At 41.5% G+C, this 144,179-nt stretch overlaps 5 protein-coding genes and 1 long non-coding RNA gene across 9 annotated transcripts in view; 2 read left to right on the top strand and 4 right to left on the bottom strand.

Moving 5' to 3' along the window:
• lama5 (laminin, alpha 5) overlaps positions 1-6,952 on the bottom strand; it is a 166,193-nt gene extending 159,241 nt beyond the window's left edge. For both annotated transcript variants that reach the window (XM_086067181.1, XM_086067182.1), the window contains exons 1-2: positions 6,820-6,952; positions 6,452-6,730 (exon numbers count right to left, since the gene is read on the bottom strand). In XM_086067181.1, the coding sequence (XP_085923307.1) occupies positions 6,452-6,718 (267 nt within the window). In that variant the 5' untranslated portion in view covers positions 6,719-6,730; positions 6,820-6,952. The remainder of the gene's footprint in view (positions 1-6,451; positions 6,731-6,819) is intronic.
• A 19,392-nt stretch (positions 6,953-26,344) lies between these two features.
• Positions 26,345-33,661, bottom strand: rps21 (ribosomal protein S21). 2 transcript variants are annotated; one of them, XM_086069412.1, is made up of 6 exons: positions 33,582-33,660; positions 33,146-33,219; positions 32,966-33,029; positions 26,609-26,680; positions 26,471-26,526; positions 26,345-26,399 (listed from the first exon to the last, which is right to left on the bottom strand). In XM_086069412.1, the coding sequence occupies exons 2-6, from the start codon at positions 33,193-33,195 to the stop codon at positions 26,390-26,392; spliced, it is 252 nt and encodes an 83-aa protein (XP_085925538.1). In that variant the 5' UTR covers positions 33,196-33,219; positions 33,582-33,660; the 3' UTR covers positions 26,345-26,389. The 2 variants fall into 2 exon arrangements, with proteins under 2 accessions (XP_085925538.1, XP_085925539.1); XM_086069413.1 differs by lacking the exon at positions 26,345-26,399 and having other exon boundaries at positions 26,467-26,526; positions 33,582-33,661.
• Positions 33,662-35,951: 2,290 nt separating this feature from the next.
• Positions 35,952-38,197, top strand: LOC147178180 (uncharacterized). Its single transcript, XM_086069411.1, has one exon. It carries the CDS (start codon positions 35,960-35,962, stop codon positions 37,925-37,927), a length of 1,968 nt encoding a protein of 655 aa, XP_085925537.1. The 5' UTR covers positions 35,952-35,959; the 3' UTR covers positions 37,928-38,197.
• A 19,035-nt stretch (positions 38,198-57,232) lies between these two features.
• On the bottom strand, positions 57,233-104,525 carry drc7 (dynein regulatory complex subunit 7). The gene is made up of 18 exons (XM_086068430.1): positions 104,167-104,525; positions 103,189-103,981; positions 102,253-102,406; positions 102,008-102,133; positions 95,134-95,328; positions 94,931-95,062; positions 94,652-94,870; positions 91,243-91,368; positions 91,018-91,096; positions 81,138-81,266; positions 80,927-81,055; positions 72,010-72,233; positions 65,475-65,693; positions 65,296-65,406; positions 64,134-64,244; positions 61,777-61,971; positions 58,412-58,551; positions 57,233-58,317 (listed from the first exon to the last, which is right to left on the bottom strand). The coding sequence occupies exons 2-18, from the start codon at positions 103,305-103,307 to the stop codon at positions 58,230-58,232; spliced, it is 2,496 nt and encodes an 831-aa protein (XP_085924556.1). The 5' UTR covers positions 103,308-103,981; positions 104,167-104,525; the 3' UTR covers positions 57,233-58,229.
• LOC147178178 (uncharacterized) lies at positions 104,457-125,289 on the top strand. Its single transcript, XR_015094063.1, has 3 exons — positions 104,457-104,608; positions 122,922-123,050; positions 124,185-125,289. It is a non-coding gene; the product is annotated as an uncharacterized LOC147178178 (long non-coding RNA).
• Positions 110,511-141,981, bottom strand: LOC147178177 (C-type mannose receptor 2-like). Of its 2 annotated transcripts, XM_086068432.1 has the most exons (7): positions 141,884-141,981; positions 141,248-141,432; positions 139,934-140,123; positions 128,874-129,209; positions 113,868-113,959; positions 113,698-113,804; positions 110,511-110,570 (listed from the first exon to the last, which is right to left on the bottom strand). In XM_086068432.1, the coding sequence occupies exons 2-6, from the start codon at positions 141,290-141,292 to the stop codon at positions 113,700-113,702; spliced, it is 768 nt and encodes a 255-aa protein (XP_085924558.1). In that variant the 5' UTR covers positions 141,293-141,432; positions 141,884-141,981; the 3' UTR covers positions 110,511-110,570; positions 113,698-113,699. The 2 variants fall into 2 exon arrangements, with proteins under 2 accessions (XP_085924558.1, XP_085924557.1); XM_086068431.1 differs by lacking the exon at positions 110,511-110,570 and having other exon boundaries at positions 112,602-113,804.
• Positions 141,982-144,179: the final 2,198 nt, after the last annotated feature.

Below are 144,179 nucleotides of genomic sequence, written 5' to 3'. Positions count from 1 at the left end.
TGCTACTTTATAATGAGAAAAAAACATGTAAATTTGCGAGTTTATGAAGTGGCAAATTTGCGACTTTATAAAGTGGCAAATTTGCAATTATAAAACTCAGAAACTTACGAGAAATACATTTAGCGTATATTATAAAATGAAAAGGCAGGTTGGAGATGGATTAATTCTTAAATTTAAACTTTACTTGTCATTCACCGCAGCTAGAGCGACAACACTTCCTGATCCCCTATCAGCTGACTAACACTAACCAATCAGATGCTAGCATACTTTAGGTAAATGTGAATGACAGAGAGCAGCAGATTCGACACATCAACTTAGATACTTGTACAAAAAAAATGCCAAAATGTATAAACGTGTAAATAATAATTCTGGAAAAATAAATGTACAAGTAAATATACATTTTAACAAATCAACTTAAATGTTTGATTGTTCGGGTGTGGACCTTCGCAAAGTGAGGCGTCTTGGTCGCTGGCCAGAGGCCGTACAAAACGGTTCAAAGAGCAAATGCTTAAGAAGATATGGTTATTCTATGCTAAAGCAATTAGGCTATTATCTCCTTCTTTTGGAAACCCGACCAAAAAGTATTGGCACAAACAGTAAGTTTTTGAGTTTTTCTCTTGCAAATCTGCCACTATACAATGTCGCAAATTTGCCACTTATTGAACTCGCAAATTTGCCACTTTATAATCTCGCAAATTTATGATTTTTTTCTCCAAATATTGCTCCCGCCCTCTAAAAAATATATATTTATACGTGGCCCTAATACGCCGTCGTACATTTAAAATAAATTTTAAATCGTACTAAATGAGAATTGCGATTCTTATCAGAATAGATTTTTTGGCACACCCCTAATAGACACAATTTGTAGACACCCGTTTATACAGTTTATCAGCAAAAAACAAAAACAAAGTTGCACCCGTTTATACAGTTAATCAGTAAAAAAAAAAATATTACGTTAGTGACGTGTTGAGTAGCATTTTAATGGTGATAATACTTTCTTTATTTGTAGTTACCGTAAAATCCCATGTATAATACACACCCATGTATAACACGCTCTCCAAAAATCACCCTTAAAAAGCAGTTTTTTCTCTGTACCCGTGTATAATATGGTCCTCTGATTTGCTGCTATTCTTTAACTCTTTGACCGCCAAAAACGTTTAATAACGTTTAGTAAAATCCAAATGAGTGCCGCCAAAGACGTTAAAAGACGTTCACTATGTTTTTTTCTTGTTTGTTTTTTTAAAACGGGTGGAGGAAAGCCTTGGCAAGCTGTGCTGAAAGTATCAAGCAGGTTGAGTTAGTAGAATGCCTATTTTTGGGCACTAGATGGCAGTGATGACTCTCTTTGGACAAGATCGGGTAGGCGTGAGGCGGAGCTAGAGTGTTGAGGGGAGAATGGCTGAAGAAGCGAAAATGGCGACCGGTTGCAAGCAGCTCACGCTTGAGCATTTTTTTCAAAGACGAAAAGCATCGACCAATGCTAAAGAGCACATTGATGATGATGATGGTGACTCCGAGGTTGACGCCGAAGTTGGAAGCGTTGACGCCAAAGTTGGAAGCGTTGACACGGCGGCTTCGATCGCGTCGTAAAGCCTCACCGGCTAGCGATGCTAACGGCGGAAAACGAGCACTTCTGCACAGGCGGACGTTCAATTGGACGATGAAGAGTACCCCGAGTCCAATGCATATTCATCGGAGGAGTGGGTACAGTCTGATCACGGAGAAGACACTGGTTCTGGACTACGATGCCATCATGAATGGAGTGGATAAGATGGATCAGAACATCTCTTACCACCCGGTATAGGAACCGAAGGACATGAGGAAGCCAGACGTAACACCAGGTCACCGTATCATGATCCTGAGAGTAGACTTGATGACAACATGGCCAAACACACACTGCAGTATATACCTGCTACTCCCCGGAAAAAAAGGCCGGCAAGAAAGTGCACGCAAAGGGGCAATCGCAGTGAAACTAATCTGTGGTGCAAATCCTGCTGCGTCCCCTTGCACGTAAGGGAGTTTTACACAATATACCTCACAAAAAGAAAAACTGTGTAGTTGAAACATCCACACAATTGTAAATAGTACCACAGTTGCACACATTTGTAAATAGTTTGCCAAATTGTTTTGTCAAATTGTTACACTGTTGAATGTAAATAAACTTATTTTGCTATCAAAAAACACTTTTTCATTGTTGGTGGTAGTGTTTTACAGAGGTAAAGCACTGTTTAGATGTTTGTAGCATCATTCATAGAAAAAAAAAGGTGTCAAATTCACTAGAGTGCATGAAATAATATAATTTCACTAAAAGCTTGATTTCTCCGTATTTTGGTCCAAAACAGAGCATTTGGATGAAACTAACCTATTTTTTATTGTTGATTACTGAAGAACGGAATAAGGTAGAAACAAACTTTTTTTTTCTGATGAAAGATGAGAGTTCAATCTTTCATTTGGTAGTATCTGTGTTTCCATAGTCCAAACACAATTGGCTCTAGATTTAGAGAGACTGATATTTTGGACAGTTAATTGATCATTCATTTCAGGATATCAAAAAGGTGTGTCGTTTATTCTTGAATGGAAGTCAAATAAGCTTGTTTACTGCTAATATTGACAATTCTGAGCTTACGTCACAACTTGTCAAAAAGGCTTATTCTGTGAAATGCCGTTCTCCGCTCATTGAAAAACATTGGACTTTGGATCGTTGTAATTTGATTTGTGAGGATTATTTTGATTTCAAAATGTGATGATTTGTCATTTGACAACTATAACAATCTGCCTGGTTTGTATTCTAGTCACAAGCAAAAGCAATACAATACGTTGTTTGTTTTCACTGTGCAAAGGAAGCATTTGCATTGCGTTGTATTGCAGAAATATCAGAAGTGCCTGGATCTTTGGCATTGTCAATTGCCTAATTTCCTGCTCCCCCCCCGATATTATAGATAAATGTCTGCTTGAGATTATTTTATTGAATTAATTCATTTTTTGAATTTTGTAAAATTGTTGTTTGTGAGTGTTTGACTTGACTGTAGTCATTCATTTTGTGTTGATTAGGAGCAGATATTACAAGTTTAACTCCATTCTGCTCCCTTTTATTTTTCTTTAACTCTTTGACTGCCAGACGTTTTCAGAAAAGGGATGCCGTCAGTGCCAGCCGATTTAAGCATTTTGACTGATCTTTCAAGGTCCACAGAAAATGTTCTGTTTGGACTATGGAAACACACATACTACCAAATGAAAGATTGGACTTTCATCTTTCATCAGAAACAAAAAGTTGTTTCTACCTTATTCCGTTCTTTAGTAATCAACAATAGAAAATGGTTAGTTTCATCCGATTTCGCTTGTTTTGGACTCAAATACGGAGAAATCAAGCTTTTAGTGAAACGATATTATTTCATGCATTCTAGCGAATTTTACACTTCTTTTTGTCCATGAATGATGCCACAAACACCTAAATAGTGCTTTACTACTACCACCAAGAATGAAAAAGTGTTTTTTGATAGCAAAATACGTTTATTTACATTCAACAGTGTAACAATTTGACAACAATTTGGCAAACTATTTACAAATGTGTGCAACTGTGGTACTTTTTCTTTTTGTGTAACACTCCCCTGCGTGCAAGGAGACGCAACAGCATTTGCACAACAGATTGCCTCTTCGCGTGCTCCACTTTCTTGCAGGCCGTTTTTTCCGGGGAATAGCAAGTATATACTGCAGTGTGTGTTGCCATCAAGTCTAATATCAGGATCATGCTACGGTTACGTTACGATGGTGTTACGTCTGGCTTCCTCATGTCCTTCAGTTGCTATACCGGGTTGTAAGAGATGTTCTGATCCATCTTATCCACTCCATTCATGGTGGCATCGTAGTCCAGAAACAGTGTCTTCTCCGTGATCAGACTGTACCCGCTCCTCCGATGAATATGCATTGGACTCGGGGTACTCTTCATTGTCCGACAAAATGTCCGCATGTGCAGCTCCGGCGTTAGCAGCGCTAGCCGGTGATGCTTTATGACGTGAGAATAAAGGCCGCGTCCAACTGTGGCGTCCAACTGTGGCGTCAACCTCGGGATTCACCATCATCATCAATGTGCATTGGTCGATGCCAACTCTCCATCGCCCGATCGAATGTCCGATTGTGTAGAAGTACCCGGTCGGTTATTGTGCGCGTTTTCCGGCCTTAGCAGCGCTAGCCGCGCTAAGCCGGTGAGGCTTACTACGTGATCATAACGGTCGCGTCAAGGCTTCCAACTTTGGCGTCAAGCTCGGAGTCATCATCATCGTCGACATCAATGCGCTTTTTAGTATTGATCGATGCTTTCCGTCTTTGAAAAAAATGCTCAAGCGTGAGCTGCTTGCAACCGGTTGCTTGATCAGCCATTGTGGCTTCATCAGCCATTGTCTCCTCAACACTCTAGCTCCGCCTCACGTCTTCTACTGACGCCCACGGTGGGCGGCCCATCCAACCTTGTGCAAAGAGAGTCATCGCTGCCATCTAGGGGCCAAAACGAGTCATTATACTAACCAAATCTGCTTGATACTTTCAGCACAGCTGCCCAAGGCTTTCCTCCACCCGTTTCCCAAAAAAAAAACATAGTGAACGCCTTTTAACATCCTCGGCGCCCTTCCGTAGGTTTATGCTAAACGTTTTATAACGTTTATGGCGGTCAAAGAGTTAAAGAATGAAATAAATAAATAAATGAAATGAAATCTCTATAGATTTTGATCGATGAAACGAAGTGACGGCAGTAGCGATTTTGCCGTGTTAAACAGCACATTTGAGAGAGCCTAGTTTGTTAAAAAGAGATCAGCCCATGTCAGGCTGTTAGTGTCAATGTGTGCTGAGTCATTTTTGCCTATTAAACTGCAGTCGGACATCTGGGCATTTATGACGCCACTGCCGACACCAACGCGGCGCCATATTAAAAATGGAACAAGCATGAGCCGTTGCTGCTATCGAGCACCAGATTACAAACGTGCGAAACATCTCTTATTTGTGATCTATTGTTCTTCAGAATGGCTAAACGTTGCTGTGTTACTTATGGCAAGGAAAAATTCCAAAACTCATCTCCAGTTCTTCATGAGAGAAAGATGGCTGAAGGTAATCAATCGAGGAACAGTGACAACAGACCATTCTTGCCTGTGGGAACCTAAATCCGTTTGCAGCCAATATTTTATTACTGGTGAATAAGGATTTAATCTTCTTTTTTTTTTTGCCCTAATTAGCTCACTCAATAGTAACTGATGGGTGGTGCGAGTGACGGCCTGTCAATGAGGTAACGTCACATTCGCCCCAAACATGGTGACAAGTATTAAGATTATAGAGCCAAATTAGTTTGGCAAATACAGTACAAGACTAGATACAAAAATGGAAACACCAGGTATTTATCAAACTTTACAATATATGCTCCGTTTCCCCATCATACCTTGAAATGTTTCTCCGAAGGTACACTCAATGTCGGCGAAGGTACGAGCGTCATATCTACCATGTTCATGTCTATCGTAATGACGGTAAAGCTACTCGGTTCCTAGAATGCATTGCGTGGCAAAATACAATTAATTAATGAAGTTACAAGGACAATAATTATTGTTATACATGGGCTTGTGTTACTATTAGTTGAATGTTTGTCATATTTACCTGACACATTTGATTTATGCTGGGATACGTTAAATTTTTTATTTTGAAACAAAACGTGACTTTAGGTTGTCTGTAAAAATAGTGACATCAGGTCAATTCCCATAGTTTAATGACAAATATAATTTAAAAAAACTTGAACTGCAATTTGTCTAAAGTGGGATTTAATCATTTCAGCGAAATTATAATAAATTTCCTAATCTGATAGTCACTTGGTATTGAACCATCTAATGTACTAAAATGTGGTCCAAGCAAGGTTTAAACTCAGGTTCTCCATGGTAGCAGGTAATTGCTCTAAGCACTGACATAACTTGACTTGTTCAATCAAATTCATGGCTAATGGCGTATTTATTTTGAAAAGTGTCAGCTGATGCTGAACATTTTCAATGTTTGTCCCATTGAAAATGAATGGGGAAAAGTTATACTTAACATTAAATTGTGCGAATACTGTAAGTAATGTGGAATCAGACGATATATACCCCCGGGAGGCATGAATTGTTGAAGCAAGTTGAAATTTGAACGGTGTAAATCGGAAGTATTGTCTGGGAGTTGTTACACGGCAAAAAAGTGTGGAGAATACAAATCACAATCCCACATATGTTATTGACTGACAGTTGAAAAAAATACTTTACATACACACATTTTTGTGTGGGGCCCTTAAGCACAACATATTTCTCAATTCCTACATAGGAATCGTACTGTACAAAAGCACCTCAACTGTAATGACGAGTACAATACCCACACTATAAGAACCACACTTGGTCGACTCGCCAGCACACGGGGGTTAGTTACGTCAGCTTTTCGGTTCGGTATAGCTCACCTGGATGGTCTGTCCCGGGTCTCCAGACACCGGTCCGCCGACCAGCTTGCAGTAGAGGTCGGGCACGCTCTTTCCAGCCTCGTCTTCCCCGCAAGTGGCAGTGGCGGTGATCTTGGTGCCCTCGGCCAGGTTGAAGTACGGCGGATGCAGGCTGAAGCCGTTAACACCACCGCCGCTCGGGGCCTCTTGTGCGGACACCGGAAGCAGGACAATTCGGGCCAGGGCCGAAACTAACAGCAGTAAAGCGAGGCGCGTGAGGGGCGCCATCACCGAAACCACCTGTGCTGAGAAAAGTTGTGCACTAAGCGGGACGCTAAACTTGCTGGTAAGGAAGCAGCGGGTGGAGTGAGGAAAAATTGACGACGTACCAGCGTGTTCCTCTGCGTGACTGCGCGTCCGATGTGTGTGTGCGCCTGCTCAGTCTGTGCCTAAAAGGGGTCGGGAGCCCGCTCAAGTGGGCCTCCTACTTGATCACGTTACCTGCACGGTCGTGCACGCGCAGTTTGGGGGTGCAAGTGTGTGGTACTGGTCACGTGACCGTAGTTTATCAAATTCAATGACGTTATAAACCAGTAATAGTAAACTTAAACGATGGAAGACCACCAGGTGCCCAGCTGTTATAGACCATTTCACAATGTGTGTGCGTGTATATATATATATATATATATATATATATATATATATATATATATATATATATATATATATATATATATATATATATATATATATATATATATATATATATATATATATATAAACCCAATTCCCAAAAAGTTAGGACACTATACAAATTGTGAATAAAAACTGAATGCAATTATGTGGATATTATATTATATTATAATATTTTAATATAATATTGTATTCAGAATAGAACATAGAGAACAGGTCAAAAGTTTAAACTGAGAAAATGTACAATTTTAAGGGAAAACTGTTGATTTTAAATTCCATGGTGTCAACAAATCTCAAAAAGTTGGGACAAGGCCATTTTCACCACTGTGAGGCATCCCCTCTTCTACTTACAACAGTTTGCAAACGTCTGGGGATTGAGGAGACAAGTTTCTCAAGCTTAGAAATAGGAATGCTGTCCCATTCTTGTCTAACACGTGTCTCTAACTGTTCAACTGTCTTGGGCTTTCTTTGTTCCCCTTTATGATGCGCCAAACGTGCTCTATAAGTGAAAGAAGTGGACTGCAGGCTGGCCATTTCAATACCCGGATCCTTTTCCTACGCAGCCATGATGTTGTAATTGGTGCTGCATGTGGTCTGGCATTATCGTGTTGAAAAATGCAAGATCTTCTCTGAAAGTGATGATGCCTGGATGGGAGCATATGTTGTTCTCAAATCTGAATATACTTTTCTGCATTGACGATGCCTTTCCAGATGTGGAAGCTGCCCATGCCACACACACACACGCAACCCTATACGATCACAGATGCAGGCTTATGAACTGAGTGCTAATAACAACTTGGGTTGTCCTTGTCCTCTTTAGTCAGGATGATACAGCGCCCCAGTTTTCCACAAAGAACTTCGAATCGTGATTTGTCTGACCACAAAACAAGTTTCCACTTTGCCACACTCCATTTTAAATAAACGATGGCCCAGAGAAACGCCTGCGCTTATTGGTCTGCTTTAGAAATGGCTTCTTCTTTGTACTGTACAGTTTAATCTGGCAACAGCAGCTGGCATGGTGGATTGTGTTCACCCACAATGTTTTCTGGAAGTATTCCTGAGCCCTTTCTGTAATTTCCCTTACAGTAAGCATTCCTATTTGCGGTGCAGTGCCCGAAGATCATGGGCATCCAGTATGATTTTTCGGTCTTGACCCTTACACACAGAGATTGTTCCAGATTCTCTAAATCTTTGGATGATGTTATGCACTGTAGATGATGATTACTTCAACCTTTTTGCAAATTTTCACTGGTAAACACCTTTCTGATATTTCTCCACTATCTTTCTGCACAACATTGGAGGAATTGGTGATTCTATACCCATCTTCGCTTCTGAGAGACACTGCCATTCCGAGAAGCTCTTTTTATACTCCAATCAAGTTGCCAATGGACCTCATTAGTGGTAACTGGAATTCAAGCTTCTTTTTTTTTAAATAAGTGCAATTGACTTGGCCTCTTATTGCTTACCTGTCCCAACGTTTTGAGATTTGTTGGCACCATGAAATTTACAATCAACATAGTTTTCCCTTAAACTTATATATTTTCTCAGTTTAAACTTTTGACCTGTCGTCTATGTTCTATTCTGAACAAAATATTATATTAAAATATAATAATATAATATAATATCCACATAATTGCATTCAGTTTTTATTCACAATTTATATAGTGTCCCAACTTTTTGAGAATTGGCTTTATATATATATATATATATATATATATATATATATATATATATATATATATATATATATATATATATATATGTATATATAGTCCTGTGGTTTTACATTTTTAAGTTGTGACGTGTCTTATCGGCTGATGTTCCTGGGCGTAGCCGGTGTGGCGGAGCTGTCATGTGGCGCTTCAAGCCGACTACGCTAATGATCTCCAGAGAAGTGGATCCAATGTGTGGGAAAGTTTAAAAGTTCCTTCGTCCCCGTTTAGTGTGTCCGGTCCCTGTTATATATTCAATTTGTATTAATGATTTGTGCACAGCCCTATTTTTAGAGATCAGTGCCTAAATTAAAGCAACACAAAGGAGTTTAGAGTTTTTGTTAATTATAGCGGCACCATATGGACAAAAACGGTAGTGTTTTGCCTTGGCTGAAAACCACATCTCCCATGAGGACCAGGGCATAGCGTCGTGAAATCCTCATCTCCTTATAGCCTAGAGATGGATTGAAATACATTTCTGTTTGCAATGGCTGTGTGAAGGTTATGTAGCGATGAAGTAATTAATCTATTCTATTTTTCTTTATACAGTATTGAAACTTTTATCAAGTATGTTAACAGTAGATGTTGGTTGGGGATCTTACCTTCTTTATTGTAAACACAAAAACGGCTGCGCTCCCCCTTCCTACTCGTAAAGAAGAAAGCACACAGCACAACCTAGTTTGTTACAGTACTTTTGAGTGTTGTTTGGCTGCTCGGGTCAGTGTAGAACGACAAACTATCAAGCTGATGGCTATTTATTGCATGAAAGCTACTAGGCCTGCAGGAAAAGAGCCGTGTCCCCCAAAGGCAGTCTCAGTTGGAAACCCCTCCTCATCTTTGACCTCAATCTAGTGAGTGAAAGCTGGGCCAATATTAATCCTGTACTGTGCTTTCTTTCTTTTTTTGGTCTCCTCAGACAAAAATCTTAATTTCTTGGGTCTTTTTGCAGCTTCTCCGTGGCAACTAATCACACATAGATGTTCGACTCAACTTCTGTCTTTGGAACAAATGGGGAAAGGGGGATGTGATGTACGCCGTAAGGCAGTCTGAATTTTTGTAGTGTGTGTGTGTGTGTGCGTGTGTGTGTCTAGTGGTGTAGTGGTCCCTGGAGAAGTGGGTGAGGGAAAAGCCATCATTTGTATTTACGCACAATAATAAAATGATCATGAATGAATTAGGAGCAGTTTGTAATGTAAAATGTATTTATTGTGAGGTAATCATGAATTATATGTTATCTACTATAAAATTAAACTACATCATATAAGTTAGTTAGGACTATATTACTTTAAGTTATTGTATACAGTATACAATAACTTGGTTGACGTTACTTAGACTCATAAACATTAAGGTAATCGCTTGTTCTGGCATTTATTACAGTTTCATTCATCTAACATTGCAGTCTGGCATAACAGTCTTTGCAAACCGGGTTAATTATACAATTACTGAAACATTTATGGGGGCACATGGGATTTTAAAATATATTTAAAAAGTAGCATACATGCAAAAAATTATCTTGATTTGTTTTCAGTTTCTGCTTTTATTTAAAGTTAACTGAATTATTTGTTTTGAAAACCAACCTGTACCATGATCCCAAAGGTTATGTTAAAGATTATTGCACAATTATTTATTTACCATTAAGACAATTACTTTTATTTTTTTTTGACTGATACTTAGTGGGACTGTGGCCAAAGTTAAAAAACGGTTCCCAAATTAAAACCAGACACATGATGGCACAGCACTGTTTTGTTTTGTTTCGTTGCTTTGCGTTGGTTGGCGGTACTAGGCTAAAAAATATATTTTGCCGAGGGTACATTACTGAAAAAAGGTTGAGAACCACTGCCCTACATAATCCTAATCTAGCCAGTTTAGGGCTAAACTGCTAATTTTAGGATAGCGTTACATTTTATAGCATTATCTTAGCCGAAATGCACAGTTTAACTGTAATGTAGTGGCGACAAAAACCTCCTCTGTATAGTGATATTGCCAGTAGTTTAAAAGTTAACAATAATTTATTTGGAATCAACTTTAAAACTTATCTGTGAATGATGTTTTCATTCTATGTACAGTATGTTCGGATAGCCTGCATGCCATCACTCACTAGAAAGACGTTTATTTATTTCTGTCTCACTCACATTTACTATCATCTCGCAGGAGACAGAGCGACCTGTCAATCAACTAGAGTGGCATTGGGACCCACGCATTAGCAATAAAGTCCTCAGCATGACCCGCCCTACTCATTCTCTGATAGGCCCATCAGTTCTCATCAAGACAGCGAATGCAGGCAGGTTTAAAGTGGGGCTTTAAGTAGGAGTAATTTGTGAGGCGGGCCAGGCGTGAAGAAGATAAAAACAAGTTGATGTTGAGTAGATGTTCGGTTAAAGGATATAAAGAGGATGTCTGTGTACTGTACTTGTAATGCGGTGTACCCAAGGCCAGCAACACTTCAAAAATATGGATGTATGTGTGTGTGCATGTGCACGAATCTTCTTAATCCTGAGCGGAAGAAGCTAGATCATTCCAGGAATTCCTGAAGCGGTCTTCAGTCAGTCACTTACCTTACCCCACAACTTCGTGTGTGTGCATGTACGCGTGTGTGTGTGCCTGTGTGCGTGCGTGTTATACAGGCACAGCTCCAAGATTTTTTCTGACCGATACTTAGGGGGGCTGAGGATATAGTTTAGAAATATATTTTAGAATACCGAATAAAATGCTGGAGGGGCTTAAATGGATCTATACAGATTTCTGATGGGGCTAAATTGCACTCCCTAGTCCCGGTGTAGCACCATCCTTAGTGCTATAGACCCTTCCTGCTGACGTCACTAGTTTATCCAGGCATAAAATCATTATTAATAATATCCTTTTTCATTTAGACCTTGTAGCCATTTTGTACCACCCCGTCACGGACAATATGTGCACTATTTGAGTGATGGTACTGAAGAGAATCTTCTATTTCAATTTAATAAGAACTGTTTGGATTTAGTCATAACTGTTTTAATTTCCTTAGTAAAGCTTGGTGAGGGTAATACTGTGACCAAACGTTTGAAGATTCTTCCTTCCACATTTTATCACTTAATTAGCCATCTGTTTCGGGGGAGAAAATGTGTTATAATCAATTCCTTTGTAAAGTTTTATGATGCCTACAAAAGTGCCAGGATGTCTGGCAAACTGTGTTTCCGCCTGGTTGATCAGCTGCGGTGGGGCCGGATCGTGGCCGGGCAATGTTTACATACCGTCTGTTATTGTCTTAAGGGCAGCAAAGCAGGAAGAGGAAGGGGAGGGGCTTTTTGGGATGCTGGGAGTATAATGGCGACTGCAAGTGCGAGGAGCGGGACAGACGCATGGGGAATTAATGGCGTTTGGTCACACATGTGCTCTGTCCAGAAATTTCTGAATAAAATAAAACCTTCGAAAAAACTGTTCACCGATCTCAACTCTGATTCTGAAAACAACATTACGAACACGTGAAAAACTTAAAGGATCGTTTTCCAACAAAATGGTGACTCCCGACGTTCGACGTTGCCGGTTAAAGGTTTTTTTCGGCAGACAGGACTTCTGGCGCCAAATTAATTGTACGGTAAGAAGACATTTATCTTCGTAGTAGTGAATTCCTGTCTGTTGTGGACTCTGCGACCGGTTTTCGTCGTATACATTTTGACTAAATTGTACATGAGATCTGAGTGAACAGGTATTAGTAGAGTTTAAAATACGAGTTTGTTTCGTTCCGTTACGGAAGCTCAGGGACACGGAATCCTTGGTTTTGGATTTTACTACGACATTGAACTATATACGACGGCTTTGTATCGTGGGGACCTAGGTCTTTGTATACGGAAGTAACGTTACGTTATATTGTGCGCAGCAGCTGAGAGAACAGCGATAAGAGATAGATGTGAGTACAGGTTGAAGCAGTGGTTTGTTACTAAATTGTGGATCGGGTGCTTTTGATTGAAAAATAGCAAGCACCTCTGTTATTAAATTGAGGATCGGATGTTGTCGTTTGGGATTTGTCCAACATTTTTGAAACTAAATTGAGGCTCAGATGTTGTAGTTTGGGATTATTCCAACATTTTTGATACTAAATTGTGGATCGGGTGCTGTCGTTTGGGATTTGTCCAGCACCTCTGAGATAAGAAGTTAAAGCTTCGGCTGCTTTGAAGGAATCGTGAGGTCCGGACATATTTATTCGAAGGAACCACATGGCAATCCCGTTCCACTCTCGTTCCGCGTTTTGGAATCTTAGGGGTCGTTAGTCCTTGCATTCCTGAGACATTACGTGTTTGTTTGTTATTATTATTTTATTTATTGGAGGGGTAATTAGCAACGTTGTTGAATATATATAACCTATTGGACTGTGGTACCACAAATGAGACGTCACTGAATTGATTGTAATGGTTAATACGACTTGAATATAATAATAAATGAGGGAGTAAGTAAAAAATATAGAAATGGAGGGTGAATTTGACTGCAATACTGGAAGTGTGTGCGTGCGTGTGTGAGCAGCATTCAAGGAAGTGAGTGTGACTTTAAGGGACTATTCTTTGTTATAAAATGACCAGGGTCAATTGTGTGGTTGTTATGGGAATTTTTCTAGTTAGTGTTTAGTGTATACCTGTTACGTATGTGGGGGTGGGGGGGGGGTGTACGCTTGTATGTGCCTGCAAAAGATAGGGAAGTAGAGAAATAATTGTTGAATAATTAAATGAGAACTGCGAAAAAAGGTGGGGGGCTGAAAAGGTGGATTGTCTCCAAGGGGGAGGGGGAGAGAGAGTGGATGAGAAGTGTTGCGAGAATGGATATTTTTAATTTTTTCTTCTCAACGTCTTCAACTGTATGTTTGGTGATGTTTATGAGTGAAATGGAAAAAGGCTTGTGTTCTAGTGTTGTCTGGAAAAAAAAAACTGTTGGATTTGTTTCATTGTCTCCAAATGAGGGTGAGTGTGAAAGATAAGAATGTTGTAATAATGGCGCTGAGGACTCGCCTTTCGAATGGGAAAGTGGAAAAACGGGTTTTCAGGCACCCCGCTGGCTGATAGCTCTGCTCTACTATTGAAATGAGTGTGTGTATGCAGAAACTTTTCTCCCATGCAATCTGGTGGCTTCAAGCAGTGCAGAAAGCTGTTACGGGACAAATGTTAATAGCAGGTGATATCCGTGTTCTGTTTACACAATTATGTCTGCTTTTATAGTTTGATATTTTATTATAAAGTTTTGTTTTTGACTATTATTATTATAACTTTTTTTTTATCCCTGATAATTAGGCTCTCAGGCGAGAAAATTATTTAACCTTTGTTTTTTCTCTGAGTGTGTCATTCCAGATCTGATGCTAACTTCCAAAGCAGATGGGGAGGCCGCTGCTTTCTGGCCCTCACTGATTACAATCTGAAAACAGGATACGCCCCTACGGCTTCCACTTTGCATTCGCAAGTGTTTCCAACAGCCATTTTGAAGGGCATTCCCAAAACTTGCTGTGGTGCAGTTGAAAATTTTGAAAAAGCAGGAAGTAAACCCTTGCTGTGATCTCATCTCCCTCTGTCGATTCCGAGTGCATAATGTATCAAGCAGGTACATTCATTGGTCAAGGTGCACCCCTGGGTGGCCCAACATGTGTCATTGGGCCTACGATTGCAGACAGCGACCTCCAGCGTCTGGGTGGTGAGGCAGAGGCCAACGAACTTCACGCCGCAGCAATGACATTCCCCTGTGCCAAACCAACAGTATCTGCCTCTATCTGGTGCACAGTTTCCACAATGATGGGGCCCTGAATCCACATGCTCAGTGACTGTTCAATGTTTTTTCACAGACTCGTTTGCATTATTTTGTGGTTGCACATAACTGTCCAGTCAATCTTTTGGGCAGAGATCTCCTCTCATCAAATGCAGCCCTGATGAACTTATCCTGGAATTTCCGGATGATAACACTCTGCTCTGCATCCAGTGCCACCTCCCAGTGCCCGCTTGTTGAACAATGCCCTGTGGCATCCGCCACTGCCAACATCTACTGGGAAAGAGTGGATATTGACTCCAGTTGTTGGCTCAAAGTTGAGCACTTCTGAGCTCTCTGGTCATCTTGGGTTCGTAACCTCAGATCTTATGATATGGTAACTGATTGTATGCATTGCACTCTGTACTATGACAGATCAGGGGTTGAGATCTATAGCAAGGCATTTCAGGAAATTGAAAACAACATATGTGAATTTAAAATAGGATGATTGGCATAATTTATTTCAATCTTAATTGCTCTATTTACCATCATTTGATGCTTATTGGATTCAGTATACTAAATTTTTACCCACTTTCGTTTTAGAGCACGAGCTTCTGGATTGGCACCATGGAAGTGAAACAACCAACAGCGATTTTGCTGGTTACTTTTTGATTTTTCCCCATATCACTGTGATCCATGAATCCCACTGCTGTTGATCTTTGTAACGTCCCACCTATATGTTCCCCACTACTCTGTAGAAGAGGTGGGGATGATTAGCATTTCAGGAACAATTGATGGTTTGCTCAAAGCAGGAGTGTTGTGAAATTTTCGGCTCTGATTATAACACGCCTATTTTACCCGTTGAGAAGAAAGATATTTGAAAGTTTCGTGTAATTTATGACCTGAAAAAGATTAATGTGGCCGTTTTAACTCCTATTTTTTTTCTGACCCAAAATCCTCACTCTGCATGGTCTCAAGTTGCAAAAGCTCACGCTCATTTCAATTGCATTGACCTGGCTAAGACTTTTATCTCTTTTACATCACAATCGCCTGCCTCAAGGGCTTTTGTCTTTTGCGACTGTCTTCGCCAGTTGCTGGTTTTATTGGAGCCGCCCCCTGTGGTTCCTGGTGCTTGCTGATAGCTCCGTCTGGAACTTCTTATCTACAGGCCACGAGGTCTCTGTTTTTCCTCTCTTTGAAACAGCATCTGTCCACTGCTACAGCTTTGGTGATTCTATCTTGACATGTCTGAAAAGATCAGAGCTGATTTTTATCAGAAAGTAGGAAGTCAACAGGTTTGTCTGTATGCATCAACTCCACTGAAAAATATGCACACATGACAGTTCATGTTGAATTAAAAGAATGGAAACGAATTAGCAGATCAAACTGCAAAAAAGGTTGCGGGGTATCGACCTACACTCCAACTGAATGTAAGTGAGTCTGAATGTGATAATCCACAGTCTGAATGTGATAAATCCACAGGAGATGATCAAGCTGTGACAGAAACAAAGTAAGTCCAAGAGGAGACAAAAATGAAGCATATGGCAGAAAAAAGGTAAATATATTCCATCTCAGAAACAATTGAAAAATCTAATTTCTGGAGCCCATGGAATATGCCATTTAGGTGTGGAAGAAACATTGAGACATTTACACACCTGGTGGCATCCTTTCATGAGACAAATTAAAAATTAAAAAAAATTAACTGCAGGACTGCAGTGTTTGCAAAAGGTATAATAGTATGCATATATATAAACCTCCCCAGGGTGCTCACGCCGGACGTGATAAATCTGGGGTCAGATTTTTTTTATAAAACCAGTGTCAGGATACAGATATTTGCTGGTAATAGTGGATTCCTTTTCAGGATGGCTAGAGGCATATTCATGCAAATTTAAAACAGTAAATATCGTGGAAAAAACATTTGATTAATCATTACATACCGTCACATGGGTTTCCTAGAAAAAATTTGATCTGACAATGGAATCCATTTAAAAAATAAACATTTACAAGTTGTAGAAAAGGCATTGGGATTAAAGCACATTTGGTTCTGTGTATTATCCCCAATCCCAAGGACAGATTAAAGTAAAATAGAAATATTAAAGAAAATTGGCTAAAGCATTGGCCTCATCAAATTTGAATTGGCTACAAGCTTTTCCTGTTGTATTAATGAATGTGCGAATGTCATTAAACTCAGCCAAAGACTGGGTTCTGTTTCAATGTCACACAAACAGACCTTTTCCTGATCCAACAGAGACGCACGTTCCAGGACCTACAGAACTTAAACAACTAACATTTACCAACTCCCAACTAACAAAAAAATAACCAGATGCTCCTTCAAAATAAATGATTGTGAATATGTATGTTTAAAAGTGACTAAACGAAAATGGTCTGCACCCAGGTGGACTGGACCCCACAAGGTGACGGAGAGGACATCTTGTGCAGTTTGCCTGCACAGAGGAAGGGACAAATCTTCCACATCTCGTCTACACGGCCCGCCGGATCCGCTTCAGGCTCAGCGATCCCACGACCAGGACAACCCAGGCTCAGCAATCCCACCATCTGATGACCACCTGACGACCCGACCGGAAAACCACGTCTACTGATCCAGTGTCCAGTTTTCCCTATTGAGGACATCATTCAACAAAGATTGAGTCACATTTACGGGCAAAATAATCCCGGTGACCAAGCCTAGGACCTCGGGCAGTCTACCCTGGGGTCCTCAAAGAAGCTGACAACGCCATTTTCACATTCAACAAAGAACATCATCTCGAGATGGCTTCAAAGTGGGAACGCATCTCCATCTGCTGCTGCATCGCGACATTCTTTCTTGAACACAACCACAACACATCATATTAAACGAAGTATTGATTCTCCACAAACTCCCTGGCACCTCATGGAAAGGGGACATCTCTTAACTATCAACATGTGATACACATGCTTATTTCACTGAAAGATCTTTTAATGAATCAAATTGTTTTTTAATGCCACATCACTGCTAAACAACGTCCTCTCACTGCTAAAGGGATGTTTCACTGATGCGTGCTTCTGCTTCTTATTCTAATGATAATGTTCAATCTTCTCACACAACCTTTGCTTAATGTTGCGCCAGCTGTTTGCGACGATGAAGATCCCGCTGGAATTTTTATCTGAAATGTTTAACTGTTTATGTTGGACTCTTTTGAGTCCAAAAGAAGGATTGAAGATAATCTTCTATTTCAATTTAATAAGAACAGTTTGGATTTAGTCATAACTGTTTTAATTTCCTTAGTAAAGCTTGGTGAGGGTAATAATGTGACCAAACGTTTGAAGATTCTTCCTTCCACATTTTATCACTTAATTAGCCATCTGTTTCGGGGGAGAAAATGTGTTATAATCAATTCCTTTGTAAAGTTTTATGATGCCTAAAAAGTGCCAGGATGTCTGGCAAACTGTGTTTCCGCCTGGTTTATCAGCTGCGGGGGGGCCGGATCGTGGCCGGGCAATGTTTACATACCATCTGTTATTGTCTTAAGGGCAGCAAAGCAGGAAGAAGAAGGGGAGGGGCTTTTTGGGATGCTGGGAATATAATGGTGACTGCAAGTGGGAGAAGCGGAACAGACGCATGGGGAATTAATGGCGTTTGGTCACACATGTGCTCTGTCCAGAAATTTCTGAATAAAATAAAACCTTCGAAGGAACTGTTCACCGATCTCAACTCTGATTCTGAAAACAACATTACGAACACGTGGAAAACTTAAAGGATCGTTTTCCAACAGTACATAAAAAAATAAAAATAATTTTAATGTTTTGCTACTAGTAAAATGTCCTTTTTTGAAACCACCAATGTGTCAGTATGTTATTTAATCTTTTTTTTTTTTTTCATTTGTAGGCTCTTAGCCATGACATGAATTTCATGTAATCGGTGTCATTGGTTTTACAAAAAAATATAGTCTTCAAAATTTGAAATAAAACCTATAGTCCTTTGATTAGTCCACAAAACAAGAACATCATTCAGCATTAATTCATGAAGCATTTCACTCAATTTCCCAAATTTTTTCAACAAGATAACCCCTGTGATGGAGTGGTATGGAATAACTCTCTTAACTCTTTGACTGCCAGACGTTTTCAGAAAAGGGATGCTGTGAGTGCCAGCCGATTTAAGCATTTTGACTGATCTTTCAAGGTCCACAGAAAATTCTCTGTTTGGACTATGGAGACACACATACTACCAAATGAAAGATTGAACTTTCATCTTTCATCAGAAAAAAAAGTTTGTTTCTACCTTATTCCGTTCTTTAGTAATCAACAATAGAAAATGGTTAGTTTCACCCAAATGCGCTTGTTTTGGACCAAAATACGGAGAAATCAAGCTTTTAGTGAAACGATATTATTTCATGCACTCTAGTGAATTTTACACTTCTTTTTGTCCATGAATGATGCCACAAACACCTAAATAGTGCTTTGCTTCTATAAAACACTACCACCAAGAATGAAAAAGTGTTTTTTGATAGCAAAATACGTTTATTTACATTCAACAGTGTAACAATTTGACAACAATTTGGCAAACTATTTACAAATGTGTGCAACTGTGGTACTATTTACAATTATGTGGATGTTTCAACGACAGTTTTTCTTTTTGTGTAACACTCCCCTGCGTGCAAGGAGACGCAACAGGATTTGCACAACAGATTAGTTTCACTGCGATTGCCTCTTCGCGTGCAGAAGCTACACTTTCTTGCCGGCCGTTTTTTCCGGGGAATAGCAAGTATATACTGCAGTGTGTGTTGCCATCAAGTCTAATATCAGGATCATGCTACGGTTACGTTACGGTGGTGTTACGTCTGCCTTCCTCATGTCCTTCAGTTGCTATACCGAGTGGTAAGAGATGTTCTGATCCATCTTATCCACTCCATTCATGGTGGCATCGTAGTCCAGAACCAGTGTCTTCTCCGTGATCAGACTGTACCCGCTCCTCCGATGAATATACATCCATCGCCCGATCGAATGTCCGCTTGAGCAGCTCCGCGTTTTCCGGCGTTAGCAGCGCTAACCGGTGAGGCTTACTACGTGATCATAACGGTCGCGTCAAGGCTTCCAACTTTGGCGTCAAGCTCGCGTTCCGCCTTTGTGCCCCTTGGTTGCGCGTTCCCGTCGCCGGGTGCGAGGCTGTGAGTGTGTAGTGTCTGTCTCAGTGTCCGAAGCATTTCAGATAGTCGAGACGCCCTCCCGCGTGCGGTTGGGGTGCGCAGGGGGTGAGGGTGCGAGTGTTGGAACGCAGCCAGCAGTGGCCGGAAATGGCGCTTATGTGTAAAACCCGGAAGTCGGAAGACCGTGGCATCTACCCCATAGGGGTATGCTGATCTGACAGAACACCGACCCGGACACCATTCTTGCAAGCAAGCGGGAGACTATGCTGCGTTCAAATTGCCAAGTAGACGTCTGACATATCAGAGACTTAAACGTGGCTGTTATAAGGCAAAATCTGGCATAATCAATCGCTCAAAGACCGCAATTGGCGCTCAGTACTGTCTAAAACAGGTTTTTAAATGGAATTTTGTCACTTGCATCAATTCTTATGCTGCCAATTACAAGAATGTGGTGTATATAAGTGTTGAGTTAAGAGTTCTTTTAATTCCTACGTTCCCTGAAGGCACTGTCACTGGGGGATGGTTCCAAAGCACTTTTGTGCAGCTGTCACTCAAGATTCCATGCCCCGCTCAGTTGACACCCCGCCCTCATGTAACATTTGGGTCAAAAGTCTGAAACTGAAAAAAAAAAAGAACTGAATGTGAAAAACGATTTGAAAGTGAAAAAATAAGTTTTGAAACCCGAAAAAATAAGATCTGAATCTGAAAAGAAAAAACATGCAACTGAAAAACATTAGACCTCAAATGTCAAAATATATATGGAAGCAAAAACTGAAAATCAATTTTTTTCAAAGGAATGACCGAAGTGAATCAAAATGAATTGACCCGAAAAAACGTTTCACACGCTTATTTTTATTTTAAATACCTTTTTATATTTAGCGAAATTCAAGATCAACACAATCATTTTCAGTTTCAAGTTTTTGACCCTAATTTAACACCATACAGGTCCTCGAGAGCAGTTGTCCTGCCTGTTTTCCATGTCTCCCTCCATCAACACACCTGATTGATGAACAAGATCGTTATCAGGCTTTTGCAGATGAGTTGAGTTAGTGTTTGAGGAGAGAGACATGGAAAACACGAAGGACAGCAGCTCTCGAGGACCAGGGTTCCCTATACCCGCTCTATCAGGTTGAAATTCCCTTTCAATGGTCGAATTTGCAACAGCGGAACTCAACCCAAGACACGCTTAGGTCCGCCCCTTCATTTGAATAACATTTCGACCTGACAGAGCGTAAATAAGAAATAAATGTGAGAGCAGAGCATTTTTATTTATTAATTGATATTTAATTCTATGTTTATATATATTTTTATCTCGTTTTATATATATATATATATATATATATATATACACACAGAAATTTTGGCAGTTTTGGGCCTCCACAGAGGTTAGCCGTTTTACGTTGTCACTTTTTACTGACAGCATCTGTAATTTTCCCCCCCGCTGAAAACATTATCAGTGCATGTTTTACTCAGAAGTACAGCGCAATGAAATTGACTTAAAAACAAACTGCAAAACAATGACCAACAGAGGGAGACAAAATGCCAGGCAAAAAGCACCCTGAGCTCTTATGTCATGAGGATGGTAAACGACACATTCAAATGCCCAACATTGCTTGTATGTGTTCACGCAGAATGATCAATTTACCTCCAGTCATGTAATCTTGTTTTCTTATTATCACCAGGCGCTATTCTCAAATATTCATCATTATCACGTTGACGTTGTCAGAACCATGAACGACGACATGAAAGCAAAGTCCAGCAGAAAAAAAAAAGAAGAAAGAAGCAAATTAATTGCCCGGGATAATTGCATGTTGGGGTACTGGCACGTTGGGGTACTGGCACATTTGAAGCCAAATTTATTTGAAAATGGCATAATAAACCTTTACATATGGATTATTTTATTTATTTTTTGCCAGTTGTGATGTGTGCAAAGCTTAATGATATTTGGTCAACGTTAAGACCCTCAAAAATCAGCGGCCTTTGTTATTATATATTGATATATGAGTTGCCCCGATTTGCTTCATTATTATTATTTTTTAAGTACATATATACACATTGTTAGTTTTACTCATAGCACAATATTGCTTTTATTGTCTATAGAGGGCATCAACAGTGGTGTCACTAGGTTTCATGGAAAGGGGGGGCTTAACCCTAGGAAATGCACAGATGGACAGGTATAAAAGGAATACAATACTGCGTAAAAGTTAATGTCATCATTAGACGTGAAACGTTATTTCCGTATATGTAAATAAAAGGTAGCTGTGTTGTCATAAAGTGAGCCTATCATTTTCAATTAAGATACATTGAATTAATTATTAACTGATCAACAGAGAGGCAAATGACATGAATTTAGCTCAAAGCACAGTAATTGTTTGCTCCCAAATACTTCTGAAGTCACGTTACATTTCGATGCATATGTGACGAGAAGGAAAATATTACTCAATAACTTCTACACTAAATATGAAAGTAACATTAATGTGTGAATATTTTTTTATTTGAGGTTAAAAACTATGCTTTTCACCATGCCTATGGATGAGATCTTTCAAAGTTTTTAACCCCAAATTATTTTTTTTACACTGTAAATTTTGATTACTAATTTTAGTCATCTCTAAAATTTAAACGTTTGTTTCCGTACTTTGTAAGTGTTTTAGTTCTTTTGAGTTTTTTTTTGCTTTAAAATATTGTACTTTTAATTATGTAAAGCAGACCGAGTTTCCTTGTGTATGACGTGCTATAGCTGCCTTTTAAATATCTCCACTTTCTGTTCATTACTTTAAATTAAATGATGCACCTTGACTGACATGTTTCATATTCATATTAAATCCATATTTGAGTTTTATATAATTTTTAGACTCTCACTGTCTGCTTCACAATTTTTTTTTCTTGTAAACTGAACTCGTTTACACTCACGTCTCCAGTAGGTATTGGTTTATAATTTTCAGTGTAGGGGGCGCGATAGAGCCATGTTGTTATGGCAACTTCATAATATAATTTTTTTGCCGGCCCAAGAGTGTGTGAAGTTTGGTGAGTTTTCGTTAATATTTAGGTCCCCAAAAATGAGATTGTTTATGGAGGAGGAAAAGAAGAAGCGGAATAATAATAATTATTTCTACAAAAACAAGAGGGACCTCGCAGCAGTCGCTGCTCGGGCCCAATAAGGTTATAATATCTTGAGATATGTCAATGAACAGATCGCACTTTATGTCCATTTGTGTTGACTTTAATGCAGGCGACAACTACAAAAATAGTCACTCTCGCTCTGGGTTAAGGGGTAACCAAAGCCGTAGATAAAGTTTGACCAACTGTTTGAGCTACGACGCTGTGATTGGTCAACTGCTGGTCACATGACGTATGGATGCCATGTTGTTACCTTGCCGCTGGGATTTCGCAATGTTTTGCAATAGGTGTTTGAGTGTTTCCACTTTCATGTTCCAATCATGCCTTGTTGCTCAGCATGGCGTTGCTCACAACGACCAGGCAGCAGTATTATGATGTATCGGTTCACTGGAGATCCACAGAGGAGGAAATTGTGGTAAGTGAAAGTCAAATGAGCGGACTGGAAAGCAAATAACACTTCATTGTTGTGCATAGTAAAGTCAAATAACACGATTTGAAGTAGGTGGGACTGCCTTTGATCTTTTATCAAGAGTTATTATTGAAAATAAAAATATAATTGATTTTAAATTATAAGCCTGTACAAAGTGAATGGACTTAAAATATTGATTTTAACTCTTGGTAAAACATGGCCCATAATATGGAAATTAGTTATTGTGGATTTTGTGTGGTAAATAAAAGTTCTAAATATTGTACATGCAAAATTGAAAGCCATTTCTAAAAAAGAAAATGACATTTGGTTGTCAGTTAAACTGAAATCATGTTTAAATATAGGACCATATATTCATTATGACAAACAAATTAGAGGCACCTGTTCTAATACATTCATTGGTACCATGAAAATTGGCTTTAATATCAAGTATCTTGCTTGTTATATCAGGGGCCAAAGACAGGAGATAAAGCAAACACATGTAATCAGATCTCTCATTTGAATATATGTGTTATGTATGCACATATTGATACATTTGCAGCATTCCCAACATTGAAAATCAAAATCCATGTACAGTAAAAATATACTAAGTAGCTTACTAGTAATAGCCTGTATCATACATGCAGTGTAGTTTTCCTTAAATTATCAGCTTGTCAAATACATCAAAGTTAAAAATAAATAAATAAAGGGGAAAATATAAAAGAAACTGTACATCTAGTTTGTGAAAGAAAGTTATTTTTCATGCAAAACGATGGGCATGCTCTAGCGCTACATGTTTGAGCACACGTCCTGTCCTGCACACGCCCTGTCCCATCGCAGAGGGTAACATGGCTTCCGTGTTTTCAGTTGGCCAGACTCTCGATATACAGCTCTGGGCAACACATAACATTACCACCCTCTTATCTAGCGGTATATCACTTGAGTCACTACACAACAAAGGTAAATGGCATGGTATGAACTCTCCTCATGGTGCGTGGAGAGCCCTGCACAGTGCACACTTGTTCCAAAAAGGTTTGCAGGATGAAAACAGATTTTTATCGGTCAGACATGGAGGCTCTCACGTGTCTCTGCCACTGGTGACCGATCAGCCATCCCATGAGCTCAGAATCAGCCGCTCATACAGCCATAGCCAGAGCAAATGCTGACCAGCCAGAAGCGTGAGGAAAGTAGCTCGGCATCGCCGTGCGCTCCTCGCTCTCTGTGGCCACTCCGAGTGTCCAACGACGAGGCCAGCCTTCCAGTAGTGTGGCCGTTTTCGCCGCGTTTTGGATGAGCAGTTCGAGTCTACCCTAATATTCTCCTGATACATAGAGTTTATGAGTGAAAAATGTGCCATCATGGCTGGAGTTTCCCTTTAAGGAATCACCATATCTCTGCATTTACCTTGAGAGAAGATTACATATACCTTGAGAGGTACGCAGCATATTTTTCTCCAAAGAGTTTGAGGATATTTGCACCATGTTTTACACAATTGATATTTCTCACCTATTAGGGAATGGAATTGTATCAATGACATTTGCGTGCCTTGAAAGGACATGTGGGAGCCCTTGCAAGATATTTAAAGTCAACTGGGTATTTTTGTATCGGATTTGTATTTCTTTTTAAAAAATCTGTTGATTTTATTGATAGTTTTTCCAATTCTGAATTAGAAAAATTCAATGAACATATTAAGGGGGAAAAAACAGGAGAAGCAACGTTTCTAGTGATATGATCAGGGATGTGATTTGACCAAAGTTAAATTATCTGAAAATTTAGCCGGGGGTCTGGGGGCCGCGGGCACTCAGCTAGGTCCAGAGCTCATGGGTTTTCCGTGTTTTTAAGTACTTTCAATGCACTCAGATGACAAAGAAATAGACAAAACAGCATAAATTTTCAATGTATATTGAACTATCCCATATAAAATTGCAGTTTTAGTCAACTCAAAATCAGTCACATTCAAAAACATTGGACTGCCTTTGCTTTTAAAAACTATCACTGAGAATATCATCATATATATTTACCATGCAATAAATCATTTAATCAATCATTCTTAATTTAATACATAATGCATAACAAAAACATAAAATACCTCATGCAGCAAGCTCTGGTAAAAACACAATCATGCATTCGGATTGACTAAGATCATCTCTGTAACTGCATACATCAAGACAGTCAACATATTGAAACCTGAAAAGTGCAAACAATGCAGCATTCATTTGAGTTTGTGTCAATGATTAACTATGTTAAATATTTATGGCCTTTTTTATTACGTTATAATATTTTCGAAAATTTGATTTCGATTAATTTGAAAAGTTTACCACCCACCTCAAAATTCACGACTCTATCAGCAACTGCTACAGGTTGTTGGGGTGGATCACGTCTCTCTATTACCGCTTCCGATTGTGATGTCAATAAGGGATGGAGGCCGTAAAGTTTTTGAGTTTTCGTTTGGGCACCGAAACTTCCAGCGATGGAATAATTTGTTGTTCTTGACTGGAGTTCTTTCACGTGTTTTTTGCTCTTTGCGTGATTTTCAAGAGCTTTGAAACCTCTCCCACCATTGTCAATGGTATCATGGCACCAAATGCAAAGCGCTTTCCTGGCACGATCGATCTTCCGAATAAAGTCACTGAACAAATTCGTCACAGTCTTCTTTCCAACATTTGTAGATATATCCTTCTCTAACCAGTCCCATCGAAACTTGTTTTTTACGATCTTGTCAATTTCCTTAACTCGCGGAGCATCTTTGCGTTCGATCACGGACATCTTTCTTTAAACACCCGGCAAAAACGTCTGAGAAATGAACAATGGCATACTCCTATGCCTTTATAACAAGCGCGTTTATTGGTCAACAAACAATGGCATACGCCTATGCCTTTATAACAAGCGCGTTTATTGGTCAACACGGAGACTTCAGCCAATCGCAAGATCAGTTTCATTTCAGTTACGGAAACACTCAAAAGGAATGCTGTCGAGAGACGAAATCGGATTTTTTACCACTTAAAAAATTGTAACATTTTATTTTTGGAGATAAAAAAAGCGGAATTCCGCGAATTAGCGGAAAAATCACATCCCTGTATGATAGGACCTTGAAAGACACAATGCTTTCAACGGCACACACTTAGAAGAAAAAGTATATTTTAACAATGAAAACGGGACCATGAAATCATTTGGATTTTTGTCAACATTTTATTAGGCAGATGTTTATCACTCAGATGTTCCTATGGAAAGAAAAAGGCACATTGTAAAAAATAACACTAACTGATAATGACATATAAGATAGTTCACTTACTTGGCAACAACGCCATCATTCTTTGCCAGCCTGAGGATGGAATCATCAGACTCTCCCTGTTTGCATTTAGGGGAGAACATGCACACATGTATGAAATAAATGCAATTTGAACTACTGAATTCAATGCAGTTCACTCACCATCCTGCGGATGGCGCCACAGATGGCGTAAGTCTTGAACTGACCATTGAAGCGACCTGTGACCTTGTCCACCTGCAGCAGACATTGAATGAATGAGTTTTATTTCAGACACGGAAAGACGTCCAAATCTCATGTAATGCATAAAGTACACAGAGCTTAAAAAAGGAACACCAAAAACTCAGTTAAGTAGACGTATTTAACTTTTATTATTTATAATGTACCTGTAGATGAAATAGCAAAGCGTGCAGTCTGTGTTACCAAAATGCACACGGCCGATGCAACAGTCAGTACAATGGTGCGAGAGCCTCAAAATATCCCTACTTGGGCTGGGCAATATGGCCCAAAATTCACATCACAGTATCAATTGCATCTCTCCACGGTACCGGCATATATCACGATATAACATTAAGGTTAAAAATATTTTAAAGTCATAATAATTTCATAAATTATTCATTTCTGGATAGTTCTTAATTATATAGTCCACTATAGAAGCTAAATTGATAAAAATGAAAAACAATGATCAAACAAATATTTAAGATAGCATTATTTATGCAATTCTCAAGTCAGAATTAAGTTTGCACTCCATGGTGCAAAATATTGCAAACAAAAAATACATGGGTGTATTCTAAATTAACACACTACAATAGGCTTTCAGTAAAGATATTTGAATGAATTATGGAAAACTATGTACGTGGATTTATTAGCCTTTATTTTGTTTTCAACTGTAATAAAGCAAGTCTATTCATTTGAATTGATCAGATCAAAATTAACATGCATCTTTTTTGTATTTCCTGTGTCTAATATTACTGCTGAAACTGACTAAAATTTCTCCAATGTGTGACCAGTAATAAAGGTTCTTATTATTTTAAACATGTATTATATTCCTGTAATATACTCCTCTTTTCTCAGCTAAGTAATGCAAGTACCGATCCGATACCTCGGCAATGCATTAATGAAAAAAAGTATGCATTATTTATACTCAAATTAATATAAAAATATACGAAATTGATGATTTAGTGCCTAACGTGGGAGCTACCTTTTTCGTGTGGTTTGATTGGTTACAAGAGGTCAGGTGTGATGCAAAATACAATTGTTTGCAAATTATGCAGGAAAACCGTTAATGTCAAGAGGAAGCACAAACTAGAGCTTAAAACATGCAGCTGAATAAACGCAGGCTAAAGACACATGAGGAGGACATGAAAACATCTTGCGTTTGGCGTAAAAGTGAACAAAAAACAAAACTTTCAACCAAGCATTGCTAGAGTACTCGTTATTAGACGCACTCCTTATTAAAAAAAAAAAAAGAAAGCCAGTGGTTGGATAATACGGAAGTGGTCGTGTATTGTTTGGCCAAGATAAACAATCTGCGGTGGTTATTTCGCCGTGATTATCAACTCGTGACTTTGCAATGCTAAGCTAAAAGTGCCCGTGAGGTGAGTCTGTCTCGATGAGACGGCATGGTGCATGTTGTGACCATGCAGCTCGTATTGGTCAATCAGAGGAGCGAAAAATTCTCTCCTCTGAATGAATCAGAGACATTCACAGCAAAATAACTAGTGATGCACCGAATATTCGGCCACTGAAAATTTTCGCCCGGAAATGGCAAAAATATTCGGCCGAAATAAAATGAAAGCCGAAAGAATATGGCCAAAAGAGGATGTTGTGGTGACGCAAGAAAAACAAACAAAAAAAACCCCACTGCAAGCAAGCATCTGTTAGAATTAAACACCAAACACAGGGGTGAGTGTCCACTTCGCCGCTCGCTGGCGTTTCACCTAAGTACCGGCAGCTTCATTGCGCACACATTTCAGCGGGTGGAAAACTACACTACAGGTGAGCCGCTCTTCCCCCTGCAGCGCCTTCCTTTTTTTTTTGCTTTGATTGGAGCACCTCGAGCGATTCCACTTTTTCACTTGCATTTTGGTGGCCGTGCTTAATACTTTAGCTAATGTTAGCCCTATTGCTATCAAGTTTTAAATGAGTAAACACTTACCACTATCTTTAGGTGACTACAGACCTGTAGAGGACAGTGTGTGACTTTGCAGTGCATTCACAAAGCCGATTGGCTGGTGCAAAGAAAATTATTTATTTTTAAACGTTGACGAAATGCGAATATGCGGATTTATGTGACTGTGTGCCGCACCGTGTCCCGCTCGAAATAGCCTACAAACGAGTCATCCGCATCGCACTGCATGCATTCGTGCCTGCCCACGCGAACTACTGTACATTGACTATAAAGTGAAATTGCACCGCCAGAAAATGCGCACTAGTGATGGGTCCAGCAACACCAATGCGTGTGTCAAGTTCGTAGAGGAACCCCCGTGTCGATGCTTATAGCGTTTTGTGAAAACCACGTGACCGACACAGCCGCTGTGTCACTCATCGCTACCTGTTACCAGGTGTCGAGCTTTATAAGGAAGTGCCAAACCTGTTAGTGGGTTGCGTCTCTAATGATTCACACATCTTTTGAGGCTCAGTAATTTTCTTCAAGTCGGTGTAATAGGGATTCCGAAAGGAGAAGAGAAAGGATTGTCCTACACGGTAGAATCAAATCACGGTAGAATCTTTTGGTTGATCATTTTGGTCACGCAACAGCTAAGGTTTCACTTTCCATACATTATATGAAGTGATTCTACATGTGAAGTAGAGCGGCGAAAGCGCGTCAGGTTGCTTACGTTTTTCGAGGTTGGGTTCGAATCCCGACTAAAACGCTTTAATCTCCATGTATTTCTATTTTACACACAATTTTAAAAAAATATATACAAATATGGCACAAAAAAAAATACAATAAATACAACACGTGTGAAGGTGAGGTAGAAACTCATTACTGGCTCGACTTGAGCCGAAAAATGCACTTACTTTATTAAATTGTTACTTTATTAATTAAATTGTTTACACTATGTGTTCCATTAATGTAGTTACATGTTAGTTTTTTTAATTTTTGAAACCAAACTTCCATGCATTGGATTAAACAATTCTGGATTGTGATCCCTCATGTTTCTCACTGCGGACGCTGTATCGGTCCCGTTGTGGTGAAGAAGGAGCTGAGCCGAAAGGCAAAGCTCTCGATTTACCGGCCGATCTACGTTCCTGCCCTCACCTATGGTCACGAGCTATGGGTCGTGACCGAAAGAACAAGATCCCGGATACAAGCGGCCGAAATGAGTTTCCTCCCTTAGAGATAGGGTGAGAAGCTCGGTCATCCGGGAGGGACTCAGCTTCAAGCCGCAACTCCTCCACGTTGAGAGGAACCAGTTGAGGTGGCTCGGGCATCTGGTTCGGATGCCTCCTGGGCGCCTCCCTGGGGAGGTGTTCCGGGCATGTCCTACCGGCGGGAGGCCCCGGGGACACCCAGGACACGCTGGAGAGACTACGTCTTACGGCTGGCTTGGGAACGCCTTGGGATCCTGTCGGAGGAGCTGGCTGAAGTGGCTGGGGAGAGGGAAGTCTGGGCTTCCCTGCTAAAGCTGCTGCCCCTGCGACCCGACCCCGGATAAGGGGAATTGAAGACGGAACGGAATGTTTTTAACTCAGGGATGTGATTTGACCAAAGTGAAATTATCTGAAAATTTAGCCGGGGGTCTGGGGGCCGCGGGCACTCAGCTAGGTCCAGAGCTCATGGGTTTTCCGTGTTTTTAAGTACTTTCAATGCACTCAGATGACAAAGAAATAGACAAAACAACAGCATAAATTTTCAATGTATATTGAACTATCCCATATAAAATTGCAGTTTTAGTCAACTCAAAATCAGTCACATTCAAAAACATTGGACTGCCTTTGCTTTTAAAAACTATCACTGAGAATATCATCATATATATTTACCATGCAATAAATCATTTATCAACCATTCTTAATTTAATACATAATGCAGAACAAAAACATAAAATACCTCATGCAGCAAGCTCTGGTAAAAACACAATCATGCATTCGTCGAATGCATGATTGACTAAGATCATCTCTGTAACTGCATACATCAAGACAGTCAACATATTGAAACCTGAAAAGTGCAAACATGCAGCATTCATTTGAGTTTGTGTCAATGATTAACCATGTTAAATATTTATGGCCATTTTTATTATGTTATAATATTTTCGAAAATTTGATTTCGATTAATTTGAAAAGTTTACCACCGACCTCAAAATTCACGACTCTGTCAGCAACTGGTACAGGTTCACGTCTCTCTATTACCGCTTCCGATTGTGATGTCAATAAGGGATGGAGGCCGTAAAGTTTTGGAGTTTTCGTTTGGGCACCGAAACTTCCAGCGATGGAATAATTTGTTGTTCATGACTGGAGTTCTTTCACGTGTTTTTTGCTCTTTGCGTGACTTTCAAGAGCTTTGAAACCTCTCCCACCATAGTCAACGGTATCATGGCACCAAATGCAAAGCGCTTTCCCGGCACGATCGATCTTCCGAATAAAGTCACTGAACAAATTCGTCACAGTCTTCTTTCCAACATTTGTAGATATATCCTTCTCTAACCAGTCCCATCGAAACTTGCTTTTTACGATCTTGTCAATTTCCTTAACTCGCGGAGCATCTTTGCGTTCGATCACGTACATCTTTCTTTAAACACCCGGCAAAAACGTCTGAGAAATGAACAATGGCATACTCCTATGCCTTTATAACAAGCGCGTTTATTGGTCAACAAACAATGGCATACGCCTATGCCTTTATAACAAGCGCGTTTATTGGTCAACACGGAGACTTCAGCCAATCGCAAGATCAGTTTCATTTCAGTTACGGAAACACTAAAATGGAATGCTGTCGAGAGACGAAATCGGATTTTTTACCACTTAAAAAATTGTAACATTTTATTTTTGGAGATAAAAAAAAGCGGAATTCCGCGAATTAGCGGAAAAATCACATCCCTGTTAACTGTATCTATCCATCCGAACATTTTGAATTTAAATGAAGAAATGAATACAATAGTACATGCAACATTTTATGTGATAAACCTTATTAGTCTTCTAGCATTATTTTTTTACAAATACAAATTTATGCATAAGAAACAATCCTTCATTTAGTTTTTCATATCCATAAAAAGTTATTTTTCATCATTACCTACTGCTGCTGTGAAAACATACAATTGCTGTAAACGTTATCATTTATTTATGTGACTTTGTTTGCACTCTTATTTTTTTTCTTTTTGTTATATTGGTGATTTAATTTTGTTTAGCTTCTGTATCTTTTAACCTCCCTGGCATGTTTTGTGTTGATTTGTTTGTATTAATTTTTTTCACATATTTTGTGTACTGTTTAATGTTTAAATTAAGTTTAAAAGAAAGAAAAAGTCACCTCGGTTACCTGTAGTGATATTTAAGGTCCAGCAGATGTCAGTATTCAGTGACACAGTATCAACACTGTCATTGTGTCATGAAGCGGTTTGAAACCGCTTCATGACGTCTCATCGACCCATCACTAATGCTCACTTTGCGTTAGGTGTTTAATGTACCATTCGCCAACATCTCTGTGGTATGGACGCATTTCAATTCATATTGTGCTGTTAAATTTCCCCCACCCCTACCTACCGTACATCTTTCTTTGAGCACACATAGCATAAGCTAACACCTGTCTGCATCAAATTGTGGTACCAACGGTAGAAAGGCTTTCTATCGCCCCTTTCAACATCGAACGGTTCGAACCATGTCCAACACCATTTGTTTTCCCACACTTTTAATAAAAGATGTGTTCTTGATTTTCCCTTCCATCTTTGAAGATGTGCAGATCGTGAATTTGGATTTGTCATTGCGCTACTTCTCGATAAGACCCATACTCTACCTCTGCTTGGCGAGCGGCTGTTAATTTGGCTTACTACTATTGGTGGGCTATTACTTCTGGTATTAAGTCTTTTGACTCACTGAATTGAATTGAATTGAATGTATTTATTTAAAAAAAAAGGGACAATGCACATTAATCAACATTTTACAATGTAATTGTGCCCAAGTTAGCCAAGTCAAGCTAACCTAATTGTAAACCACCTTTCCCCAGCCTCGGAAGGAAGAATTAACAACATCTTAAGAGTTACAATATCTTGCACCGAAAATCCGGCACTGTGTGCATGAGTCGCTGCCGTCTTCGGTACCCATCCCACTCTGAGTTCACTGATACACTCTCTGGTTGCTTGAAAATATATATTCTGACCCGATATGCACGATTCACGTAGGTCACCTATTTTGGTTTCAATTTGAAGTTCAAGTTGAGTGATTTTCATGCCTGTACATTGCTAATAATTTAATGTTGTAAATGTCTTATGTTTAGCTGTTTTAATGTGTGCTCTATGTACAGCACTTGCTTGTAAACATGTGACTCTTTTAAAAAAGTGCTCTATAAAAAAGGTGAGGAACAAATTTTACCTCGGCTATGTTGATCTGGACAGAAGCGTGGTCCTTGGCTCCGATGATTCTGTTGCTAGCAGAGCTTCAACAAACACAGGAAATGTTCATGTTCATAAATCCAACAATTGCTAATTTCGAGTGCAGTTACGATCCCTGATATGACCCCCCAGTGAGTTTTTCCATTTTACATTTGCTCACCATTTACGAGGGACGTAGAGGTCCACAAATTCACCAGCGTCGTTCTGCATGTTGACAACACGTCGTCTATAAAACTGCAGAGAATATTATATGTCAACACTTACAGTACACACAACTGTCTGTGATACTTATCAGCAAAATCGCAATCTGTGGAAAAACAAATGCCCCCAATGTGGCAATACGTAGCGTGTGAAGCCGAACGGGAGCCTGTTAGCAACACTTAGCATAGCAACTAGCATGTGCATACGACCACATGAGGCGGCGCCGGAAGCTGACATGTTATTGTAACCGCATTTTAGCTACTATACTCCTTTAAACGAACACACACGGTGACGCTGTCCGCTCAACAGAGATAAACGCCGGCAGAATACACGATTATGTCACCGCAGATGATCATTTAAGGCATTTTTCAGAGGGAGAACTCGACAACACTCACCGTATCCGACAAATGGACGACAGGAAAGGACGTGCTTCTTCTTCAATGATGGGACGACGAACGTTGCATTAGCGCCATCTGTCGTTTCCCTTGCGCTCTTAATTTATTTCATATATATATATATTTCTCTAGTTATCAAATTATTGACAAAAGTCCAGTCTCATTTAAATATGTATTAAAATATCTCACCCCACTTCCCTTTGTTCCACACTCTAATATGTTCTTTACTCCCCCCCTTCATTCCGAGTAGGGTATTGCTGCAGCCTGGGGACCGCAGAGCTCATGCGGACCTCAATCAGTGAGCGCTCGATGACGAAAATTGTTGAAGCCGGCGCCGGCAGCTATCTTTACTTTTCAAAATAAGAATATAGAGCGCCAATAGAGAAGAAGAAGGTTATGGAGACACGGGTAAGTAAAAGAGCACGCATCCATTAACAAAACATAGAAAACCTGCTTCTGTTAAGGATGAATATTTTTTGGGGGGGTAGTTTTTATTTTTAATATGTTCCCAGTCCAGTCATTGTTTATACATACTCCGAGTAGTTTAGAGCGTTTTTGCACTTTATTTGCTTACATTTATATTTCCTAAGTGAAGTTATGACAATGTTGAGAACACCAAATTCCCCAGGTGTTTATGAAAAATATATGGCAGCACTATATATGTGGCTTGACATGTTGCTACTGATTTGTTCTGCTGATCAGTATTCTGGGTTTAGGAAAATAAAGAATTAGTAATTGTAATTTTTTGTTTTATTTTGGAAAAGGTCCATTTACTTTTTAATTTTTTACTTTCAAGTTGTTAGTTTTTTTTACTTTTACTTAAAGGTAAAACCATGGTATTTTAAGCCCTTCCACAGTTAACTACAGGCATATAATGATTAAATCTTACCTTTGACACAATCGCGATGTATTTAAAAAAAAAAAAAATGAAATATTAGGTATTTTGCTGGCTACTTTTCCAATGCGGAAGTAAAACACCCGGTTCAGTAAAACTCGCCTCTCCTCATGTGGTTGCCGCGTCACTTTGCTGCCAAGGAGCGCTACAAGACCAGCCAGCCGTTGTGGTACAACCGTGTCTTCTTTACATGTGGAAATTGGATGGATGTTAAATTCTTCAATAAACATTTTAAACAAAACGCTCCTTGCCGCAATACATCGTAGTGGAGGAGCAGGGGAGAAGAGGAAGGGGGAAAAAAATACCATGAATGGATCTCGACCTTAGCCTGCTGCTCACAAGGCGAGCGTACTAACCACTATAGCATCCGTGGAGATATACACGTTAGTACAATAAGTTTATTTGGGCTTTTAAGACGGACAATTGTCATTACACTTTAGCATTGCAAATGTGAAGGATAATTGATTGCTTTGAATTCATCTGGACAGAATGTTTATTGATAGATAAAGGCTACTTTTGTCAATATCCCATGGAGGGAGGTCTCAAAGAAAGTGGGCGTACGTTTAGTCCGCAGAGGCGGTGCGGGGCCACGTCAAACCGTGCCAACAGCTCGTTTTCTCAAGTTGGGAGGGGCTGGTGCTTGGAGAGCAGAATAACCTAGAATTTCTCATACAGGGGCGAATGGAGGAAAACACAACTTTGGTCATGTTTTTGGTGAGGAATTAGCATTTTAACAAGGCTAAAAGCTCACAAAAGTTTATTTTTCATGTTGCAGTCCCTTTAAGTAAGGGAGTGACTTATGTACTTCTCTTATCAGAGTAGTTTTTTTGCACAAGTATTACAAATGGATTTCTCATGGCCTAAACATGGAAATACACATTCATTTGACTTCTTTTTTTCTTCACATTTTGATCTTTACATAGACATGCACTTTCATGTGTTAATTCCCGAATAGGCACCCTAAAGCAGTGGGATTTTGTGTGTGTGTGTGTTTGTAGCTCTACCAATACAACTTCCTGAAGGTTGAACTTGATCTGTTAAAAAACAAAAAAAATTCCCCTAAAGTTACCAACCCCCCAAATTTTCCCCCTTAAAGTTATCGCACTGAAAAGTCACCAATTGTCACGAATGACCCACATAATGGTCTAAATTATTCGATACACAGAACATTGAGTGACCAACTCTGTAATGTTTTCATGTGAAATTAAAGAATGACTATTGAAGCAAACATTTACCTTTCAAGATGGCATTGTGTCAGAGCTACACATTTCATACAAGAAATGCAAAGTGACATCATCGATCCGACAGGAAGCAGAGGTGAGACATTATCCCATCACAGAGAGGCGGAGCAACATGCTGACGTCATAAGGCAAATTTGGGGATTGTCTATCAAAGGGCTCCTTTGTCATAGGGTGAAATGCTATCCCTCTTTGGCCAATTTGAGTATGTCATGCCACAATTGGGACACCTTTGATGTGAGAGAATGGAGTCAGGATGCACAGACAAACAGGGAGTGGTCCTCCCAATTGTGATGAAATATTTTGAAAAAATCACTTCGGCTCAGTGGTGTCTGCTGGCTGACAGAGACTTTGACTCAAACACGGGAGCCATCTTGGCCGACATGTGCACAGAGATTGCTCAAAAACTCTCAGCGGACACCTTGAAACAGATCCTGCCCTTATTCCAGCGGGACGGGAAGTCCAAATGCAAAGCCCCAGACATGGATGGCGCCATGAACGCCGCCTTCGCATCAGCACTCAGCATTCCCGAGCAGCCGTGTGAGTACGCCAGCAAGATGGACTCACTGCTTGCAGATGAGATCTCCCAGAGGGTCAACCGGACTTTTGCGCTGGCTACCGACACAGACGCTGAGCCGCTGGTACCCGTCATCTACGTCCCAGGGACGTTCACCAAGCTGGAGGTTCTGTACAAGATGGTAAGGCTCTCCTGTGGTGTCTTGTGGTCTTACCTGGGCCGAGTCAAGTCCACCACACGGTGTTTAGGACCATGCTGGCGTCAACCAACCCACAGCTCTCAGGCATTAGAAAATAAGGAGCTTCAGAGTCCAAAGTCGTCTTCCCGTCCAAAATCAAATATTAGTGTCGAAGAAACGACAGAAGCGGTGACAGAAATCCTTCGCAAGTGGTCAGAGCACACAGACTCCTCAACAAATACCTCCCCCGACCTGCATGAGACAGCGTCTGACATCGTCACAACGATCAAGAGCGACCTTCACTATGCTATCAATATAGACAGAAAAAGCAGCATGCCTGCCTGTCCTCATTTTGACCTGAGGTTAATCCTGAAGACATTAACCAACTTTTTTAATTCTCGAGAGCAGCCTACACCCCGCCAGGAGGTTGTCCGCAAAAGCAGCTTTATGGAGTTTTCCAAAAATCGATTTGCAAAACTTATGACGGATGTCGCCTCTCCAGATGTGCAGGAATCTGACTTCCTGGTGGGGGTTCAGCGCTGCTCAGCGAGTGGCAATCTTGAGAGCTCCTTGCCGGCCTCCAACCTGGAGACACCAGGCAGTCCTCCCCCTCTCAACTTTGAGGGAATACAAGGCGAAGTGGAGGACCTGTACGACAAGTTTCCTATGGAAGGACGAAAAGTCAGCAAGAAAGTGGAGAGCCTCAGACATGACATTGCAAAGTTCTCTGAACAGCTGAGAGATAAAATTTACAATTACATCGAGGCCAACCAGGCCAGCCTCACTGGAGAGCTTTCAGGCAGGCAATCACCACAGCAAGAAGTCCGGCATCCAGAGGTCATGAAAAACATTATTGAGGATTCCGTAGGGAAATTTTTGCAACAGGTGCTACTCTGGATGGAGATGGAGCCAAGAAAAAGGAAGGCCAGCGCCGATGAGGTGTGCGGTGCATTAAAAGATATCGACACTCTTATCAGCACCATTGTGACCTCGGAACCTGAAGCTTTCAATTCTCAGATGGCTTCGGAGACGGAGTCAGAAACTTCTCTGTCTGCACCTATCCAACAGGATCACACAGAGCCAATAATCACAGAGTCTTCGCTACGAGAGGTGACCAGGAACTTTGTCAGCATGCTGATCATCACAATGGTTAAGTACTTCCCAAAGAAGGTCCGCAAGTCTCTGCAGCCAGATGACATGCTTCTGATCATCCGACGTCTCTCCGACAAAGTGCTCAAAGTCAACTTGGCATCATTGGCGGCCGAGGACATGGTTGGCTACAGTAGATTCATCCAGGCAGTCATAAAATACCTCTTCAGAGAGTTTGGGTCTCAGGAGAAGTTGCTAGATGCATTGATGTCTGATGAGCCATGCTTTGACGACGCGGTGTTGACACACCTGACCAACACACTAAACAACTGGCACGAGGGAGAAGAGCAGAGCAGAATCAGGAGGTTTTTTTCTGCTGTGGGCAAAGCGCTCATGAGACCCTTCACGGTTTTCAGTCCTGAATACTAACTTTCCCGCAGAGTTGTCTTGAAGCTATAGCTAAAAGTAGCCCATGTTCTTTGACTTTTTTTTTTAACCGCAAAAACACATGGTGCTGAAAAAACTGGTGCTACACAAGCAACTCTTTGCTGGTCCAGATGGTAGGCATCTTGGGAGCGGTGACCAAAGAACCCCTGGAGCCAACTTTCAGGCATCATTTTATAGCAAGTAATCAGCTAATAGAGATCCGGAAGTTGACGTCACGCGTCCCAAAATGGCTGTTAGCGCAACCATTTTGGCAGCATAGAAAAGGCCTCTGCCACTTTGAGTAAGCGGAAAACGCCACACTTTAACAATGATTGACAGCTGTTGTGGAACAGCTGCTACTACGAGAAGAGGCAAAAAAAGGATCAAGCATGCTCCAGGATACCAAAAGAGTAACCAATGCGTAGCCAATGGAGCACTTTGTACACGGTGGCTAATTCAGCAGATGCTAACTGTTACCACATGCAAAATGTGTGTCTGTTTCGTTTATTTGTGCTGCTACAGTTTAATAGATATTACACAGTTGAATTTAATAACTGACTAACACCATAAAGAAGACTTTTTACGGTATAAATGACAAATTAGCAGCTGCTAAGTTGTGAACGTACATAACACTGCAACACTTTCATGAAACTGCTAACTTCGATGCCATTTTGACCACACACAAAGGAGAAATAAATCTGGGTTGTAGAAACTTGTAAAGACTTTGTATGATCATATTTGAAAGCACTCACTGGCAAGAAAGGAGGTAATTCCACGTAGCAGCGTCGCCGAGTTGAAAAAAAAGCACTCCTGACACTTCATCGCCAATCCAACATGTCCACTTCGCGCATATATATCATCTCTGTTTAATCAAAGTGACCGGCAATGCTCTTGGGCGGAAAGTTGACGGATAAACGCTAGTTTTTACCCTCTTCGCCGTTGTAGTCCATTAACGCTGCGCCGCTACTTTTCTGCCGCTAGGGGGCGTGTTCAGAGAAATAGTCACGTGACATCTGTTTTTATATTCTCATCATACGCTGCTTTGCCTTCAGTTCAGGGCAAACACTGGTTTCTTGTTGGGGTGGGTGGGTGTCAGTGTGTGTGTATGTGTGTTTGGGGGGGGGGGGGTAGCGGCGACATGCACAAGCTTTACAGAGAGGCTGCAGTTACGATTTAGGCCAGAGGTGGCAGTTGCGAGTAAAAAAGTGACCAAGTCCACAATGCTCCTTTAACGTACCAGTTTAATGTAATTTAAACATTTTAGGAGTTGATTTGAAAAATCAAGACTTTATAAAATGGTAAATTTATAAAATTATTCTTGACTGATGCCGTTTCCTGATCTTATAAACCTGCTGTTTCAAAATGTATAAATCAAATTTTAACATTGTTTTTTCAAAGCACTTATTATGAAACATTGAATAATTTGACATTGTCTAGAGATCCGGACATTGACATCACGCATCGCACAATGCACTGCGACAAACGTTAACGTTGCTATTGTGATAGCACTGATTGGAATGGAAATGCTAGAAATTTGAAAAAGGGCCCAAAATTCGCAAAAAACGTTTTTAAGTTTAGAGGGGGTACATTTTGAAGCGTATCGGAAAAAGGAAAATGTGAATTTTGGCTGTGGAAACAGGTTTTGCGAATAACCGCTAGCAAGACCGGTTACACGACACGTCGCACGTTTTGATGTTACGTCACATGTACACTGTAGTCACTGTAGTCCCAAAGCAATGTCGGAGTCAGTCGGACGATAAAGTAAGGTATGTTTGGGGGGGCGATGAAACAGAAATCTTTTTGGAATTAATTAAAGAAGCGAATATTAATGCTATTTTAGATGGAAACAGCAAAGAAAGGCTATGGTTTATCAAGAATTACAAAAGCAAACTTATACGACGTCATCGCACTGCGCATTCGCTTCCTGGCCTTCTTTTAAATTACTGGTGAACCACATCTCTATGGTGAGTCCCCTCTCAATATTAGCAAAATAACAGATGAAAATGGGCATTAGTCCCATGTCCGTTTTGTGCATTTTCTGTAAATTCTCTTAAAAAATTTGAAACAATTGGATGGAAACCTGACTAATGATAGACAAGGTCCTACAAAAAGAAGGGGCGAGCATTCTACAGGCTACCAAAATAGGAACCAATGCATAGCCAATGGATCATAGCAGCCATAAAAAGCGCAAAGAAAAAGACAGAGGAATTGGGATCCTCCTCATTGTGGTGGATATAGTTTGGTAGTGTTGGAAATCATTTCTTTGATTTCTGCGTGTTCAAATAAAACTCAAAGTTGAAGTCTCGTGGAGACGTTTGCCAGCATTTGATTTCAGAATTCTCAAAGCCACCTTAGAACCTGGCTCAAACAGCTCTGGTCCAAAAGTGTGCCCCCTCATTCCACACTCACACATTTATACAAAAACCCCTCCTTAGGCGACCTGGTGGTCCCGAGCTCCCCCCTCTTTTCCTGCAAAGACAAGAGTCTTCGAGTCTAGACACCCCCCATTCATCCTGTCAGCAGAGTGAAATACAATTAGGTTATCTTACTCCAGTTCCTTTAGTCCACAACAGATGTGGGTAAACAATTGGCCCCCGGCGCCTCCTGGCACCAGGGATTCACGCAGACGGCCATTTGGTCAGACACCTCTCATTTTTACCTTACTTCAATTCCTGTTTTCTACTACAGATGGGGGTAAACCATTTGCCCCTGGCTCCTTTGATATGCAGTTCCCTACACCCCTGATTTGAATGGACACAGAAACCTTACTTCCTTAGGAAAAGAACAAAAGACTACAGATTAACTAACATATGGGGAACAGTTGTTACATCTCTAACTAATATCAAAAACAATTTAAAAAATATAAATTGAAACAGAAAAACAATGTTAATAATCTAACAGTAGCAATCACTTCATATCAGGTGAGTCAATTACTGAATCAGTCGTGTAGATGTATCTTGATTGTATAGTTATTAATTGACGGCGACACGTGATCGGGCACGTTGCACAAAGCGGCTGAACAGGCAGATGATAACCTGTGTGAAGCTAGCCTCCCACCACACGCAAAATGTGGGAGAAATACTTAATGTCGTTCATTTGTGTTGCTACAGTTTAATAGATATTACACAGTTGAATTTAATTGCTGACCAACAGTAGCTATGGAGCTCCGGACGTCACATGACTATTTCCTGAACACGCCCTATTGTGTGTGTGCCGGACTGGGACTCATTTTCAGTCCTGGTGTTTTATGGCTCAGATCAGCCCCTTTTAGTTACAGTGTTTTAATGAAGATGTATATTTCAAATGTGTTAATGTTCAATCTAAAATAGATCAAACAATCGAATAAGTAACCAACGTCAATAGTTATGTTGTATACGATCAAAAATAAAAATAACTTACTAGATCTTCTTTTCCTTTAGGCTTTTCTCGTCAGGGGTCGCCACAACCGAATCAGTTGCCTCCATCTAACCCTGTCCTTTGCATCCTCTGCTCTCACACCAACTACCTTCATGTCTTCTTTAACTACATCCATAAACCTCCTCTTTGGTCTTCCTCTAGACCTCCTGCCTGGCATTTGGAAACTCAGCATCCTTCTGCCAATATACTCACTATCTCTCCTCTGGACATGTCCAAACCATCTCAGTCTGGTCTCTCTGACTTTATCTTCAAAGCCTCTAACATATGCTGTCCCTCTGATGTACTCATTCCTGATTCTATCCATCCAAAGAGAACCTCATCATCTTCATTTCTGCCACCTCCAGCTCTGCCTCCTGTCTTTTTCTCAGTGGCACTGTCTTCAGACCAAACAACATCGCTGGTCTCACCACAGTTTTATAAACCTTTGCTTTCATTTGAGCTGAAACTCTTCTATCACACATCACACCTAACACCTACACACGCTTCTTCACTTATTTTCCACACTCTCCATTGCTCTGGACTGTTGACCCTAAATACTTAAACTCCTCCACCTTTTTGGTCTCTTCTCCCTGTAACCTCACTCTTCCACTTGGGTCCCTCACATTCACACACAGATACTCCGTCTTGCTACGGCTAATCTTCATTCCCCTCCTTTCCAGGGCAAACCTCCACGCGTCTAGCTTTTCTTCCACCTGTTCCCTGCTCTCACTACACATCACAATGTCATCAGCAAACATCATAGTCCATGGAGATTCCTGTCTTACCTCATCTGTCATTCTGTTTATTACCATAGCGAACAAGAAGGGGCTCAGAGCTGATCCCTGATATAGTCCCACTTCCACTTTGAACTCCTCCGTCACATTTACAGCACACCTCACCACTGTCTTACAGTCCTCATATATGTCCTGCACCACTTGAACATACTTCTCTGCCACTCCAGACTTCCTCATACAAAAATCACAATTAATCTCTGGGCACCCTGTCATAAGCTTTCTCCAGATCTACAAAGCCACAATGCAGCTCTTCTGACCTTCTCTTTACTTCTCTATCAACATCCTCAAAGCATATACTGCATCTGTGGTACTCTTTTTTGGCATGAAACCATATTGCTGCTCACAAATATTCACCTCTGCCCTCAGTCTAGCTTCAATTACTCTTTCCCATAGCTTCATTGTGTGGCTGATCAGCTCTATTCCTCTGTAGTTGCCACAACTCTGCACGTCTCCCTTGTTCTTAAAAATGGGCACTAGCACACTTCCCCTCCTTTCCTCAGGCATCTTCTCACTAAGATCCTGTTGAACATATCAGTCAGAAATTCTACTGCTACCTCTCCAAGACACTTACATACCTCCACAGGTATATTATCAGGACCAAGTGCCTTTCCACTCTTCATCCTCTTCAATGCCCTTTTCACTTCATCCTTACTAATCTTTGCTACTTCCTGGTCCACAACAGCCTCTCCTATTCTTCATTCTCTCTCATTTTCCTCATTCATCAACACTTCAAAGTACTCTTTCCATCTTCTCATTACACTACTGGCATTTGTCAACACACTTTCATCCCTATCCTTTATTACCCTAACCTACTGCACGTCCTCTCCATCTCTGTCTCTTTGCCTTGCCAACCTGTATAGATCAGTCTCTTCCTCCTTACTGTCCAACATGTAAGTCATCGTAAGCCCCTTGTTTGGCCTTTGCCACTTCTACTTTCACCTTATGCCTGCTGCACACCCTTCCCCTCTCTGTCTCTTTGCCTTGCCAACCTGTATAGATTTTGAGTTTGGCCTTTGCCACTTCTACTTTCATCTTACACTGCATTTCCCTGTACTCCTGTCTACTTTCTTCAGTCCTCTCAGTGTCCCACTTCTTCTTAGCTCACTTATTTCTCTGGATCCACTTCTGCACCTCTCCTCATTTCAGCACCAAGTCTCATTATCTCCTTTCCTTCCAGATGACACACCAAGGACGGTTCTACCTGTCTCCCTGATCACATTTTCTGTTGTTGTCTAGTCATCTGGAAGCATCTCCTGACCACCCAGAGTCTCAACTCCTTCCTGAAAGTCTTTCTTTTTCAGCTTCCACCATTTCGTCCTCTGCTCTGCCTTTGCCGTCTTTGTCTTCCTCACCACCAGAGTCATCCTACACACTACCATCCTATGCTGTCCACTACTTTGCAGTTGCTGATCTCCTTCAGATTACACCGTCTACACAAGATGTAGTCTACCTGTGTACTCCTACCTCCGCTCTTGTAGGTCACCCTATGTTCTTGCCTCTTCTGGAAGAAAGTATTTACGACAGCCATTTTCATTCTTTTTTGCAAAGTCAACCACCATCTGTCCTTCGGCATTCCTCTCCTGGATACTGTAGCGAATATTGCCAGTCACCCTCAATTTTTTCATTTTATGTGCCTTTTTAAACATTTCCCCCTGGGGAATGTGTGTGCGTGTCTTAACTCTGTGTTTTCAGTTCAAAAGGACTCTTTGAGTTTCCCTCCAGCAGGGACTGGACTTTGGTTTATAACCCCCAGGAAACGCATACCACAGCTCCGACAGACCTGAAATCCTGTCTGACAAGCAGTCTTTTATGGTCTGGCCTATCCACAGGAATTAGCCATGTGTTTTGCCCCGTGGAAGGTGTATGGTACAACAGTGCCCTCCAGCGGTCACTATCGATTATCCTATAGAATCCTGCCGCTCCTAATTAATCTGAAGTCTACATAATTCGGGACATACACGGACTCTATGTACTTGACTGACATCAAGTAACTCCTGTTGTTTATCTTTGTACACAACCTGTATGTCTATCTCAAATGAATGATGTGTGTAATTTCTGTAGCCACCTAAATTTAGCTAATTAGTAAGCTTAGCAGATTCAATAACTTTATGATCGTTGTAATGTTTGAAATGTGTTCAGAATGATAAATGAAGCATCTGGCTTGTCAATTCTGATCCAAAATTATCAAATACTATCCCAAAAGCTTGGTCTCAGTCGACCAAGTCTCCTTCATGTGCACGGAGGGTGTGTGACTCCGCCCCTGTGGGCTACTGCGCAACCCCCCCCTGCTGACACAGCTTTTAAAAGCTAGCGCGTGAAGGAACTTCTCTCTCTTTTCCTGACGCTCTTTCCTGCAACTCTTTTCCTCACGCTCTTTTCCTGGAACTCTTCCTAAACTCTCTGCCCCCTGAAATGCTCAAGGACTCTCTCGTTCCTGCAACTCCTCCACCCTCACTCCACCTCACGTCTGGCCCCATGAACTTTTCCTGATCATCACGAAAAACGTGGTCGCTGAGGGTGACCACACGGCTTCTTCCTTTGAGCCCCGGACTTGAGTCACAACGCACATCCCCAAAACACGCGTGTCCAGCCGTGAGTCCGAGGCGCCCCCGCAGCGCTCACACAAGGACTTGCAGACCTCCAGGCCGTGCGTGCATCACCGACCAGCAACCAGAGACTCCCAGGCAGCATTCCAGCTGGACGTGCGCCAGCCAAGGACCGGCCGATGCCTCCACGCCGCGCGTGTACCTGACCAGCAGCCGGGGACCTGCTGCAGCATTTCAGCATTCAACCGAGGATCGACGCTTGAGTCTCTCTCTCTCCAGTGCGACTGAACCCGTTTGTGAGTTGCGCCTCCATTGCAATCTGATGATCATATACTACTGGTGCAACGCTTTTATTCAAACATAAAATAATTGACAGGTCAAACGCTTCCATCTTTATCGCCCATCTACCATTTTCATCTACCTTCTTTTATCTTAGTTAGTTAGGTTGCAAGTTTTTGTTTTATCTTTGATTCACATTTTTATTCAGTTTCATTAATAGGTTAGGCTGTGACTGATATATGTGTGTTTACTAAATAAATTTGTTGTCTAGAAATTCAATTTCTGCCGAATCATTTGTGTTTACTGAGTGGATTAGTAATTCTCTTATGAAAGCAAATAACTCCATGATTAACTAAAGGAGCAACTTCAGATTATGAATACTTGATAATAGGATTTTTATCATTTATTTTGCTCCTACAAACAAGCAAAGTCAACGTGGTGCCCCCGAGGTTGCTGAGGAAATTACAACTCCCCTCAGTACCGTCTAAATTTCTCATAAGCCATTACGGCAACCCAAATAATCGCAACAATACCAAACTTGCCCATCACTCCTCATCACCTCTGTTTCCCGCACCAACATGTCCATTGAAGTCTGCATCAATGAAAACTCTCTCACTTCCAGGGATGCTCTGCATCATTCTATCAAGGTCCAACCAAAAGTTCTCCTTCTCCTCCAGCTCACATCCTACATGTGGCGCATACCCACTAACAACACTGATCATCACACCTTCGATTCCTAGCTCTAGGCTTATCACTTTGACACTATTTTGACCTCCAGGACGTTCCTTTTTTTTTATTTTCTTGAGAGAGAGCTCAATATTGTTCATTTGGTAATCTTACCAATTCAACATGTCATCATCATTGGTCTCTCTCTTTTTTTCTTTTCTTTTTTTTGTATGTGCGTGTGCGGGTTTGTGTGTGCATATGTGTGAGTGTGTATTGATTCACCTAAAACCTATTAAAAATCACATACCGTTCACCTAAACCGAATACTTCAGAATCCCGCTAGAGTTGTGAAGTTGTCAGGAGACCCGAGGAAGCATCAAAGAAAAGAAAGAAAAGGAAAATCCAGCACCAGTCGGCCTCACTACATAGACGGATGTCCTCTTGCGGCCATTTTCAAAGTATTCAGTGAGATCGGTGGAGCTGAATAATGGTTGAATCCGAAGCTCAGAGGCTACATGCTACAAACGCTCGAAGTGCGCATGCGCTGCTAGGAACGGGCACGCACGAAGTCGTTACGGCAGATTAAGATGATAAACCCGGAAGACGCAAAGGCAAAAGTTCCTTGAATACACCTTTAATCCATAATCGAGCTGAATTTTCGCGGGATTTGTGAGTTCACGAACCCCTGAGAATCCATCTTGTATCAAGCCCACTGATTTTCACCGATCCGTACACTTTTTGTACGGACCACTCACAAAGCTGTATTGTATTTGGTGGCAGGATATGCGGCTGTGACGAAAACAAGAAGCTCCAAAGCCGTGGGAAACAAATAAAAGTAACGATATAACTAAAACAAAAATTCAAAAAAACACTTTCGTTAACGAAATAAAAACTAACTTAAACAGAGTTGGCGGGCTGTCTCGTATTTATTTTTTTAAGTACTGGTGCTAATTTTTTTTATACCGAACCGTGTTTTTATGCCAAAACATCGAGGTACGGTACCGGTACCGGTATCCCATGCAACACTACTTTGGGGTTGATTTTAAATGTGACTTATTTATTTCGAGGCACGACGTCGTTAAAACAGATTGATTGACAGGATTGATGATCCACCTGGACGACCCAGCAACAAAAGATCCTTGAATACATGACATCCCCTGATCGAAAAACAAGAGGGCAAGGAAAAACTTAAAAAACCCCATGAGGGGAAAAATAAGAAACCTTGAGAAGGGACCGCAAATGTGGTAATCTCTCTTTCCAGGAAGATCAGGCTGCAGTAGATGCCGAATGGGCAACAATTTACACAGTTTGTGATGCTAAACAATATGAACTAGAATAGTGCGAAAGTCCATTTAAGAAGTTAAAGCACTGCAAGAAGACGTCGTTAGGGAAGTGGGTCCTCATCCAAACCCGGCCCAGTAGGTCGGGGAAGCTATCTCCATGGCAGCCCGTGTAGGACGGTCATTACTACAAAGACCAAGATTCCTTGCGAGTACAAATAAGCGAAGAAGAGGAAAAGGAGACAAAGAAAAGGTTGTGAGCATGCGCATAACGAAAAGCAATGCCCCGTTGATTCGAGGTATTCCGATTGCGTTTATATGAACCAGTATTCCGGTTATGAAAGGGGTAACTCAAGGGCCTTATTCGGGTCTTTAGAAACCCAAATAAGAGCATATTCCGGTTATTGCGTGTGTTTAAATGGCGTTACAAAACTCAAATATTAGCAATATTCGGGTTTTAAAAGGGTTATTGCCTGCATGTAAACGTAGTCATTGACATCATCATACGAAATCTGTTGTGCAACTGTTTGTTTGACTGATGCTGATGATTGATGGTGTTAACATTGTTAACATTTTTACTGTTTTACTTTATATTATAACTGTTTTGAATTTAGTTATAACTGTGTAGATGTAGGTGTAATTATGTTAACTTAATATAGCTCGATGAATAATGTTTTTGATTGTTTTCTTATCTTTCTCTCTTGCCTGGGAAAGAGAAAAATAATAAGTTTCTTTTCTATTATCTAAGGGAGTAGAGTTTGTAAGACTTTCTCTTCGGTCAAAGAAAGTCCAAGGACAAGCTGGTATACTGCTGTCGAAGTCTAATCTGATTTTGTACTGAAATGAATTAATTAATTATAAATGTTTGATTTATAATATTACTAATTAGAAGTGGACAAAATTGCTTTAATTTACTCAGTATGTCTCTGTGGGGGAATTTAAGGTGAAGAGGGGTTTTTTCTCTTCACATACTGAGAGCAGAGCGAATGTGTTAATTAGATCTCTTTGTTTAAACTAGGCGTCAGCAGGTCTGCTTTGAAAAACAAACTCAAATTCTTATCTGATCTTTGCAAAACATCATTGTGGTCAGGGGGAAGGGACATCTAGGTCTGCTCTGAAAACAACATCATTGTAGGAGGGGGAAGTTTGGTGAGTGTATTGATGTATCATGTGACTGTCTGGGAAGGAGAAGAACGGCTGAGGATTGGACGAAGAAGACGGGGAGGGGTTTGAAGAATCACGAGAGGATACTGGTGGCTTGCTCAGAGGAGGAAGGGCACACATGCGGGGAAAAATGGCGCCGTTTGGCTGCAACTCCATGTGTCCATAAGCTTATGTAAAATAAATCCTGATTTCACGATCTCATTGTCTGAGTTTGATAATCAACATTGTGAACACGGGAAAACATAAAATTGTTTTTCTAACAGTACCTACGGGAACTTGATGAGGGAGGGGAGAGGTGTTTTTCAATAAATGTGCCGTGTGCTCGAGTTTGGGACACACATTTGGGACGGATCACTGCTTGGGTGACTTCAATTGTGTTATCAGAAATTTCTGAATAAACCTTGCAAGGAACCTCTTCACCAGAATCTCAACTTGGATTTATTGGAACACGTAAAAAGAGTACAAAAATATAGTGTACTTTAACAATGGCACATCCAAAAAGTCATGTCAAAGTATGTAAAAGTTCGTTTGGAGCATCCATACAGCAGAGTTGGTAAAGTGCAAACTCCCCAAAAATAAATACCCATAAAATAACCCAGTGTAAACATTCGACACAGTATATAGGACATAGTACAACAAAGACTAAGCACAACTTAAGGTGTTGTCATTCATAAAGTGCAGAGCAGACAGATACCTTAGACGACATCGTGCCTCAGTGCAAAACCGGATCATTTAATCAATTATTATGGTTGTCATCTCTGTTGTGTTGAAACAGATTGGCTATGGGTGAAATTTGTTGCATCATTTGATGCCTCAGTCAATTTTAAATAGTTGCGAGTTCAGCAAAACCAAATACCAAATGTCTTTAGCAACATATTAGCAAGAGGGTAAGAAATAGCAGAGAGCCTACTGTCACTCACTCATAGAAATCTTCCTACCTTTTCTCACACCCGTTTGTCCTCTTCTTTTTCTAAACTGCTGCACCTGATAGCTTCTTTTCTCTTGTACTTTTGATCCATCCTCTTCATAATCATTTTAGTTTTGACATCATTACCATCCGTTTAGACATTCACCAGTCAATCAAACAGAGTCAGTAGTCACGTGACGTAAACATTTAAGTTTTAACATTTTTGTTTTACATGTTTTCGCATACCCATCAATTAAGTGTAGGCATATGAGTCTACATTAATTATGAAATATAATTTATTTGGAAGCAGTTTTTCTATCTTTCCCCTCCCCCTCTCTTCTTTGCCTCCATATGCAGTCACAATTTGACACATCGCCCGCTCCCCTCTCCCCTTTGTCTCTTCCAATTTGAGTCTCCGCAGCAAGTTGAGGCGACAATGAAGCACCGAAATGTGCATTTGTAATTGAGCTGTAAGCAAATAAAGTTCTTTAAAAACTGAAGTGTGCGGTAGTCTAGCGAGTAAACTAGCGAGTTTTGATTAGAGGGATTAAAAAAATCTTCTTCTTTTTTTTAGAGCGCCCGTGTGTGCTCTTAGATCAATTGCCCACATTGCCTATAGCATACAAGTGCTGGTAAGTGTATTTACTTGCTGTTGAACTGTACTGAGTTAGCGGTAGTGTTTTCATCCATGCCAAATCTATTTAGCGCAACTGTGGGTTGATATTAAAAAAGCGGTCGTGCCAAATCACATTGTAACAATCGGCAGTGTGGCACCACGCCACAGGGTGGCGCTTCTTTGTTTTTTGTGTGCATGTAGCACTTCTTTTTTTTGGTTTTTAATGTTTTCTTTTGATGACTTGGAAGCTACGGTCATTGTAACACGTGGTGGCGCCGAGCCCATTGTTTTTCTTTCAACTAAATAAAGTGAATCCGTGGATTGCCAATCCTTTGTTTTGTTGCTCTCCCGTTTTTTTGCTGACCTGCTGCGCTATCCATAGGCGATCGGTTCGCGCGCATTACAACGTACCACAAAAAAAGGCGCTACTGGAGAAAGTAGTACCCCGGCTGTATAGTGCCAGGAAAGAAGTGGAAGTAGTTGGCGGTGCTCTCTTTTGTTGACTCGCTAAAGTGCTCTACCGTAGTTGTTCACCAAGGAACACGCCTCCTCCTCTTTGGTGTGCGCGAATTTACGAATGAGCGGCATGCGTTTAAAAAAACTCTATGCGGTGAAATGCTAGCGAAGGAAGTGTTCCAGATCGCCTTCTCGCTTTTGGTGTGAATGTAGCATAACAGTGGAAGTTTATGTTATATTTACGTAGAATATCACCAAGCGGAAGCAAATAAATGTTAAATAAAAGAGTGCCAAGTACCGACCCCTGCGGGACTCCACACGTAACCTTACATAGTTCATTGCCATGGATTACAGGTGCATTCTCTCTGAGAGGTAAGAACGAAACCAGGAGAGTGCTAAGCCTGAAAGACCAATGAACATTTGGAGGCATTCTAGTAGTATGTTATGATTGATGGTATCGAAGGCACCGCTAAGACTGAATAATAATAATATTGACAAGGTATTGGAGTCCATCGCTAGGAGAAGATCATTAGTCACTTAAGCAATGGCTGTTTCAGTAGAGTGATCGGCCCTGAATCCCGACTGAGAGGGTTCATATTGATTGTTAGCGGCCGTGTAATCATTCAGCTGTTGCGCGACACATACAAAAAGGAGTAGACTTAATATAACAGCCGGCTCACCACATTTGGCAGGTGGAGCTATTCTTTCAGTTTTAAAGAGACTCACCTGTTGCAAACTATTGAATGTACCTGATAGACCACACATGGGCAAAGTACGGCCCAGTCTTTCAAAAATGTGGTTATTTTTTTCCTTCAGAGGGTGTCCCAGTAGCTTGAATAAAGCAAAGACAGGAAAGGCTTAATGTGCTGCTGTGCATATAGTCCATTTCTCCATACATATTTGCTAGACTGTATAAAACTGTATAAAAGCCAACATTTGCAGAATGTTGACTTCTTTTTATAGAAAGGATTGCGCTGACATCTGACAGCAGTGTCACCAACATTTTTATTGAACATTTTTTAATATTACATTTTTTTCACTTTGCCGTGAAATTTGTGACTATTCAAAAAAAAAAAACCACACACACACAAAGGTAAAAACTAAATAACAAAAGTCCTATAAAACTGTAAGGTAATGTAACATGATCTGATGAACTGTTAAAACTCAGCCTAAAGGCAAACCGCCATGTAACAGCATTAACGGTGCTAACATGTTACAGTTGCAATACATACACCCTGTCAAATGTTTGCCCATGACATATGGCAAGTGTTAAGTTATTTTTAAATTCATCATACGTGTGCAGGTGAGCTGTGGTGAATGTAACGGTTTGAGTGCAGGCTCTTACAATTGGAAAACAAACAGTATGTTGAGATTGCAGTCGTGGTGAAATTTGAAATGGATACAGAAGTCGTGCCCGGTCATCCACTGCATTATGTGTCCAACGGTCAAGCCTTCTGAATTCACTCCGCTCTTGCCTTCATGTTCTTAAATTAAGAGATGGACACAATGTTAAGTTTGAGTTGAAAATACATGAGTTGATCAGATATGGGGCATTGACCTTTTTCAGTACAAGACTATTGGATAACCCTAACCCCAAAAAATATAAAGCGACTGTGATGTACTTGTACACCTGTTTTTTCTCAATGCATTTTTTTATTTTCCATGCCGCGCTGTGCCTCAGCATTTACTATATTCCTTTATAACATAGCCTAGGAGACTTCACTTGAACAAATGCGACATTTAACCTTCAATAAATTAAAAGAATAATTTTAAATGAGTGGCGTTGACATGAAATATATAAATTCTGATAGCTCAAGCAAAAACTGAGGAACTGGATGAAATGAAAGGAAGACAAATAGCTTGTTTGCCGATATAAGATCAAACTGGTCCCACGTGTCTTGTAGAACCCTTAATGTAAAGGACTTGAAGGGATAAATAGTGCATCAAAATATGTGATTTTTTTTGGCACAGACAACCAGTTAACAGATACCCTTCCTTATATAGTTTAGCGTCTCAGTGACAGTTAGTGATGAGTGATACAATGGCTGAATCTGTAATGTGACTAAAAGCAGTATGTGCACTGACACGAGGATTCACTCTTATGAGCTCAGTGAATCAGTGTTATCGTACCCATCACTAGATCTGAGGGAATTCTGCATAAGTTGTGTGGTACTTTGAATCCATATCATTCAATCAAGTGCTCCAGGTTGCCCCTAAATGTTGGCATTTTGTCAAAAAAAATAAAAAATAATTGGGTCAGTACAACATAAATTTTCATCTACTTGTGCCTGTGGGACCAATAAATTTGCTGATTCAATCATTACTTTTTTGTAAAAATGTATCTAGACATCTGAAGCACCACTTGCGGAAAAAGTTAGGGCAAGGTCCTTCTTGTGCCAGACTAGCTGCCATGATTTCTCCTGAACTCCTAATCAAAACATACATTTTAAAGCAGTATTTCAACTAATAAGCAAAAACAAATCAAAGTAGTTCACCACTAGATGGCACTACATTCTACACACGGCCTCTTTAAGTAATACAAACAAGGAACTACATTCAGTGCTTAGATCCCCCTTTTTCTTGATTATATTTGCAGTCGGAGCCTTTTAAGAATTTGGTGTGCTTCTTTTTTTTTTGCCACATTGTGACATTAAACATACTAGCATTTGTTCCTGTTAGAAATTCTCTGGTAAGAGAGGTCCCCAGAGACCATCAAAACATTTAAGTGCATTTGAGTGCCTTCTATGGCCACTTTGAGCAATACGAATAACATCTATTTTTCGTTTATATTTTATTTTTATGGGGTTTACTAAGGCATGTAGTAGTTCTATTATTTGAATAATTTGTGTGACATTTGTTTAAATAGTGAGCATCTCCTTATTATTATTATTTTGGTATTTCAGACTCTGTTGCTTCAACTCTGTTGCCCTTGAAGTGTATCTTCTGCCCAGATTTAGTCATAACTGTTTTAATTTCCTCAGTAGAGCTTTGTTCTGCGGATGTATCCTTGTGAGTGTTATCGCAATTTCTGCCAGGTGCAGTCATGACTGAATAACCTCCTCTATGCCTCAAATGGTCTTTGTTCTGTGTTTGAATGATGTCCTTGAGTTTTATCTCATGTCCGGTCAACTTTGTGAACTGTTTACTGGAAACTGTGTGGTACCGCCCTTCAAGATAGTATAAGAATATTGTAAGTCCTCTGTAATCTTCGCACTTGTGAGAGGCTACAGCCATTATCTGTAACTCCCTTGTGCCCGGAATATTCTGTATAAAAGCTTTGAAGGAACTGTTCATCGATCTCCAGCCTTTTTTCATATGGCACGTTAATAAAGGTTACAATTACTCCAGAGATTAATATTCTTGTTTATCATCAAAACAATTTCATCTTGTAATGTAGCCGCAAGGGGGCACAAGCCAGTGTCTTCTTGTGCCTGTCCCAAGCCCGGATAAATACAGAGGGTTGTGTCAGGAAGGGCATCTGACGTAAAACTTTGGCCAAATCAAATATGCGAATCAAATATATGACTTCCATACCGGATCGGTCGAGACCCGGGTTAACAACGACCGCCATCGGTGCTGTTGACCTACAGGGTGCCGGTGGAAACTGGACTACTGTTGGTCGAAGAAGGACAGGAGGAAGGTGTGGTCGTAGGAAGAAAGAGAAGACCAAGAAACACCAAGAGTCTAGGACTGAGAGTAGGGACTTTGAATGTTGGAACTATGACAGGAAAAGGTAGAGAGCTGGTTGACATGATGCAGAGGAGGAAGGTGGACATACAATGTGTTCAGGAGACCTGGTGGAAAGGAAGCAAAGCTAGAAGTTTAGAAGCAGGGTTATTCTAATATGGTGTAGATAGGAAGAGAATTGGAGTAGGAGTTATAGTGAAGGAGTTTGTTAGGAACGTGTGATGATCAATGTTGTTAGTGGGTCTGCGCCACAGGTAGGATGTAAGCTGGAGGAGAAGGACAACTTTTGGTTGGACCTTAAAGAAATGATGCAAAGCATCCCTAGAAGTGAGAGAGTTGTCATTAGTGCAGACTTCAATGGACATGTTGGTGCAGGAGGTGAGGGGAAAGTTTGGTATCCAGGAGAGGAACGCAGGACAGATGGTGGTTGTCTTTCTAAAAAGAATGGAAATGGCTGTCGTGAATACTTTCTTCCAGAAGAGGCAGGTCCATAGGGTGACCTACAAGAGTGGAGGTCGGAGTACACAGGTAGACTACATCTTGTGTAGACAGTGTAATCTGAAGGAGATCAGCGACTGCAAAGTAGTGGTAGGTGAGAGTGTAGCCAGATAGCATAGGATGGTAGTGTGTAGGATGACTCTGGTGGTGAGGAAGACAAAGACGACAAAGGCAGAGCAGAGGACGAAATGGTGGAAGCTGAAAAAGAAAGACTGTTGTATGACTTTCATGAAGGAGTTGAGACTCTGGATGGTCAGGAGGTGCTTTCATATGACTGAACAACTACAGCAAATGTGATCAGGGAGACAAGTAGGACAGTCCTTGGTGTGTCATCTGGAAGGAAAGGAGATAAGGAGACTTGGTGGTGAAACGAGGAGAGGTGCAGAAGTGGATCCAGAGAAATAGGTGCGCTAAGAAGGTATTTCAACATGCAATATTAATTACTACATCATTATGAATTATAAGTGGTATATTTCCTTCTTAGATATGTGTTGACATAAGATACGACATTAATGGTATATCATAATGCCATTGAATGTGTAATGTTTTCAGATATAGTCAATGAATGTGGTAGTTCCTCTTCTTCTCTTGGTGTTTTATTATATTCTTTTTCTAGAAGAAAAAAGTTCACCCAAAAAAACTCTTCCTGCTACTTTTGCCCTGGTGAAAGGTGAAAAACGCCTTTTTCCTGTAGCTTCCCTTTTAAAGAATCCTGGAAAGGACCTGCAAATAGGGCATACGATTACTCTTTTATATTCCATCATCAACATCCAACCTAACTCAAAAGATGGCAACATTCTGAATGTTTATGTTTACTCTGTCATTTGTTTAATGCAATACTTTACATCAGCGATTCTCAACTGGTGGGTCGGACTCGGAACACAAAAGTGGGGCCCAGAGAGCTAGTGAAAAACCACATGCATTTGTATTCTGAGTTTTTCTGAACTGTACAGGTGTAACAAATTAAATAACCCATGTACTCTACCGTGCCATTTCTTGTGTAACTGACGGCCGCGGGCCAATGTGACGACTCTGACAAGGTCTTATTAGTTGTTGCATGCCTGCCTGCTGAGGCCTCACTGCTGAAGCTGATTGTGCTCTCTGCCTGACAGAAGCTTCTCCCTCTGACATTGGCTGGTACATTGCTGCTAAGCATCTGCACCAGATTTTGTGCAGTGGTGATTATGTCTTTTAATTGGGCCTGACTGACAAAACTTTATATAAAAACAGCAAAGGTTACAAACATGGGTATTCTTCACAATAATACAGTATGCCTGCAAAATAGTTTCTTTAAGTTTGGACTTGGGTCCGCATCTACACCAAAGAGCACGCCAGCCTGGAACCATGCCAACCACACTGGTCTAAAGCTACTGACTACTGGACTCAGTTTTATGACAGATAAGTGCACCTGGTACTGTTACATCTTTGGCCGCTGCTGCTTTAGTGGCATAGAAGAAGAACATTTACCAGCTGAAGAAGAGTGTCTTTTGAGTGAAGGCAAAACAAGCTCAAGGGAAACAAACTAAGTTTGCATTTTGTTTCCCGACCTGTGTAAAATGAAGACATAATGGAAGGTGAGATAAAGTCTCGATTTCTGTTTTACAATTTCAAACGAGAAACGACTTGTTCCCTTTCAATGGAGACAGCAACACTGCCTCCCCGTGGACGGCGGAGGAACGCGCCTTAGACACATGAATATCTGAGAACTTGTGTGTGTGAATATCTCGAAACAGCGTGATGTTTGTCTCAAAAATAAATGCAAGACGATCAACAAACGCACTTTTGACAACTCACAAGCAAAAGTCACGGAAAATGCACACCAAATAAAATACAATTAAAAAAAGACGTGAAAATCGCTGATATATTTGTGAAAATCAAGAAAATGTTTGTGAATCTGAAAAACACATGCAAATTGCGAAAATGTTTGTGGATCTCAGAAACACATGTGAAAATCACAAATGTATTTGTGTGAATAATTTTGAGACAAATCTCTCCCCGTAGAGGGCAAGCTTGTTTACCTGCTGGATGAGTACAAACACATGTGGCTAAAGCCAAACTGTGGCTGGGTTATTACTTTCTGAATTCTCCTCCCCTGCCCAGGGGACAACAAATACGGTAAAACAGCAGAGCAGGACTCAGAATTGCGCGCACATTCTGACAGATAGGATCTAAAGCAATCTTCTGCCTATCAATCATCTGTAACCAAGCCAATAAGTTATTGTGTTCCAGCTGCATCTCCGTCCACCAGGACAAGACACGCCTGTGCGCCCAGCATTAAAACCGCTTTAACTTCATTTTGGTGCAGGCGCAAGTCGAGTGTGTTTGGGAATGTGTTGTGCCCCACTGGGCATTCCGGCGCCCAAGGCACCTGATATTTTGCTCACAGAAAGTAGACTGCACTTTGCGTAAAGATCCTGTTGATTTTGCATGATATGGACTCTTTAATAAAGCTGACTGCAATGTGGTATTTTAAAACCAGACTTGAACATCTCCACATCATGTTCATCTAGGATTGCATTGCCTTCAATGATCAATACGATCGAAACAACAGAGCGTGATTAAAACTTTGGGGAACCCCACCAGGTTTGACAGTTTATTTTTTGGCCTCTATAACTGCTGATAGTGGTGACCAAAGTCTTTTAGAATGTGAATTAAATTCCATTTATTTTTATAAAATGACACTTTTGGGTTTTTACTGATGCAAAATAAAAGATTACAATGGTGACGATTTAATGAATATGGTATCATTGACTCTTTTCTGTAGCGGTCATTAACCATCATTAATGGAATTTTTACACACTCCATTGAAAGAGTGTGGACAAATCTTGATCTGGTTCATGTATCCAAGATCACTGAGCTGATATAAGTGTTGAACTGAAAACAGCCAATGCAGTTGTTTTGGTTTGGCATTTGAAAGTCTCGTGGTGAATGCATTTCTTGGAAGCAGCAGTTTGCATGCATGTGTGACGTGCTGATGCATCATGTGTTCTTGATATTGATGTAAGAGCAGACAATATCAAATGTTTGACTTTATTTTATTTTCTCACCTTTTAGTCCGAATAAAGTAGCAATAACAAGATTAAAGCTGTGAGCAGTGATAAATGGGTCTTGGAGTTGGATAAGAGTATAAGGAAAGGAAATTAGCGAGTCAGGTGTAGAGTTATTGAATCAACACATTATGACCCTAAAATGGCTACTTACAAACTAAATGTCAGCCTTCACTCCTTTCAAACAGGGCTTCTTGAATTTTTTTGGGAGTATGGTCATAACTCATTCAAATCCAAAAATGTATAATTTTTTTTTTAATACTTTCTTCTTCTCTTCCAACAACATATTTATACAATTTATTTTAAGCTAGAGCATACAGAAGGCTATGATACAGCTTCTGACATGAAGAGGTCGCTTAAAGCAATGATCGTTTTAACAAAAGAAGGCCAGCAGGTGGCAGCAGAGTATAAGAGATCAGCCAGGCCATGTTGCAAGAAGCTCTTTTTGACATTGTTTTTAACAGGTTTGTGAATAATGACGAAACTTAGCTATATTCGAATGCTAATTGCTGCAAAACAGAAACAGACACAAATATACTTTTTTTTCCTGATGAGGGAAGAGACTCTAATCTTTCTTTTGGTAGGTTCCATGTTTTTATAGCAATAGAACACACTGTTCTGTGGACCTTGCAAAATCAAGTCAAAATCCAGTAAAACAGCTGGGAGCGAAGGGGGTTGCTTCAGTGAAAATGGCTGGGAGTGAATGAGTTTTATTAGACAACAACAAATTTTATGTTGCAAACTAGTGAGACTAGCTTCATGGCCTGTATTTTCAAAACATTTCAGTTTGCATTATGGCGAAAACATTTTTGACTCGTGAACCCCAAAAACTATCCAACATTCTTGTTCAGCATTAAATTGATGAGATGATCCACATCTGAAAATCCACTACAAACGAAGAAGAAAAAGAAGAAGAAGAAGAAGAAGAAGAAGAAGAGAATAATTAAATGATACATTATGTGTGTGCATTCAGTTGAGTAGGTATGGGGCCAGTCTGGGGTCTTGTTTGAGCCTTTGGTCCAATGCACGGTATCTTTGAGCTGCCGATCTCTTGTGCCTGCAAACACACATTGTGTCATGCTGTGTGTGTGTGTTTGTGTTGGGGTGTGTGTGTGTGTGTATACGTGCGACATTGTGCGTTATCTACATACATGCTGAGACGTTTCTGGGCGATATGTATCTGAAAGATGTGCTGGGCGCAGTAGGCCTGATACTCCTTCTCCTCTTGGTGGCTCATGTCCTGCTGGTTCTCCTGGTAATGTTCTTGTATCTTCTGCAGCACATTTGTTGCCTGCACGCACACCCACACACACACACACACACACACACACACACACACACACACACACCCACACACACACACACACACACACACACACACGCACGCACGCACGCACGCACGCACGCACGCACGCACGCACGCACGCACGCACACACACACATTGACATTTGACTGACACTATCAAAGTAAAAGAGATGAAATGTCACAGTCTGCTCCTAATATTCTTCTCATGTCGTTCGCAACACATATTTACAGTTACTCGTAAATATTTATACAGTTTGTCGAGATGTTGCTCAAGTAGCACGTGGAATGCAAAAACAGTTTAGAACCATCAAAATGTTTTTACCTAAATGCGGTTAACAAAATCACAAAAACAGCTAATTATTAAAGACCTTAATTTTGTAGTAACTATGAGCCAATGTAATTTTAGAATTAAATACTGGCCAAAATGGAACACACATTTAGTAAAATCAGCCACACTGTTTAAAAAGTGACCACTAGATGTCGCTATACATAGAATGCAGCCGAAATGCATGCATTTGGAAGCACGCAGAAGCACATAAACTACGGTGGCTCAGAGAGACCTTCTTATTTTGTGCGAGCGTTTAAAAAATTGGATTTTCAAAAATTCATAGTTCACTTCCTGTACATTTTAGCATATGGCTTCCGCTGACTTATTGTGCGTCTCAAAAAAACGAGTATCTTGGCGAGCGACGGCGACTTGGCAGCTGATGTGAAGCCCGGCGTCCCACGCTGAAAGACCAAGTGAGCCGGACCGTGGACCTTATTTTCCCGACTATAAGGCGCACTTAAAAGTCTTAAATTTTCTCAAAAATCAATGGTGCGCCTAATAGTGAGGTGCGCCTTTTGTTTGCACCCAGTTCCAAAATCTGTAAAGGTCGTTGTGCGACTTTGGTAAGCACTCCGCTTGACTGTCTGTGTGGGAGCATTTCTGCCGACATGCTTATACAGGAAATCCGGCCCTGGATGAGGACTGGCAGGCATGAGAACCCGAAAGACTCAACTGAAAGATGACGTGAGTCTTTCGGTTTCTCATGCCTGGCTGTCTTCAACCAGGGCTGGACAGTGTTGGCGCTCACTGCTTTCGCTTTATGGAACTGCTAGAGCAAGTTACGCCACAAGCCACAATTTGTGAATGGATTGTGCATGCTGCTTGGGCTTAAAGTGTCTGCTTGCACTAATCGAGCTTTCGCAAAAGCACTGTTTGGACACTTTATTGACAAAGTTAGCCTGTTTGCTTGCTTTTCTTGTACAGTTAAAACTATTTAATAATGCCAACGGTATTCAAGTGTAAATTTGAAATCATCGTTTCTGAGAAGCCGCACAATAACGAGACTGACTGACAATACTGCAATGACGAGTCAACCTGGCGTGTTTGTTGGAGAACTTGCACAGCTGTTTCAGATAAAGAAGATGAGAACTTTGAGGGCTTTCTGGATGAGGATTGATCAAAAGTAGAGGTGTCAGTCGAATAAAATTTTTAATCGTAGTTAATCGCATGAATTCAATAATTAATTCACTATTAATCGCACATTTTATGCTTCAATTTATATCAAAATTTATATAAGAATGTACAATCTTTTTATCTAATATTTCATACTCTTGTTAACATAAAACTGGGAAATATGGCAAATGGTTGCATTTTTTAAGTCATTGATTATTTCCTAACAATTCATAAAAAAAGAAAAAATTTGAAATAGGTACTGTACTGTAAAAAAAACTGAGTGTGACATTGATTTGCGGTGGTCATTTTTCTTTCGCTACATGGCATAATTGTGTTTATAAGACAATGGTGACAGCTCAGTGCGTTTTTCGTTTTATTAAAAGAGGTGAAGAGTGAAATTTTAAAAACTGTAAAATACAACTTGACCCCAGTCCCGACAAATATATGCATTGTTATTTAATTTATTACTGTTAAATTGTGTTACAGTGCAAAACATTGATTGCTTTTATTTTGTTAACTTGCTGATAACTTCTGCACATTTTTAAAATTTTAAAATGCAACTTGACGCCAGTCCCCACAAATATATGCATTATTATTTAATTTATTACTGCTATATTGTGTGATAGTGACTCCTTTTCACGACGTTGAAGGCTTTTATTTTGCAAAGTTCTCGGATGCATTGATTGTAAAGTGACGCTTACTGCAAGCCAGAGCCTCTCTGCTTAGCTGCACGCAACAGCGAGCCAAGATTATGACTGTTTTTTTGGAGTTGCTGAATAAAATACACCTCACATCTAAAGATCATATGGCTTGTGGTCACTCCAACTGACAAGACTGCGTCCATTCTGCTCTTGGCTCTCACAGGGTTTGAGAGTGCCACGGACACGTCTTGGAGAGCTGGAGCAACCTAGTTCGTTGCTAACTGAGTACGTTCTGTCAAAGCAGGAACAGGTCGAAGTGCTACACAGTCCAAATGGCTCCTCCACGAGAGCATTCTGCCCCTTAAACATTGTGTGTTTTAGCTCCAGTGTAGTGCATTTCTATTGGGTATCCAATAATATCCCGAGAGATATTATAAACACATCTGGGAAAAATGCAAATGCATAACAAATGTCTTAACATGCATTACACTTTTAGCGTATTTCCACTGGAGCCCAGCACCGCACTGCTCAACCCAACCCACGCACGCACTGTTTCCACCTCCAATGTGCATCTGGGATGCTGGGCGGAAGTAGCGCATAACCAGCTGCGACACAATAGTAGAGCGTGGGAAACAACACATGACCACGGAAGACATGTAGGACGACGCTGCCCGGTATCGGTTGCTTGTTCTGTTTTTTGTGGTGCTTCAGATGTATTGCTTCTTCAGAGCTCGCAAGGCAAGGAGGATCGCCGCCGCGAAGAAAAGGACGATGTTTTATCGTTGGAAAGCCCTCGAGGCTATACACGCTGATAGCAGTGGGAGCGAAAAAGAAGACGAAAAATTGTCGAAAAGGACATGGCTGGTAAGTTGTTTTTTTCCCCCCTTGCCAATGTCCATTACTGATGGCATCATAGGACCGACCGCCCAATCAACTGCCGTGGTGTTTTACGTCGTGTACTGGGCTTGCTCTGGGCTCGCTCTTCCCCAATGTAGGCGTAAGTGCCGCGAGCAGCTCCGCATGGTCCACAGCTGTAATGGAAACGCTCGCCAACATCGTGCTGGTTTCGCACGGTGCTGTGCTGGGCACCAGTGGAAATACGCTATTTGAGGTACCAAATTGGACTACCTGGTCATGACGTTCCTGGATAAGTTGTGCCTGTGTGACCATACACTTCTTGAAGTTCATCAAACTATCGTCGTATAAACGCTGTGCGTCGTCAGCGCTCACAATCTCAATGTCACACAGTCTGCTGAGGAAGGGAGCCAGGAAGTCGTTTTCCTTCTCCTGCAACCACCGCTGTTCCTCGGCTGCCACACGCTCCTAAGTGACACAGACAGAAGCACACACACACTTGACATTTTTAGCTGTTGATGAAATCAGAGTTAGACAAATCTGTTATGTCCACAGTTTTTCGGCCCGAGCAGTACTTATGAAGTCAAACAAAAATGTAAAATATGTGCTGTTCTTTGAAAATGAGGCTTGTGTTTAGATGTGCAGATGCCTGCTGGATTTAATGGACTGAAAATAGTGTTAAGTCCACTCAAAAAGACCCCTTGTACAATAGCTGACTAAGGCTACGTTCACACTGCAGACAAATGCGAACCAAATCGATTGTTTTTGCCCAAATGCGACCTGTATTTGACTTTTTTTTAATGACAGTTTAAAGGCTCAATTCCGTTTCATATCCAACCTGGGTCGCTTTCATATGTGGTCCTAGATCGGATACGTATTCGAATTTTTGCAATGTGACCACAGTATGAACGGCGAGGTCGCATATGTCCGACTTTTACGTCATCAAAAGTCCAATATGCCCTCGGCAGACGTACATGAATTGGCAAAGTTGTTTCGGGTAACAGTTGTGACTTTATATTTGACTTTAATTTGATCCAATTGAAACATGAAGCATGAAGTTTGTGGTGATATTAGTAATATAGCCACGCAGACGGCTCATTCATTACGTGCGGCAATGACGTGATGCCAGCGTTAGTAGACGTCTCTGTAAAATGAAGAGCTCGAAATGGCTCGCCTCCTTTTCACAAAATATCATTTCTACCTCCTCCTGCATTGTGCCTCCGTAGATATGAGATGATAAAAAGATGAACCCTGATAATGAACTTATAAAAGTCCATGGCCCTGACACGCTGGACTATAAATAAATACTTCTGTAAACATTGTGATGTCGTCTCTTCTTTTGCGCATGCGGGTCACTTTGCGGACGCGTATGGTTTACACAGTAGACAGACGCTTACTAAAAAAAAATCTGATTTCACCAAAAAATCGGAATTGAGCATTAAGACCTGCAGTGTGAAACTAGCCAAAGTTTTTGTTCCAGAATTGGCAAACTATGTGGCACAATTAAAAGACAGAGACTGGTGATGCAAGAGAGTAAATTCAATGCAGGTGACGTACAGTGTGTAAGCCGTCACTTGCCTGTGCAGGATCTCTGATTTCAAATTAATTCGCCTTGCTCCTTTGCTTAGCAAAAACCGAACAGAAATTGTCAGTAACTGTGGCAACACAATATGGCTGCCCTCTGGCTCCAGCCATGAAAGGCCAATTGTGATTCTCTTATATGTGTCTGTGCATCAAAAGCAAGTACTGTAACGCAAAGCATGGGCATTAGCTTTGCATTGGTGTTGGCACGCAGCAGAAGAAGCGTGTTATCAAACCATTCAAATCGTCATGGCTTTTTTTATGCATCAGCTTTATATAGCGCTTTTCTAGACAATCAAAGACGCTTTACAATGGAATGGATACATTGTTCATGCACTCACACATTCATACTGTGGTGGCGGTAAGCTACTTAAGTAGGCTGACGGAAGCGTGGCTGCCACCACCAAACAATCGCACCTTCCATACACCAGTGTGAGTAGCACTGGAGGAAATGTGTATGAAGTGCCTTGCCCAAGGACACAACAAAAACATGACTCGGGGAGAGCGGGGATCGAACAGCCAACCTTCTGGTTACTGAACGACCGTCACTATACCCTGAGCCACGGCCACCGCTGTTTTAAAAAGCAAGGTTGTGTACACGTCTCTCGAACATTTTTGGTTATAGTATACAGTTCTTTTCAATCAGTCAAGCTCTTCTCTTATGGAATCCAATCATAACAGAGGTGAGATGTGAAATTGTTGGGCCTCTATACGTCGTTTGTAGAGCTGGGCACTTCCGTTAATCATCAATTCCCGTTGATGACGATGCCCATCTTTCGGCGCGTGCTTCCGCATATTTGGCGTATGTTGTATAACGTGAAGGCTCATAAAAATACACGGCATGAAAGGGACCGTATGCACTCACCCCGATTGATGGACGTAGACGTGCTTAATTCGGTGCTCAGTCCATGTGTTTATCCCAGGCTTTGTGTCATTGTGCACTTACCGCAAGGTGGGCATCGTCAAAGACGGGAATTGCAGATTAACAGAAGTGCCAAGCTCTGGTTGTTTGTTTTAATGGCATGTTGTGTGTTACACCAGAACCTAACCATTTCTTCCCGGAGGTTGTGGGCCTTGGCGGCGCCAGTAGTGGTCCATGGCGAGAAGTGAAGAAGAATGTCTGTCTCCTCCTGTTCCCTGCAGGCCATGATGTCCCGGACCTGTGCACAGCTACATTACTGCATATCATACCCATATAACATGTCCAGATAATGGAAAGCTAATGGTCATTTAAGATCATAGACCTTTTTTACACTTCTACATTTTTTGGCCAGAAATACGTAATAGCTGTGGATCGCGACTTCCGGTGTGGCGCAGGCTAACAATCAAAGATACTGTATCGTATCGGGATGTTTATCCAGCATTTTAAACTTTATTAAAGCAGCCTTACCTTTCATTTCATTAGTTTCCCTGCGACACAGAACTAAAACAGAAGTGAATTCAAGCGATTCGGCAGGAGGAAAGACAACAATTCATTATCAGGATAGGGCAGCACACACGTCTGCAGCAGGCATTTCATTTCTGAGGATTATGTGTTGGGGCTAAAGTGTCAGACGTCTGAAACCCGAGGCTGTTCCAAGCCTTTTTTCCCTTGGAACAATTTTACTTTGCCTCCTACCAGGGCTGGGTTTAAAATATTGATATATCTTTTAATAGCCTAGCCCAGTATCGATTCATAAAACCATAGATTGATATTTTAGATTTTTTCCCCCCACACACATACACCCACAACGAGGTCTTCGGGCAGAATCAAACCCGCGCCACCTGCATCGAGGGGAAGCGACGGCACCACCTCACCACCTAGAGCCCATTATCGATTGTCTCCCCACCCACTCCCAATAAATTTGCGTGCCAGCAAGCATGAAGGCAGATGTTTGGAAGTTTTTCGGTTTTAAGAAACAAGACAATGGCAAATAACTTGACAAGAGCAAAGTGGTGTGCAAGATTTGCTACGTTGAAGTGAGGTATTGTGGAAATACAACACATTTTCTTACCCATTTAACGCGACACCACCCGGTGCAAACACTGTCTGCTTCAGTCCCGAGGCAAATGCAGCTCGAGAAGGCATTTGATATAAAGTTAGCAGCAAACTCCCCTTGAGCCCAGAAAATAACAAATGCCATCATACATACAAGGACATACAGCCAGACTCTGGAGCCCCGTTACGTTATTCCCACATGCTTTACTTAAAGACGAATAAAGTGCTCTCACCTCTTTCTTGGAACTCTTGATCTGGAGAGCCACGTCCTTCTCAGCTTTGACAAGGTCTGAGAGAAGGTCGTAGAGTGCCAGTGTGTGGAGGGGCTTCTGGGCAGGATCCACCTAAATAAACAAATACAATTTGTATTGTGTTCGTTACACTGACTAACACACTTGTTGGTTATGCTTACGTGGAAGCCGGAAACCATGTCGGCGCTGAAGTCCTCGGCCCAGTGTTGCTGGTTATTTGCCAGTCGTGGTTTGATAAAGGTCCTCATGCACGGGACGAAGCGGTGTTCCTTTAGATGGTATTTCACCTCTATCCTCCTCTGTGAAGCCACAAAAACTCGCTCAGCCACGTCTTCATTGGCATCCTTTTTTGGATTTCTGTGGAAACGCTCCAACACTTTCTGTTCGCACGCACGCACGCACATGCACGCACGCGCACGCACGCACGCACACACCCACACCCACACACGCGCGCGCGCACACACACACACACACACACACACACACACACACACACACACACACACACACACACACACACACACACACACACACACACACACACACACACACACACACGCACACACACACACACACACACAAGTTTGTTTTCCTATCTTTGTGGGGCCATCTCATTGACATAATGCATTTCCTAGCCCCTACCCCTAACCCTAACCATCAAAAATGATTGCTTATCTCTATTCCTTACCCTAACCTTAACCATAACCCAATTCAAACCTAAACTCTAAAACCAAGTCTTGATCCTCAAAAAGAGGTCTAAGCTTGTGGGGCCCATCAAAATGGGCAACATGGACGGGTGGGCTCCACAATTCTGTGAAATCCCGGAATGTTGGCCCCACTATGTAACAAAAATAAGACCACACGCACGCGCATGCACGCACGCACCCCCCCACCCACACCCACGCCCACGCACACGCACACGCACACCCCCCCACACACGCACACACACACACACACACACACACACCAGTGGTCGGCTGCTGCCATGCAAGGCGCTGCCAAGTCCACTGGGAGCAAATTGGGGTTCAGTGCCTTGCTCTATGACACTTTGACATGGTCACAAGGGGTGAGGATCAAACACACAGACAGCCATGCTGCCCCAATGGGCGTTAACACATCGTTAATGTGAGTTCTGCTTAATTAAACATTCCACTTATTTAACAACAAGAATCCGTGGTTCACTGCCAAAGTCTGAAAACTCAGGAAGGAGGACAACTTTCGAAGCGTGGATAGAGCACTGTACAAACTCGCCTGAATAATAAATGTAAACGACTTTTCAAGCAACAGAAGATCAAGAGAGCGTCTCCCTTCCTGCCTGAAAGTCTGCGCTGACCAGCTTATCCCAGTCTTAACACAGATCTTCAACAGATCCTTGGACCTGTGTGAAGTCTCATCTCCTTCAAATGCTCAGTCCCCAAGAAACCTGCAATATTGGGACTGAATGATGTCCTCTATGCGCTGCTCTTCCTCTATACAAAAGACTGCATCTCAATGCATCCAGCTTTCAAACTCTTAAAACTTGCAGATGACACCACAGTCATCAGCCTGCAAGTGAAGACAATACAACTAGGAAGTGAAGACTGTGGATTTTGCAGTACTCTCCAGCCTTACCTGAACCTGTTGTTGGACTCGCCCGGTTCTGACCTTGCCTGTTCTCCCGACCCCCTGCCTCTGCCTGCCACCTATCTGTTTTCTGAATTTTGGACTAAGATACCGGAATAATTGCTTTGGATCTGGCTGGGAACTTTGACTCTGATTCTCGATTGCGGACCTCCACACCTCCCTCCTGGCCAATCATTAAGCAGCCTTTCCCACACCATGGCAATACACATTTCTGACTTTTCAGCGTCACTTCAGCCTTTTTGAATCGCTGTAGAACTGCTGCCAGTAGTGCGTCATGTTGGACTTGATTTTCCGGATAAACCAGTATGTCGTCCATCTGGCAAACCACACCTTCCAGCCCTTCCAACAGCTGTGAATTTTTTTCCTGAAAATGTTGGGGTGCAGATGAAATACCAAAACAGAGTCTGTTAAAGCAAAATCTCCCGAATGGTGTGATAAAGGTCGTTAATAGTGCAGATTCTCCAGATCACGGAATTTGCCAAAATCCTGAGTTTGCATCAAGTTTTGAGAAGATCTTGGCATCCTGAAGCTGTCCCAGGGTATGCTTAACTGATGGTAAAATGTGTCGTTCACGTTTGACTGAGTCATTTAGTTTTATTAGGTCAACACATACACGTACCTCATCTTCCATTTTCTTTGGAATTGGAACCATCCCTGCACACCAGTCTGTGAGCTGCTCCACTCTTGAAATGACTCCTAGCTCCTCCATGCGAGCTAGTTATTTTTTTACTTTGAGCAAAAGAGGTAGAGGGACCCGTTGGGGCGTTGTCAGAGCAAAGGGTTTGGCATCTTCTTTTAGCTCTATTTTGTATTCCTCCTCCATTTTGCCTAACCCACTGAACAGTTTTGGGAACTGCTGCTTCACATCCTCTAATGATGTGAGTGACACAGCCTCCACTCTAGCCACCAGATCAAGAGCTACACTTGCTGGGCGACTGAGCAATCCTTGTATCAGACTGTAGACTTGCTGGCTGTAGTAAGGTTAGCTGTGAACTTCCCTTTTACTGCTAGAGGGGACATTCCTGCTCCATAGAGTTTCAATTTAGTAGGCTGTAGCTGAGGTCTCTGTGCTAGGGTATGATACACTTACCTGCTCCTGTGTCTATCTTGAGCACACAATCTAAGTTGTTTACTTTTACTGTAGCAACCCATGCATCCTCTGAGTTATTTGAAGCCACTAAACCTAGAAATGCGACTTCCTCCTGACTTTCATTATCGTTACCATCAGCCTGGATTTCTCCTACTGCTCCGGACCTACACACTCGTGCATAATGTCTTGCAACTTGGAATGTCGGCGCTGCTCCGGCTGCGGCCATACTTTCTTCTCCGTGAATGCTAACCGATGCTAGCTTGTTAGCCTCACACTCACTCACTGTGGTCTCTTTTCCATTTTACAACGCGAGTCCTCACGGGTAAGTAAGAGCAAGTTGTTGTTTGATCTCGCTCCTCCGGTCAACTTCTGACACCATATGCTGGTAGCTGTAAGTGCGGGCTATTTTAATACACAAGACTGAGATGGCTCTGTGGCAATGTGCTCGCGGACATTTATTCCACCTCTGCCAGTTGCCCCTCCAGGTCACAAGGGGGCGCTCAAGTTTCGCGCATGCAATGAATCACTACCATAACAGCTGCCGCCCAAGAAGTTTTTTATTAGCCGCAATTTTTTTTACTTGCATTCAACCCTGTCGCGAAAACAACAGTGTGGTTCACGAGGGGGCGCACTATAAAGGAAGTGCAAGAGCGTCAGGCAGACCAAAACCAACCAAGTGAGCCCAAATACAGTAGGAGAGACAGAACGAGAGCGAGACAGTTTGCGCCCTCATTATGGAAAGATACGGAGAAGTGCATAAGATGCTGCAGTTAAGTTAAAGGCAATCGACCTGTTCAATTCTGACACTGACACAGAGCTTAGAAGAGGAGTTTTTTGTTTTGAGAGTGACAACAAATGAGAGAGTGTGGCTGACGAGGCCAATCTGGGCCTGTTCGGTTCCGACACTGAGGAAGAGGACTTCAATGGTTCTACGTAGTACGCAGGAGGAGGACGATGGTACTAGAAATACCGGTAATGACTGACTTTTCTGCTATAGTAGGCTGGTTAATTTTGTTACAATAATGCATTTTTGTACAGCCGTGTTATTAATGCACCTTTACTGCCGTGTTACTGGCAAGCACTTTTAAAAACATATTTCATTTAGCCATTTGACGTTATTGCCTCGTCAAGCGCTGTAAGTTTTGTTCTGTTTTTATACAGTACTACTACTGTGATTGCAGGAGGTGCACTGTGTTATTTGTGCACCTTATGAATGCTGCTCAGATGTTAATAAATGGGACGCTCAGTGTTTCCAAACCCTTATATACTGGTGCGGTAACATTAAAACAGTCGGGTGCGGCTTATACATGGACCAATCTGGAGTATTCCCCAAATTTAGCTAGACCAGTTTATAGTCAGGTGCGCCTTATAGTTCGGAAATTACGATAATAATAAAAAAATAATAATTTGAAAAAAACGTTACGATTGGGTGTACCGCATGTAACGTTAGTTCGCCGTCCCTCACTTATGGATCATGAGGCTAGAGGAGATGCAGTAACAGGACTGAGGAGCCTTTGGGCTCCAACCAAACAAGCATGTCGTGGAGACAGCCAATCTGTCCTGGATTGTCACAGCAGGACCACTGAACCAGCCCAATCCAATTTCAACGGCATAGCTTCTTAAAAAGCCAGCTCAGTGGCCTTACCAGCTCAGTGGTTCTAGTGTCCGCCCTGAGACTGGGAGGTCGTGGTTTCAATCCCTAGCCGGGTTATACCAAAGACTATAAAAATGGGACCAATTTGCCTCCCTGCTTGACACTCGGCATTAAGGGTTGGAATTGGGGGGTTGGACCAAAACAATTCCCAATCGCGGCTCGTGCTGCTGCTCAACGCTCCCTCAGGGGATGGGTCAAATGTGGAGAAAGAATTTCACCCCACTTAGGTGGGTGTGACAATCAGTGGTACTTTTAACTTAAACTCAACAGGAAGTTGAAGATTCTTGCTCCCCCCCTCACTAAGATTTGAAATCGGCACTCAAAGGGGGTGTTGCCTGGAGGACTGTTGGGTTGCGAATGGGGAGAGGGTTGGGCGTGGTCTGGCAGTGATTGACCGCAGCAACTCACTAAGGAGGCGTGTACGAGACTGAGCCGGTGGGTGGCGGGGGTGACTACGTCACGATCCACAAGTGATGTAGTCCGCAACTTCTTGTGTAATGAGGACAAACAGCCAAATTGCGTTTACCGGTATGTCTGTGTTTAACCTTAAGATGGCACCAAACACGTTTTTTTGGCCCTAAATTCAAGCTTTAAACAAACATGCACTAAAATGTCAAAACAATGACCAGGACATGTAGACAGCATTTGTAGACACCAGTTTATACAGTTTATCAGCAAAAAAAAGTTGATTTAGTGTTGAGTTACCCTTTAACACACAAAACTATCTCGTGGACGGAAAAGCCATGTTTTTCATTGTTTTACTTACTTCTCTTTAAGGTTATCATTTTTAATGTCGGGCAGAATTATCCCTGAATATTATCCTGAATATAACAACCGCAAAGCCCTTTGTGCGCTTTATGCTTGCAAAGCACGCTTTGGGATTCTGTATTCACATCTCAAACATGGTGTTATAAGTTTTAAGGTTTAATGTGTTTTTCGCTGTCCCGAGTTTTTTCACTTACGATCTGATGCGACAGCCTTATTTTATTTATATTATTATTTTAGTACAAACATAGTGTCACTGAGTAATGTGTTACCAACATTTTTACTCTGAAAATTCACTAGAATGAGGCAATGGTTAGCTCACTGCGATGAGCACCTGCACCATGTGTAGAGGCTCGTCCTCAGAGCAGGCAACCCTGGTTCAATTCCCGGGCTGTGCAATATTTCCTGCAGGTCATTCCCTCTCTCTCTCTCTCTCCCATTTTCTATCGACTCTTCAGCTGTCTGTCAATTAAAGGCTAAAAAATCACTACGATGCACAATATGAAGTGTGAAATTACCAAATAAATTTTCGGGGGTCATATCCCCGCACTATACAGTGGCCTAATATATAGTGCCCTTATTCAGTTTGGCGATTCGGACAGCCAGCTTACTACTTTCTCCTTGTCGCATATCACGTGACCACCGTACCTGTTACGATGCAAGGCGCATAAATTATTGCGAATGAAAATGTTTTAAAACTGTATTTTATTTCCTTTGTTATACATATTATCAACTAAAATAAATTAATCATTTATGTAGTATATATTTAATGTGTCGCTTTGATTCTTGTGCTGTTTTTTTTTTTTCATACTCGCAATGCATTGTGGTCTATATCAACCCGGTTGAGTGAGCATCGACGTTTTCAGAGTGCATTGTGTGTAATTTTGAGTGCCCTACATTTTTGCTCCCTGGACATTTGGACACCCCTATAAAATGGCATGACCCCTCAAGAAGGCACAATATAGGAAGTAGGGTGCACATTCGGACACAGCCCATAAGACAAGTCTGAAACCGACAAGTGTATAAAATACGATTTAGTAGCCAATTAACTGTATTTTAATTTATTTACATGCCTCGGGGTAATATAGCCTATTCTGATCATTAATTTGGGGATGACATATTGCTTTATTATTTCATCAGAAACTGAAATATTATATTGTGTGTTTGAGTAATTTCTATACTGCTTAATTATTATTCGTATTTAACTTGTTTTAGTACGGTGCATTTGATATGTGCATTGACTCTGAACCGTCCTTGCAGAAAAAAAAAGAAAAAGGAAACATAAAGAGGGAGCAGCTGTCAAGGCGGCCAGGCACGGCCCGACTTCTAAAAAAAGATATATGTCTGTGCCAAAGATCCTCACTAAATGTATGTGCTCAAATCATATTCTGACAATATTAGAATGACAGTCACAATATTTTTTTTGTACTCTCTTTACATCACCATTGCGCTACGTCAAGACAACTCAAAATCGTTCACGACATGCCCCGTTTGTTTGCGACACGTGTGTCAGGTCAAAATCGGGCTCTTTTCTTGTAGTCTGACCAAGGCATAAGTGATTTACCAGCAGAGGTCGCTCTTCTGGCTCTGCCTTGATGCTTTCCTCTGGCAACTGGACGTTGCTGTCGAAAATGACATGTCTGTAGTAGAGGAAGTCCTCACGGCCCATGAAGTTTTCAGTCATCTCCTCTGGTGTGTCCACACGGCGCACCAGGCCGTCCTCACGAGCGCCACTGAATTCCATCTCATGCTCAACATCATCTGCTTGAGTGGACGTGAACCTGTGAACTGAAAATAAAGTTAGTGGTGTGGTACGATTTGTGTCAGTTAAAAGTGGAGACTTATTACGTTTTTTAAAGAAGAAAAAATAACTTTATTTACTTACACATCATTTACAGACAAATTCAAATTCCAGATATAAAACAAGCTATACATGATTTACACAAAGGCTTACAGTCATTTAAAACACACAAAATACAATTAAACCAGTGATTTACAATTGTAAAATGTGCCATGGGAAAATTTTCTTTTTCGTTCCAAAAATGTTCCAAAATGTTAATTATTAATTATTAATTCTTTAAATAATTTGGAGTTTAAAAGTCTTGGAGTTGAGTCGAGTCAAAAGAGGGACGGCTCTTCTTTTTGAAGAACACGCCCCACAACTTTAAAACAGACAGCGCAAACTTTGTTCACTCTTTCATTTTCCGGCCGCTGTTCCTGCTTATTTTCCACCTTCTTCCCTCCGTCTGGCCCAAACTGACAAAAGGACTCCCCAGTGCCGTGCCACGTTTCTCTCTCTTTTTTTTTTCTTTAAGAGCTCAGTATTGTTCATTCAGTAATTTTACCGATTTTACATGTCATCATCATTGCTTTTTTTTATTTTATTTTTTATTTTGTATGTGGGTGAGTATGTGCATGTGCGTGTGGGTGAGTATGTGTGTGTGCATGTGTGCGTGCGTGTGAGTGTGTACTCATTAGTTCATCTAAAACCTATTAAAAATCCCATACCGTTCCCCTAAACCGAATACTTCAGAATCCAGCTAGAGTCGTGAGGTTGTCAGGAGACCCAAGGAAGGATCAAAGAAAAAAAAGGAAAGTGAAATTCAGCACCGACCAGACATTACCTACTACCCACCGAGTTACCAACCAGGGTCTTTCACCAACCCCAGAAACATCTAAATTCCAACAATTTAGGGAGACCTCAAGAGACCAAAGGAGAGACTGAGGAAAGGAAGGAAGGATAGATGAAGCAGAGTGAGATCCACAGACATCAGCCTCCACCGATTCAACGACCAGGGGAGGAAGCAGATTGTGTTTGAATTTCTTTTTTTTCTTTTTTTAAAAGCTCAGTATTGTTCATTGTCATCATGTCATCATCATTTCTCTCCTTTTATTTATTTATTTATTTTGTATTATTTTGTATGTGGGTGAGTATGTGTATGTGCGTGTGTGCGTGCGTGCGTGTAAGTGTGTGTGTATTCATTAGTTCACCAAAAAACTATTAAAAAATCCCATACCGTTCACCTAAACCGAACACCGCCGTCAGGAGACCCGAGGAAGGACCAAAGAAAACAAAGGAAAGTGAAATCCAGCACCGACCAGACACCACCCACCGGGCCACCAACCAGAGTACTTCACCAACCCCAGAAACATCTAAATTCCAACAAATCAGGGAGACCTCAAAAGACCAAAGGAGAGACTGAGGAAAGGAAGGAAGGACAGACGAAGCCGAGTGAGATCCACAGACACCAGCCTCCACCGATTCAATGACCTGAGGAAGAAGCAGATTGTGTCTGAGTTTCGATAGATGCTGGTGTGGTGGATCTGGCATGCATGAAAATCTCCACCAAAGAGGGGGGCAGTGCCAAAGGACGACCCCCGGGCCCCGCCCGGGCCACCGGCCGGAGAGCAAACCCAGGAGCAGGAGCGTCCCCCACCCCAACACGGCCCGCGCCCCCAACCCAACGCAGCAGGACGGGGCACTGCAGGCCCGCCAGGCACACCACCGGTCCAGGTGCTCTGCCATTAAGCATACTATCTAGAGCACTGTACAACTCGTTTATAGTAAGTGGCGCATCTAACATATCTTTATATTCAGTAGTTAACTGAGGTATATTTAAGCTACTGAGGAATGCCTCAATATGCTCTGGGTTAGGCTTGTTAGTTTCTGAGTATAGGTTGTGATAATAGTTATAAAAAAATTGATTAATTTCTTCTGGTGATTGTGTGCATTCACCAGTTGTCCCTTTAATAGCCGTTATAAGAGATTTTTCCAGATTGTGTTGAAGTTGGTTTGCAAGAAATTTACCTCATTTGTTATTATATTCAAAGTTGTTGTATCTCAATTGTTGTATTATAAACTCTGTCTTTTTAGTTAGCATATCGTCTAACTGTATTTTTGCACCCGCGCCCACCCCACCTCCCGCTGCGTGGAGGGACGGAACACCGGGGGCATAAGGGGAGATGGGGGCACCGGGGGACGGGCGGCACCCCCGAACCTCAGGCCCCGCGGGAAAAGGCCCCGGTCATCACACCAGTGTTCTTAGTGAAAGTTAACCCTGTTACTGAGTTCGCCAGCTCGCCGACTGGCAAACTTCACCCCTACACCGTGAATGTGACCCCACCCAGTGTATATACAAGTGTGTGTGTGTGGTGCATTAAAAAAAAATAGGGGGGGGGGCATGGTGGCGCGGCGGAGGCACGGATGTGGGACCGCAGCACTGCTCAATACTGCGGTCTGCCCCAACCGATGGCACCACCCCCGAGCGCCGCCCCGGACACCAGGGAGACCACCGCAATGCAGCACCCCCCAAGAGACCCAGGGAACGGCCAAGACGCAGCCGCTACCCAGCAGCCAACAGAGGGGCACGCCCAGCCAGGGGGGACAGCGCCTATAGAATGAACCCACTGGCATGCAGTGAATCCGAATATTAACCCTTAGTGCCCATTGGAGGTGAATCTTGAGGAGTTGGTGACTGTAAGGTGTCGTTTGATGTAGTCTGCTCGATCCTGCTGGCAGCAACTGGGTTCCTGACTGTTTCTCAACCACGTGGCACCTTTGTTCCCTGAACGACCAAGTGTCTCGGACTTGGCGATCGCACGGAACCGCCGCCGTGCATCAAACCCCGGCGCGCCCTCCTGCCAGACGGATACTTTTGGCTTTTTTCATTGTTCATATTTTTTCCTTTTTTTGTGTTCATCCTACCTCGGCGACACAGTCACCGACGAACATTTCCGTGACCCCGTGTGTCACCCAGCAACTACAGTTTGGACTAGCAGTGTGCAATTCCCTTGCGTCAACCAGAACCTGCTACATCCTCCGAGTGTCCCATCGCGGCGAGAGCTGATTCAACGGCTAGTCTCCCTCGGAACGCAGACACGCAGCGGATCTCAGCCTCAGTAGCGGGATTTGGCCAGCTGATCTTCTCGCGCGCCGAGGACAACTCCGGCTGAAGTCCCCGACCTTGCCTGAAAACCCAATCCACCTTGAGCCGAACTGTGTCGCCCCTCGTCCAACTGTAGAACAATTTTTTATTTTTTATTTTTGCCTTGCTTTTTTGGGAGCAGTTTTTTTTCCTCAATCAATCTTCCTTCCGCTAGCTCGATTCAACTCACTCCAGTAAGTTGCACGTCACATAGCCAATTTGACATATCGCTGGTGCAACTTCCATTTCAAATATCTCACAGATTTGGCAAGTCAAACATTTCCTTTCTACCTCGTTAAATTGTTCCTTTCTTATTTTTATTAGCTTTATTTGTATCCGTTTTCTTTCCACTGTATGATAGTTAGGTAGGCAGTATTTTGATTCTGTATGTGTAACTGTAGTGAATAAATGCATGTTTAAAAAAAAATCAAGTTCAGTCTCAATCGTGCTTGTGTCAGAGTGGATTAGTAATTATTTTAGTAATACAAAGAACCACAAACATTGAATGTGGCGACTTCAGATTATGAATAAATAAATGAGAATTTGGATTTTATTCGTTGTGTTTCTCCAAAACTGAAAGTAAACAGAACGTGGTGCCCCTATAGGCGATTGAGGGAATTACGACTTCCTCAAGCGCTGATCAAATTACTAATTCGTCCAAAAGATAACATCAATTATTGCTACACAGCATTAAAATATCCGCGCACAATTACTTTAAAACCAACACACAGTAACTTTACAAGTTTCCGAAAAATATCGATTTTCTTACTCCTGTCATGGGGCGTATACAGATTTATAACCCTATATTTCTCTCCTATATAATGTGCGTCCAATAATCCAATAATAAGATTATTCCAGGAATCACACGTCTCCTTCTGCATATTTCAACATCACGAGTTCTAAAAAAATATTCCCACTCCATCAGCACTGCTGTCACTGATGGATATTGCACATTTGCCCTTAGACCATAATTTTGTCACTCTCTCCACATCAGAGTTTGTTTTCAATCTAAGCTCCTGAAGACATAATATATCAAAATCCGTCTTCATCAAGTAATTCATCTTATGTTGTCTAAACTTTTGTGACTGAATGCCTTTGTAGATTTAATGTAGACATTTTTAGAAAACTCATGATTCGGGTGGAGGGATGTTATTTAGGGTGTAAACTTGTCATTTAAACGTTTATCTTTGTTTTTTGATGAAAACTTCTTATGTCTCTTTTTGAACTCTTTACCCTGAGTATCATTTTGTGACACAAGCATAGATGGAGCTGAGAATCCAGGAGTAGGGGACTTATTTCAAGCTTTGGACATTGTTTAAATTTGAACGACTCTGATTCCGGCTACTCATTTTGATTTTGATTCTTATAATTAATATCAGGTTACCAAAAAAACAACAACGTTTGCATGATTCAAATCAGTGGTGACCAAACTACAGCCATGTAAGTAATATATATTTTTTAGCAACCTTCTTTTCTTGCCGACTTAACTTAACATTCCCTTGTGCCAAACCAACAGTATCTGCCTCTATCTGGTGGACAGTTTCCACAATGATGCTGCCCTGAATCCACATACTCAGTGACTGTTCAATGTTTTTTCACAGACTATTTTGCATTATTTTGTGTTTGCACCTAACTGTCCAGTCAATCTTTTGGGCATGCCCTCTCATCAAATGCAGCCCTGATGGACTTATCCTGGAATTTCTGGATGATAACACCTACTGCTGCTCTGCTGCTCTGCTTCCAGTTCCACCTCCCAGTTCCCGCTTGTTGAACAATACCCTGTGGCATGCGCCACTGCCAACATCTACTGGGCAAGAGTGGATATTGACTCCAGTGGTTGGCTCGAATCTGAGCACTTTTCTCTCTGGTCACCTTGGGTTCGTAACCTCAGATCTTATGATATGGTAACTGACTGTATGCATTGCACTCTGTACTATGACAGATCAGGGGATGAGATCTATAGCGAGGCATTTCAGGAAATTGAAAACAACATATGGGAATTGAACATGGGTGATTTGTTTGCAGGCCACTGATTGGCAAAATTTATTTCACTCCTAATTGCTCTATTTCCCGTCACTTGATGCTTATTGGATTAAGTCTAACACATTTTTACCCACTTCCGTTTTGGAGCACCAGCTTCTGGATTGGCACCATAGACGTAAAACAACCGACAGCGAATTTGCTGGTTACCTTCTTGATTTTTTTTCCCACATCACTGTGGTCCATGGATCCCACTGATGTTGGTCTCTGTAACGTCTCACCTGTTGTGTTTCAGATGAAACCAGGACAAATATATGTTCCCCAATACTCTGTAAAAGAGGCTGGGATGATTGGCATTTCGGAAACAATTGACGGTTTGCTCAAAGCAGGAGTGTTGTGTGAAATTTCCGGCTCTGATTATAACACACGCCTATTTTACCCATTGAGAAGAAAGATATTGTAAAGTTTCGTATGATTTATGACCTGCGAGCGATTAATACGGCCGTCTTAACTCCTACTTTTTCTGTCTCAAATTGCATCAACCCACACTCATTTCACTTGCATTGACCTGACTAATGCTTTCTTTTGCATTCCACTACACCCTTCAATGAAGCAATTTTTTGCTTTCACTTGGAATGGTGTTTGCTACTCCTACAATCGCCTGCCTCAAGGCTTTGTCCTTTCACCTGGACTCTTCAACGACTGTCTTCGCCATTTGCTGTCTCCACTTGAACTGCCCCCTGTTGTTCTCCTGGTGCAGTATATGGATGACCTCTTGCTGACAGCTCCATCTGAAACTTCTTGTCTTGAAGCCACCAGGTCTCTGCTCTTCATCTCCTTGAAACAGCATCTTTCCACTGCTGCAGCTCTTATGATTCCTGATTACAGTCGCATGTTCTATCTGGATGTTTCTGAAAAGAACAGCAGTGTTTCTGCTGCCCTTTATCAGAAGGGGGAAGGAGGAAGTCGACAAGTTTGTCTGTATGCATCAACTCCGCTGGAAAAATATGCACAAATGACAGTTCATGTTGCATTAAAAGAATGGTAGCAAAACGATTTACAAACTGTAACCGGTACACCCATTAAGCATCAGGATGATATTCTTAAATTGCGGGATGCTTTAATGCTCCCAACAGCGGTGGCAGTAAAAAAATAAATAAAAATAAAATAAAATTACGGTTATTCTTGAACTAATGATTTTGTATCAGCAGGAAACAAATTAGCAGATCGAGCAGCAAAAAAGGTTGCGGGGTACCGACCTACACTCCAACTAACTGTAAGTGAGTCTGAATGTGACAATCCACAGGAGGTGATAACAGAAACAGTTAAGCTGTGGCAGGAAAAAGTAAGTCCAGAAGAAAAAAAGTGTGTGGATGTCCAAAGGGGGACAAAAAGATGAAGTAGGTATATGGCGGAAAGAAGGTAAATGTATTCCATCTCAGAAACAATTGAAAACTCTAATTTCTGAAGCCCATGGAAAAATTCCATGTAAGGTGTGGAAGAAACACTGAGACGACTACACGCCTGGTGGCATCCTTTCATGAGACAAATTGTTAAAAGTGAACTGCAGGACTGCAGTGTTTGCAACAGGTATAACAGTATGCCTACATCTAAACCTCCCCAGGGCACTCACGATCCGGGCGTGACTGCTCCGGGTCAGGTGGTTTCGATGGATTTCACTGACATGATAAAACCAGTGTCAGGATACAGATATTTGCTGGTAATAGTGGATTCCTTTTCAGGATGGCCAGAGGCATATCCCTGCAAATCTGAAACAGCAAATATCGTGGTAAAACATTTGATTAATCATTACATACCATCACATGGGTTTCCTAGAAAAATTTAATCAGACAATGGAACCCATTTCAAAAAACAAACATCTACAAGCGGTAGAAAAGGCATTAAGATTAAAACACATTTGGTTCAGTGTATTATCCCCAATACCAAGGACAGGTTGAGCGAATGAATAGAAATATTAAAGAAAAATTGGCTAAAGCACTGGCCTCATCAAATTTGAATTGGCTACAAGCTCTTCCTTTGTTAATAAATATGCGAATGTCACTTAACTCAGCCACCGGCTGGAGCCATTGTCCCTGCACCAGGCAATCCCCCAACAACAATCGAGAAGCAAGCCGGCTCCCACTGACATCATTTAACAAAGGTTGAGTTCACGTTATACGGGCAGAATAATCCCGGTGACTCATCCTGGGACCAGGTAGTCTACCCTAAGGTCCTGAAGAAGATGACAGCGCCCTCTTCAGCAACCCAAGAACATCATCTCGAGATGGCTTCGTAGTGGGAACGCATCTCCATCTGCTGCTACATCACGACACTCTTTCTCATATTGACTTTTGCTGGGGGCTTGGGGGTTGGTGGTACCGCCCTTCAAGACAGTATAAGAAGGTTGTAAGTGTCAGCAATCTTGGCATTTGTGATGAGAAGCAGCCATTGTCTATAATTCATAAGTACCCGGAATATTCTGTAAAATAAAACCTTCAAATGAACTGTTCACCGATCTCCAGCCTGTATTCAGATAATCAACATTCTCTCTACCCGAAAGAAAACGAACACGCGGAAGACAAAGAGGTTCTTCTAACATAGCCTACTGGTAAAAATTACATTGTGTGCTTTTTTCTTTACTAGTGCTTGTGAATGCATCACGGGAAAGGGGCGGCGGGGGTGAGGTCGCAGCCATTTGTGTGTTGACAATAAAGAAGTACTGAATAATGAAGTAATTCGGTACTTAATGAATTACCTCATCGCAATACTCCTTCACACAGCCACTGTAAACAGAAATGTATTTCAATCCAACTCCAGACTCCCGTGAGATGAGGATTTCACGACGCTATGCGCTAATCCTCATGGGAAACGCGGTCGTCATTCAAGACAAAACACTACCTCTTTTGTCCATATGGTGCCGCCATAATAAAAAACTGTGGGGCCAAATGATCATTATGATGAAAATGTAGTGATAATTGAGTGCCTAATCTCTAATAAACATCTATTCTCTGTCTTTTAGGGGTGTGAATTGCCTCGTACCTGGCGATTCGATCCAGATCACGATTCATAGGTCACGATTCGATACCGATGAATCCCGATATGAGTCTATAAATTGATTGCGATTTTTTAAAACTCTAATTTAGAAAATACTAATCAGTAAACTTGTACATGTACACTGTAGGATTTGTATGAAAATGTATTGATTCATCTGAAACTTCAGGATTATAACTGTTAGCCACTGTATTTAACAAACAATCTGTTGCAATCTGTTTCATGTTTGAATAGCATTGGGAAAAATAAATAAATAAATAAATAATATATATATATAAATATATATATATATAAGGCTTAATGTTCCATTAATATAACATTCTTCCATGCTTAACATGTAAACCCTAGCCCTAAGTAAGACGTTTTGTTGAACGTATGTTTCAACATCGATTTGACATATTGACGAATCGATTTTTCACCCATAGTGTCTCTGCTTGATTGTCTTCGAAATCACACAATAGTAAAACATCACGTGATGGTGGTCATGTGAAATCATTGGTGTGTGATTGCGACGTAAGAACTTACATAAAAGATGAAAGTGTCGCCCCGGCGTGAAGCGCTCAGTGGTGATGCCTGTCACCTTGTTGACTTCTCGCTCCCTCAAGTGGTCGTTTCTGCCCTGGTACCACTCCTTCACCGTCACCAACTCTGTGCCTGCGACACACACACACATTAGATACACAATTATACATTTGATAACATCATCATCACACATACGCTTTGCATATATGCTCACAGTCCAGGTCCTTGTAGATGCTCAGTCGAGTCACCAAACCGTCCATTCGCAGGTCAGGTGCAAACTTCTCCAGTTCGACTTTCTTATAGCAAGTCAACTTCCTGCCTCCTGGCCAACGAGTCTCCAAATCTGAACACAACGTAAAACATTGCATCACTACGGTGATGTGTCATAATAGATTATTTTTTACGTGAAAACAAGAACAAAAGTTCACGGCAGATCTCCACCTAAAAAGCAACAAACCGTACGCCTTTGAACAGTTAGCAGGAAGGCAATTCTAATTTCCTTAAGAGACCATCAATTTCAGTAAAGATGTCATGACAGCGGTGTCATATTTAAATTTTAATAAAGATACTCAATATCTGCATGGTTATCTAAATATGTCTTTGTCAAAGGTAAAAGTAAGTGGGCTGACGTGCTAATCAAGCTTCCACAACGAGGATTTGGAACTCCACTCCAATTGATTCATTTTGCAACAAAATGGAAAAGCTTCTGTTTCTTACAAGGTCCAACTAAGAATTTGCACATTCTACCCATCTTAGCTTCACTGACCCAGCGAACGCATACCAGATGCTGCGCTACATCTCCCCAGACTCTAACAACACAATGTGGACCACGCCACAGAGCTGTTTAGACTCCAGTGACTGAGTGTCTGTGAAACTTCTGCTGGCAGCTTGGACCAATATACGGACATTGCAACATCCTACATTAGCTTTTGTGAGGAAATAAGTGTCCCGACAGAATGTTCAACAACAAGCTTTGGTCCACTGCCATACTCAGCCAATTCTGGAAGGCTAAGGAGGATGCCTTTTGAAGCAGGGATAGAGCACTGTACAAACAGGCCCAAAGCCAATTAGACAAAGACATTAACATTGCCAAGAAAAGCTAAAAAAGAAAAGATGGGGACAAAAAAAGGTAACTGCTAATGACGGTCTGTAATCAATCATGAACTACAGGAGACCCTGCAAGCAAAACAATAAGAGAATGGCTGACAACTTGAATGTGTTCTGATTTTAAAAGGACACTTTCACAACCGACACCCGCCGACCCTTAACTTCAATGACCTCAATTACACCTTTTATGTCAGTGTCAAATGGAGTATCTCCCTTCTGCCTTAAAGTCTGCGCTGATGAGCTTGCTGATCTTCAACAGATCCTTGGAGCTGTGTGAAGTCCCATCCTGCTTCAATCACTGTACCATTATCCCAGTCTCCAAGAAACCTGCAATATCGGGACTGATCATGAACTCCTTGTGCTGGACCACCTTAAGAGCATCACCAGCCCCCTGCCAGGGCCCCCTGCAGTTTGCATACCGAGCAAACATGTCGGTGGATGATGTAACCAACATGGGGCAGCACTTCATCTTGGAACATCTACTGTTTGTGGATTTCAGCTCTGTGGTCAACATGATTATCCCTGAACTCCTCTACTCCAAAGTCCTCCAGCCCAGCATGTCTCCTGCAATTTGCCTGTGGATCTACAGCGGCTTTTCTCCCTTTACACAAATTACTGCAACTCAACGCACCAAAATGTCAACTTCTGAAGTTTGCAGTCAACACCACAGTCATCTGCCTCATCAATGATGGTGAAGAGTCTATACCAGACAGTCATGTCAAGACAGAAGATGCTTTCGATGGTTCTCCTGTAGAAACTTGCCATAAACCTGGAGATTAGACCAGCCTTGCTGAGCCTCCTCAGAAAGAAGAGTCTTTGCCGAGCTTTCTTGACTAGGTATGAGGTGTTCAGAACCCAGGTGAGGTAAGATGTGATGTTGTGATGATTAATGTGATGATCAATGTGATGATCCTAGAAACTTGTTGTCCAAATGCTCAGCTACATGTTGTCCTTCTGATTGTTTTGTAGTCCACTCTTTTGTTTTGGCGGTGTTCAGGACCAGGTTGTTGTCTGCACACCACCGAGACATGTAATGAATCTCCTTTATGTAGCTTATTATTCTCCAATATGAGACTCATGACAGTGGTGTCATCTGAAACCTCTCCAAGTACTTCCGTCAGGTAGGAGTTGGCCACTCAACCACAGCTTGACGGCTTTATTCATTTTAAAGAGGAGGAGACAAGCAGTAGAAAATGGGTTCACTCTTTACTAATAGCTCGGTGGAAACTTGCATAGTTTAATCTCGCATGTGAGCTACAGTTTCACCAAGAGAGCTTTGAGGTATATTTTAGACTAAGCACGGAGCAGCATCTTAAACATGTCACCCAATATCTGCTTTCTTGTTTGTTTTGTTCTATTCATTTTACCCTTTTGGACACATTATTACAGGTTACATCGATCACATCACATAATTTGCAACATTGGCATCCGAAAGACGTGTAGAAGCCATGGCTTATTAGTAACCCGTACCCATTGATTCTTACTAAACGCATCAGTTATATACATTGACTATGATAGTCATTGATTCATATCGTTATCCATCAATTCCAGACTTGTGTCAGCACACTCCTTGCTAAGTTCATCTTGAGTGAATGTCCATTTGTAAGTTGTAGCAAGACCCAGTCATTTGGAATTGGTAAATCGGTTCCCAGACGCCGACAATAGGCCCACCACACCAGGCGAGCAGCCATGGTGAGCCCATGCTCTCTCGTTCACCAGTAGCGTCTTCGCTGACCTTGGATCAGCTTTCACACATGTTGTGGCTTCCAGAAGAGTAGATCGGCTTGGATTCTGACCATTGCGTCCACAGCAATGTTCACTCCATTCTGGTCAGCTCAGCACCAGTTGCAAGAATCCGATGATGCTTACTTGTAGATCTTGATACTCCTAAGCGTTCACAAAGGCCACCCACCGAGCAGAGTTGCTCCCGCCAGCCCCATCCAGGAACCAAATTCATCAACCCCATTGTGAATATTGAGAGATAATTCATTGAAGCCACAATACAACCTTATCACGACAGCATTGCATGTTGCATCAAATATCCAAACATAAATAGAGCCAGACAATGTTTACATTCTTACAGGAACAGCAATACATGTTATCAATGCAGGTGTATAAACAAGAGTTAACCTTGGCAGTGTCAGCAAGTAATCATATGCTATATTTACATTGTTCTAATCATAACAACTCCAGTTTTGGGTTAATTAGTAATATGTTACAATAATTTCATTTGGATAAGACATAATCCACAATTTAATGATGGGAGTTACTGATTGTAGTTACTGCCTTTCCGCCAATTCTTCCACTCTCTTAATGATCCGTATTTTCTTCTGAGCAGATGAGTTTTCTTTTGTTTGAATGAAGATCCGACAGTCTTTTGTCCATGTCTTCTCGATAAGTCCATTCTTTCTCAATTGTCACGCCCTTTTGGCAATGTCAGCATTTCGTTTAGTGAGATTTTCGTTGACATGACATGTTTATCTTTGTAGTTATCTCTCAAAAGAGCAATCTTTTTCTTCCTGTCAACAAACCTGATCAGAACTGCCGGTGGTCATGTCCCCGCAGTTGAAAGCAAAAAGCACATCTGAACGTGTGCTGGATCCACAATTAATCCCAAATCTCTGAGTCGAGTTGTTACTTGGTGTTCCAACACTCAGGACACTGAGACAGAACATTTATTAAGGCTTCTTCCACTGTCCTAATGGAATGACTTGTAAATATGTCTGTCAAAAATTGCACTAAATGCACCACCAGCCCCTCTCTCAAAACTAGATAGTTTTGTGTTAGGGATGTGTGCAGGCCAGCGTCGGATGAAAGCAACTTCCGGGAAGGGGTGTATGATTGACGAGGACGGGGATGTACTGTTTGGTCGGATAGGGAACTATAGATAATTGGGAAAAGTGAGAAGACTATTTGGAAGCTGCCGGGCGTTCTGGACATATTGGAGACTGTCTAGGACCTTTCTAGATACATACAGGTTGCACTAGCCAAGACAAGAAGTGAAATAAGGTCTTGGCAATAGCGTCAGTGAGGGATGAGTAAAAATGTAACGATTCATTCAAAACCGATTCGATTTTCGATTGGATTTTTACATTAAAAAAAATTAACAAAATGATTCATTTGATAACCAAATGTAGCCGCAAGGAGGCACAAGCCAGTGTCTTCTTGTGCCGGTCCCAAGCCCGGATAAATACAGAGGGTTGTGTCAGGAAGGGCATCCGACGTAAAACTTTGGCCAAATCAAACATGCAAATCAAATATATGACTTCCATACCAGATCGGTCGAGGCCCGGGTTAACAACGACCACCATCGGTGCTGTTGACCTACAGGGTGCCGGTGGAAACTGGACTACTGTTGGTCAAAGGAGAGGAGGAAGGTGTGTTCGTAGGAAAAAAAAAGAAGAGGAATACCAAGAGTCTAGGACTAAAAGTAGGGACTTTGAATGTTGGAACTATGACAGGAAAAGCTAGAGAGCTGGTTGACATGATGCAGAGGAGGAAGGTGGACATACTGTGTGTTCAGGAGACCAGGTGGAAGGGAGCAAGGCTTAAAGTTTAGGAGCAGGGTTCAAGTTATTCTATCATGGTGTAGACAGGAAGAGAAATGGAGGAGTTTGTGAGGAACGTTCTGGGGGTAAAAAGAGTGTCAGATAGAGTGATGAGCCTGAAGCTAGGAATCGAAGGTGTTATGATCAATGTTGTTAGTGGGTGTGCGCCACAGGTAGGATGTGAGCTGGAGGAGAAGGAGAACTTTTGGTTGGACCTTGATGAAATGAAGCAGAGCATCCCTAGAAGTGAGAGAGTTGTCATTGGTGCAGACTTCAATGGACATGTTGGTGCAGGAAACAGATGTGATGAGGAGTTGATGGGCAAGTTTGGTATCCAGGAAAGGAACGCAGAAGGTGGTTGACTTTGCAAAAATAGAAATGGCCGTCGTAAATACTTTCTTCCAGAAGAGGCAGGAACATAGGGTGACCTACAGGAGTGAAGGTAGGAGTACACAGGTAGACTACATCTTGTGTAGACGGTGTCATCTGAAGGAGATCAGCAACTGCAAAGTAGTGGTAGGTGAGAGTGTAGCCAGACAGCATAGGATGGTAGTGTGTAGGATGACTCTGGTGGCGAGGAAGACAAAGATGGCAAAGGCAGAATAGAGGACGAAATTGTGGAAGCTGAAAAAGGAAAAGTGTTGTATGACTTTCAGGAAGGAGTTGAAACAGGCTCTGGATGGTCAGGAGGTGCTTCCAGATGACTGGACAACTACAGCAAATGTGATCAGGACGACAGGTAGGACAGTCCTTGGTGTGTCATCTGGAAAGAAAGGAGATAAGGAGACTTGGTGGTGGAATGAGGAGGTGCAGAAGTGGATCCAGAAAAATAGGTTAGTTAAGAAGAAGTGAGACACTGAGAGGACTGAAGAAAGTAGACAGGAGTACAGGGAAATGCAGCGTAAAGTGAAGGTAGAAGTGGCAAAGGCCAAACAACGGGCTTACAATGACTTGTAAGCTAGGTTGTACAATAAGGAGGGAGAGACTGATCTATACAGGCTGGCAAGGCAAAGAGACAGAGATGAGAAGGACGTGCAGGTTAGGGTAATAAAGGATAGGGATGGAAGTGTGTTGACAGATGCCAGTAGTGTGATGGGAAGATGGAAAGAGTACTTTTAAGAGTTGATGAATGAGGAAAATAAGAGAAAACGAAGCGTAGAAGAGGTGACTGTTGTGGACCAGGAAGTAGCAAAGATTAGTAAACATGAAGTGAGAAGGGCATTGAAGAGGATGAAGAGTGGAAAGGCACTCGGTCCTGATGATATTACCTGTGGAGGTATGGAAGTGTCTAGGAGAGGTAATAGAAGAATTTCTGACTGGGTTGTTCAACAAGATCTTAGAAAGTGAGAAGATGCCTGAGGAATGGGGAGAAGTGTACTGGTGCCCATTTTAAGAACAAGGGAGACGTGCAGACGTCAACTACAGAGGAATAAAGCTGATGAGCCAAACAATGAAGCTATGCAAAAGAGTAGTTGAAGCTAGACTGGGGGCAGAGGTGAATATTTGTGAGCAGCAGTATGGTTTCATGCCAAAAAAAGAGTACCACAGATGCAGTATTTGCTTTGAGGATGTTGATAGAGAAGTACAGAGAAGTTCAGAATGAGCTGCATTGTGTCTTTGTAGATCTGGAGAAAGTTTATGACAGAGATTAATTGTGGTTTTGTATGAGGAAGTCTGGAGTGCCAGAGAAGTATGTTCAAGTGGTGCAGGACATGTATGAGGACTGTAAGACAGTGGTGAGGTGTGCTGTAGGTGTGACGGAGGAGTTAAAAGTGGAGATGGGACTACATCAGGAATCCAATCTGAGCCCCTTCTTGTTCGCTATGGTAATGGTCAGGATGACAGAAGAGGTTAGACAGGAATCTCCATGGGCTATGATGTTTGCAGATGACATTGAGATCTGTAGTGAGAGCAGGGAACAGGACAGGACAGACAGGAGGCAGAGCTGGAGGTGGCAGAGATGAAGATGCTGAGGTTCTCTTTGGGAGTGACCAGGATTGATAGAATCAGGAATGAGTACATCAGAGGGACAGCACATGTTAGAGACTTTGGAGATAAAGTCAGAGAGGCCAGACTGAGATGGTTTGGACATGTCCAGAGGAAAGATAGTGAGTATATTGGCAGAAGGATGCTGAGTTTCCAAATGCCAGGCAGAAGGTCTAGAGGAAGACCAAAGAGGAGGTTTGTGGATGTAGTTAAAGAGGACATGAAGGTAGTTGGTGTGAGAGCAGAGGATACAGAGGACAGGGTTAGATGGAGGCAACTGATTCGCTGTGGCGACCCCTGAAGGGAAAAACCCAAAGGAAAAGAAGAAGAAGATTAATATTGGCCCCGCTTTCACTCGCTGGCGTGAGGTCAAAGATGAGGGGGGAATTTCCAACCGACGCTGCCTTTGTGGGGCTCGGCTCTCTTCCTGCTGGACTAGTAGGTAGCTTTCCATGCTATATAACAATTATTGACCTTGTCCCAGCCAATTTTTTCCCCCCTCTCCACTGTTGGGATCTCTATTCTTTTCCTTTTGTGTGGATTTATCCTCCTGGAGACCAGGCGAGACAGTTGGATTAAAGGTTCTTTTGAAGTGAGAACCAGAACACCAGACCCCCAGGTCTCTGGCACCTTATCACCAACCCCCCAGTGTTATCTGAAGTCTCAGTGTAGAATCCTAGGCATTATTTCTCCTAATTAGATTTGCTGACTCAACATGGAAGTTACACGTGACAAGAGTGACCCCCAGCAGTCACATTTGGAATTACCCTCATGAATTCTGAACGCTGTGAAACTTATGTGTAACTCAAGGGAATGGTGGATGTATCGCCAGTTCCATTTTAGTTTAGCTAAATAGACAAGCTTAGCGGATAAAATGACTTCATGATGGTATTATTAGTGCCTGAAACATGCTCAGATTGATATGCCTTTTGAGGAAGCACTTGACTTGTCAAATTCTGGCAACATTTTAAGTACTTTGTCTTCCCAAATTTGCTCTTATCCTGAGAGCCACGCTTGCGTCTCTCACGCAGAAGGGGCGTGACTTTGGTCACATGGCTACTTTGCATATCGCAATCTTGTTTTGTTTTTCCTGCGGACCTCCACTCTTGTTCCTGCTTTTTCCCCACGGACTCTCTGTTCCTAAACAACAGTCTAACAAAACTGCGGTTGCTTCCCAGACACGCTACCACGTGGTCTCCTGTGTACCCCACGACCACAGTTTTTGGACCTGCATTCACTACCGTGCACCCAAAATGTGCGCCACGCAAAGAGGCCACCAACACACTTTGTGGCCACTGTTCTAGAACTCATTTAATTGGCCATTTTGGTCTTTCTTCCTGCTCCTGCAGAGAGCCGGTCCATTCAGCGTGCGCTCCCTTAACCACGCGGCATCTAGGCCACCCGATTCCACGCCGCCTGTTATGCACAGAGCCAGCGACACGCAGACATCCACCCAAAACCAACTGCCGGAGCGCCACCCCAGCCGGGAGCCAGGGTCCATCTTGCACGCACGAGACTTCACGCCGGCTCCACATCATCCGAGCTCATCTCCTGCCGCGACGGGGCATGGAACCGGACTCCCCCAACTGGGGGACTTTGCTGCGGCATCCCGCTGTGTGCCCACCGGCCGCTCTCGCCTCTGGTGAACTGTGGGCTGTCTGTAACGACAACTGGATTACAGGTTGTGCTTTTTCTTCAAAGACACATCGCCAGCCTTTCCCCGCCGTGTGCCTGAATCAACCGTAAATTGCACTTATTGCCAATCTGACAACACCACTGGCCCAATCTCCTTTTTTGGAATTCAAACAAAAGTCAAACACATTCATTTTGGAACTCCATTTTTGCCCCTTGGGAATTATAACCCTTAGTACTGTCTAACTCAGGGATAGGCAAGTTCGGTCCTAGAGAGCCGCAGTCCTGCATGTTTTCGGTGTCTCCTGCCTCCAACCCAGGTGTTTCAAATCATCAGCTCATAATTCCATTCTGCAGGAGCCTCTCAGCTGTGTTCGAGGAGAGAGACATCAAAAACATGCAGAACTGCGACTTTCTATATATATATATATATAGGACTATATGCACTGGACTTTACGACAGTAGTCCGGCATGCCATAAAGCGCTGCTATTGGGTTACTATGGCAACTCCGGCATGCATGCTTCAGAGCCGTTAGTGACGTTACCGCTCCCTTAACCCTAACCCTAACCAAAATATATTTTTATTATAACATCTACATTTTTTCCTTGTTACAAACATGAACTTTTTGTAAGTTTATTTATTTTATTTTATTTTATTTTACAAAATGATTCATTTGATAAACAAAATATATTTTTATTTTAAAATCTACATTTTGTTTTTGTTATTAACATTAACTTTTTGTAACTTTATTTAAAAAACAACAACTTGAAAATGAACTAATAATTTTGACTGTAACTACATTTTTGTCTTGTGATCAGTGTTTTGTGGTTAAGGTTAGGTAAGGTTAATATTCTGCGTTCTCAGCTTTGTGCAGCGAAACAAATAGTATAAAAAATGAAGCTCTTGAAGCTTTTTTGAGGATTTGTGTTGATTCTTTTACTATTTTCTTTCAAAACGAGGTTTTGAAGGTATTGAAATACTTGTGTCTTTATGAATTCTGATTTTAAATTATGTAAAGGGCGCTAACTTCTTTCTGCCCCTTCTCAAACTTGCGTCTTATCATATTGTGCTTTTTTTCTTTCCTTTGTTATGTTTTTATTGCTGAGCTTGTCTGAAACTAATCAAATCAAATCAAAATAAAATGACAAAGACTAAACAGATGTCTGTTCAAAAAGTGTAACAATGAGGCCCTTTACTGGACTAATAAGACACTACATCACCTATTTCACCGCGAGTATACAGCCACAGACGATAAACACACAGACGATTAGTTGCCTCATAAACGAGGAGTCACTTACAAAACTTAAAATAAAAAAATAAATTGATTACTTACAAAGATCTAACCAAGTTATTATTGGTGTCTACAAAGACCCACCAAACAATAACGGATAGCAACAAAACGTGTCCGTCCCCAAAAAGGGTCCGATGAAAAAAAAAAAGAAGATGAATGAAGATGAAAAACTGCGCAAGGCATAATTAACGTGGCATTGTGAATTGATTTAATGCTTTGATTTTTTTTGCATCCATGCATATTTTAATTAGTTTACAGTATTAATATTATATTTATGATATTAAATCGATTTTCGATGCACCGCTACATCCCTAGGGATGAATAGAGTCTGGTGAAAGAAGGCTGACTTGATGGTGGATTGGATCGATGGGTTGAAGTTACGAATAATTCTTAGGGTGCCTGACTGCTGCATGAAGCAACCTTCAGTGTTCATGAAGATGTCTCATGTCATTGTGGTGTTTTGTTCAGTAAGAGCTGCATATGCCAAAATTGTTGAACACAGTGTAATGTGGGATCAGACTTTGGCTACCTTGTTTGGAAATGCTGATGGGAGTGACCCAGGACCTTGGCATCTCAAACACACGGGCGTCCTCTTCCTCTTCTTCCTCCTTCACACAAAAACCTTCAATGTCTTTCTTTGACTCTGCTACTTCATGTTATATTCTGAAAGTATTTTGTCTCTATTTTGTTGCTTTTGAGTGTCACATTCTGACATCTGTCTTTGCCTCATGCACACACACTCGTACTCACATACCCAAGTCATGCCCATCATTTTCATCTCTTTCCTCTTGAGGAGGTTGATGCTCAGTTGTCTTTTACTGATGACGCCAAACAAGACGGGCTCCCACGATTTGATATCATGCAGGTCATACACCATCTCCTGCACACACGCACATGCAAACACATTTACATTATTTTTAAGACATTTATTATTCTTGCGTTTTTTTTTGTAGTAGTAGTTCACTGTTATTTATTGTTCTACATTTCAAAATGAACTCAGTGGCCTAGTGGTAGAGTCTCTGCCCTGAGACTATAAAAATGGGACCCATTTGCCTCCCTGCTTGACACTCATCATTAAGGGTTGAAATTGGGGGGTTAGATCACCAAATTATTCCCGAGTGCAACACCGCTGCTGCTCACCAGTCCCTCAGGGGGTGGGTTAGATCCAGAGAACAAATTTCACCCCACTTAGGTTTGTGTATGACAATGTTTAACTTTTGAAAATGTTTGAATAATTTTCTCAGTTCATCATCTTTTTCTTTTCAGTATAGATGCTTTAAAACTGGCAATTTCAAAAACAATGTAAAGTCAAATTGTTATGGACTTTTTACACTAGCGATAGACTGATAAGGTTTTTGTCAGGGCCGATACCGATGCCAATTATTAGTAGTCAAGGAGGCAGATAACTTGATCCTGTCATGATTGGGGTCAGCTGTTTTTGTTTTCCCTTGCAGTTGCTGGGGAAACAGCTGGAGGGCGGATCCCGCCAAACACACCTGCTGCCCATTAGCTCATCAAGCCAAGATAAAAGCCTGACAGAAGCAGCAAGGAGTGTCGGGTTATTACTCCGTGACGCTACTCTGTATCCCACACTACTCGCTGTTTTATCCGCCCTCGGGCGTGATCTTGTGTTTCCTTGTTTTTGATTAAAACTAAGTTATCAGCATCACTGCCGTGGCTCTCCTACCTTCCTGCATTTGGGTCCTCCACTCCGTGACCGTAACAGAGTGTTGTGACACGTTTTAATTATATCATCACTTACCGACCAGGATCCCGGAATACCAAGCCGGATGCCTTGTCCCGCATGCACGGTCCAGCCGCCGAGGGGTCTCCACCCGAAACGATCGTGCCGGAGAACAGAGTGTTGGGAGCCCTTCAGTGGGAGGTAGAGCGGAAGGTGGTGGAAGCAACTGGCGACACACAGACCCCGGTAGCATGCCCTGGGAATAAGTTGTTTGTACCCACACACCTTCGTCAAGAGGTGCTGCAGTGGGGGCATGTGTCAAAGGTGGCATGTCATCCTGGGGTGGGTCGAACGCTGTCCCTAATAGCACAGAGGTTTTGGTGGCCAGGGCTACGCAAGGACATAAGAGAGTATGTCACGTCCTGTACGGTGTGTGCTCGTAATAAGCCCTCTCGCCATATGCCAGCCGGTCAGCTCCGCCCCCTGCCCATTCCCCACCGTCCTTGGTCGCACTTGCCGCTGGATTTCGTTACCGGGCTACCACATTCCAACGGGCAGTCGGTGATCCTTACGGTGGTGGACCGGTTTTCCAAGATGGCGCACTTTATCGCCCTGCCCAGATTGCCCACCTCGTTGCAAACGGCGGATATCCTGATAAGGGACATATTCAGGATCCACGGGATCCCATCCGACCTCGTCTCCGATAGGGGGCCTCAGTTTGTGTCCCGGGTGTGGAAGGTTTTCTGCAAGTCTTTGGGAGCTACGGCTAGCCTGTTTTCGGGCTTTCACCCCCAATCAAATGGGCAGACGGAGAGAGCTAACCAGGACTTGGAGGCGGCGCTCCGATGTGTGTGCCATCAGCATCCTTCCTCGTGTGCATCCCACCTTCCATGGATCGAATACGCCCACAACACCCTCGTGTGCTCTGCCACAGGTTTGTCCCCGTTCAACGCTGCCTATGGCTATCAACCCCCTTTGTTCCCTTCCCAGGAGGGCGAGGTTGCCATTCCCTCGGTCCATATCCACCTCCGCCGGGCTCGCAGGGTTTGGCGGGACTCCAGGAAGGCCCTGTGCCGGACAATGGCCCGCAACAGGCGACTCGCGGACAGGCACCGGATCCCAGCACCATCCTACCGACCGGGACAGAAGGTATGGCTCTCCACTCGGGACCTGCAGTTAGCGGGGAGTTCCAAGAAGCTGGGGCCTCGGTTTGTCGGCCCATTTGAAGTCGACTCCGTGATCAACCCGGTGGCAGTTCGGCTCAACCTGCCACCCACACTCAAGGTGCACCCAGTCTTCCACACGTCCTTGCTCAAGTCTGTCTCTGCCAGCCCATTGTGTCCGCCGGCCGCGCCCCCACCGCCTCCCCGGGTCGTCAGCGAGCAGCCTGTCTACACGGTTAGGGCCATACTGGACTCTCGAAAGCGCGGCAGGGGGATGCAGTATCTGGTCGACTGGGAGGGGTATGGTCCCGAGGACCGCCAGTGGATCCCCCGCTCCTGGATTCTGGACCAGTCACTTGTCCGTGACTTCCATTCGTCGCACCCTTCTCTGCCAGTTGGTCCGCCTGGGGGCGTTCGTTAGTGGGGGGGTACTGTCATGATTGGGGTCAGCTGTTTCTGTTTTCCCTTGCAGTTGCTGGGGAAACAGCTGGAGGGCGGATCCCGCCAAACACACCTGCTGCCCATTAGCTCATCAGGCCAAGATAAAAGCCTGACAGAAGCAGCAAGGAGTGTCGGGTTATTACTCCGTGACGCTACTCTGTATCCCACACTACTCGCTGTTTTATCCGCACTCGGGCGTGATCTTGTGTTTCCTTGTTTTTGATTAAAACTAAGTTATCAGCATCACTGCCATGGCTCTCCTACCTTCCTGCATTTGGGTCCTCCACTCCGTGACCGTAACAGATCCTTGGAGTCGATATTCATTTTCAGTAAAAAGTGGGGAAATAATATTGGTGTAAAATTTTTTTTTAAACACAAATACTAATCTTGACTTTGTTGTAATGTCTTAAAGCATGTTTAATGAACAATTTTTGTGACTTGTCAATTTTATATATATATATATATATATATATATATATATATATATATATATATATATATATATATATATATATATATATATATATATATATATATATATCTTAGACAATAGACATCCTTTTAAATTTCCAACAAAAAGGTCATCAGTATGCTTTAAAAAGTTAAATGGAAACTTAAACAAGTAAATACCATAGCTCTCTATAGTTTTCTACAGTAAATATTTTTTTCCCCCCAAAATTTAAAAACACCTGAAATCTTAAACTTTCACATTACTTTGCTTTAATGTTGAACAAAAGCAAATAGTTCAGAAGGTTCTCAAGGTCAGCAGCATCTCTTATAAAGTTAACTGAACATTTAAATAAGTAGTTCCTTGAGATTAAAATGGTTTAAGATTGAATTTTGACTTGCAGTCCATAAAGGTTTTGGACACTCACAGCACAGCAGTCCTTGCAGTCCTGCATGTTGACGTAGTAGTTGAGGTTATTCCACACACTCTCTATGCCCAGAAAATGCTCATACGTGGTGCTATAGCTCCTTCCTGTCAGCGGGTCAATAAAGAAGTTCTCCTGGACACTACGGCACCCAGCCAACACTAGGACCCAGCAGTGGACCCGCAAACCCCGCAGGGAGTCGACAGGTGGCTGCGGGACATCCTGCTCGGGTCAAAGGTTGTTAGTGCACAAACTAAGTGACACTGAGAAGTGTCATGTTACCTCCTGTTGTTTGGCTTTGGCTTCTTCCTCTTCTTGTTTCTTCTTGGCCTGTTGCGTCAAGAAACGACTCTTGGGCTCGCGATGAAATCTCAGCGTGGGGTCACTTTCAGTAGGCAAGTCAGAGGCTGCATTCTGCACCACGCCAACAAGAGTTTGCTGTCAGATCATGCACACACACACACACTACAAGCTGACTTTCCTACCTTTGACAGGGCATCCAGCAGGGGGCACTCTTGCAGCCTTTGGTCTAGCACGCACATCTCCTTGCTAGCGTAGCCACTAACGCAGTAAGCGTCGTAGTTGGCTCCCAGCAGCATACTGCACAGTACAGCAGCATACTCAAAACATGTTGCTGTTTGACTACGCAACACCGAGGTGGCCGAGAACAAAAACCTGGGCTGCACACACACACACACACACACACGCACGCACGGACACACACACAGTTTTTCCAATGAAAATGTTAAATACCCACATTTTTCCAGACAAAGTTTCTCAACAATTGTTTTTTTGGGTACAATTTTATGTATCAACAGTATTAGTGGCATCGGCACTTGGTATCGTTATTGGTGACTACTCAAGAGTTGAGTACTTGTACTGGTATCGGTTTGAAAAAAAGTGGTATAGAATATCCCAAATTGTTAGTTGTACTAACAGTAGTAGGTTTGTATTTGCATTGTCTATAAGACAAAAACAGTGTAATAGCAACAGTAGTAGTTATTTTTATTATATTTTTTTATTATCTTAATATTATTAATTACTCCTAATATATTATATTGTCTTTTGCATTGCAGCAACTCTCCCAGTTTCAGTTTTCTTTCAACTGAAGTACATTAAGACTTACTTTGGTTCAGCATTATGACATTGCACTGCAGTTGTCATTCGCCTGGTAACCAGCCCCATTGCTGTACCAGCGTGTGAGACACAATCCCCATTAAGCGCATTTCTGAGGATGGGCAAACCTAACCAAACAGACAGTGGAAAGAACCAAGCGACAAAGAGCGAAAGTTAGGTCTAGTGCCATAGTTGGCGAACAAATATAGCCTCCGATCGTGCAATCGCAATCTTACCGATGAAATGTGCATGTAGTACTTGTTATGGCTCTTGGCATGGGCCCGCCTGCATCTATACTCCCCTCGTGTGTGTTGTGTTGTTGTCTGTTTTCCTGCATATGCAAATTTGACCGTGTGAACGCCTGCCCTCTAATTGGACGTCTGTGTGAATGCTCTTTTCTGATTGGATGACTGTGCAACTGTATGAGCGCCCGCTTCTGAGTTGACCATTCCTGATTGGTCGGCTGGTTACAAGCTCGTTCTTCGAGTGGTGCAGCACCTGGCTATGAAGGTAAAATATAGGAGCTTTTCCACCGACGGACCCTTTGAAGAACTTTTCAATTTACCTTGGTACAATTCAGTTTGTGCGTTTTTCCACCAACAACAATTTCCGGGGTCATTAAATTCCCCAGGGGACATCTGACTATCTCAGCAGCAAGGTCTTGCTGAGCCAGGCTGGAACTTTGAGGGGGCTGCACTTATGGAGGGCTAAAACTGCCAAAATTAAAAATAAATGACAAAATAATAATAATAAATAAAAATGCATTTGATTTATATAGCGCTTTTTTGGACACTTAAAGACGCTTCACAGTGGTTGCATTATTCGTGCGCTTACACATTCACACAGTGGTGGAGGTAAGCTACTTAAGTAGCCACAGCTGCCCTGGGGAAGGCTGACGGAAGCGTGGCTGCCAGTGTGCGCCTACGGCTTCTCCGACCATCACCAAACATTCGCACCTTCCATACACCAGTGTGAGTAGCAAATAAATAAACTAGAAAAATTTCCGCGGAAATTTTGAATGGGCCTGCTGACTCTTGCAAGGTGGAAGACGCAATACTTGTAGCAATAGTAGTAGTAATATAGTAGTAGGACTTTAAGTAGTAGCAAGTACTTGTAGTAGTAGTAGTAAGTAGTAGTAGTAGTAGTACTTGTACTTGTACTTGTACTTGTAGTAGTAGTATTAGTAGTACTTGTAGTTGTAGTAATTTTAGTAGTAGTCAAATGGCCAAGATGGCCGCCGACCCAGGTGGGCGAGGGGGAGAGAGTCCTTGGCGTACCTAATAAATTGGCCAAGATAGCCGCCGCTCTGGGCGAGCGGAGTGGCGAGAATCCTGGGCGTACCTAATCAATTGGCCAAGATGGCCGCCCTTACATAGGCCAAGCCTTGAGTACACCAAGAAAAAAAGGGGGTGAGTTGAGCTCAACAGTAAGAGAGATGATTGGCTGAGGCAGAGTGAGAGACCAGGCAGTATAGCTAAAAAAGCACTATTTAAATAGCAGTCCATTCCATTGCCTTTAAAAAATATATATAATAATGTTGTGGTTTTTATTTTTTTTATGTATTTAAAAAAAAATGTAAATGAGCTGAACAGATTAAAATTTAAACGATTGAAATCGGTCAAGAAATGTGGAAGTTAACCATAATCAACATAAACTAAAAGTATCTTACTGTCCCTTTAAGAAACATGCACATTCACGCACACACATTGGAGTTTAACATGGAGACATCACGCACACACATTCAACACAAATGCATGAGATACGCACACCTCGAACAAAAGCCTCTCACGACTTAACGGTTCAAGATGCAGATTCCAGAAATGAACGGCAAGGGTTTGGGGGACGCGAGCATGTTCTCATTTTTTCAATCGGATGAAAAATTACCAAATAAGAGCAGTTTGAAAACTTATGATTTATAAAAAATGAGAGAAAGGCGCCGAAATTAACATGGAAAAGATAGGCGAAATAGTCCGACTTCTCCTCGCTTAAAGTGAAATAAAGGTACTAAATGACACCTTAGCCAAATAAAAGTGAGTTTGTCTGAAAGCAGACCCTTGTTACTACAAAATGTGCGAATTTGATGTCCAAAGATTGTGGCCATGGTGACGAGTTGAAGTGAAACTTTTGGAAATAGATTTTTTGATTCCCGCCACTCAAAGCCTAATTGCTCCACTCAAGCCCACGCAATACACACCAATGTTAAAAGGCTATTTGTTTCCCTTTCGCTCACTGTCTTTGAACCCGCACAGAGGGGAGAGCTTTCATTCCTAAAAAAGTTTCGACACTGAGCTAAAGATGGGAAAAATTGCAACAAAATGAGCTAAAATTCATATCGGTCGGTTAACGTATAGGCGCGCAGCGTGTCTTGGAAAAAGGTGCTTGATGTGTGATTTTGTCTTTCCTTTCCCATTCATTTCAATGGGACTTTTTTTTGGGAGTTTTTTGGGAATAGCGTCGCCATGGTAACTCGGAATTCTTAGAAAAATAATGCCGCAGCAAGTCAGATCGAGCCGCATCGTTTGATACCTCATTTGTGCCGGTGCGATCTACGGTATGGGCCGCATTTTTGCGGAAAATAATAAACCCTTTTCCCCTTTTTCTAGGATAGTAATATGTTCCTTCTGCAGGCCCATAATAAATGACTCAAAGTGAAAATAAAAACAGATATAAAAAATAAAAATAATTTTAAATCCCCAAAAATTTATATAAATGGAAATAAAATAAAATACATATAGCAGGCCCATAATAAATACATAAATAGAATTAAATATCGCTCTGGGCTCCTGGGTTTGCTCTGGCGCTGCCACAGCCTGGGAGGCCTTGGGTGGTTGTTCTTGCCCTGTCCTGGCCAGGGTCGACGGCTCCCCTCTTTGGTGGAGTTTCTCATGCATGCCAGATCCACCACACCAGCATCTACCGAAATTCAAACACAATCTACTTCTTCCTCTGGTCGCTGAATCGGTGGAGGCTGATGTCTGTGGATCTCACTCTGCTTCATCTATCCTTCCCTCCTTTCTTCAGTCTTTCCTTTGGTCTCTTGAGGTCTCCTTAATCTGTTGGAATTTAGAAGTTTCTGGGGTTGGTGAAAGATTCTGGTTTGTAACCCTGTGGGTAGTAGGTGGTGTCTGGGTCTGTGCTGGATTTCACTTTTCTTTCTTTTCTTTGATCCTTCCTCGGGTTTCCTGACAACTTCACGACTCTAGCAGGATTCTGAAGTATTCTGTTTAGGAAAAGGGTATGGGATTTTTAACAGGTTTCTGCTGAATTAATAAGCATAAACGCACAAACGCACACGCACACACACAAAATAAAAAAAATCTATTTTTTAAATTACATTTAAAAAAGAGAGAGCAATGATGATGACATGTTGAATCGGTAAGGTTACCGAATCAACAATACTGAGCTCTCTCAAAAAAACAAAAAAACAAATTGTTACTGTTAAAGTCATGATTTGTACCTGTGGAAATTTGTAGTCGAAGAAGTCGCCACTAGGAGACACGGGTGTTTTTTCTGTTGCTGTCAAGACACGTGACTTTTGCACTTAATATTCCGCCAAGATTGGAGCAAAACTGATTTGTACTTGTGCAGATAGAAGATTCGTACTTGTACACAAGGGGGCAGGCGCTGGTCGCAATGCAGAGTCATTTTGATCAATCAAGTGAGAAGGATTTGGGCGGGCTGAAGCTCAACTTCATTGGTTCAGCAAATGCAGCGCACTGCGCATGTACGGTGGCCATTTTGGGCGCGACACTTGTCCGACTTCAGTTTTGCCCTTTTTGTTACACTGGACAGGTGTTATCCTTTCCTGACCGTGGTCAGGCGACGCAGGGGAGAGTTTTCTTATTATTTTTGACACACTTTTATATCCTCTGTCGTGCACACTCGTCTTTTTCCACGCTCGCGTCCACACACTCCCAACACTTTTGCCGTTCGAGCGCTACCCCAGAGCGAGAGAGAGAGAGCGTGCACGCGCCTGACGTCACGCTCAGGGAGAAACCTTAAGTTTCGCAACCGAAACCCTCATCATTAGACTCTACAGAAAAATAGGGGCAATAACCATTGTGCCACAATAGCGCCTCCTGTCCATTATACAATTTTCAAAACATGTGTGGGTGAAAAATAGGGTTATTTTAACACTCAAACTTAACAGTATATAATGCCCCGTTAACATCAGAAATAGTGGTCAGTAACGCAGATAGACATAGATAGCACAAACAATTGTTCAAAAACGTTTCCATTTATATTATTTGTATTTGGCTTCAGTATTATATTGAACCCTAATGGGTATGCTTACAATTGGTAAGAAAGATCATTTGAATTTCACTGCAAAACTTGTTTTAACCACACATGGGTACACAGGATTTTAACTTGGGCTAAGTGGGATACAAATAATTGTAAATAAACAAAAACTGCAACTATATAATCATGAACAAACATTTTATGAAAGTGTGTCGAGTTTAATATATCTGAGTTCAAGTACTGGTACTTTTTGTACTACTTTTTGTAAGTACTGGTAGTTTTTGAAGACATTAAGTAGAAGTAGTGCAGGGATGAGCTATTGTTTGTATTTTTACACGCTCAGCTATGACAAGACAATGGCTAAGGTAAAAGGAAATACATTCTGAACAGGAAGTCACAGTCCAAAGGTAGGCTTCAAATCTTCACATGAAAATCGTGACTTCATCATGACTTAGTTTTCGTGAAAAATAGCAACACGAGATTAGCTAGCTACTCCACAGTATGAGCTATGACCATGCAATAAATCTTACCTTACTATTAAAGCTGCTTTCTTTCAGCCCACTTTGTGGTCTCTGCATACCAGCCAATGTTTAAACTGTTCCACACTGTGTTTGTCGATTGAACCATGTTGAAATTTCACATCTGGGACGTCCTCCTCTTCCAAAATGATGCGTACGCGGGTGTCGCTGTCCAAAAGCTCGGACTTTATGCATATTAATGAGAAAATGTGACATAATTTAAGATCAACACACCTGTCGTTCGCTGAACCAATGTGGTTGAGCTTCAGCCCACCCAAATCCTTCTCACTTGATCACTCAAAATGCAATGCAATGCAACCAGCGCCCGCCCACTTGTGTACAGGTACGAATCTTCTAGCTGCAGTACGAATCAGTTTTGCTCCAATTTCACATGTCTTGACAACAACAGAAAAACACTTGTGGCGACTTCTTCGACTACAAGTTTTCATTTCCACAGGTACAAATCACGACTTTTACAGATACAAATGTACTTTTTTGTTCTACAGATAAAAAAAATGTTCGGTACGAGTTACTTTTGCATCATATTTACCTCCATACTTGGCCTCCTCTCCAATCCATGATCCCCACTTGGCGGGGCTCCATCAAATAAAAGTGCTGCTTTTCTGTCGCTCCGGGCGGCTGGGATTTAGCAGTACAGCTCCCCTCGGTACACTACATGTCTCCCGTTTTTGTGGTTTTGGTGTGTTATTGAGACACTTTGCTGAAACCATTTGTGCTTAGCCTTTGTTAAAACCTTTTGTGCTCGACTCTTGTCTTAGTAACCCGTTAGTAATTGTGAACTCAAATAATGTGCAAATAATCCCCCAAAACATTGTACAGTAATACCATTTGTCAACCTACCATTTCCCAATTAAAAATTGTCAACTGTGATTCAATTATTTACAATTCTTGGTTTGTGTTACTTCCCTTCCCCTAGCAGAGCTGGTCGTAACAGCGCTTCTTCCAGTTTTATTAGTGTCATTTTCACCGTAGACACAGAAATGTGAAAACACTGCAGAGAAATCAATGTACAGTCTTCAAGTTAGGTGGCTTTAGCGAGTAGCAAGGTAAGATGGCCACCGATGGCTTCGCTTCACCGCGACGGTAAGCGTCATTGTTAGTCCATTTATTCATATAGAAGTCCGTGATCTTGACATATTTTTAAATAAATGATTCATGTGCCGTCTGCTGCAGTTTTTTTTTAATGACTATGTGTTTCTGGTCATTTAAAACTCAGTTTAATGCTGAAGGAAACAAACTATCGTCTCTCCCATGCGCCATTTTGAATGGACTTCTGACGCCAAAGAGTGATGCTGCTCACAAAGAATACATCACAGTCGTACATCACATCGGTCAGAATTGCCACCTCCAGCTCTGCTTCCTTTCATTTCTTCAGTTTGTGAATTAAACTCGTAAGTCAATATACCGCTATACTTGTATTGAAACAATGCAATGCTGTTGTTAGCGCAATCAATATGTCACTCACGAGCTCTACAGATGGCTCCAAAGGATTCAGACACAGGAAGTCGGCCACAAACGAAGCGCATCCTTCCCAATTGAGCAGCTCAGGATGGCTTGTCATGGTGGGGCGCAGAGTGGTCGACACAAACTTCTAATCACAGCCACACACACACACAAACACACCCCCATACGCACACACACACGGGTCAGACAGAGCTTGAGTTACACACAGCATTATGAGCGGTGTTTGAGGATTGTCGTCACAGTTACCTGGACACCGCATTCGTTGATGTGACAGATCAGCAGAGGTTTGCGTTCGGGACACAAAAGACGATACTGGCGCTGGAAGTTGTCGGCAATGGCCAGCAGCCGGACTTCCTCCAGGGAATTATGCCTGTATGACTCAGGAAGGACTGTACTGGACCTGTGAGAGACACTTGCAACTCAAACTCTAGCTCAGTGGTTCTCAAAACCAGTCCTTGGGGACCCCTATCCAGCCTGCAGCAACGATGCATTTATTTTCTGATCTACTATGAGATGCCTGTTTTCTATGTCTCCCTCAGCCAACACAGGCAATTCAAACGATCAGCTAATCAACAAGCTCTGCATGAAGCCTGATAACGATCTTCACCTGTGTTGGCTGAGGGAGACATAGAAAACAGGCATCTCATAGTAGATCAGAAAATAAATGTATTGTTGCTGCAGGTTGCTAAGAAAAATGCTTTGCATAGCAACCATTGCTATGCAAAACTGAATTGTGTGTGGCTTCTGCTCTGAAATTGTAAAGTAGGCCCTTGTGAACTATTGTAGAAAGTTTTATACTTGTATCTCCTTGTGAGCAGTTCTTGTGTGATTTAGCACCGATTGCCTAGACAAATTTTTATCCTTAAAATTCTACATGCAACATCCCATAAAGACAACATGAAAACAAATGTATTAAAAATATTAAACAAAGACATCACATGCACAGACATTAATGTTTCAAAGCCTTTCAATACTTTGTTGATGCTCCTTTGACATAATTACAGCCTCAAATCTTTTTGAATATGATGCCACAAGCTTAGCCCATCCATCTTGGGGCAATTTTGCCCATTCCTCTTTGCAGCCCCTCTCAAGCTCCATCAAGTTGAATGAGAAACGTTGGTGCCTCCCTGTGTGTGTGTGTATGTGCGTGTGTGCCAATAAAGGAAGCCAGCAGGCACTTACAGGAAATCACACACAGCCGAGACACGTACATCTTCTTCTGCCTGCTTGTCTCCATTCCCTGCTTGTTCCTCATTATTGGACTCCACCAGCTTCTCCAGCGTCTCCATCATCTCCATCATTCACCTGTCCTGCCTGCAGTGGCCTGACTCATTTGCCCTTCGAGTGTCACCAAAATGGCATAGGTCCAAAACTCTGATGTCATTTATCTGCATCAATTGGCTTGGCTGCTTCTAATATTTTTGAATTGTTAAGTCTTTTGTCAAGACATCCATCCACCATCCATTTCCCGAACCGCTTATCCTCACTGAAGTCAAGAAAATGTTACTTCTCGCAGTACATGCAAAATAATAAATGAAACAACAGTGTCAGTTAAAAGTGAGCATAAATAAAATCTAAACGCATAATCTCATTATAGTGTGTGTGCGTGTGCGTGCGCGTGCGTGTGCGTGTGTTTACAACGAGCCGAGTCAGAACTTGTGGGACTCATATGTCCCAGTCAGCTCCTCCAAAACTTACCTACTTCGGTATTATCAATATTATACAACAATATAACATTTAAAATGTACATGAATGACACATACATGAATGAAAACATACCGTCGTGCCTTTCGTGTTAAGTTGGCTTCTTTCACCGGACTTTGTTTTCTGTTGTATGGTCGCCATGGTTACCGCCGTGCGGTACGACGTTAGGCAGCTTTTTCTTTATTTAAAGGTTCTTGCGCCTCTCGTTACATGTTAGCGACACCCACCACAGATCTCATCGAGAATAGGAGACACGAAAACATTTTTGTACCTGTAAAAAAAAATAATTGTATATGTAAAAAATATGTGTACCTGTAGAAATGACAACTTGTAGTCAAAGTATAGAGGTAAATATGGTGCAAAACTAACTTGTAAAAAAATTTGTACCTGTACAACATTTTATTTGTATCTGTATAAAAAGTGTAAATGTGTATCTGTAAAAGTTGTGATTTGTACCTGTAGAAATGACAACTTGTAGTCAAAGAAGTCGCCACTAGCAGTCACAAGTGGTTTTTCTACTGCTGTCCAGTCACGTGAGTTTTGCACCATATATCTCGCTACAAAAGGTGCAAAACTGATTCGTACTTGTAGAGCGCTGTGATTTGTACTCGTAGAAGAAGAGGGCGGGCTCTGGAGGATTTGGGCGGGCTAAAGCTCAACCTCATTGGTTGAGCGAACGACAGTGGGTTGAACTCAAATGACGCCCATGCACAAGTCCGCAATTCCAAACAAACAGAGTAGCCACACCAGTTTATGCGTCATTTTGGAAAAAGAGGACGTCACAGGCATGAAAATTTCAACATGGTTCAATATACAAACATCGTGTGGAACAGCTTAAACGTTGGTTGACATGCAGAGCACTCAAAGTGGGCAGAAAGAAATAAGTTTTAGTATGAAGGTAAGATTTATTGTACGATCATAGCTCGTAATCCGGTGCTAGCTAGCTCATCTCATGTTGTTAATTGTTTTGTCACGAAAACTGAACACATTGAAGTCACGATTTTCATTTCAAGATTTGAAGCTTACCTTTGGACTGTGAATTTCTGTCCTGAATGTATTTCCTTTTACCTGGGCCATTTGTATTGTCATAGCTGAGACAGTGTAAACATACGATCAATAGCTTGTCCCTGCACTTCTTTAATGTCTTCAAAAACTACCTGTATACTTGAACTGTGATATATTAAGCTCGACACCCTTTCATATGATGTGAGTTCATGATGACATATTTGCCGTTTTTAATTCAAAAGCTTATACTGTACATACAGTATCCCATGTGTTGTTAAAACAAGTTTTGCAGTTAAATTCAAATGATCATTCTTAACATTTGTAAACATACACATTTTCCTTCAACACTGAAGCCAAATAAAAATAATGCAAATGGAAATGTTTATGAACAATGTCTCTGTCTATCAGTATTACCACTATCTTTGTTTTTTTCTGGCTAACAAGATAAAGCTAAACGTTTAACCGATTACGTATAATGTCAGTGGCTGTGTTTTGATAATGACCCAGCTAGGAAGCTATGATTATTTTTTATTGTATGAATATGCTGACCCAACCATTCTGTTTGCACATATGCCAGCATGCAGTCAATCAAAGCTACTTTTTGATCCATCTCTAGACGGTGGCACATGGTGTGACATCAAACCTGCTTCAAAGTGGCTGTGAAGTCCAACAAATGAGAATCCTTGATACACTGGTTACTGTTCTGAGAGAATTTCACTGCAATCACCTTTGAGAAAGTGAAGAAATTCTGCTTTCTAACAGGGATGTGATTTGACCAAAGTGAAATTATCTGAAAATTTAGCCGGGTGTCTGGGGGCCGCGGGCACTCAGCTAGGTCCAGAGCTCATGGGTTTTCCGTGTTTTTAAGTACTTTCAATGCACTCAGATGACAAAGAAATAGACAAAACAACAGCATAAATTTTCAATGTATATTGAACTATCCCATATAAAATTGCAGTTTTAGTCAACTCAAAATCAGTCACATTCAAAAACATTGGACTGCCTTTGCTTTTAAAAACTATCACTGAGAATATCATCATATATATTTACCATGCAATAAATCATTTAATCAATCATTCTTAATTTAATACATAATGCATGACAAAAACATAAAATACCTCATGCAGCAAGCTCTGGTAAAAACACAATCATGCATTCGTCGAATGCATGATTGACTAAGATCATCTCTGTAACTGCATACATCAAGACAGTCAACATATTGAAAGCTGAAAAGTGCAAACATGCAGCATTCATTTGAGTTTGTGTCAATGATTAACCATGTTAAATATTTATGGCCATTTTTATTACGTTATAATATTTTCGAAAATTTGATTTCGATTAATTTGAAAGGTTTACCACCGACCTCAAAATTCACGACTCTGTCAGCAACTGATACAGGTTGTTGGGGTGGATCACGTCTCTCTATTACCGCTTCCGATTGTGATGTCAATAAGGGATGGAGGCCGTAAAGTTTTGGAGTTTTCGTTTGGGCACCGAAACTTCCAGCGATGGAATAATTTGTTGTTCTTGACTGGAGTTCTTTCACGTGTTTTTTTTCTTTGCGTGACTTTCAAGAGCTTTGAAACCTCTCCCACCATAGTCAATGGTATCATGGCACCAAATGCAAAGCGCTTTCCCGGCACGATCGATCTTCCGAATAAAGTCACTGAACAAATTCGTCACAGTCTTCTTTCCAACATTTGTAGATATATCCTTCTCTAACCAGTCCCATCGAAACTTGTTTTTTACGATCTTGTCAATTTCCTTAACTCGCGGAGCATCTTTGCGTTCGATCACGGACATCTTTCTTTAAACACCCGGCAAAAACGTCTGAGAAATGAACAATGGCATACTCCTATGCCTTTATAACAAGCGCGTTTATTGGTCAACAAACAATGGCATACGCCTATGCCTTTATAACAAGCGCGTTTATTGGTCAACACGGAGACTTCAGCCAATCGCAAGATCAGTTTCATTTCAGTTACGGAAACACTAAAATGGAATGCTGTCGAGAGACGAAATCGGATTTTTTCCCACTTAAAAAATTGTAACATTTTATTTTTGGAGATAAAAAAAGCAGAATTCCGCGAATTAGCGGAAAAATCACATCCCTGTTTCTAAATGTCATCCAATTTTTATTTTGAAATGTTAAAGGAGTACAATTTAATCCATATTGAGAGTTATTTGAAATAGTCAGATCAAATCACAACATGTATCATTCAATAAACAAGATTGTGCATCATTTGAAATGTTTTATTTGATGTCCAGAAGAGCCGTTTCTGCATCCATTGCTGTGGTAGTGTCAACCTTGATTTGAAGATTGAAGGGGTATTCCATCAATGCAGCTAAAGAAAGCGAGGCTCATGCAAAAAAGCGAGGCTGGAAGTGAACACCATCTCCGAATAAAGCGCCAAGTCGTTCCACTAACCCATTGCAGCTGCGTCTAATCAAGGCTAACGTAAGCCAGGCTTGCATAGCCTGGCTTTGTACACCCTCCCGGGGTCGACAAGAAGCCCTGATGAGTCGATAGGCGAAATTGTGATCAATTATGTCAAAAGACAGCAAAATGAGAGCAGTATTCTCCTCACAAACAAAACAAAAGTTATTGATGGAGCTGTATGAGGAATTCAAGACTCACCAAAAAAAAGGTGTTAAGTTATTAACATTGTTTTTCAGTTTCAATTTATATTTTAGCCGTTTTGGATTTAGTTGTAGCTGTGGAGCTCAATGAATGGGATTGTCTATTGTATCTGTCTCACACTCCTGAGAAAATAAGGGAGTGTATGTGTCTGGTGCCTGTCTCTGTCGGAAGAGACAGGCTGATGTATGATTGTTGTTCTCTAATCTGATTTATAGCTATGGGAACTTGCAGAAGGGAGGAGAGAGGAATTCTCTTGTTTTTACTGAGTTGTAAACAAATGTATTGTGGGCTGATGGGAGGAGACTTTTCGTATTCTCCCACTTTTGAATAAGTATTGATGCCCCACGTTGGACGAGACAGACAATCTGACCAGAACACGGCTTCAGTGTCGTCAGCCTTTTGTCATCAGAAGCTTCTGATAATTATTTACCTTTGCAAAGGGACTTCTTCACCAGGATCTCACCATTCAGTTAATTGAACACGAAAAGAGTACAATACTTAATATTGTCTACTCTAACAAAGGCAATACTGCTACTATCAATAAGACGAGGGAAATATCATTGGCAAAAACAAATACAAAATAGCCGACAGCCTAAATGTATGTTATAATTGTTTCCTGTTAGATGTGTATTTCACATTAATAGTGTTATTAATTATTGATTTAATGTAAAGCACTTCGAATTGACCTAAATATTCATTCTTCACTGTTACATCTCAACAGTAGCCAAAAGCGATCATGGCAACAAGTCGGCAAGTAGCCTATAACAATATATATAAAAAATAAGACTAATTAGGTGTTGAGCTGTAAACATATGTTGCCCATCATTGTAGCCACCAGAAAAAAAGACTAAGGCCACTGCCACAGGTGGGGGACCTCCGCCTGTTACATTCACAGCAGTGAAATAAAACAGTCTTTTCCTTAATCCGGCTTGATGGAATACCTCCGCCTGTTACATTCACAACAGTGAAATAAAACAGTCTTTTCCTTAATCCGGCTTGATGGAATACCTCCCAGGTGTCATCTCCTGTCTCTTGGCTGCTTGCTGATGGAGTGGACTGATGCTTCAGCAGTGTCTCCAGCAGTTGTCTCCACCTTTTGAGCAAGATTTTGAAACTTATGAGATTCTCATTTAATTAAAAATAAATAAACTAACATTTGACCTAGTTACTTTTGTTGAAGTAGCTAGGTGACAGTGACACTGCTCACATCTTAGTGATACAGATAGACTAGCATTTCAAAAGCAGAATAGCCAATATTTAAATAAGAGTAATGTTACATTCGAAAATTTAACTCAAGTAGAAATTAAAAGTGCAGGAAAAATACTTGCACAAATAGCTGAGTACTGTGAGTGATGAGTAAACTAAGAGTGTAAGAGCCTTTCTTTTTTTTTAAAAACTGTTTGCAAAGCATACATTGCAAAAATACTGACATTTATCAAGAAATTGTAATATTTAAAATAAAATGATTAAATACAGAGGATAAAGTGTTAAGGTTAAAATGCCTATCGCGGCTTAAAGATTCACTCGCAGTAAAAACGTTGTGTTTTCATTTTATTATGATAGTAAGAGAACAGATACTTGAATATAATGTTACTCAAATACAAGTAGCTGAGTACTGTCCACTTTTGGTTATAGGTTTAGGTTATCTTGTAAAACATTCAATATGGTTCTGTAGCTCTATACTAATTTTCACATCCAAGCACTAAGCAGCAGTTTATGAGGTATTTTTAGATATATTTTTTTACAGGTACAAGCTATTGATCGTATGTTTACACTGGTAGGCTTGACGCGTAAACTGGTGTGGCTACTGTTTGTTTGGAATTTCGGACTTGTGCATATTAATGATAAAAACGTGGCGTCATTTGAGTTCAACCCACTGTCGTTCGCTCAACCAATGAGGTTGAGTTTTAGCCCGCCCAAATTCTCCAGAGCCCGCCCTGTTCTTCTACGAGTACAAATCACGGTGCTCTACAAGTACAAATCAGTTTTGCACCATCTGTAGCGAGAGATTTGGTGCAAAAGTCACGTGACTGGACAGCAGCAGAAAAACCACTTGTGACTCCTAGTGGCGACTTCTTTGACTACAAGTTGTCATTTCTACAGGTACAAATCATGACTTTTACAGATACAAATTTACACTTTTTTGTACAGGTAAAAACATTTTTTGTACAGGTAAAAAAAAAATTGTACAGGTACAAATCACGACTTTTACAGGTGCAATTTTTTTTTTTTACAGATACAATTTTTTTTGTACAGGTAAAAAAAAAATTCCAGATACAAAACATTTTTTTTACAGGTACAATTTTTTTTTACAGGTACAAATCACAACTTTTACAGATACAAATTTATACTTTTTTCTACAGATACAATTTATTTTTTAATACAACTAAAAAAATTTTTTTACAGGTACAAGTTACTTTTGCACCATATTTACCGCCATAGGAGAGAGGAGGCACAAATGTTTGAAGAGTGACATTTTTTCTTCTTTCATTTTTTGTTGTTGCGAGATACATAATACAAAAATCAGGCAATCCAATTAACATGCTTTACATACAGTAAACAAACAACAATGAAACAAAGAATAAGGTAACAAAAGTGAGAGAAAAAATAATTCACATCTCTAACAAGAATATCCAATAATTACTATTTAAGTATTTGTATTTCTGACTGAATAGCAATTATTGATTTACAATTTTATTTGTTAATAAGTTGAGAGCCGTAAAATAAATAGCCTATCTATCGCAATCAAAAATAATTTAAGGAGTTTAATTTAGAAATCTACATTTATGAATGTAAAACGTTCCTAACAAATCATACAATTAAGCACACTTTTTAACCTAGATTAAAAAAGGATGGTATTTTTTTCTCCCATCCAATACAATCATGTATTTTGTTTTGCACATTACAGGTGCGTGTAAATTTTTTTTTTAATATCCTTGAAAAGTTGAATAATTGCCATAATTCCATTCAAAAAGTCAAACTTTCATAGATTATATATTCAGGGCCCACAATTTAAGTGATTTCAAGTATTTATTTGCATATCTTTACATTATCTGGGCTTCCAACTCATAAACCCCACGAAAATAGGATTTTTAAAAATTTTAATACAGTGAAGAAATGACCATACCATTGCCTGGGGTTCCTGGAAGCCTGGATGCTTGCTGTCAGCTCTTTGTTTTGCGGCCTGGTGGCCTTCATTTTCCTTTTGATGATACTGTATTACAAGAGGAAAACAAGGGCCGCAAAACCTGTGTTGAATACCATCATAACATTTTCATTTTCTTTATGTGACCAAATGCATTTGAGACATAGGATCCAAAAGTTATCAATAAATGTACTTGTCACAGACCACACCAAATGGCAAATTAGCTTTTAATACACACACAATTGTTAAAGCGGCATTTATGAACTTTTCGACCTTCAATTAAAATTTTCATAATTCTGCTGACTCTGCTGAAAGACCACAATGCATTGCGACTATGAAAAAGAAATGGTGAGAGTGACAGCGCAAGCGTGAGAATAAAAGCGATACATTAACTAGATACTGAGGAAATAATGCATTTGTTTTAGTTGAATATATGTATGACAAAGAAAAGAAAATAGTTTTAATTTTTTTTAAATTCACAATAAATAATCAGAGATTTATTCGCTGTTGTGTCATGATACGTTTGGTAGTCACGTGATATGGGACAAGGAGAAGGTAGTGAGCCAAACAGAATGAGTGCACTATATATTAGGCAACTATATAGTGCAGGGCTATGTAGTGAATGTGGGGTTAGGCCCTAACTCGACATTCGGACACAGCCATGGGCTACCTCTGCAGCAGTCACCTGTAAATGAGAAATACTTTTTTTTTTTTTTTTTTTTTACTGTATATATCTATAGTTAGTGTAGTATATCAACTGCCTGTACAGTAAAAAAAATATGTATACCTGTTTAAACTTGTAATAAATGTAAGGCTGTGTGTGTATACTTTATCTTTTATTCATCAATGTATTTTATGTATTATCAATCTAATGTACTCAATTGCACTTATTACACCTGAAAATTATTATATGTTTGTCCATACAATGCTGACATTCATTGCACATCCCCGTAATAACCTTGATCAGAGGGTTACAAAAATCGTTTTTTACATACCATATCTAAATCTAACTCTGGCGTTGCCTTTTGGACAATAATTTTGTTTAGGGTTCCTCTGTTGTGACTGGCATTTCTTGTATGTCCATCACTGGAAGCATGTTTTAGGTCACTCAGTCCACCATGGGCTATAAGTGCACCGGCAGACAGTGCAGTGCACTTGGTAAATCATTTCTCGCACTTTTTCGACCCATGCGTATTCAACTTCCCAGTCTTCTCTGTATATTTGCAAACGCTTTAGCTTTTCCCCCCGCAGGAGTGCTGGTCGCATTTCCGCTCGAAGGTGTGTCTCCCCTGTCGTCCATGCTGCTTTGTTTACTTCCGCTATCTACTTTGGCAAGCAACAGTACCTCGACCAATAAGATGAGCGGAATCTGTATCGTCATACTTGTGTATGAATGTGCTGTCAGCTCATTGGTCACAGAGCAGAGGAACATTAGGAACGTTACTGTAAATTGTCAAATAGAGGGCACTGGTCTTCATTAATTCCGTCAACATTTTACAGATTTCTTTTTTTATTCTCACGGTATTACGGGACAAAATGTGTCCTTTTACAACTCAATACGGAACGCATACTTATATTTCTAAATACGGGATGTATTTCAAGGGATGGTTGGCAACCCTTGCAAAATGTATCCTTCACAAAGCCACTGCAAACAGAAATGTATTTCAATCCAACTCCAGGCTACAGCGAGATGAGGATTTCACGACACAATGCGCTGGTCCTCATGGGAAATGTGGTCTTCATGCAAGGCAAAACACTACCGCTTTTGTCCATATGGTGCCGCCATAATTAAGGAAAACTGAAAAGTCCTTTGTGTTGCTTTAAATCAAATTTCCCACCGCGGTAATATGACCTCATTTAAACAAGAATATATCACAAGGAGCAACTATAAAAGAACCAAACTTTGATGATTTCCCAGAAGATAAATTATAAGATGAATGTGATCTTAAAAGTTGAGGCTGATTTAACCTGTTGAGAGGTCAAACTTCCAAAACTTTTAAAGGGTTCAAATCTCAGATGATGGCTTTACCTGCTATTGGAATTTACTTTGCAGTGATCTTTTAATAGTTCCTGAAAATGTGGGGTCAATATATTTTTCCTAAGATACTGGTTGCTATGGACATTTGAAAGATGCAAGGACCAAAACTTTAAATCGGTTGTTCTCAAAACTAGGGATTTTAACCTGGCAACATTAAAATTGCTCTAACTTTGTCAATTTTTTAGGTATGTCCATGTATTATTTATCATTTTTAAAAGGGCAATAAATGCAGAATTTGAATATATGAATATCTCAATTTTTATTTTTTTGACACGAGGACACTTTTGCCAGAGCCTGTCACATTTGTTTTATTTGACATCTGCTGAAATCCGCAGAGGTGCCGCACTCCTGTGTCCGGCATTGCTTGGCAACACTTAAACAACGGCTGGCTCGCTTGCTTTTCAACTACAGTAATGGAATAGCTCCAAACATGCATTCAGTCATGAGTACAGTACTCTGATTAATAGGAATGTCAAAATGAAAGCGTTAACTCTGGAGACTAATTTAAAATCATTAAAACAATAATAAATACAAATAAAAAACTCAGTTAACTCAGTGGTCAGCCAAACATGGAGCTTAAACATGATACTTACTTTGCAGAGCCAAATTCAAATAGCATATTTGTCCGACAAATATCTGTTACAAGCTTAGTAGAAAATAGTAGTAAAACATGCGATTAATCGTGATTAATTACGGATTATTATGCAATTAATTAGTTAAAAATTGTATCATTTGACAGCACTACTAATTACTTTTATTGTATTTATTAATTTCAGATCACTAAGACATTAACAATACAAAGAAACAGTGGTTTGATTTGTATTGATTGATGGCCAGTCAACTGACATGGAGTGAGCTGATTTACAATACATGACTAAAACTTGGCTTAGCTGTTTCTTTTTGTTTTTGTTTTTTTGGGCACAATATTATTTAGAAAAAAACTGAATTTATTAGAAGCTATAGAGAACACATCTTAATCAGGGGTGGCAATAATTATGGGGGCCAGTGTAATGGCGATCAAAAATCAAAAAGTGACCAAGTTGTCATAGTTTAATATTTGGCTTGGATAAAAATTTGAACAAAAATGCTACCCCAATTTTTGTCTTAATTATTAACTTTTCAACAATGTGACCATTACAAGCTAATTTATTCCAGAACCGTTAATAATCTTCGAGTGGTGAAAGACTTTTCAATGCTTTTCCGGGAATCTTCCAACTCAGTTTGAAGCGTTCGCTTGCTGGGCCACACTGCACACTTTGCTGCAGCTGAAACACACAAAGATGACATTTAGGAGATAAGACTGACACTATTTTGTACGTAAAGTTTACCTGCTCCAAGACTGCTGTCTGATTGAGCTTCGTCGAAGAGTTTTTCTGCACCACCCTCACCCTCACCAGTCTTATCGTAATCGGCTGAACCACTTGATTGAAAAAACAAAGCAAAAAAGACCCCACTGATTTAAATCTGGTGAGCATGACTGCTACATAACTTTACAGTTATAGTTCAGCTAACTAATTCACTACCTAACATAAAGTATGCTAAATACAGTGTAACGAATATTGCCCATCACTAATAAATGTTTCCATTTTATGTGCCTTTTTAAACATTTTCCCCTGGGGAATGTGTGTACGTGTCTTAACTCTGTGTTTTCAGTTCAAAAGGACTCTTTGAGTTTCCCTCCAGCAGGGACTGGACTTCTCATAAGCCATTACGGCAACCCAAATAGGAGGGAGAGACACAGGGGCGTGGCCTGGAAGGATTTGGACAAGCTGGCTCGAAACATTGCCAAATTCGAACTAGGGGGGTCCCACAACACATCAGGGTACCTGAAAGACATTGACTACTATCTCCACAGGTTGCCAATGGCAACCGTGGAAGATAAGTTGTACCTGATAAAAATGACTGGGACCCGACACCTTCCAAGGCAAGACCACCCACGTCTCCTTCGAAGAACCGGCTGCGAAGCCGCGACATCTTCTTGTGTGACCTTGATCCGCCACCGGCTGACGCAGGGCACGCCCCTTGCATCATCGGAGGTGTCCAGGTACAAAGTACACCCGTCTTTGACGCTGTCCTCGCCTTGTGGGCTAACAAATCAGCCATTTTTACAGCTTTCGCTGACGACTTGCGGGATTATGACCCACACATTTCTTTCGTCTCCAAGTCTTGCCGGGTTCCGTTGAACATGGGCACAGCGCTCACTGACCCACTACTTCCTGGGTTCCCCGGACGCGGCCCACACCCTTTTGGTAGGTGCAGACTTGCTTGTCCGCCTTGCCGTCCAGGTAGACATCATCAACAATGTACTAGGGGCCCTGAACGAGACTTTTTGGACATTCAATAACTCTTGGCTTCCCTCCCAACCCAACCTGGATTTCCACAGTCTCACGCGTCGCCGCGCTGCGTCCGCCGCTGTTTCTTGCGACACTCCCGCACGGACTACTTCGGGACCCGTAGCGTGTGTACTGCTCATTAGGACCTCTGACTTGGTCGCCCAACAGGCCGGCGACCCCGCGATTTTCAAAATTGTTCAACACCTACCTGACCCTGTCACCAACCCCGTCTCGCCTGACGCGTTATGTGACGACAGCGATTTGAAAGACTTGCTCTCCGTGTTGCAAAGGCTGCGTCTGGTTAAATGCTTTCTGTTTTGTGACTTCGCGTCTCCGCCCGCCCTGCGTTTGGGGGTTCCACAGAGCCAAGGGGGGGGGGGGGGTCATGCTAACATATGCCTACGACGCACCTTATGCAGACCACTGCGGAGTCAAGGCCACCGCGCTACAACAAATGGCATACTGGCCCCACATGCATAACGACGTGGCAACCAACATTAAAGGATGTTTGGTTTACTGCCAGTTTCGGCCAGCAAACCCGAGTCACCGAGCACTACTGCGACATGAAGGAATCCCCTTCCCATGGTTTGATCTCCAAATTAATTGGGTGGGACCCCTGGTCAGATCGCTGGGAGGGAATAAAGACTTTTTCACAGTCGTTTGCGTGTTTACCAAGTGGGTAGAATGTCTGCCTGCTCCAGACGACACCGCGCACACCACAGCATGCCTGCTGATGGTTTTGGGTTGCCTTCACGGGTCAACTCAGACAGGGGAACTCACTTTACAGCTGAGGTAATGCAACAACTTTGGCAAAGGCTGGAAATTAAAGCCCGGTTGCACGTTAGCCATCACCCACGGGTAGAGCGGACTAATCTCACCATGACAAATTTGCAGAAAAAGTTTGTGACTTCTAACCATCGGGACTGGGACACCCGACTCCCACTGATACTCATGATGATCCGAGCCACCCCGGCGCGCATCTACTGGGGTGTTCCGCTCTGACATGATGACCAAACGGCGAATGACGCTTCCCCTGCACTTGACGTACCAGCTGGGGGAAACTAACCTAGCTGCGGCATACACGGCCCCCCAGTACGTGGAGGACCTGCAGACCCACCTCCAGGCCACGTTCACGTTTGTCCAACGACAACTTAAAGAAAGCGTTGAATGTCAGAAAACCTACTACGACAGAAAAGCATCGCGAACGGAGGCTCAAATCGGTGATCGAGTGGGGTACTATTTGTTTGCGCAACCAAATGACGCTCGAGACCAGCGCGCGCGCGAAACTGACAAAGGCGGACACCGACTCAGCGACCCAGCCAGCACTCTCGACTGACACCTCGACACAGTCAACGGACCCAACTGACTGTGATGAGTAAAAGCACCAGGTGTGTGTAAGGAAGGGGGGGGGGGGGGTCAATACCCCGCTGCACCTGGTGGACAGAAGATGAACTTGATGTACCCTAGTTAACACCACAATAAGTGAAGTTAATTCGCATGCTTTGTGGCTACTAGGAAATTATGCTGATGACAATCCTGATTTTGGTATGACTACTGTAGGGAATCAACCAATTGGCTAGGATTGCTGACAAATAATGACTAGAAGTTAACATACTATGGTTTACAGTCTATTTGGCTACCGACGCTTGGTGGAACACTTAAGGGTACGATCCTAGCCCGTAACACCGATAGTGCTATGTGGAATTAGACTAGATAAACCGTGAAATAGTTGGCACCGGTAATTCAAAGTTTATGCACACTTAAAGTGTTGTGATACTTCTGAACGACATGCTGCGTGAAATCAGTTCTTTAGTGTCTCAGATAGCTATTAAAAGTTTTGTACCCGTTTTTACTTTCTCCTCTTCAAATTTTTTTTGTGGGAAAGTCGCTGCGCAGCATTAATGGACAAGAACAGAGAGGAGGGCTAAAGCTAGCGTTTATCCATCAACTTTCCGCCCAAGAGCATTGACACTCACTTTGATGAAAAGGACATGATATACATGCGCAAGGTGGACATGTTGGATTGCAGATGAAGTATCAGGAAGGCTTTTTTTTTCTCTCAACTCTGCGACGCTGCTTTGTGGTGAGTGCTTTCAAATCTGATCATACAAAGGCTTTACAAGTTTGTACAATTCAGATTTATTTCCCCTTTATGTGTGGTCAAAATGCCATCAAAGTTTTTTTTAGGTTCGTTAGCAATTTAGCAGCTGCTAGTTCGGCCGCGGCCAGCATCATATATTTATTTATATATGTCTTCTTTATGGTTTTGGTTAGTTATTAAATTCAACTGTGTAATATCTATTAAATTTGTTTCGTTCGTTCATTTGTGCTGCTGCGGAGCAGCACAAATGAACGAAACAAATTATTTCCCCCACATTTTTCATGTGGTAACAGTTGGCATCTGCTGATTCAGCTACCATGTACAAAGTGCTCCATTGGCTACGCATTGGTTCCTCTTTTGGTATCCTGGAGCATGCGCAATCCTTTTCCTGTTTCTCTTCTCGTTGTGACAGCTTGTCCACAACAGCTGTCAATCATTGTTAAAGTGTGGCGTTTGCCGTTTACTCATAGTGGCAGAGGCGTTTTCTATGCTGCCAAAGTGGCTTTGCAACAGCCATTTTGGGACGCATAACGTCTACGTCTGGATTTATATTGCCTCACCTTTTCTTGCCTTTTGAAAGAGTGACAGAATAGGTCTTAGCGAACACTCGAGTGTCATATTATAAGTATGCTATGAATATGAGATTAAATTTTTTTAGCACGAAATTGGAAAAAAACTATTTTGTTTGAAATTAATATGATTGATCAAAAGTTTCTATATTTTTTATTTGAAAACTATTGACAAAACAGCCTAATAAAGATTCAAATCAATGCTTTTGATCACAAAATAACTATTTTTCAAAAAAGTTTTTATAAACTCAGAAAATGTATGTTATGAATGTTATGAATAAATATTTTGAGAACAGTCTGAGAATTGAGATTCACTTTTTTATTATCACAATAGTAAGGGAACTATTTAGAACATGTTTTTTTTAATGACTCAGAACAGGACTCTTTTTTAGTCTATTAATAAATATTTACAGAACAGTCTTAAAATGAATATTCACTGGTTTTGATCACAATAGTGGATAATAATAATAATGCATCGAATTTGGATACATTATTCATGCACTCACACATTCACACTGTGGTGGCAGTAAGCTACTTAAGTAGCCACAGCTGCCCTGGGGCAAGCTGACGGAAGTGTGGTTGCCAGTGTGCGCCTCTGGCCCCTCCGACCACCACTGAACATTCGCACTTTCCATACACCAGTGTGAGTAGCACTGGAGGCAATGTGTGTGAAGTGCCTTGCCCAAGAAAACAATGACACATGACTATGGGAGAGCGAGGGTTGAACAGATGACCTTCTGGTTACTAAAATACCGTCTCTACACCCTGAGCCACGGCAGCCAACAAAGAGAAACTATTTACAGAACAAGTTGTTTATAAACTCTGGAAAATACTGCTGCACATGCAGTAGGAAATAATGAACTATTATCTGAATAACGAGTTGTCATAGCAACACATTTTTTTTTCTAGCGTTTTTTGTTTTTAATGTTTAATTTAAAATGTTTTACTTCCTAACGGGTCTTAAGATGTGTGTGTAAAGCTTAATTTGCAATATTTATATTTTTATGGATGGCAGTAGGGGGGAAAAAATCAAATATATATTGATTTGTAGTGTGTTCAGCTGTGCATGTCCGTAAGTGCATTTACCAGCTAAATAAAAACAAACTTGGCAGCCAGTATGTGAGAGACTGACGCAACAGAACCAATCTCTGCCTTTTCAAGAGTGTTGCAACTGCACATCAATCCAAATCAAGTTTCCCACGTAACTTTGACACAAACATAAACTAAATACGATTTTCTGGGGGCTGCTATGCGGAAACTATAAGAACGACTACAAGTGGGAGGGGCGACACACACAAGGAGGAACGACAGTGATTTGACTGTAACTTGTCTGTGTCCAGAAATTTCTGTAAAATAAATCCTTCGAAGGACCTGTTTCACCAATCTCCATTCTGATTTTACGAACACGCGGAAAACATAAGGATTGTTTTTCTAACAGATGGTGACCCCCAACGTTGGCTGCTGGTTGAAGGGTTTTATCAACAGACAGAACTTCTGGCGCCAAAATTAATTGTACGGTAAGAGGACACTAATCCTCATAGTGAATTTCTGCCTGTTGTGAACTCTAAAACCTGTTTTCACGTCATCTAAATTGTGACTAAATTGTACATGAGATCTGAGTGAACAGGTATTAGTAAAGTATAAAATACAAGTTTGATTCGTTCCGTTACGGAATCTCAGAAACACGAAGTCCTTGCTTTTGGATTTTACTAAGACATTAAAATATACAAGGCGGTTTCGTTCTATTTAGAATCCTAGGAACCTAAGTCTTTGTATGCGGAAGTAACGTTACGATGAATTGTGCGCAGCTGAGTGAAGAAGAAATAAGAGACATGAGTATACAGATTGAAGCAGTGGTTTTACTAAATTAAGGATCGGATGCTTTTGTTTGGAATATAGTCAAGTATCTTTGTAACTAAATTAAGGATCGAATGCTTTTGTTTGGGTATAAGTCAAGCGTTTTTGAGATAAGAAGTTAAAGCTTCGGCCACTGCTAAGACATCGAGGTCCAGACATATTTATTCGAGGAAAACAACACAAGGTAATTTCGTTCCGATATGGAATCTCAGAGATCGTAAATTACATGTTTGTTTGTTATTATTATTTTATTTTTTTTGGGGGGGGGGGTAAGTAATGTTTTTGAATAAATAGGAGGCCTATTGAACTGTGGTACCAAAAGTGTTACGTCACTGAATTAATAAAAGTTAATAATAATTGAATATAATAATAAATAAGGAAGTAAGTAAATAATATAGAAATGGAGGGTGAATTTGACCGCAATAATGAATGGTTTGACCTACGTGTTCTTTCAAACCATGGTCAGAACTTGTAGTGCACAGGTTAAAAATGCGTGTGAAGTATGTGTGGGAATTATGCCTGCAAAAAATAGAGATGGAATGAAAGAAATGTTGAATAATTGGATGAGAACTTGTTGTGAGGAAGGATTGTTTCCTTCGTTAAAAAACGCTGTTTGTTTGGTATCTTTGATGAAAGAGGTAGAGCTAGCGTGTATGAGGAAAAGTCAGTTGTTGGACAAAGAAGTACGAAGGACATGTGGGTTGTCTGCAAGAGGGAGAAAAGTCAGAGTAAACTGTAAGAAAGTGGATCAGATGATGGTTAATGCTAGAATGTTGGCTATGGGTAGTTCATTGAAACTTTCTAGGAAGAGTGTGATAGAAGCAAAGAATGAGAAGGAGGCAAATTTGAATGTGTTTATGTCGCCTACTGCGCCGCCACCGTATGCTGAGCCACTCACGGGAAATGTGTTTGAGCCCATTAACCCGTTTATTTTATTTGGGGGGGGGGGGGGGGGGGGATATTGAATAAATACGAGGCCTATTAAACTGTGGTACCACAACAAGATGTCAAAATAGAGAACAAAAATAAAATAAATGAATAAATAAAGACAAAATGAATGTAGGGACAGTGTTTGGTTTGATTTTCGGCAAATACCAAACCATTCTGAATGAGTGTGCTTGGTGAGTAAATCAGGAATACGTGTGTGTGCGTGTAGGTTGTTTTTGTGTGGTGAATTTGTGTCTAAGTGTGAAGAAGAGAACTGGGGGAGGAATGAGAGCTTGTTGTGAGGGGGGATGGTTTTTCTTCATTGTCTCCAAAAGGGAGGGTGTGAAAGATAAGACAGTTGTGGTCAATGTTCCCTCTAAACTGCGCGCTGTGCGCAATCGCGCACTGCCCGCACATTCTCAGCGCACAAGAAAATCTATCCAGCGCATAAACAACATCAACATAACGTATTAATTAATATCTAATATTAGACTTAATCGAATCTAATTAATTCGCCCAATAATATTGTTTTTTTTGTTTCTCACTCAGTGAGTGACAGGTGTCCAGCCAATGATACGATACGGTTCACTTACGGTACGAAGCCAATCATGGCATTGACGGTGCTTGCGTCTGGGCCCTGCCTATATGCGCCGTGCAGGTTAGCTAGCAGGTTAATAGATGCTAATACAAACCCCGCATCATGGCGAAACAAACAGGCAGCGACACATCCACTCACCAAGCCACAGTAAAAAAGAAATGCAGTTCTTTTAAGATGGAATGGTTGTCGGAGTATGTGCAAATTGAAGAAAAAGCGGTGAAATTGGGTGAGATTTTTTATTTTTCAAGTGAGAAAGGTCTACTCTGCAAAACATGTAGCGATGCCAAAGTAGCAAGTGAGTTTTCAGAGGGAAAAATGTGGATTGAATGGAAGCTGGACTTGTCTTGAAGTGACACATTTGGACCAGCTGATGCGCATAAAGTCAAAGCAAGAAGCAGACGAAGCCATCAACCTAGACAAAGTGTACAACCATTGGAGAAGTGAGAAGGACAGACGTGAAAAATAAGGTAAAATTTAAGTCAGATTTGTGCATATTCTAGTGACGGTTATTAAGATTTTGTCTTTATGGATATTAATCATTAAATGTTGTTACTATTAGATCATTTATGGGTAGTAGAAATGCCAAGAAAAACTGTGTAATTAGATATTTTACAGACAAAGTGTTACAGGAATTTGCACTGCATCACAAGCTATAGCACAAGTCATTGTGCAAAATGTGAATGTTTTAATGTGAGCAAAATGTTATGTCTGAAAGGTGTATATGTCTCATATCTTCCAGAACAGGACCCTCAGCCAGGCCAAAGCAGGACTCTTCCCATGGCCAAAGCAGGACTCTCACATACTGTATAACATTTACACATCCCATTTTTCAGATTTTTGTCTTTTTTTTAAGTGGACCAAATTACTTATTTAAAAATAAAGCGTGCATATCTGATGTTGCTCACAGTAGTCCTCAGTTTGCTCAGGGAGCTTGTGTGTATGCCCAGATACATGAAAAATTAGAGGGAACATTGGTTGTGGTAATGGTGCTGGGAACATGCCTTTCGAATGAGAAAGTGGAAAAACAGGTTGTACATTGCTCAGTTACAGAATCAAGTGGTAGAATTAAAGTGTCATGTCCGGAGTCTTTTCAGGTGCCCACCCTGACTCCCGTTATGGACCGAACCAGAGGTTCTGAAAGACCCCGTAGAATCTTCCTAAGGTCCAGCTTTTGCCCTCTCATCGGCCTGTGGCTCAAAGCCCAAATCTTGCAGGCACATGCTTTACGGACATTTCTCTCCCACTGGTGTGAGTGTGTGCATATGACAATTTGCTGAAGACAGTGCAGAGTGCGGTTATGATGCGCACTCCCAAAACAGATGAGGAGGCCGCTGCATTCTGGCCCTCACTGATTACAATCTGATAACAGGATACGCCCCTACGGCTTACACTAGTGCATTCGCAAGTGTTCCGAGCAGCCATTTTGAAGGCCATTCCCAAGTCTGTGGCAAAGGCCATGAAGTGATCTTCCCGGTGCTAAGGTCGACAAACACAAAAGTACAGACACACAATTTCCTATGGTGCAATTGAAAATTTTGAAAAAGCAGAAAGAAAACGCTTTTGCTGTGATCTCATCTCCCTCTGTCGATTCCGAGTGCATGATGTATCAAGCAGGTACATTCATTGGTCAAGGTGCACCCCCTGGGTGGCCCAACATGTGCTTCAATTGTGAACGGCCTGGTTATTGGGCCCACGATTGCAGACAGCGACTTCAAGCGTTTGGGTGGAGAGGCAGAGGCCAACAAACTGCACGTGGCTACATTCGAGGAGAGAGAGCCACAAGGATATATTCCCTGAATCCACATGCTCAGTAACTGTTCACAGACTCTTTTGCATTCTTTTGTGTTTTGCATTATTTTGTGTTTTGCATTCTTTTGTGTTTGCACCTAACTGTCCAGTCAATCTTTTGGGCAGATATCTCCTCTCATCAAATGCAGCCCTGATGAACTTATCCTGGAATTTCCGGATGATAACACTTACTGCTGATATGTCTCCAGTGCCACCTCACAGTGCCTGAACAATGCCCTGTGGCTTGCGCCACTGCCGACATCTACTGGGAAAGAGTGGATATTGACTCCAGTGATTGGCTCGAATCTAAGCACTTCGGAGCTCTCTGGTCACCTTGGGTTTGTAACCTCAGATCTTATGATATGGTAACTGACTGTATGCATTGCACTCTGTAATATGACAGATCAGGGGATGAGATCTATAGCGAGGCATTTCAGGAAATTGAAAACAACATATGGGAATTTAAAATAGGATGATTGGCAAAATTTATTTCAATCTTAATTGCTCTATTTCCCGTCACTTGATGTTTATTGGATTTAGGCTAATAAATTTTTACCCACTTTCGTTTTGGAGCACCAGCTTCTGGATTGGCACCATGGAAGTAAAACAACCAACAGCGATTTTAATGGTTATTTTTTGATTTTTTTTTATACATCACTGTGGTCTATGGATCCCACTGATGTTGATCTCAGTAACGACTCACCTATTGTGTTTCCTCAATACTCTGTAGAAGAGGCTGGGATGATTAGCATTTCGGAAACAATTGATGGTTTGCTCAAAGCAGGAGTGTTGTGTGAAATTTTCGGCTCTGATTATAACACGCCTATTTTACCCTTTGAGAAGAAAGATATTGGAAAGTTTCGTGTGATTTATGACCTGCAAGAGATTAATGCGGCCGTCTTAACGCCTACTTTTTCTGACCCGAAGTCCTCACTCTGGATTGTTTCAAATTGCATCAGCTCCCACTCATTTCAATTGCATTGACCTGGCTAAGGCTCTCTTTTGCATTACAATCGCCTGCCTCACACTGTTCTTTAATGCCACGTAACTGCTAAACAACTTTCTCTCACCGATAAAGGGATTTTTCATTGTTGCGTGCTTTTGCTTCTTATTATAATGATAATGTCCAATCTTTCTACACGACCCTTGCTTAATGTTGCGCCAGCCGTCTGCGACCATGAAGCCGCTAATACCTTTTTCTCTGAAATGTTTATCTGCTTGTGTAGGACTTTTTTGAACCCATTTCAAAAACAAACATCTACAAGCAGTAGAAAAGGCATTGGGATTAAAACACATTTGGTTCAGTGTATTATCCCCAATCCGAAGGACAGATTGAGCGAATAAATAGAAATATTAAAGAAAATTGGCTAAAGCATTGGCCTCATCAAATTTAAATAGGCTACAAGCTCTTCCTGTTGCATTAATGAATATGTATGGTTAAAAGTGACTAAACGAAAATGGTCTGCACTCAGGTGGACTGGACCCCACAAAGTGACGGAGAGGACATCTTGTGCAGTTCGCCTGCACGGAAAAGGGGACACGTGGTTCCACATCTCGTCTACACGACCCGCCAGATCCGCCTCAGGCTCGGCAATCCCACCATCTGATGACCACCTGACGCCCCAGGCTCAGCAATCCCACCACCTGATGACCACCTGACAACCTAGGCACAGCAATCCCACCTGATGACCATCTGATGACCACCTGATGACCACCTGACGACCCGACCGGAAAACCACGTCTACTGATCCAGTGTCCAGTTGCCCCTATTGAGGGCATCATTCCATAAAAGAACATCATCTCGAGACAGCTTCAAAGTGGGAACGCATCTCCATCTGCTGCTGCATCGCGACACTCTTTCTCATATTAACTTTTATGTCAATCTGGTATCTCTGAAAGCCCCTCAGTACAACCTTGAACATAACCACAACACATCGTATTAAGCAAAGTATTGATTCTCCACAAACTCCCTGGTACCTCCTTCGAAAGGGGAACATCTCTTAACTATCAACATGTGATACACATATGCTTATTCCACTGAAAAAATCTTTTAATGAATCACATTGTTCTTTAATGCCACGTAACTGCTAAACAACTTTCTCTCACCGATAAAGGGATGTTTCATTGTTGCGTGCTTTTGCTTCTTATTATAATGATAATGTCCAATCTTTCTACACGACCCTTGCTTAATGTTGCGCCAGCCGTCTGCGACCATGAAGCCGCTAATACCTTTTTCTCTGAAATGTTTATCTGCTTGTGTCGGACTCTTTTGAGTCCGAATGAGGGAATGTTGATATTCTGCTGTTTCAATTTAATTATAACTGTTTTGATTTTAGTTATAACTGTTTTGATTTAGTCATAACTGCTTTAATTTCCTCAGCAAAGCTTGTGACGGAACGTTTGAAGATTCTTCCTTCCTATTCCCACGTAATTAGCCATCTGTTTCGGGGGAGAAAATGTGTTATAATCGATTCCTTTGTAAAGTTTTATTTGCTTTAAGGGAGCCAGGTTGTCTAAACCTACTATATTTCCACATCAATCGGCCATCGGTCCATGCATATTGAGTACTGTCTGGGACTTAGGAGCGGCACTGGAGAGGGGCGGGGCTTAAGGGCAGCAAAGGAGGAAGAGGAAGGGGAGGGGAGAGTTTTTCTGGGGGCTGCTATGCGGAAACTATAAGAACGACTACAAGTGGGAGGGGTAACACACACAAGGAGGAACGACAGTGATTTGACTGTAACTTGTCGGTGTCCAGAAATTTCTGTAAAATAAATCCTTCGAAGGACCTGTTTCACCGATCTCCAGTCTGATTTTACGAACACGCGGAAAACATAAGGATCGTTTTTCTAACAATCTAAAGAAGCCACACAGCAATCATCCTATGGCTTTTTACCTGACCCTCTTCAAGCCACCGGCGTCTCCAGACTTTCACGTTCACCGGATGAAACGCCCCCTCGGTGTATCTCCAGCCAGGGAACCATGCGATTAGCGTCCGTGCACATCCAGTTGGATGCATCTTCGAGAGCAAGCTACGTCGCCATGTAGGTAAGCAAGAACTTGGTCCCATACTAAAATTCATAACTTCAAGATGACCCCTTTTACTGTCCATCAGCCCACGTCATATGATGCCTATACTATCTATTTCCTCGTGTGTTATATAGGAGTGCACGATAAGTAAAAACAAAAAACTAGTTGGGTCAGTTCGGCAAAACCAGTGAAGAAATGAAACGATCAAAGATAAATTGGATGCCGTAAAATATGGAACACAAGGCTTGTGGTAATGAATGCAAGTGCAATCTGCAAGTGCACCAACAAAAAAGTATTTTTTGTAATGTACCTTTTCCCTTACATTAGATTGTGGATCCAGCACCACAACCACCTCCACCTGCAGTGTAAAGGAAGGTAAAAATATTTTGTTTCTTCACATTGCAAGAAGTAAATATGATTATGATGATTTTTATTTATTTTCATTGAGCACATCCGGCAGCAGACGTCGAGATGATCCTTGGATGGCGTCAAGCTAAATTGTGTTGCACAAAGGACAATGCTTTCACCTCTACCACACCCAAAGAAAGTTTTCGCCATAAAGGTGGACAAGACTGCACACATGCACATGCACTTGTAAATAACTCTTTTCAAATAGATAATTTCGTAGTTAGATAATAATTGTTTGCCATCAATGTCCTTTTCTTATGAATTGTTTGATGTTATTTTGAAGAAAAAATACTGTTTATATGTTTGACTTGTAATAAAAACAAAAAGTATTGCTGTCAAAGTTGAATTTTTACTTGAAATGCATCTTTTCACAAAACCCTTGATTTCTCCGTACTTTTTGGTCAAAGCAGGATTTTCGGTAAAACTTGCCTCTTTTCTACTGCTGATTACTCAAGAATGACAAATGCTAGAGACAAACTTTTTTTGATGCAAGATGAGGGTTAAAGCTTTCTTTTGGTAGGTCCCATGTTTATATACCTATAGAACATAATATTCCGTAGGCCGTCAAAAATTGGTTAAAATCCTGCAAAATGGCTGGCACTGAGGGGATGGCAGCGCTGCAAATGGCTGGCATTCAATGAGTTAAGGGAGGGGTGGGAAAGGAATTATGTTTCTTGGTTCAAAGGAATGATAGCGATCAAAGAATTGAAGGATAGTAGCTTGTTGCTAGCTATGTAAACAGTCAGTTTCTGTGTTTTATTCCTCTCATATTCACGAAACTATAGAAATAAAATACATTCACCAGCAAAATAAAAAATTAGATCAAAAATGAACAAAAAAGGTAAAAATAAAAATAAACGATATTAACCATCTTATACCCAAATATAATTAAACAGGTGTGCGTATGAGAAGGGGTAGGAAGAAGTATTACATCTTATCTTATCCTCTCGCTTTCTTATAATCCTTAGTTGTGTACAAATATATAGGTTTACGTATAAGCAATGTACAAGATTATAGTGCATATAAAATAGTATAGTATATGTACAAATACATATACTGTATATCCACCTTTACGCCTCCATACATTCACTCATATATCGTAATAATGCATAGTATAATCTCTACATACATACAATACATACAGTACACCCCTACCTATACAAAAACAGTATATTTACTAGGGGTGTAAATCTCTCCAATCAAGACGATTTGATACGCATCTCGGTATGTGGGGTGCGATCCGATACAAGGACGCTTTGATTTTAAAATGGAACGATTCTGTTAGATTCAGTAGGATTACGATTCGATTCGGTGTAGTGGTGCAACGATTATTTGATTACTCAATAATTTGTCAAATGTCAAATTAATTTACAATTATTTTGTTGTTTGTTGTTTGATTAGCTTGTTTAATTTAAAATGATCTAAATCTTGTATTTTGCACATTTGATGCAAAGTGCAGTTCGAGGCGTGCTGCCACGTGGGGTGGACTTAAACGTTTGACTCCGCCCACACAGATTTTACAGAATGGTTTGAAAAAAAAAAATTATTTCTTTTTTACATCTTATGATGTAAAGTTTTTTTTTTTTTATGCATTTTGGAGCATCCCTGGACGGTTGAGGTTAGTATTTAGGTTCACGTCAGATTTTTATTTTCTTTGTTCAATAAAGTGTTCAAACAATAATGTAAACATGATGTCATAAGATGGCACACAAAGCCGCCAGGCAATAGTTAAACAAAAGAGAAAGAAAAAGGCGCTTTGAGGTTGAAAATTCGTGTGGCCGGAGTCAAACGTTTAAGTCCACCCGGCGTGGCGGCACGCCTCGAACTGCACTGTGCATCCAGGGCTTACTTGACTGACGGAAGCTTGGCGCCCAGTGTGCGCCTACAGCCCCTCCGACTACCACCAAACATTCGCACCTTCTATACACCAGTGAGAGTGACACCGGAGTTAATGTGTGTGAAGTGTCTTGCCCAAGGACACAACGACACATGACTTGAGGAGAGCGGGAATCGAATAGCCGACCTTCCGGTTATTGGACGACTGGCTCTACCTCGTGTGTTCTCATTTTATGTTGTGCTGCCTACCACTCGACTAGCACGTAACAGAGGATCAGTAACATCTTCAAATGTCACCTGCATTGCATCCCCATGCCAGGAAGAGCCATTAATCTCTATTCACTATTGCATCATTGTGGTGTAAATATAGACATCCACTTACTCTTAGAATAAATGTACATAAGTTATCCCATATTTACTTCTTTTTTTTTATTGCAAAGCAATTAATCAATATTGTGACCTATGTTTGACCTATGTGGGTTTAGGTCGTCTGGAGAGAAAAAGCTGCAGTTGCAACACAGGAACTGAAACCTGACAAGATAGCGGCTGGAACATTTTGCGGTTGAACTGTGAACTTTGACTGAAACTTTCCGCGCTGAACAAAAACGTTTGCATTATCGTCTGCGCAATGAGTCATATCCAAGATGATTGTCACGTTGCTGCTATATGTAGTTCCCCTACCCCTTAGGACAGCAATAGGCTATGTAACTATGGCCTACCCAATAAAAAGAGCAGATTTGGCGGTATGTGCTTCAGAATGGTTAGGAGATTGTAATCTGTGCACATGTCTGTTTTGTTGTCCTCACGAGCAAAAATAATCTAAGTCTGTTGTCTTCCTTCCTGGTCTGTTGTTTAATATATGTTCTAGGTTGAATTAACCTGACACTTACCTTGGTAGCAAATAAATGGGTGTCGGGAGTGACAGTCGTGGTTCGTCCACTGTGCTGAGTTCTTTATGTTGGCCGCTATGCAGGAGGCATTTACACATGCTTCTGGCTTTTTCCTTTGCAAGCGCGAGAATGTAATGCCACTTCCATCCGTCCACTTCCATGAGTCACGGTTAAGGCCAAACCAGGCTTTTTGTTGACCAGTGAGCAGCCTAATTATATCGGTGTTCTCCGGCTCGTTGCTCACGCTAGCCAGTTCGCTGTTGTTCCTCTGGCAGGCCTCCTTAGCCTTGTGCCAGGTCAGGTTTTTATCCTGGAGGACGTATGATCCATTAAAATCTGGGAACAGAGTGTTTTGTTAAGTGATGAAGAACATGACGCACCAGTTTGAGCAATGTGACGCTCAAAAGTATACACGTCCATGACAGTGCAACCTCGCAAATTGTCACAAATTTCAAGGCAAATAGGCCTCTGAAACTTCTAAACTGTCATAAGAGACATCAAGGGATTAGCCCTATGTGTGTGTACTTATTTCTTCTTTTTTGTGACACTGCTTGTATTTTGGTACTTTTCTAATTTCGTTTTTGTTCCATTGCCATTAGCTTGCAAGTTTGATGACTGACTGACCGACCAACTAACATGCTCACTAATCAATAGACAAACCTACCAACAAAATAAGTAGAAAACAGATTGATGGCAACAAGGTGCAGGTCTAAGTGTTTGAGAAGGACTTTTGTTCCAGCTGCTATCAGACTGTTTAATGAAGGGGTGTCCAAACCTTTGCGTTTAAGGGCCACATACAGAAAATCAGAAGGATGCAAGGGCCACGCAATGTTATGAAAATAACTTGTGTTAAGTCCTAAAAAAAAAAGTGTACAAATAATTTATTTGGCAAATAAAAAGAAGGCAAATAAAGGAAAACAACTCGATGGCCCTCCAAGAGGGGGGATGGAAGAAGGGCCAGAACAGACTGATTCATTGGTTACGACTGGAACAATGATTCATGGATCATTAGAAGATGCAGGTGTGGGTGGGAAAGGGTGACCACTTTCAGAGGTCTGCGGATCCACCAGGGAAGGAAGAAGTGCAGAGAGGGCCATCAGCAACATTGCACTGCAGTTGAGACAAGAGGAACCCAAAGCCAGGTCGCAAACCACAGTGCTGAGGGATCCAACGTTCCTGAGGAAAGAAAGGTGGAGGACTCAGGAGGGCCCTTGGAGGATACCAATGCCTCTGAGAGGTACCCCTCAAGACACACTCAGAACACAAAGCAACCCTAGCAACCAGGAACAAGGCCAGAGAAGTGAGAGGGAACCCACAAGGAGGCACCTGGTCAAATGGCCAAAATCAAACGAGACTGCCGTCTGGCAGAAGCTGGACAAGGATCTCAGTCGTATCCTGGAGCATGCACTGCGTGGCCAGGTGGAAACCAAGCTGAACAGCATTGGAGACATCCTGTATGATGAATGCAGGGGCAGATTTGGAGTCATGTCTGGAAGGCATAGACTTGGCCCAATGCAGAAGGAGAGGAGGGCAGCTGGTGAAGAGGCGGCGTCAACTCCGAAAGCAGTGGAGGAAGACAAGCAAAGATGAGAAGGAGGGCCTAAAGCCACTGTGGGAGGAGGTGAAGAAAAACCTTGCAGGCCTGCGTATGGCAGAGCGCATTCGCAAGCGCAGAAAGCGGAAAGAGAAGGAGCGGAGTAAGCTCTTCAAAAATCCTTTCAAGCATGCGAGTCAGCTGCTAGAGGACAAGAGAAGCGGGAAGCTGGAGATCACCAAATCTGAGCTGGAGAATTACATCAGGGAGTAATAAATCCGCTGGGATCCCCTGGATATGTTCCTCGCCCAGCTCCCCCGGTCTTCCTCTTTAATGCTGCCCTCCCCACAATCAGTGAGGTAACAGATGTGGTCTGGAAGGCAAGAGCAGCCTCAGCCCCAGCCCTAACAGGATACCATACAAACTGTACTGGACCTTTCGCGCATATGGGTCTGTGCCCCATCAGCTCATCAGGTTCGCCTTGGACTTGGTCCACATTCCTGCCTAATTAGAGCCCTGGTTGCTAAGTACTTTGAAGCCCTCCAGATGTGCTGCACCCATCAGGACTTCACGACAAGCTGGCAACAGCTTGAAGTTGGCATTGCCATGGGGTGCTCAATCTCTCCCATCTGTTTGTTGCAGCCTTTGAGATCATTCTCATCGGAGCAAGAAAGATGGTTGGAGAAGTTAAACCACCTTCAGGTCAAAGGCTACCAGCAGTGAGAGGCTACATGGATGATATCACCACCATACTCCAGACAGCAGCATGCAAATCAAGACTGCTGCAGAGGATAGACAAATTTGTGAGTTGGGCGAGGATGAAGATCAAAGCCCCTAAATCACACAGTCTATCAGGAGAGGAGTCAGAAGCGAAAACACCATCTTTGTCGCAGGTGGTGAGAATATCCCATTGCTGGCACATCTGCCTGTCCGCAGCCTGGGCCGCACTTACACAGCAGAGCTCTCTGACAGGTAGATGGGGGAGACTGTGAGGCAACAGCTTGCAGATGGCCTGGCCAGGATCAATCAGACCCTACTCCCTGGCAAGTACAAAGTGTGGTGTTACCAGTTCATACTGTACCCAAGAGTGATGTGGCATCTGAAGATCAGCGAAATTCCCTTCTCAGTGGTAGGCAAGATGGACGGGCTAGCAAATTCGCTCATCAGGAAGTGGCTGGGACTGTCAAGGATACAAGCAAGAGAAGGCCCGGTTGGTGCTGGAGATGAGGGAATCCACTAACCAACTGGTGAGAGCAGGTCGAGCAGGCCTGGGGAAGGGCGTGGCTCTCTTACTCTGGTCAAAGGCCTCCAAGGAAGACCAACGAGCCATGGTGGTGGCAGAAGTGGCAAGAACTGAGCAGGAACGCCTTAATTTCAAAGCAGTGTCCCAGGGACAGCAAGGGCGTTGGGCATCATGGGAAGGTGTAACAAGCAGGCTCATGTCATGGTCTGACCTGTGGAAGATCCTCCAAGCCAGGCTTAACTTTCTGATCAAAGCAACATACGACACCTTGCCCTATCCCAGAAACCTCCACCAATGGTTTGGTGCCGAAGAGACTTATTCCCTTTGCAACACCATCAATACGAGTCTTCAGCACATCCTGCAGGACAGCACTGTCCCAAGACCGCTACAGATGGTGACACGACATAGTGCTGAAAAAGCTGGCAGAGGCATGCAGACAGGAAGCAAACAGCAGACCTTCTGCCCCAGGCCGACATATCATCTAGTTCACAAGGGAACTTGTCCCACCAGGGAAATACATCAAGACCCCTCTCATCAGGCAGCGAGTGGAGCATGAGGGTGAACCCGGGGAGGCAACTCCAGTTTCCCAGGGAGATTGACGAAACAAACATCGCTCAGTCTATACCTAGCCATTTGGTCAGAAGCTCTTTGGACAGTCCTTTTTGAGCTCACTGTCCCATGGGAAGGGGGCTTGGAGGCTGCTAATGAGCGGAAGCGAGCCAAGTATGCAGACCTGGCTGCAGAGAGAACCCTGCCGTCGCTCCGCCACCAGTGGACGTTCTGGGGTTAAAGGAGCGAAACGTCAACGACTGGTCGTCCCCAGCTGTTGACACGCATTGGCCCACAGAGGTGTTCAGTGAGGTGTCATAGTACATCTGCTATCAAGGCATTGTTGGAGGTGCGTCAGGCAGCAATTAAAGTTGAAAATTGCTACAGTATCTAAAGCAATTTATTTGTAATAGTGGCGCCTATTTTTTTTTTTATACCCACCCTTCTTACTTTAACCATCTCCAAACATGTATTTTTTATTTTTTTTTTACTGTATTTAGTATATGTTGTGGGCTACTGAAAAATGGATGGTGGGCCGCAAATGGTCCCCAGGCCGTAGTTTGGACACCACTGGTTCAATGCACAGGGTAAATTTCCACTTTTTATTTTTATTTGTAATAATGTAGTGTGAATGATGGATGCATGAATGTTACTGTGGTATGTGTGAGCTGCTGCAACAGCCTAATTTCCTGAAAAGGATTGTTTAAGTACCTACTAAACAACTAACCTACATCGTTACTAGCAAACTAACTAATTAATCGAGTGACAAATGGACTATTGATTCTAATGCTGCGTTTACGCCGCATGTGAAATGAAATGTTGCCTCGCGCACATCGTGGGAGTTGATTGTGGGTGATCATTGGTGCTTTTGCGTGTCATTCGCACCAGATTTACTGAAGATTTTCTTGTTTAAATTCAAAACACGGGTAAAAGAACCACTTTCTTCATTTCACAAATAACCACAGACGACATATAGCAACCACCGCTGCTTTATTCTTGTTGTACAGCTCACACTCTAAAAACAGTTGGGTCAAAAGTAACCCAATTATGGATAAAAAATGGGCCGATCCACTGTATGGGTCAATTTGACCCAACTTTCTGGGTTGTTTTATACAAAATGACCAATTTTTTTGACACACGTAACGGATCCGCTCAATATTTATTAGTTGTTTTATGCTGAAAGACTCATTTCTAGACTCAAAGTTGGGTCAAATCTACCAAAGTAGAGGATCGGTCCATTTTTTTACCCATAGTTGGGCTATTTTGACCCAACTGTTTTTTAGAGTTTAATGTGAAGTTTGGCATGGATGTGTGCAGCGTGACATGAGGTGGTGTCCAGGTTGATGAACCATAGGCTACCTACACATAGATGCACACATACAGTACATGATGCACGCATACAGACACAGCAATGACACACAGGCACGACTGATTAAATTAAAAACTCAATGACATATAAAATGTTGGCACTAATGTACAGTAATTTCTGGGTAGCGTGTTATGCACCTTGACGACTGAAATGTTTGTTGCTGTCATCGTGAGAGCCGGCTGGGCTCATTCAATGTAATTAGCGATGATGTTGACATGTCATTTGTCCTCAAATGTTTAACGGTTAAAGTACCTCAACCATGTTACCTCATTATGGAAGGAATTAAGAATGTTAATGAGGATTGTTGATATCTGTTGATTATGTGATGATATTTGTTAAATATTGCTAATATTTATTCATAATTTTATAGAACTAGAATATGTGATAGTTAGAGTACATTAACGTGATTGAGAATTATGGTACTGTTGTCAGGCTGGGTTCTCAACTTGATGGTGAAGTGAATTTATTTAATTATAACTGTTTGATTTATAATATTACTATTTAGAAGTGGACAGAACTGCTTTAATTTACCCAGTATGGCTCTGTGTGAGAATTTAAGTTGATGTGAGGGGGTGAAGCGAATGTGTTAATTAGATTCCTTTGTATTTTACAACCGGTTGAACAGGGGGGGTTTAGTGCCATCTCTTCTGGCTCTGAAAACAACGTTAATCTTTATCTTGTGACTGCGGGGGAGGTTTTGGACAGCAGGAGAAGAAGAAGAAGGGGGAGCATTTTGCCGATGTGTATTGATGTATCATGTGACTGTCTGAGACGGAGAGGAACGGCTGAGGATTGGTGGAAGAAGACGGGGAGGGGTTTGTAGAGTCACGGAAGGATATTAGTGACTTGCTCGTGGAAGGGGCGTAACAGATGAGGTAGAATAATGGCGGAGTTTCACTGCTACTTTGTCTGTCCATAAACTTATGAAAATAAATCCTGATTTCACCGATCTCATTGTCTGATTTTGATAATTAACATTATGAACACGGGAAAACAAAGAACGGTTTTCCAACAATGGTGAGCTAGAAGGAGTAGGATCAGAACCTACAGAGTGGACCTTCTCAAGAATACTGCCCGTCACCCTCAATTTTTTCATTTTATGTGCCTTTTTAAACATTTCCCCATGGGAATGTGTGTGCGTGTCTTAACTCTGTGTTTTAAGTTCAAAAGGACTCTTTGAGTTTCCCTCCAGCAGGGACTGGACTTCGGTTTATAACCCCCAGGAAACGCATACCACAGCTCCGACAGACCTGAAATCCTGTCTAATAAGCAGTCCGCAGACCATCTTTTATGGTCTGGCCTATCCACAGGAATTAGCCATGTGTTTTTTGGGGGGGAAACAATGCCCCGTGGAAGGTGTATGGTACAACAGTGCCCTCCAACGGTCACTATCGATTATCCTCAAGAATCCTGCCGCTCCTAATTAATCTGAAGTCTACATAATTCGGGACATACACGGACTCTATGTACTTGACTGACATCAAGTAACTCCTGTTGTTTATCTTTGTACACAACATGTATGTCTATCTCAAATGAATGATGTGTGTAATTTATGTAGCCACCTAGGTTTAGCTAATTAGTAAGCTTAGCGGATTCAATAACTTTATGATCGTGGTAATGTTTGAAATGTGTTCAGAATGATAAATGAAGCATCTGGCTTGTCAATTTTGATCCAAAATGATCAAATACTATCCCAAAAGCTTGGTCTAAGTCGACCAAGTCTGCTGGCTACGGCCCGACCCCCCCTGCTGACACAGCTTTTAAAAGCTAGCCGCGAAGGAACTTCTCTGTCTTTTTCCTGACACTCTTTCCTGCAACTCTTTTCGTCACGCTCTTTTCCTGGAACTCTTTTCCTGAACTCTCTGCCCCCTGAACTGCTCAAGGACTCTCTCGTTCCTACAACTCCTCCACCCTCACTCCACCTCACGTCTGGCCCCATGAACTTTTCCTGATCATCACGAGAAACGTGGTCGCTGAGGGTGACCACACGACTTCTTCCTTTGAGCCCCGGACTTGAGTCACAACGCGCATCCCCAAAACGCGCATCAAGCAAGGACTCACAAACACACTGCACATCCCCAAAACGCGCGTGTTTGTTCCAGCCATGAGTCCGAGGCGCCCCCGCAGCGCTCACACAAGGACATTCAGACCTACAGGCCGCGCGTACATCACCGACCAGCCGCCGAGACTCCCGGGCAGCATTCCAGCTGGATGTGCGCCACACAAGGACCTGCCACTGCCTCCACGCCGCGCGTGCACCTGACCAGCAGCCGGAGACCTGCTACAGCATTCCAGCATTCTAGCATTCCAGCATTCAACCGAGGATCAACGCTCGAGTCTCTCTCTCTCCCGTGCGACTGAACCCGTTCGTGAGTTGCGCCTCCATTGCAATCTGATGATCATATACTACTGGTGCAACGTTTTTATTCAAACATAAAATAATTGACAGGTCAAACGCTTCCATTTTTATCCCCCATCTACCTTTTTCATCTACCTTTTTTTATCTTAGTTAGGTTGCAAGTTTTCTTTTTATCTTTGATTCACAGTCTCATTAATAGGTTAGGCTGTGACTGATATACGTGTGTTTACTAAATACATTTGTTGTCTAGAAATTCCATTTCTGCCTAATCATTTGTGTTTACTGAGTGGATTAGTAATTCTCTTATGAAAGCAAAGAACTCCATGATTAACTAAAGTAGCAACTTCAGATTATGAATACTTGATAATAGGATTTTTATCATTTATTTTGCTACTACAAACAAGCAAAGTCAACGTGGTGCCCCCGAGGTTGCTGAGGAAATTACAACTCCCCTCAGTACCGTCTAAATTTCTATAATAATATAATAAGCCATTACGGCAACCCAAATAATCGCTACAGTAGTCCACAACCCCACTTTTTCCTTTTACGTCTCAACTACCGTCCATCCAACCTTCAGACTCTCCTTGATTTCTGGCAACCACTCAATTTTTCTTCATTTTTCAACATTCTTGGACTCAATCTTGAGACCCAGACATGGGTCACCAACAGACTTTGGGTGGACTAAGGGAGAGCTCTTTGCATTCGCAAACTGAGATTTGGATGTAATTTATTAACTTTGAGAGTGTTTTCATTTGACAAATTTGATGAAGCACTGAATTAATTGTTTTTATTATATTTGTCTGATATTCCCTGTACAGAATCGCATTCTGGTATTGGTATTTGTTTTTCCTTTATTCAATACACATTGTCTGCACATCAATCTCAGCTCCTTGTCTACTCTCTTCTTGAGCAAAATCCTAGAACTTATGTTAAACTAGTCCAGTAACCTTAGTACATATCAATGTCTACTATTTCGTCATCATGATTACTGACATATATAGGGGTGGGGTGGCGTGGCTCAGTGGTAGAGTGGTCGTCTCCCAACCCAGACATTGTGGGTTTGATCCCGTGCCATTATGACCACATCAAAATATCCTTGAGCAAGACCCCCAGTTGCTCCTGATGCTGCGTCATGAGTTGTCGAATGTAGAGCGCTTTGATGGCCTTGTAAGGTGGAAAAAAAGCGCTATAAAAATGAAGTGACATTTGTCATATGTAGGTTAAACAACAAATTTTGTTTTGATGTCGCTTTTTTTCTGCTAAAAACAAACCAAGAAGTATCCCGACTAGTCCTCCATGTTTGTTTGCTCTGAAGTCATGTTTATTCTTGCGAGATTTCCCATCTAACCAGGAAACATACATGAATGAATTTGGTTCGTGTATGATGTGTTGATTTTACCGTGTGGCTGCAGTGCTGCACACCGCACACGGTACGGTCACACTGTTACTGACGTGTTTTTTTTTCATTTCATGTGTGGGGTCTTTTGCAGTTTGAAAGTCGGCCGACAATTTTAACATCTTGACGTGTGAACCAGGTAATCCAATAGCTCTCGCTGCAGCCGCTAGCACTGTTAGCACGCTAACACTATTAGCCGCCCTAAACACCGGCAACGTGCATCATGCAATACAATGTCAGCGTAATTGTCATTTTCTAGCGCCGTTAATTGCCGATTGAATGTGATTTCAGAACAAAATTGTGTTGGTCACAATAGTTTATGCCACGGACACACATTCTGCAGTCAAGTCAAGTAATCCATTGCGCCGCAACAGGTGACACGTCACCGGGAACTTCAAAATAAAAGTGTTCCAAGACATTGCGCTCCACATATTATTTGGTAAGGTCAGGTTTAGTTTGAAGTTTCTCCGCATAGAGATCCGGACGTTGACGTCACGCATCCCAAATGGATGCCTCACAAAAATACACGGATTGAGAAGGACCATGTGTATTTGTATTTGTAGTGGCCCAGACAATCCAGACTTGAATTCAGATGAAAATCTGTGGAGGGAACTAAAGATCAGGGCGATGACAAGAAAAGCTCATTGCTAAAGATGAATGGGCAAAAATATCAGCTGAGTCATGCAAAAAGCTGATCAGCAATTATCGGATGCGTTTTATTTGCTGTAACAGCCAATAAAGGCTTTTCTTTTTTTCTTTTCTTTCGTTTTTCTTTTTCTTTTTTTCTGGAGAGCTCAGTATTGTTCATTCGGTAATTTTACCGATTTGACATGTCATCATCATTGCTCTCTTTTTTTATTTTATTTTGTACGTGGGTGAGTATGTGCATGTGTGTGTGGGTGTGCGTGTGTGTGCGTGCGTGCGTGCGTGTGTGCGTGTGTGTGAGTGTGTACTCATTAGTTGACCTAAAACCTATTAAAAATCCCATACCATTCACCTAAACCGAATACTTCAGAATCCAGCTAGAGTCGTGAAGTTGTCAGGAGACCCGAGGAAGGATCAAATAAAAGAAAGTAAAGTAAAATCCAGCACCGACCAGACATTACCTACTACCCACCGGGTTACCAACCAGAGTTTTTCACCAACCCCAGAAACATCTAAATTCCAACAAATTAGGGAGACCTCAAGAGACCAAAGGAGACACTGAGGAAAGGAAGGAAGGACAGATAATAATAAAGGCTTTTCTATTGATTTTCGAAGAGAAAGGTACAAATACATTTGGATGTGCCACTTTTTGTTCAAATGTATATAAAAGTTTAGATTTTTTTCCTACAGGGACAGAGAGAGAGACTGTAATGCAATGTATGTCTGAACTTAGTGTAAAATTCATTATTCAGCTAGTCACACACACTGTAAACTACAAACAAGGCATACACTCTAAAAACCAATAAGGTACAAACACAACGTGGCAACGTGTATTGTACTATTCTAGAAAAACCTCACCCGCAATTACATACGTGCGGTTCTACAAAAAGCCACAATGTGGTACAAGTGTCGATATACAATACATAGGCTACCTTCCTGTTCACATTCTTTGTTCAAATTGATGTAGAAATGTCTGAAAATCCCATTGTTCTTCTCTACACTCTTTCGTCGTGACTCACCGACTTCCCTGGCTTCCGTGAGAGGAGGACGGAAATTACCGTAATGACAGTACTTTTTCTGTAAAACACTAGGGCTTAGCTTTCACACACCATTGGAATTTTTCAAATAGCACAAATGGTGCCAGAGTTATGGTAATCTAAAGTGCACCTACGGAAATGTGGCGCTGGTGGCACACTCGGTAAAAAGTGTTCCACAGTAGCACAGACTACAGAATTAAGGAAATCAAATTAGCTTTTGGCATTCTTCCTAAAAAAACGGGACAAATCGTGTCCTGGGAGAGATTTTTATTTTCCCAGGACAGCTGGTAAAAAAAGAGCACAATTCTTGGAAAAACTGGACGGGTGGCAACTCTAGCTCTTGGGTGGAAAGTTTACGGATAAAAGCTAGTTTTAGCCCTCCTCATCATTGTAGGGGCGTGTTCAGAGAAATAGTCACGTGACGTCTATTGGCGGTGTGTGCTAGGCAATGTGTCAAATATTCCATCCATCCATCATTTGAACTGCTTATCCTCACCTACAATGTAAACTGTACAACTTTACATTGCTGTAAAGTCGGGAGATTAGAGGGAGATATAACAGATTATGAGCCACGAGGGCGATAGGGTTGAAATTTGTCCTGCCTGACACAGTTACTTTTACATTACTAAGACATGCAAACATGGTGCTTTGTGCTATATTAAGTGGCGTTATGTCATCCGTGATTCCTTGCAAAATGAAAAAGTGGTTCTTCTTACCGTATATCCAACTTTAAATAGGCAATGCCCAGCCTCTTCAGTGATGCGAGAGATGGGAATGCACAAATGAGCATCCAAGATTGAAGACTTGCGATTAAACTACCGCAGGAACACAAGGTGACAGTTCACTTTGTGTGCGGTGTAAACATGTATATAAGACTTAAGATAGGATTGTATAGATTTATATGAAAAGGGAAAAGAGAGCATCTCACTGCAGATAGACGGAAGCAGTTGGTCACACTGGTTGATTATCCAGTATTCGTTGTCGTATAGTACACAATTTTCTGTGTCCGGCATTTTGTTTTGTTCTCCAGGATTCCACTTGCTGTAGTCACAGTGCAACTTGAAGGTCTTCCCCGACGACCACTTCCAGCTTGGCAAGTACAAGCCGATCCAGGCAAACTGCGAGTGAAGCAACAATCTTTTTTTTGTGTGAATCGATATTATATATTATCTTTATATATATATATATATATACATGTGTGTGTGTGTATCTATATTATATATTATCTATATATATATGTATATATATCTATATATCTATATATATATATGTGTGTGTGTGTGTGTGTGCGTGTGTGTGTACATGTATATATATGTATATATATTAGATTGTCAAACGATTAAATTGTTTAATCAGATTAATTACATCTTAGAATTTTGATTAATCACGATTAATCGCTCAATAAAAAAGGCTTTTTAATCAACATTTTTTCCCCGCCAAATTTGATGAGCACCAGGTTATGTGTTAATTATTTTGATATTTAATGTTATGAGGACGTCTTCCACATTTTTTGATCCACTGCACCCGCTCATCCTCGTCTTTTTCTAATCATTTAATTACTTGCATAATTTAAAATGGAAAAAAACCCTCAATATTTTGACATGAACAAATATTCTAAATGTGATACGCAAACATTTATTAAATGCTTTACTTTAATGCATGTAATTATGTTTATTGCTCAAACACAACCTTTCCTACCTTAAACGTAGTCATCGACTGTCACGCTAAAGGATAATCTATGGTCAAAATGAATAGTGCGATTAATCTGTGTTAATTCATGATTAATGCAAAAAAAACAACTTGTGATTAATTTATCAGTTAACACTAATATATATATATATACATACGCTCAATGTAATGTTATGTCATGTCAGCATACTATGTGCTATCTTACCAAGCAACTAACCAACCAACTACCTAACTAACTAAATAAATATTTTGCAAACTAATTAAATAACTAGCTGACTGTTTAACCGATTAAAGCAGTAACTAAATAACTAAATAGCAAACTCACTAAACTGACTGGCAGACAGATGAACTAACTGATCATCTGAACAACAAACAAACCGAATTCTAACTAACTAACTACAAGTTCTTTCTATCCAGATAAAATCCCAGAAATAAATGAAGACACCAGCTCCTGTGATGCAAGCACACAACTATCATTTAAAAGTTAGTCATTCCTACGTTGGCAATATGACATTTTTCATTTAATCTCTATCCAGTGTCATCCCATGATTACCTGTTCTCCCTTGAGCATTTTGCCGAGGTCCACCATGTCCATCATGGTCTTCACATCCTCCTCGTCATGTAAAGCAGCAAGGTTGTGCTGCTTGTCTTTGCAGTAACGCAAGGCCTCATCCCACGTCTTTGAGGAATTAACAGCATAGAAGCGACGGTAACCACTGGTGCACGATGCACACGAACCTGATGAAGAGAGAATTGTGTGGAAGTGACACATCTGTGGACATCAGCACATCCAAAAATTCAAGCACTTGCCATATGCAATGATAGCCACGACCAGAAGAACTTTATCCATCATTGTGGTCTGGTGCATCACTGTCAAAACTTTTATTCAGTGTCGTCACCTTCATTTGTTTTCATGCAAACCAAAAACAGGAAGTCTTCTTGTTTCCTCTTTCCATGACCGAAGTCCACATGATGGTAATGAAGTTTGGTTATAAAATGCCTCATAGCAGCAGCTTATGGATGACAAACTGCACTTGACCAACTGTGCAGTCAATGTTGAAGTTATGTATTAAGGCACGCTCCTCACAGGCTTCGCAACCAGACCGGGGCCATAAATTCCCATTTAAGATAAATAAAAATTCAGCTAATTAGTGTATTTTAAACAATGAAACATGACTCTAATACAAACCTCGTTCCCTTCTCAACCAGGTGCTAAAGAATCGTTCAGTGAATTACTTATAAACTTTTGTTTTCTCTGTTTTACTGTGGCGCGCACACATCTTCTCTGCTCTTGGAAGATGGCGCTACTAGCCGTACGTCGGTTAATTACGTCAGTTCCTGTCGGTTAATGAGACCTTTTCCTGTATCCTTCAAAATAAAAGCATCAATTATATTATAATAGCACAATAAAACAAAGCAATTCTGCAATACAAAAATGCTATTCCAAAAATAATAGCAGGGTCATTTACATGCAGTGTGGTGCTATTGGAATGGAGAAACAACAAACTGATGGCAGCGAGGGACAAGAAAATAGAAGGCACCTATGGCGACTGCGAATCACAGCACTGATCAAGGTTATTCTAGGATTAGTCCAAATTAACTAATGTTGCTATATTTTACGATGATTGTGTGATTTACTGGATAGTAAAACGATTCCGTTTTCATCCACTAAAGTGTGCTAACGCACTTGGTAAATATTTCTCAAGATTCTGTATTGTTTACTATGAATCTGTATTTCTGTATGATTTATTTTTGTTTTAAGGTATTTACAAAGTCAAAGGGCAAGGTTAAAATGTTTATATACAATGTCAATTATACTCAAAGAAAATATTGTCAAGGCTATAAAACTTAATAATTTAGGGCAATTCATGTATAGTATATGTCTTAAATAAATTAAGAGGATACACAAAACATACTGTTTGAGTTGTTAATGGCATTTTTTGTTTATTTGTATTGTAGCACTTATGGTGTGTTCACACAAGGAAGGTTAATAAAAAATTATGAAGCATCAGTTGGAGAGACCACCTTTCTTTCAACCAAAGATGCTACACTGCACAGTCAAGTAAGTATAAAGCAAATGGACTGGTGTTTCAAGTGCTCCCCCTTCTGGCAACAGTTGACAAGCTCTTACCAGCTCAGTGGCCTTGTGGTACAGTGTCTGCCCTCAAACTGTGAGGATGCAGGTTGAATCCCTGACCCGGTCATACCAAATAATATAAAAATGGGACCCATTGCCACCCTGCTTAACACTCAGCATTATAGGTTGGAATTGGGGGGTTAGATCAACAAATGATTCCCGAATGCGGCCCCTGCTTCTGCTCACCGCTCCCTCAGGGGAGGGGTCAATAGCGGAGAATGAATTTCGCCCGACTTAGGTGGGTGTGACAATCAGTGGTACTTTAACTTTATTATTTTGCTTCTTTTAATGCACATATTAGGACACTCAAAATTACTGTATTCTTTGATCATAATTGTGTTAACACGGACAATCTGCTCAATAAGCATGTGTATCATGTGTCATGTGTAAGCATGCAGCTACAAGTAGTTGTGTGGATGGGTATAATAGTAATAATGATGGGGACAAGGGTTGCAGGGCCTGGAGGCTGCATTATAATCTAGTACTGATATACATATAACTGTAAATAAAATAACTTTCACTGTTATGCTGACGATACTTAATTATATTTGCCTCTAGACATAACGAACCCGCACAACTGCTGTAATCTGGAGGCGTGCTTCGCCAACATTAAACAATGGATGTCGTTTATTTATTTGCTCCGTAACCCAGATAAAACTGAGATGCTCATCTTCGGCATTTGTTTACAAACACCTCTCTGAACATCTATACATTTATTATTAGCCAAAGTGACTCAGTGAAAAATCTTGACGTGATAATTGACCCAACTCTCTCTTTTCAAATGCACATGAAAAATATTTCTAGAACTGCTTTTTTTTCCACTTTTGCAATATTGCTAAAAAGCCGTCCTATTTTGTCTGATGGTGATGCAGAGATTAAAATTCATGTGTTTGTTATGTATGGCCTCGACTACTGTAATGTATTACTCTCTGGTCTTCCCTTAATAGTCTGCAGTTAGTACCATATGCTGCAGCTAGACTTTTGATGTGGACGAGAAAGTTCAATCATATTATTGATTTACGGTCCTCTTGAGAATACTGTGAAGAAATCACCATGCAATTCTCAGTTTTGGCAGAACAAAAAGAAAGAAATTAGGACCACATCAGCAAATCAATCAAAATATGGTATTTTCAGAACAATATGTCAATCTCCAGTACTTGGTTGGGAATCCTTTTGCCTTAATCACTGCCTCGATGCACCGTGACATTGATGCAATCTGACTGTGGCATTGTCTGGGAGTTATGGGAGTCCAGTTTTCCTTGATGCTTGCTGTTAGTTCTTCTTTGCTTTTGGTTCTGGTGGCCCTAACTTTTCTCTTGATAATACACCACGGATTCTCAATGGGGTT

The sequence above is a fragment of the Leptonotus elevatus genome, chromosome 2 (genome assembly GCF_054856555.1).
Source record: "Leptonotus elevatus isolate MCC_2025b chromosome 2, RoL_Lele_1.0, whole genome shotgun sequence".
NCBI lineage: Eukaryota > Metazoa > Chordata > Actinopteri > Syngnathiformes > Syngnathidae > Leptonotus > Leptonotus elevatus.
The sequence above is the reverse complement of the archived record's forward strand: the minus strand, read 5'-3'. Positions and strand labels throughout refer to the sequence as shown.

Coding starts and splice junctions, on each gene's coding strand:
- rps21 (XM_086069412.1), bottom strand. CDS start 33,195: ATGCAGAACGACGCTGGTGAATTTGTGGACCTCTACGTCCCTCGTAAA. Junction 33,030..33,145: donor CTCTACGTCCCTCGTAAATG/GTGAGCAAATGT, acceptor TGTTTGTTGAAG/CTCTGCTAGCAACAGAATCA. Junction 26,681..32,965: donor TCCAGATCAACATAGCCGAG/GTAAAATTTGTT, acceptor TGTCTGCTGCAG/GTGGACAAGGTCACAGGTCG.
- LOC147178180 (XM_086069411.1), top strand. CDS start 35,960: ATGGAGTCAGGATGCACAGACAAACAGGGAGTGGTCCTCCCAATTGTG.
- drc7 (XM_086068430.1), bottom strand. CDS start 103,307: ATGATGGAGATGATGGAGACGCTGGAGAAGCTGGTGGAGTCCAATAAT. Junction 94,871..94,930: donor CCAAAGCCAAACAACAGGAG/GTAACATGACAC, acceptor TGACCCGAGCAG/GATGTCCCGCAGCCACCTGT. Junction 91,369..94,651: donor ACTGCAAGGACTGCTGTGCT/GTGAGTGTCCAA, acceptor GCGTGTGTGCAG/GAGATGGTGTATGACCTGCA.
- LOC147178177 (XM_086068432.1), bottom strand. CDS start 141,292: ATGATGGACATGGTGGACCTCGGCAAAATGCTCAAGGGAGAACAG. Junction 129,210..139,933: donor ACTGCTTCCGTCTATCTGCA/GTGAGATGCTCT, acceptor CTCTGTTCCCAG/ATTTTAATGGATCATACGTC. Junction 113,960..128,873: donor CCCATTTATTTGCTACCAAG/GTAAGTGTCAGG, acceptor TTTTCAATCAAG/TGGTTCAGCCGATTACGATA.